Source organism: Trachypithecus francoisi, unplaced genomic scaffold (assembly GCF_009764315.1).
Source record: "Trachypithecus francoisi isolate TF-2019V2 unplaced genomic scaffold, Tfra_2.0 Lachesis_group0, whole genome shotgun sequence".
Lineage (NCBI taxonomy): Eukaryota > Metazoa > Chordata > Mammalia > Primates > Cercopithecidae > Trachypithecus > Trachypithecus francoisi.
Window position 1 is genome coordinate 14,148,430 of NW_022681453.1, and position 110,110 is coordinate 14,258,539.

Consider the following 110,110-nt stretch of genomic DNA (forward strand, 5'->3'; position numbering starts at 1 on the left):
GCCTCAGCCTCCCGAGTAGCTGGGATTACAGGCACCTGTCACCATGCCCAGCTAATTTTTTGTATTTTTAATAGACACAGGGTTTCACCATGTTGTTTAGACTGGTCTCGAACTCCTGACCTCGTGATTCGCCCATCTCAGCCTCCCAAAGTGCTGGGATTACAGGCGTGAGTCACCGTGCCTGACCCTGTTTTCATCTCTTAACCTACTTCTCAGAGTTTGTTTCTAAGTGAAGGCAGTCCTCCACCGAAGCACTACCATGCGGTTTTAGAATGCTCTGCCTGTTTTACACCTGTTGAGAATAAAATGTTTGGACTTATGAGTAAGCCCATCAAGACAAAATATGGGGATGTCAATAATAACACTTTTAAAAATGGCTGGTTCTTCAGACAGCAAAAATAAAAATAACCCTACATTTCTACCCCAGATTAACTTCCAAAAACCAAAAAACTAGCTAGACCTGTTCTGGAGTATGGTAGCCACATGTGTATGGGGTCCCCTAGTTTTCGCCATTTTTGTCTCTGTCCTGACCAAGAAACACACAGTGCCTTGACCCAGCCAGCTGATGTTTTCCTCCGCAGGTCTGAACCCCCCAGCCTCGGCCTTGAACATTCCGAGGCACTAATAAAGGTGTTTAGGTTGTTGCTGGAAACACTGAAAGATCAACCATGTTGCTAAACATGTGGAAGCCAGCCCAGCCCCACCCAAATTCCTTACATCCTCATGTGAACTCCATCACCCGACCCCCTCACCAGGGACATGCCCAGGTAGAATATTCCTTGTCTCACTGCCCATCACGAGGACGCTGCAGCCCACGCTGCATGTAAGCTCCCCTCATAAATACTTTGGACTGATCACCCTGCGATTTCGTGCTTCTTCCTTTAGAATCGCAATTGGCCCCACCTTGGAACGGTTTGGAGCATTCTGTCATGCCCCATCAGGTCAAACCCAAGACTGGTGTGACTCCAGCCTTGGGTTTGACCTGATGGAACAATGTGGCTATTTAAATTGAATTGAATTGAAAGATGGGCTCTTCAATCACATCAGTCATTGTTCAAGTGCTCAAGAATCACATGCATCTGGTTTACCACCTTGGACAACGCAAATACAGAACATTTCCGTCACTGCAGAAAGCTCCACTGGATGGTACTGGGCAGGAACACAGAGGAGACGATTCATATAAAAATATGCCACTATATACATATTTTCCTTCTTAGTCACAAAAGCTGCTTGGTTTTTTTAGTTATAACAATAATAACACTGTTATTGATGTTTGTTTTGCTTTTGAGACAGGGTCTCACTCTGTCACCCAGGCTGGAGAGCACTGACACAATCACAGCTCACTGCAGCCTCGACCTCCCAGGCTCAAGCGACTTTCCCACCTCAGCCTCCTGAGTAGCTGAGACCACAGGCACGTGCCACCACACCTGGCTAATTTTTTGAATTTTTTTGTGGAGATGGGGTTTTGCCATGATGCCCAAGCTGTTCTCAAACTCCTGGGCTCAAACAACCTGCTTGCCTCGGCCTCCCATAGTGCTGGGATTACAGGTGTGAGCCACCATGCCCAGTCAAAGTTATATGTTTAAGCTTATTTATCTTCAACACCATCAGCCACAACCTGTTTATTTTAGCCCAGGACAGTGGTATAAAAATAAGAGATTGTATATAATTTCTCCAAATCATGTGATGTGACGTAAGAGCCCAAAGCCCTGTAATGAATCCCACCTCTCCGAAATTCAAACAGCCCATGGGCTCCCTCTGGACTGAAGCATCTTTGCTATGGGCAGAGTTGTCCTGTGGTCCCCACAAGGAAGCCTTGCTAGGAACTCCTTATCAGTGTGGACTGGTCATCTCCGTTACCCTACATGGCCATCTTGGAGGAAGGGACCCTGAGGGCATTGCCTTTGCTCTTTACTGAGGTGTGTCCCAGGACCCCCAAGGTGACCACTCAGGGCAGGATGGCCATCCATGAAGGCCACTGAAGACTTCCCATGAACAGCCAGGCCCACACTTCCTCAACTAGAGCTACCCACGCACCATCTGAGCATCTCATGCCCAATGCATGGGCAGATATTCCAGCCTTTCTTTCCACCTTCAAGACCTAGATTGTACCTACAAATCTCTCCTGGGAGCCTACACTTGCTAAAATATAACTTAAAACATATGGAAATAGCAGTTTATATAAGCTCAAGGAAGATTATTCTCAGTAAAAGAAATAATGAAACTTTCAAAATAACAAAGTACTCTCATTTGATTAGTCCAATATAAATGCTCTTTTCACAATCCCTTTTTTTTTTTTTTGAGACAGAGTCTGGCTCTGTCACCCAGGCTGGAGTGCAGTGGCACGATCTCGGCTCACTGCAACCTCTGCCTCCCAGGTTCAAGTGATTCTCCTGCCTCAGCCTCCTGAGCAGCTAGGATTACAGGTGCCTGCCACCACACCCGGCTAATTTTTTGTATTTTTAGTAGAGATAGGGTTTTGTCATGTTGGCCAAACTAGTCTCGAACTCCTGACCTCAGGTGATCCACCCACTTTGGTCTCCCAAAGTGCTGGGATTACAGGTGTGAGCCACCACGCTCAGCCCCTTTATCTTTTGATTCCTGAAAACAATGCACTTAATTTCTGTATTTGGTCTTTTAGTTATAATTCTTAAAAATAAGACATTTTAAAACATATTAAATGTGCATTATTTGGAAACAAGTGTATGCAAATGAACCTGGAAATATCAATATATAAACCAATTTTTCAATTCACCAATCCATGGAGGGAGATATTCATGTATTTGACATTTGAAAACCATTTTTCTTAGCAACTATGACAGTGGTTTCTAGGCTTTGTCCTTAAGCACAAGTCATTCTTCCTATATGACATGATCACAACAAAGATTCATATATAGCTCCAGAGAACAGTGAGATTTGCAGTCTTCTGATAGATATCAAAGTTGAAGGCTAAAAGACACTTTGGTGGTATAGCAGGGAACAGATTCTGTAACAGAAAGAAAAAAATATGCTCAGTCATTCACCATTTTATTATGAAATCCAACTACATGCTATGGCCTATGTCAATACACCCAATATTGTCACTTCATGTTTTAAGTATAGAGATACTGTATAGGTGATAAACAATGCATCTGTCACCATTAAGTCAGCCATCACAAATGTGCAGTCAAACTTTAGAAATGTTTAGATCTAAGAATCGTTAACTCTCATTCTTTTGCAATCTTTCCAGCCAACTTACAGCTACATCAAGATCTTGGAAGCTGTATGACCTATAGTATTAATAGTTGACAAAATAGAAATAAATGGTCACGGACTTGGGACTGTGGCTAGTAGGTGGCAGAGGGTACCATTTATAAGAGAAGTTTGGGCTGTTCCTAAACCATACATGATCTTTCAAAGTAAACCTTCTCTCAACCTTGCTCTTCCCACTAGTTGCTGCCCCCTCTTCTGTCTCCCTTCAGAGCCAAATTTTATCAAAGGATGGTCTATACCAATGGCTCTCAAAGTGTACTTCTCAGACACAAGGCATCAACATCACCAGGGAGCTGGTCAGAAGTGTACTTTGTCAGGCCCTGCCCCAGGCCTGATGAGTAAAAACTCTCATTCCTATGTTTACTAAAGCTTGAGGACCAGTGAGGGCTTCACATCCTCATCCTTCTGGAATCACACAAGGTTGTAGGCCCTTATGGGCAGATTAAATCTACTATTTTTTCACTTAGACATTGGTCTGATGGGGAAAGAAGGAAAACAGGGAAGACACCATGATAAAGAAAAGAAAACGAGCAAATTTTTTAAAATTCAGAGCACATGCCTGACCATATCTAGGTTGAACCATCAAGAAGTGGCATTTCTGTAGGACAAAACCAGCTTAATATTAGCAATATCATGTGTTCACTCTAATACATATGAATATATACAGGAGAAAATTATTATTATTATTTAGAAATAAGTAAATAAATTAAAAATCTATCATCCCTAAAGTTAGTTTTTAAAAGCAAATTATTTTAAAATAAATTAACTTATTTAAATAAATAATAGCTAATAATATATTATCAATAAAATTAATAATATATTTATTAAATGATATTTTATAATGGATAAATATATTATTTTATTTAAATTGATTAATTTTAAAAGCAAATTATTATTACTGGCCACATAGATCTAAAACTTAACAACTATTTTCTTTCTTTCTTGTAGTTTTACATAATAGCACTACAATATAATTATGAATAAATAAACGAGTAAAATGGAACACTAAAGGTTCTCACAAGAGGAAAACCATGCAACACAAAGGTAAATTTTGGCAAATAAATGGTTCTGTTATTTCAGTTTCACATTTACAATACATTTCTACTTTATTTCATATTAGTTCAGCATTCAAAATTAGGGATATCCAAACAGATTAAAAGTAACCATATAGAAATTTTAGTTTAGCGGAAACAATTTTTAATTTGCCCAATAAATGACACTTTTCATCATTTCTGGCTATCTGAATGTGACTAATCATCTTCAGACATCTACTGATGAGGGAGAGGCATGCCCACGCGTGCCATTTTCTGAGGGTGGCTGAGGGAGTCTGCCCACAGATGCTCACCATCAGAGGCCCAGGGCCAGTGCTGCTTCCTCCCTAAATCCACATGCGGGACATCTCTCTTCCTGCCAGGTCTGCATCTAGCTCATCAAAGAACTGAAAAATTAAGGAATAACTCTCAGGCATGCACACCCAAAAAGGCGGCAGTGATTGGAAGACCAAAGACTGACGTATGCCTTTTTCCTGGAGAGGCTGTCTTGTGATGGAAGGAAGGGCTTAAGGCTTCCAGAACATCATTAGGATCTCTCCACTCCTTTGGAAGCAGCCACCCGAATCTGGCACTGGGAAAAAACCTTCCCATGCTTTCCTCAGGTACTTGACCCGCCTTGCGCCACTGTATTCTCACCACCCTATGGAAACCAAAACTAAATGCATCTATGCGCAAATTGGCCATCCTGCACTTCCCTTTTGTGATTTTTATATAAGTGTTCTTGATTTATGTGAGGTAACTTTTTCAAAAGTTGAATTTAAATGGATTTTGAAACGTCATCTTATTTTTCTTGTAACTTAGGATACTATTTTGTCAATATCGTTTAAAAACTCACGTATGGTTAGTAATGCAACCCTCACATCTTAAGTGCACATTTCCCAGCTTCTCTGTCAAACAGTGGATGATTCATCAAGCATTCAAATGGACTAGGACAATTTGATATTTTAAGGAAATATATCATTTGGAGTGTGTTGGAGGGTAAATGGAAAAATAATTTACAAAGTAACATGCCCCTCAACCAATAAACTTTTTGTCAATTTGACTTCTATTAACAAATGTGTTACACAAGTGGAAGTCTGTACACTCATTTTAAATAATTTTAAATATGAGTAACCCACCTCTTTCTTTAAGGTCTTCAATATAGGCTTTCATAACTTCTTTATCAAAATGTTGGCGATCCCGTTCACTTTCCATTATTTCATCGCCATCTTCACATTGGGCATTATCAATAGGATTGTCCATAAGGCTTACAAATCTATTCGAGAAAGCATGGAAAGTATTACATTGTCACCTGTGCATTTTAAACTGCAAAATTCCTCACACAAAATAACCTTTGTTATCCCAAGTTTCGGCTTATCTTTAAAAGTCACCATTGACCACATGATATTAGCATCACCAGTGGAATTCCAGTGTGGAATAATCCAACAGTAATATAGAGCCAGTTTTAAAGTACAGACTGTTCAGAGGCCTGATAGGGAAATGAGAGCTCCCTAGTCACAGGCAGAGAGGACAGGAGGCCATGGAGTGGACACTAACACCTCCTCTCTCAGGCAGATCCTCACAGCTGCATGTCGTCCTGCAATGTTTGATGTTACTCCCAGTAAGGGACATCCATCTTTAAAATGATGTGTCCAAATTACAAAGGACTCAAGGAAAATCCCCACAAAATGGGTATTTAAAAGATAGGACATGGCTCAGTGCAGTGGCTCACTCCTATAATCCCAGCACTTTGGAAGGCTGAGGCGGGTGGATCACCTGAGGTCAAGAGTTCGAGACCAGCCTAAACAACATGGTGAAACCCCTTCTCTACTAAAAATACAAAAATTAGCTGGGTGTGGTGGCATGGGCCTATAATCCCAGCTACTCAGGAGGCTGAGGCAGGAGAATCGCTTGAACCTGGGAGGCAGAGGTTGCAGTGAGCTGAAATCACACCATGGCACTCTAGCCTGGGCAACAGAGCGAGATGCAATCTCAAAAATAAATAAATAAATAAACAAACAAACAAACAAATAAAAGCTAGGACAGGAATAGAGACTCATGCCTATAATAACAGCATTTTAGGAGGCCAAGGCAGGAGGATATGCTTGAGGCCAGGAGTTGGAGACCAACCTCGGCAACATAGAGAGACTCCAACTCTACAAGAAATATAAAAGATTAGCTGAGTGTGGTGGCACATGCCTGTAATCCCAGCTACTTGGCAGGCTGAGGCAAGAGGATCGCTTGGTCCCAGGAAGTCAAGGCTCCAGTGAGCTATGACGACACTACTGCACTCTAGCCTGGGCAATGGAATAAGATCCCATCTCTGAAAAAGTAGGAGTAAAAATAAATAAAACATGAAATGCTGCTAAAAAAATAAAAAGCACACACACACACACACAAGCTAATGGGGTGAAACTCAAATGGCATTTGATCTTCTGTCTTCACAATTTTCAAAGATGTATTGATGTGAAAAATGTTATAATTATTTCAATTCAAAATAGTAACTCTCTTAAATAGTTTTTGGTTGCAATTGCAGGCCCTGCTGTCTTGAGGTGTTAGCGTGTTCTCATTGGATTATAGATGAGGGCTGTATATATGGAAGATATGAGCCACGAGTGTTGTATTTTAGTATATATATACACTAAATATATATATATATATATATATATATATATATTTCCCACTTCATTTTCTTGTTAATTTTGTTTAATGTCTGAACATAGAGAGTTTTTTTTTGTTTTTTGTTTTTGTTTTTTTTTGAGATGGAGTCTCGCTCTGTCGCCCAGGCTGGAGTGGCGGGATCTCAGTTCACTGCAAGCTCCACCTCCCGGGTTCACGCCATTCTCCTGCCTCAGCCTCCTGAGTAGCTGGGACTACAGGCGCCCACCACCTTGCCTGGCTAGTTTTTTTTTTGTATTTTTTAGTAGAGACGGGGTTTCACCGTGTTAGCCAAGATGGTCTGGATCTCCTGACCTCGTGATCCGCCCATCTCGGCCTCCCAAAGTGCTGGGATTACAGGCTTGAGCCACCGTGCCCGGCCGAGAGAGTTTAAAAGTTGTAATGTTTAATGTAGATAGAACCATACAACTTTTCCTTTACAATTTTTTCATTGAGTTAATGTTTATCTCCCTTCCCTATTCAAAAATAAGAAATATACCTGCATTTTATCATTCTTAAAATTTTTAATCAAAGTCATCACTGTACATATTTTTAAACCTGCAGAGTGTAATTGTACTTCTTTGTGAAGTAACAGTCTCTCACCCTCCCCTTAATTACTCTTCAGATCCCAGAAGCAATCTTTTTTCATTGGTCTATCACTATTTTTCCTTAATCTATTTAAAATGCCTTTTACCTTAGGACAAATACTTTCATGTCATTCAATCAAGTGCTGGTATTTCTCCCCTTCTTTCCAGTTTCCCAACCTTCACACTTCCAAATTTTTACCATTTTACTTTTTAAACATTTTATTATGAAAATTCTTAAATATTCACAAAAGTAGAAAAAAGTTTATAGTGAACACCCATGTACAATCCTCTAGATTCCATGTTTAACGTTTTACTATACTTGCTTTAACACATATCCGCCCATCTGTCCACACACTTATCCGCCCAACTATCCACCCATCTATCCACCCATCCATCCACCCATCCATCTACTCATCTATCCACCCATCTATCCACCCATCCATCTACCCATCCATCCACCCATCCATCCACCCACCCATCCATCCACTCATCCATCTACCCATCCATCTACCCTTCTATCCACCCATCTATCCACCCATCCATCCAACTATTTATCCAACCATCCATCCAACCATCTGTCTACCCATCTATCCACCTATCCATCCACCCATCTATTCACACATCTATCCACACATCAGACATCTCATTTTTTTATGCATCTCAAAGCACCATCACACACATTGTGTACTTTTACTTTGTTAAGGTCAATACTATACACATTCTGATGTGTAATCACATCTCACTTTTCTTTTGCCTGCAGTTTGAGTCTAACATTGAAAATCAATAAATAATATTTACATTTTTGTGACAACTATCTGGTAAGGCTTAGTAATGCCTTCCTATCTGAGAATGAGAGAGCAGAATTTGGCTCGGCCCCTGAGTATGTAGGCAGTGCTGGCCAAGGTACCGGCTCCACTGTGGGTGATGCCTCACTCAGGCATGGAGCTAGCAGGTCCCCAGGGCAATCGCTAAACACAAAACTCTGCGGTCTTTTCTCCAGGGCTACCTTAGAGAACGTCTCAGGCTTTTGGTCTGGGGCCTGGACTGCTGGTACAGTGTGGTCTGCCCATTGTAATTAAGCAGGTGGTTGGGGGGTGCCTGTTGATATAAAACTTTTTCCATTTTTCCTCTTGTTTTAAGCACCATATTTCTGTCTACACCTCCCTGTACCGACATTTCTAGCCACCAAGCATCTTCAGGACAGATTGGCTTGCTCCTTGGCTTGTTCTCTGGGATTTGGTTTGTTTCAACTTACTTTCATCAATGACTGCTATTCTGTCTACTCGATGTATCTCACAAAACTTTGAGATTTCTCATATTTTAAATTTTTTCCTTTCATTTTAGTAGACTCTTTTAAGGGATAAGTGTATAAGTGTTAAAAGAGATCAAGCCATCATCATTAACACGGCATTTCTTATTCTTTTTATAACTTTCTTTTTTTATTTGACTTGTTTCTTGGTCTAGTTTTCTTTCTACATGCTATTTATACCACATATTTATGATATTAACTATATATGGCATATATAGCTATGTACTCCAAGATTTCTTATGCTATAAAGTGAAGAACAGGCTTTATCACTAGCCAGTTTCTTCATACCATATGAAATCATTCATACTTTCCCCAGTTGCTTATGAAAATTCCTATATCACGTATTAGCATTGATTTCAGGACTACCTATTCTCTTCCAATAACTCACCTACAAATCATTGCCCAGCATTGCATCATTTTGAGATCACCCCTTCTAAATATGCTGTAATTCTTTTTTTTTTTTTTCCAGATAGGGTCTTGCTCTGTCGTCCAGGCTGCAGTGCAGTGGTGCACAATCATGGCTCACTGCAGCCTCGATCTCCCAAGCTCAAGCAACCCTTGCATGTCAGCCTCTCAGGTAGCTGGGACTACAGGCACATGCCACCACGCCAGGCTTTTTTTTTTTTTTTTTTTTAAGACAGGGTCTTGCTCTGTTGCTCAGTTTGGAGTGCAGCGGTGTGATCATGGCTCACTGCAACCTCGAACTCCTGGGCTCAAGCGATCCTCCTGACTCAGCCTCCCAAGTAGCTAGGACTACAGGGGCATATCACAATGCCTGGCTAACTTCTTAATTTTTTCTAGAGACAGTATCTCGCTATGTTACCCACATTGGTCTCAAACTCCTGAGCTAAAGCAATCCTCCTGCCTCAACCTCACAAAGGTTAGGTTACAGGCATGAGCCACTGTGCCCAGCCACATTATAATCCTTGATAAGGCAAGTTCTGTCACACTACTCTTGTTTTCTAAAATTATTATTACTGTCCTTAGCTTTTGTCCTTCCACGTATACTGTCAAATCCATTTTTCAAGCTCCAAAAAAGAAATTCCATTAGAGTTATGATTGGAATTATATTACACTTAAGTATAATTTTTGGAAGAAATCACATTTTTACCACCTTCTCACCTAGAAAACATACATTATACCTTTTTCAAATATTCAAAACTTCTTTATTATTCTTTGGAAGACTGTTTAATACTCTTCATGTAAGAGAACTATTTTCACTAGAGGTTTTCCTAGATATTTTAGATTTTTGGTTATTTTATTAATGTCATCATTTCTTCCATTATTTTCCTACAGGTTATTTTTTTTTTTTTTTTTTTTTTGATGGAGTCTCACTCTGTCGCCAGGCTGAGTGCAGCAGCGCGATCTCAGCTCATTGCAACGTCCACCTCCCGGTTTCAAGCGATTCTCCTGCCTCAGCCTCCTGAGTAGCTGGGATTACAGGTGTCCATCACTGTGCCCAGCTAATTTTTTGTATTTTTAGTAGAGACGGGGTTTCACCGTGTTGATCAGGCTGATCTTGAACTTCTACAGGTTATTTCTAAGAAATCAGTAAGCTATTAAAGTTTTCTGCAAACTTGTATCTATTCTTTTTATTGAAATTTCAATAATTCAAAGAGCTTTCATCTGATTCTCTTAGATTTCTGAGTCCTACAATTATATCATTCGAAATTACTTTAGTTAGGTGAGAGGTTTACCCTGACTGCTATGAGACATGAAGCTGCCAAGCCTGCTTCCAGGGTCTGGATGTGGAAGGGGCTCTAGGGAGGAATCCTGCTACCCCTCTCACCGGTGGTCCTCTTCTTATTCAAACGATATTCCACACACAGCCAAGCACAGTGGAAGACCTATTCTAGTGGAAGGAGCGGAGTAGGGCATGCATGAGATGTCTTACATTCTGTTTATCTTGTGCTTATACAGATACGAAGTTGGTCTCTTTCTTTGCAGCAGTCAAACCTCTTTTTTTGTTTGCCATGCATTTATTGCAAGGACAGGAAGATAAGATTGAACTCTGCTGATAGTAAGCACTTACCCCTGAAGAACTAGGAGTCCTGGGGAAATATTCTCACTAGTGGTTGTGTTAACAGCCACCTGGTGTTCAAGGCTAATGGGTCTCTGGACAGAGAGAGAAGGTGGCTCTTACTAAAGCAGCCTCGTGTGAAGAATGTGGGGAGGGCCCAAACCGCTGGGGATGGACAAAAATGGGCTCAGGTAGAATTAATGGGGCAACCCCAAAGCTCCAGATTCTGAGAGGATGTGCTGCCAGGGAGCCATCAGCTACCTTGGAGTCATTTCAGGGAAAGGTGGAGCTAGGACTTTTCAATTCCATTTCCATCTCACCCCAGATTAGAGGCTGTTTGGAGTACATTTGCATGGATGGTTTTTCTTAGTCATGGGTGGTTTATAGGTTCACTTAAGGAAACCTAAAGTAGGGTGTAGCAACCAAGGAGGGTCCTTTCAACATCTGCTGACCCTTCCAGGCCAGCAGTGACGTGAGCACTGAGCGAAAGACCATGGGCCCTGGACATATGTCCTGCAACACCACCAACCAGCATGCAGCATTTGTGCAGAAATCCTCTGAACCCTATGCCTCTTCCTCATGTCATATGCCACAAACTCCAAAATCCTGTAAAGAGTCACCAGAACTTCTGTGAGTTGGAATCAGGTTCTCAGAGTATGACAGGCATCTAATCCAGGTCCTGAGACAGCTGCCCAGGCTCCAGTGCTGCTCAATCCTTACCTGTGTCTGAGTGTGTCTGCTGGGATTTCTGGGCTACTCACTTTAAAGGTGTGGATGAGTCACAAAGGGCAGTTGGGAGCTCCACCAAATGGTCCCCACTGACGACTAACAGAGTGAGCTTCTTCAGGTTCAGCATGGAGTAGGGAAGGTAGGTCAACTTGTTTTTATACAAGAGAAAGCTCTGCAGCTCCTCTAGCCTAAGAAGAGGTAAAAAACAATCATAACACTGAACTTAGCATCATAGCTAAGAAAACCAACGTGAATTACAAATAAATTCTAATAGGAAGTCCCTACTTTATTTTATCCATGTGACCTTTATGAGAACCAACTTATTCTAAGTTTTGTTCTTCTTGTGTTTTTTGGTTTTGTTTTGTTTTGTTTTTTTGAGACAGGGGCTTACTATGTTGCCCAGGTTGGAGTGCAGTGGCATAATCTCAGCTCACTGCAGCCTCAACCTCCTGGGCTCAAAAGATCCTCCCACCTCAGCCTCCTGAGTAACTAGGACTACAAGCACATGCTACCATGCCCAGCTAATTATTTTTTGTATTTTTTGTAGAGACAGAGGGTCTTGCCATAGAGCCCAGGCTGGTCTTGAACTCCTGGGCTCAAGCAATCTGCCTGCCTCGGCCTCCCAAAGTGTTGAGATTACAGGCATGAGCCACTATGCTGTGCCTAAGTTTTAAATAACTAAATTCATACCAGGTGACATGATTTTTTGTAAGTTTTTACTGACTTAATCACCAGTTGAAGACACAGCTATAGCAGTGGGATAAGCATACTGCACAATACACACTAGGCCATGACGGAGCCGCAAATATCTGTATGTCCCTTCTGAGAGTCGACTGCATTTACAAGGGTTAACAGGGCATGGGAAGGCAATCATACTGGAATGAAAATGAAAATAAACAGATTTTAGCAATGTACTTCCTTTTGTACACCTTTTTTTTTTTTTTTTTTTTTTTTTAATGAGAGAGACAGGGTCTCACTATGTTGCCTAGGCTTGTCTTCAACTCCTGGCTTTAAGCAATCCTCCTTCCTTGGTCTCCCAAAGTGCGAGGATTCCAGGCAAGAGCCACTGTGCCCAGCCTCCTCTTGTATATCTTTAAAGCCCAGTTATTATCCTTCTGTTGTCACATTTTCCAACTTTAAAACAGGAAGGCAACTGCAGAGTGAAAAGTAAATGAGCAAAATATGTTTCAAACATGTCTTATTCTGTTTTCCATTTTATTCTAACTCAGTGGCCTCCCCCAGGAATTTTTCTTTCATTTATTTCCAAAACTTTGGTTTATCACACAAATATTTCATAAAGTTCCCATGTTGCAAACTAAAAGATCCCCTCTTAGTCTCAAAAGCCTGGAAAGCATCAATACATATCACATATACCAGGAATAAAGAAAAGTCATACAAGATGGCATTCAGGCCTAAGCCACTGCTGGCCTCTGTGTCACCATAGCTTGCTTGTGTTTCTTTATAAAAAAGATTGTAGGCCAGGCATGGTGGCTCATGTCTGTAGTCCCAGCACATTGGGAGGCTGAGGCAGGAGAATCACTCGAGTCCAGGAATTCAAGACCAGCCTGGGTAATATAGCAAGACCTTGTCTCCACAAATAATTATTTTAAAAAATTAGCCAGGCGTGATGGCACACATCTGTGGCCCCAGCTACTTGGGAGTCTGAGGTGAGGGAATTGCATGAGCCCAAGCAGTCGAGGCTGCAGTGAGCCATGACCGCACTACTGCACTCCCGCCTGGGCAACTAGCAGGACTCTGTCTCAAAAAAAAAAAAAACCGGTAGATTCCAGGATGCCAGAGATTGTGTTTCATTTACCACTTTAAACCCATCCCATTCTCTAGGCTTGCCATACAGGAGTCTAATAATATTATAAGTGAATGACTGAATCTTACATGATAACTCTTATTTTAAAAAACGTGAAATAGCTGCAAGAATATAATTTGGGCCAGGCACGGTGGCTCATGCCTGCAATCCCAGAACTTTGAGAGGCCAAGGCAGAAGGATTGCTTGCACCCAGGAGTTTGAGACCAGCCTGAGAAACAAAGCAAGACCCTGTCTCAACAAAAAATAAAAATTTTAAAATATGTACATTTTTAATTTGAAAGAATATAATTTGAAAACCTGGCTAAGCATATCAATTTTGTTTGAAAGTTTATGTATAATGAATCAATAAATGAAACTAATAAAATTTGTCCTCATTGATATTCTAAACATAGAGTGATATGTTTCTATTCTATACTTAATAAATTAACTTTTCCACTTCTGTAGAGTGAAGGAAAGTTAATGGTGCCATTCTATGGAAGACTAAAGGAAATTAAAGTTCATCAAGACAATGAAGAAGTGTTCAAATGCACGTAAACACATACATGTATGACGCAGACTGGAAATTGGCTTATTCTATAATTTCCTTGGAAACTGATTTCCTGGAAACAATAAACTCTGGAAAATTAGTTGATTCCAAAGAAAATTTATGTACTATACATGAATGTTAACAGTGTTTGAAGCGTTAGTAACTAATACATACACCTCACCTTAGAATGCAAGTAGCTACCTGTCTATATCTTGAGGCAAGTCGATCAGGTTATTGTTGCTGATATCCAACCACTGCAAATTCGACATCCGCAGGACACAGATCGGGACACTGGAAAACTTGTTTGCTGAGATATCTACAAATGTAACTTGCTTCAAATTACTTAACTAGAAATGAATAACAAAATGTTCTAATTACTTTTATAAGAGTGGGAATAAAGTTCAACCAATAATTTTAAGATTGATATTTCTTTCCCAAAGGCATTTCTATGAATATATGCAAAGCAGATCAATACAGGATGTATTTTGGAGCACCTCGGCTGTGTCATTCACTGTGTATGGGTAGGGAAGTTAAGATAAATAATACACTGCAGCTGCCTTCCAGGATTTTATATTGCTATAAATTATTAGTGCAAGCTGGGCTCGGTTGCTCATGCCTGTAATTCTAGCACTTTGGGAGGCTGAGGTGGACAGATCGCTTGAGCCCAGAAGTTCAAGACTAGCCTGGACACCATGGCAAAGTCCCATCTCTACTGAAAATACAAAAATTAGCCAGATGTGGTGGTGCACACCTGTAATCCCAACTACTTGGGAGACTGAGGCAGGAGAATCACTTGAACCCAGATAGTGGAGGTTGCAGTGAGCTGAGATTATGCCACTGCACACAAAAAAAGGAAATATATATATATATATAAAATATTAAGCAATAGTTACAACACTGTATTTTTTATTTTTGATATATAGATGTAAATATGTGATAATCAAAATACAAAGGATGAATGTAATGGAGCTATATTGGGGCAAAAGTTTTTATATTTTACCAGAATTAAGTTATCACTAAGCTGAAGTAGATTGTGTTAAATTAAGAAGAATATTGTAATCTCTAGAATAAGCACATACAAAAATAAAAACAAAAAAATAGTTTTTAAAAATCAACAGAAGAAAAAAAATGGTATACTAACGAGTCAAAAGACACAGATTGTTAGTCAGGTTTCACCAAAAAATCCAACTATATGCTGGCTATAGGAAACACAACTTAGAGTCAAAGATACAAATAAGTTAAAAGTAAAAAAGATGGAAATATATATATATTATATCACGTGTATTAGTTTATTCTCACACTGCTAATAAAGACATAAACAATACCAGGTAATTTATAAAGAAAAGAGGTTTAATGGATTCATAGTTCCACATGGCTGGGGAGGCCTCACAATCATGGTGGAAGGCAAAGGAGAAGCGAAGGCATGTCTTACATGGCAGCAGGCAAAAAGAGGTTATGCAGAGGAACTCCCATTTATAAAACCACCAGATCTCATGAGACTTATTCTTATGAGAACAGCACAAGAAAGACCTGTTCCCATGATTCAATTACCTCCCACCAGGTCCCTCCCATGACGTGTGGGAATTATGGGAGCTGCAATTCAAGATAAGATTTGGGTGGGGACATAGCCAAACCATATCACCATATCATCATGTAAAACATAACTATAAGAGAGATAGAGTGACTATATTAATATCAGACAAATTATATTTAAGAAACAATATTGTTAGGAATAAACAAGGACATTTCATAATAATAAAAGGGTCAATAGCAGGAGTTCCCCTGACATATGTCAGGAAGATGCAAGAATCATAAATTTATATGCAACTAACAACTTAAAATATATGAAGTAAAAACTGATGGAATTAAAAGGACAAAGAGACAATTCAACAATTATAGTTAGATTTTTTTTTTTTTTCGAGATGGAGTTTCACTCTGTCATCCAGGCTGGAATGCAGTGGAGAGATCTCAGCTCACTGCAGCCTCCACCTCCCATGTTGCCTAGTCCTGGGAGTGGGAATGGGGATTCATATCAAAGGTGCAAGAGATAATTGGGGGTAGTGGGGAGGAGTGATGGAAATGGCCTAAATTTGAATCTGTACACTTGTAGGGGGTGAGTTGTATGGTATGTAGATTACACTTCAATGAAGGAGGAAAAGGTAGAAGAAGGGACAGAGAAGCAAACAGGGAGGCTGTTGCCCCAGTCCAGATGACAGACAACACTGTCTTGACCAGGATGGCAGTGGGAAGGTGATGAGAATGGTTACACAGAATATATTCTGGAGGGCATGCTCAACAGGATTTATTTATGGATTGGATATGGCACATGGGAGAAGAGAGGTTAAGGATGACTTAATTTACTTCCAGCCTTAACATCTGTGTGGAGATTAAGCCATTGCCTGAACTGGAAAAGACTGAGGTATGAGTGGATCTGTGCAGGGAGCCATGACCGCTGGCTGTGTACCCTCACCAGGACACCTGCTGGGCATCTCCTAGGGTAGAATGGGTGCTAACAGCTTAGAAGCAGCCACTTCCTCCTATACCCTGAAGCATTCAGGAAAGGCAAATAATGCCCCTTCTAGGATGGCAATCGGTGTCCAGTGCCTTGTCACCAGCAATCACCATTTATAGCCCATTCATTACCAGTAGGATTGTGAGATCCTTCTCTCGTTCCAGCACGAGATGCTTATTGAGTTTAATTTGACATTAAAAATTGTTCACTTTTATGTGCTCCACTTTATCAGAAATGATTTAAAATCATTTTTCCATGAATACAGACCAAAAGAAACTAATGAATATTTTTAAATTGGTGGATTTCTTAAATCCTATCTGTAGGACTACTTTAGTCATCTACAAGTTTTGCTATGAGTATATAAAAAAATTTTACCCCTTTTATTTTCAATTTTACCATTTTGGATAAATAAACTAGGGTCTGCATTAGAGGCAACAGGCATCATATATTACAAGCATCAACAAACATTAAATAAAAATTTCTTGTGTGAAATTTTGCCTGGTTTTCCTTTGATAGCATTTCTGAACTTAAATTCGGGTTCTAACCTAGTATAAAATGTTTTTAAAGAAGGACAGGTGCGGTGGCTCATGCCTATAATCCCAGCACTCTGGGAGGCCGAGACAGGTGGATCACTTGAGGTCAGGAGTTAGAGACCAGCCTAGCCAACATAGCGAAACCCCATCTGTACTAAAAATACAAAAATTAGCCAGATGTGGTGGTGTGCACCTGTAGTCCCAGCTACTCAGGAGGCTGAGGCAGAAGAATTGCTTGAACCCAGGAGGCGAAACCTGCAGTGAGCCAAGATCGCACCACTGCACTCCAGCCTGGGTGACAGAGCAAGACTCCATCTCAAAAAAAAAAAAAAAAAAAAAAAAAGTTTTTAAAGACCAGTATATGGTGATTGAAATGTCAGGAAAAGGTGATATAATAAAGATAGATTTCATATGTTAAAACTTCTTGCCATATTATAGACCATTCTATGTCATAAACCAAATAAAAGTAAATCGTAGTGCAGAAATGTTTATCTCTTACTTCAAAGGGCAGCTCCATTAATTCTAGATTTCCAGAACAATCCAGTCTGTCTAGATTTTCACAATCTCCCAATTCTGGAGGAATGCTCTTCAGATGGTTGAAACTCACATTGAGTTCTTTCAGGTTCTTCAAACAACCTGTCATCAGAAAAAGTTAACATCCATTGAATAGGTCCTTTAAGGTCTTTTAAGAACAAAAAACAAAACTAAGAAGTAAATAGCTCTGTAAACAATGATGGGGAAGGAACTAAACATAATTTAGCATTTGGGTTTGGGAGGGTGTATCTGATGAACATTATCTTGTAGCATCATGAACCCGAGGTTCTGAAATCACAGTTTTTCAGTGTGATAAGGGTCCAATATTACAGAATCTAAAACAAAACTTTTAAGGCTCATGCCTTCAGTGTGTCATATTTTAAAATAACTGATTTGTCTATTCTTTCTTGAAATGCCCAGGGATCTTTCCAACTGAAATGAAAGCTGCCTACCTACTTTCTGTTCCCCCAAGCCCTCAGATCTAATTTCCAGTAAGGGGAAGATATTGCAACTGGAGCACAGTGAATTATATAGAGGCTCCTTGTTTCTAAAGCCCAAGGAGCAGCTTAAGGAATTACCATATCCTACAATATTTGAGTAAAAATGTTTAAATACAGATGCTCCCTAACTTACGATGGAGTTACACCTCAATAAGCCCATCGTAAGTTGAAAATATCATAAGTCAAAAATGCATTTAATACACCTAACCTATCAAACATTGTAGCTTCACCTAGACTACCTTAAATGTGCTCAGAACACTTACATTAGCCTACAGTTGGGCAAAATTATCCAACATAAAGCCTGTTTTATAATAAAGTGGTGAATATCTCCTGTAATAAATTGAATGCTGCACTGAAAATGAAAAGCAGAATGTTTGTATGGGTACTCACACTTCCTTCCTTCCTTCCTTCTTTCCTTCCTTCCTTCCTTCTTCCTTCCTTCCTTCCTTCCTTCCTTCCTGCTTCCCTCCCTCCCTCCCTCTCTCTTTTCTTTCTTTTTCTTTCTTTTCCTTCCTTCTTTTTCTCTCTTTCTTGCCCTTCCTTTCTTCCTTTCTTTTCTTTTTTTTTAATTTTTTTTTTGGTTTTACTTTAAGTTCTGGGATACATGTGCAGAATGTTCAGGTTTCTTACATAAGTATACATGTGCCATGGTGGTTGGCTGCACCTATCAACCCATCATCTAGGTTTTAAGCCCCACATGCATTAGGTATTTGTTCTAATGTTCTCCCTCCCCTTTCCCCCCCAGCCCCCAACAGGCCCTGGTGTGTGATGTTCCCTCCCTGTGTCCATGTGTTCTCATTGTTCAACTCCCACTATGAGTGAGAATATGCAGTGTTTGGTTTTCTGTTTCAGTGTCAGTTTGCTGAGAATGATGGCTTCCAGCTTCATCCATGTCCCTGCAAAGGACACGAACTCCTTTTTTATGGCTGCAGAGTATTCCACGGTGTTATGTGTGCCACATTTGCTTTATGCAGTCTGTCATTGATGGGCATTTGGGTTGGTTCCAAGTCTTTACTATTGTAAATAGTGCTGCTCTTTTCTTTTTTGTTTTCTTTTTTCTTTTCTTTTCTCTTTCTTTCTTTCTTTTTCTTTCTTTCTTTCTTTCTTTTTCTTTCTAGCAGCCGCACCCTTCTAGGAACAAAGTACAGTTTCTACTGAATGCACATTGCTTTCACACCATCAAAAAGCTGAAAAACCTTACATCTAACCATTGTAAATTGTGGATCATCTGTAATTCCAATAATTAGCTATTTTAAATCCATCTAATGATAATTTCTTGGGAGTTTCACAAGGAAGTTAAGAGCACCACTCATTGTCATTCTTAATTCCTTGATGTCAAATGTCAAAAATAATTGCTCTAATGATGAGAAAAAGAATACCCTGTCTAGTAATCACACCTCCCTAACTCCTCCTCTCCATCAGCCCTCAATAGATCTATAAGACAACACAATAAGAGATCAAACCCCACCTCCTTTACAAAATTCAGCTGCTCAACATAAAAGAGCTAAAAATCCCTTGTTCATTCCCAAGTTCCTCACTATGCTTGAGCATCAGATCCTGCAGCTGAGTGTTTCTTCATTTATCCCTAGTTTGTTAGGAGCTATATCTGCTCCTCTAGGAGAGAAACATGCCCTGAATTAATATATTTTCATTTCTTTTCGTTTTGCCCCACTTGTGAAAACTGATTTATTCTAGATGCCCTCAATACTTACCTTTGGTAAAAAAGAGGATTTTCTCAAAATACTCCATGTTAATGACACAAAGAGTATCAAGAAGCAAGTACTAGAAGAAAATTAGGGTGACAACCTTACCTAAATCATTCTAAGAACATCTTCCTCTTTATTATTGTGTTCTTTTCTTAAGAATTTCCTACGTAATGATGAAAAATTGTGATATTCACATGTCATAAGAATTTCCAAACTGGAGATGTGATATATGTCTCAGCCATGTGAGAAGGGAATGGTCTGTTTTTGCCTAAGTTATGGATGTATTTAGATAAATTATATTCCATTGACTTGAAATAGACTGAAAATTATAAGTTGGATAAAATACATATATGACTTAAATCTGGTATAGAGTGTTAAAGCCTCTGAGATTTATTGTCCCCCTCCTTCCCATGGGTTAACTCACAAAAAAATTCAACCAGAGAATTTTAGAGGTGGCAGATGTTTTAAAGATCATTCTGACCCTTATCCTACAAATGAGGGTACTAAGATTTAAAAAATTAAAATATGTGCTCAAGTTACTCAAAGTTAGATGACATCTGTGTCTTCAGAATCTTAGGTCAGTCTTCAATTCACTAAGTTTAATTTTAAAATATTTTGGAAACAAGTGAAATAAATCATGTCGTAATCATCACTCAGCTACTGGGGAGAATGGGAAAGGTTTAGATGTTCTGATACTGAAAGATAACATTAACATAAAGATGATGCTAATAATAGTAATAATAATAATAATGGCTAGTAAATGCCAGGGATTTACCTACTCTAAATGCTTTCTATGTATTATCTATTTAATCCTCACAACAACCCTGTGAAGTAGGTACTATTGTTATCCCCATTTTACTGATGAGAAAACTGAAAACCAGTAAATGACTTGCTCAGGGTGACCTTCCAGTAAGTCGAAGACCCAGGCAGCCTGATCCTGGAGTCTACCTCCACCTTCATGGTGTGGTCGGGGGAAACATGTGAGGCACAGACTGAAGAACACAGTGTAAGCCCATGTGTGTAAGCATATTTAACATGCATGGTTACATGTCTGTTTATAAATAGACAGCTACAACGTAGGTCTGTAGAACAGCATGAGTGCATGCACAATGTGAATACCCAGGAAACTTAGTGCTTACTGAGAGGCTTGATTTTACATTTTACACATTTCTAGAATGTTTGAATAGTTTTCCCTGCACATGAACGAGGTCTGTGGAGATGACATCATGTCTCCAACAGGACTCGAGTGTTTGGAATAATCACTTGAATAATCACTTGGAATAACAAGTATGTACCCAATATATTGGTGTTTATTGCCTTATCTAATCCTCACAACAACTAAATGACAGCAACAACTATTATCCCCACTTTACAGATGAAGAAACTGAAGAGCAGAGAGATTAAGTATAGTGCCCCAATCCCACATTGGTCTCCCACTGATACCCCTCACCCACCAATCTCTTCTCCTCCCCTGAGTGTGCAAGGATCACATCCTCACTCCCTCACCAGTGGTCTCAATCATGGCTGCACATGGGAATCATGTACGGAGTTTGTTAAATGCTGATTCCTGGCCCTGTACCCAGAGATTCCTATGGAATTGTTCTGCAGTGGGTCTTGGGCATTTAGATTTTTAAGGCTCTTTGGGGGATTCTAAAGTGTAGCCAAGGTGAAAACCACTGCTCAAATCAAACTGGCTCACAAGGAAAGAATGAATATTACATTGGTGTAGTGTGGGAAGTTAAAAAAGAACAGGTATTAATCTGGCTGGCAATAATTTCAAGGAAGACATTTCAAGAGATGAACAAAGATACATATTAAGTGGAGCACCTCTGATGACATTTCAAACAACTGTGAGCATGACTCATCCCATGGTGATTCTCTGATGTCCCCCCTCTGTTGACGGCTCCATGCTTAATACCCCATCTATCTTGCTGCCAACCACTGGATTCCCAAGCCCAGCTGGCAGGATAACAAGGATCCCTGAGTCTAGGTCAACCACTGTGGCTTCTCAAATGTATAAGGACAGAACCTTTCTACTTGAAAAGGGTGGTTTTGTTTGTTTGTTTGTTTGTTTGTTTTGAGACAGGGTCTCACCCTGTCACCCAGGCTGGAGTGCAGCGGTGCCATCACCAGTCACTGAAGCCTGAACCTCCCAGGCTCAAGCGATCCTCCCACAGGCACGTGCCATCATGCCTGGCTAATTTTTTACTTTTTGTAGAGATGGGATTTCGCCATGTTGCCCGGGCTGGTCTCAAACTCCTAGGCTCAAGTGATCTGCCCACCTTAGCCTCCCGAAGTGCTGGGATTCCAGACATGAGCCACTGCCTCCAGCCTAAAAAGAGTTTTTTGGTGGGGTTTTTTTTTTTTTTTTTTGAGACGGAGTCTCACTCTGTTGCCCAGGCTGGAGTGCAGTGGCCGGATCTCAGCTTACTGCAAGCTCCGCCTCCCGGGTTCCCGCCATTCTCCTGCCTCAGCCTCCAAGTAGCTGGGACTACAGGCGCCCGCCACCTCGCTCGGCTAGTTTTTTGTATTTTTTAGTAGAGACGGGGTTTCACCACCATGTTAGCCAGGATGGTCTCGATCTCCTGACCTCGTGATCCGCCCGTCTCGGCCTCCCAAAGTGCTGGGATTACAGGCTTGAGCCACCGCGCCCGGCAAAAAGAGTTTTTAAAAGTAACTCAGTCCTCAGAAACTCTATCCAGTTATTTAAATATTCTATGAGCTTGCCCAAAAATGACCTGCAAATAGTGAAATCTGGCTTCTAGCCCAGGCTCTGAAGAAGTTCCTTAGTGTAATATGTAAATGATAATGATTCAGTCAGCTAACATCAGAGGGTCTCTCCAATTTGCAAAATAAAGGGGCAGGAGGTAAATGACCCCTTACATGTCAAAAATGGTACTTTTCATTCATAAAAATTCTAAGGTCCTTTCTACCTTTCCAGAAACTAGGCAAGGAAACAGAAGTACTTGTCCTTGTTGGGTCTAGAACTTGATTTTACCCTGCTTAGACGCTAATAAGTTTTGTCTATTCCTGTTTCATGGATACAGGCAGAAGGCACAAGGCTCCTGCTCCAGGACAGCATACTGATGTCAGTTGCCCTTACAGCTAAGTCTACCAAGTGTGACACAGATGGCCCAGTAAGATGCACATATACATCACGGCTGAGAACCCCAAGCTTGGGGAACCCACTGCTTTTACAGCAAGTGGTTAGCAAAGCTGCTCTTTGCCTGGGAGCAGGTGTCACCTCATCCCTCAAGGTTATTATGTGCATAAACATCCCCAAGATTGGCCTAGGTAAGAGGGTGATCAGAGCCTTATAGTCTTGACACAGCCAGCAAGATGTGTACAAACACCAGAGAACCCACAAACCACCTGTCCCAGAGGGTCTTGGCTTTTGGTAAATTTTCACATAACTATGATTAACCACTGGTCCCAGGGCACATGTGTAAGAATGGAGCTCTGTGCAGCCCCAGACCTTCACTCCTTCCACCCCAGGAGAAAGAGAAGCAATAACGATCACTGTCATTTTCATTTTAAGATAACACAACTGAATAATGACTGAGAATTGTAAACTTTTGATCCATCAAAAAGACATCAGGCTGGTTACGGTGGCTCACACCTATAATCCCAACACTTTAGGAGGCCGAGGCAGGCAGATCACCAGAGGTCAGGAGTTTGAGACCAGCCTGGCTAACATGGTGAAAGCCCTTCTCTACTAAAAAAAATACAAAATCAGCTGGGCATGGTGGCACATGACTGTAATCCCAGCTGCTTTGGAGGCTGAAGCAGAAGAATCGCTTGAACCAGGGAGGCAGAGGTTGCAGTGAGCCAAGATTGTGCCATTGCACTCCAACCTGGGCAACAAGAGCGAAACTCTGTCTCAAGAAAAAAAAAAAAAAAAAAAGACACATCATAAGCTAAACTAGATTTATCAATGGAGTAATATATAGGAATAATACATTTATAATAAGCATATTGCATGTTTATAGGTTTAAAACTAAAAGAAAATAAACACAGAGTTCCTAAACAAAGTATTGCTCACTCATGAAACTTCTGGTTTCTGAGCAATTGGCAAGTGTCCTATGTGCTGAGTTATACAGGCGAGATGCCGACCTCACCGCCCAAAGGGATGCTGCAAACAAGCAGCTCTGGGGAGCCTCGAAACAGCCCTGCCCAGCCACTTCCTGGGGCAGCTGGAGAGGAAACACGGTGTCTGCACAGTGTCTGTTACCTGCCTGACAGCTGCCTACTTAACACACCAGAGGCCGGAAGACCCCTGCTAAGTTGACATACCGATTTCTGCTGGAAGATGTGAGATTTGGTTTTTTGGCAGATCCAGAATTCTCATCGCTTGAAATAACTCAATATATGTAGGAATGATTTGAATCAGGGTATTGCTTATGTGCCATTCTTTCAGGTGTGTCTGCTCCTTCAATGAATCTGGGAGCTCCTAAAATAGAAAGAATGACATCAATCAGAACTAGCTCCTCCATGTGCACAAAGCCGTGTAAAACCAAGCATTTATTTTAAAACAGGGAAAGAGAAAGCAGACATGAGAGCATGAAGCGTAACCAGCAGCACTCCGGCCATTTCAAAAAGAAACCAAAGATACCGCAGTTGCCGTCAACTTCACAACAGTATATTAGCCCTATTTCAAAACTGCCGTGAATTCATGATGTTATTAAAATTAAATCCTAGTGAACACAAACAACCAGACTCACACTTGGAGCCACAATATGTATTATTTATTTGCAACATACCAATTTAACATCCCCTAAGTTCTGTCTATACATTCGATTTCAAAATTTGTGCTTCGTTTCCCTTTCTCTGTAGTTGCTTTTAAAAATACTTGATAAACCTCTAAAATTTGCTGCACCACATTTCCAAATATTCTTAAGAGTCTATGAAAGGGAAAGAGCATGAGAAACAGTCAGCTGGGACACCTGAGTTCCGGCCCAGGCCCTGCCATTTTCCAGTCGCGCCACCTCCCTGGGTCTCCACTGCTGAAATGACATTGATGAACTCAGTGTCCAAGGCCTCCCCTAGCTCAAGTGTTCTGGGATAAAACTGTAAAGGTGTCAAGCAAGAAGCGTTTAAAGACATCAGGGAGGCTATTTGTCCACCTGAAGAAATCTAATTCACAGAGAGTTACCGAGCCCTCATTGCAGGTGAGGGGTGCTCAGCACTGAGGGGTGGGGCAAAGACGAGACACACAGGTCCCCGGACCTCAGAAGCTGGCCACAACACACCATCAGCAAAGTGGCCGGAGCACAGGGTGGAGGTGGGATGAGGTGTGGAAAACTCCATGGCAGCTAAAGGGGAGGTGGAGGGAGTAATGGAGTCCATAGCCATCCTTCCTTTTTGTACTTGGTACTTGTAATGTGCTTTACAACCATTGCCATCCTGTGTGTGGGTTAAGCTGTTAACTTGCAAAAGTGCTTTCACTCTAGCACTGTCTCATGCAACAGTACCATAAGATAGGCAAAGTGGGCTGGGCATGGTGGCTCATGCCTGTAATCCCAGCACTTTGGGAGGCCGAGGCGGGTGAATCACCTGCAGTCAAGAGTTCGAGACCAGCCTGGCCAACATGGTGAAACCCCATCTCTACTAAAAATGCCAAAATTAGCTGGGTGTGGTGGCATGCACTTGTAATCCCAGCTACTTGGGAGGCTGAGGCAGAAGAATCGCTTGAACCCAGGAGGCAAAGTTTGCAGTGAGCCAAAATAGCACCACTGCACTCCAGCCTGGGCAACACAGTGAGACTCTATCTTAAAAAAAAAAATTGATAGGCAAAGTGAGCCCCTTTGGAAGAGGAAAGCTGAAACCCCAAAGACATTTAAGTGAATCACTTACAGTAAGGATCCACTACTGAATTTGCAGAGCCTAGTGCAAAATGAAAATGCGGGCACCTTGTTAAAAATTAAGAAGTTCAAGATGGTGAGCACACAGCATTAAACCAAGCATAGGGCCCTGTGCCACTGCTTCTGCAGCCAGCTACCTAGGTACCACCTGCCCCCTTCACGTGGCCCTGGCAAACTGTCCCGACACCACTTGATCTGAATGGAACCCACACCATGCCAGAGGGTTGCCTCCTGGAACTGAGACAAAATGAGTTGGGTCATCAGGGAGCTGACCACAGGCTCATAATCTCAATCTCTTCATTGAAACTTCAACGTGCTGACTGCCTCATAAATAATCTATCTCATTCCACTCTTTCAATTATGGCACACATGAAAGATTATTACATTTCTAAAATTATGTTCATGACTATTTTTAACAAGAAAGATATTAAGATAGGCCAGGCACGGTGGCTCACGTCTGTAATCCCAGCACTTTGGGAGGCTGAGGTGGGCAGATCATGAGGTCAAGAGATCGAGACCATCCTGGCTAACACGGTGAAATTCCATCTCTACTAAAAATATAAAAAATTAGCCGGGCAAGGTGGCAGGCGCCTGTAGTCCCAGCTACTCGGGAGGCTGAGGCAGGAGAATGGCGTGAACCCGGGAGGCGGAGCTTGAAGTGAGCCGAGAAGACACCGCTGCACTCCAGCCTGGGCGACAGAGCGAGACTCCATCTCAAACGAAAAAAAAAAAAAAGAGAAAGAAAAATATTATTAGGATATCATGTTAAATAGAAATGAAAAGAATCGAGTAAAAATGACAGATTGAATGTATGCATATACTTTTGCTCTTCTCCAAAATTCCATTAAAGACAACAGTACAGGAACTTTTTAGGTGCCATAAACCTTGTAGAAGGGCAAAGAGAAAAGGAAAGGAGACATCGGCTGCAAAATGTGGATAACCAGACAGCTAGAAGATGGTAACCTGGCTTCTCAGAGCTGCTCAATCTTAGACCAGCAGCAGAAACAACTGAGATACAACCGGGACTTCTCACCAGAAGCCACCAGAGACTTGGTAGTAGAAGAGCCTGGTATCCCTGGAAGTGAGAGCTGAAGTCAGGGCCCAAAGAAAGAGATCAAGTTCAAAGTTTGAGGACCAGAACCTTGACCCCCATCCATGCCACCTGGCAATTACAATGAGGCTTATTCACTGGAGGAGGTTCAACGAAGTCCCTGAACTGGGGTACCTCAGGCACAGCTGAGGCAGGGGAGGTGGCAATCAGATGATGAGTGATGAATGCTGAGATTCTGTCTGTCCCAGGAACTGAGAAGTTCCTTCTCTGTATGCTCTCATAGCTCCAGACAAATCACAAATGTGCATTCATGAACAGGAGAGCGGAGGCACCAGTGAGATGGGGACTTTACAGCAACGTCTTCAAAAGCAAAGTGTGCCCGACACACACTCAGAGTTTCTGGTCAGCTTGTTAGTGCTCTGGACAACCCAGTGTCTCCAGACCTCCAAGAAAAGTCCCAACATGCAAGATAAAGATACACACCCTGGCTGGGCGCGCTGGCTCAGGCTTGTAATCCCAGCACTTTGGGAGGCTGAGGTGGGTGGATCACGAGGTCAGGAGATCGAGACCATCCTGGCTAACACGGTGAAATCCCATCTCTACTAAAATACAAAAAATTAGCCGGGCGAGGTGGCGGGTACCTGTAGTCCCAGCTACTCGGGAGGCTGAGGCAGGAGAATGGCGTGAACCCGGGAGGTGGAGCTTGCAGTGAGGTGAGATCGCGCCACCGCACTCCAGCCTGGGCAACAGAGCAAGACTCCGTTTCAAAAAAAAAAAAAAAAGACACACACCCTAAAAGAAAAAGGAAACTCTGAAACAAGAAAACATTCCCACCCCCACAAAAAAACTATCCAGCACTTTGGGAGGCTAAGGCAAGACAATCACTTGAGCCCAGGAGTTCAAGACCAGCCTGGACAACAAAGTGAGACTTCATCTTTAAAATTAAAAGTTTAAATTAGCTGAGTGTGGTGGCATGCACCTGTTGGTTCCAGCTACAGAGAAGGCTAAGGTGGAAGGATCGCTTGAGTTCAGGAGATAGAGGCTACAGTGAGCCATGCTCATGCCACTGCACTCCAGATGGAGTGACTAAGCAAGGCTCGGTCTCAAAAAACAAACAAAAAAAAAATAGGAAAGGGGAAAAAAAAAAAAAGATTGATCCCAAGATAGCTAAGAAAAGCCATTACCCTGCAAAATAAAAACAGAACAATATTCTAAAAGCTAAGATTAAGAGATATCTGTAAAATAAAGCCACTTCACAGAATTCATCCATTTGAAAAAACAAACAGCAAACAGCTCTGGGAAATTAAACATGTGGTAGTAAAAATGAAAAATTCTATTGAAGGGTTGGAAAATAAAATTGAGGATCTCTCCTAAAAGAGCAGGGTCCAGGGTCTGAGAGCTTCTGGCTCAAAACAGGAGCCCCAGCTCCCAGCCCAACCTGGCCACACAGCCTCAGCCAGCCCTAAGGGCCCTAGCAGATCTCTCTCTACCTAGTCCCTAAGGCCCCAGAAGCTCCACAGCCCATTCCTTCCCTCCTGACCTCTTGCAGGGGCCAGGCAGGCTGCCAGGTGTGATTTTAGAGGCCACAACTCCCTCACTGCCACAGAGCACTCTAAGAGGTTGCAAAATCCCTTAACACACACAGCCTTTCACTCCTTAGTCAGAGGTGAGGCCTAAGCACAAGCCCTCTGGGGGAGGAAAACGGTAACTGAAATTCACTCTAATGAATATGTGGGGCCCAGAGTCTTCCTGGACTCTCCTGTACTCAATCACAACAGAGTACAGCTTAGGGGATGGAGTATGGGGAGGACGCCGTCCACCTGGTTCACAATGGGGGTCTCTCCGAGCCTGCTGAATCCTAACCATCTTCCCATTCCCCTTACCATACCGGGCACATTAAACACACTTTACAGGCCGGACGCAGTGGCTCATGCCTGTAATCCCAGCACTTTGGGAGACCAAGGCAGGCAGATCACGAGGTCAGGAGAGTGAGACCATCCTGGTTAACACAGTGTAACTCCGTCTCTACTAAAAATACAAAAATTTAGCCAGATGTGGTGGCGGGTGCCTATGGTCCCAGCTACTTGGGAGGCTGAGGCAAATGAATGGTGTGAACCCCAGGAGGCAGAGCTTGCAGTGAGCAGAGATCACACCACTGCACTCCAGCCTGGGAGACAGAGAGAGACTCCATCTCGAAATAATAATAATAATAAATAAATACACTTTACAATGATTTTCAAAAGATAGATTGTGAAACTTGAGGGCTCATGGCAGGTTCTCCAGTGAACTGGACACTCTTACAGGGTAAGTAGCTTACCCAGGATCATGTTTACCGGCCAACAATATTTAATTAACAATCCAGACATGCCTCCCTTTGTGCCTCGGAATAGGCAGCCCATTACCTACTGATCTCAATGATGGGGATGCAAGGGAAAGAACAGCAAAGAGGTTTACAGCAATAACCTCTCGCATTTTTGGAGAACTGTATACTTCACAGAATATTCATGCACTTCATCCTCTCAATAGCCCTCAGATAGGGTCAGGGCAAGCATTAGCAGCATTTTACTGAGAAGAATGATAAAAACCCATAGAAGTGATATGCATTTTTTATCAAATGATAAAAACCACCTCGGATCACATGGCTAATAAAAGACAGCCCCAGGTCATGCCAAATATTTAGTCTCTCTACCAAGTCGTTTTAGTCCCAAAATGGCAGGGTAAGAGGCTCAAGCTGAGGAATTCAAGACCAGCCTGGGCAACCTGGCAAAACCCCTCCTCTAGAAAAAAAATAACAAAGCCCAGGCAAAGTGACTCTTGCCTGTAATCTCAGCACCTTGGGAGGCCAAGGCGGGCAGATCACCTGAGGTCAGGAGTTCGAGACCAGCCTGGCCAACATGGTGAAATCCCGTCTCTACTAAAAATACAAAAATTAGCCAGGCGTGGTGGCGCACTCCTGTAGTCCCAGCTACTCAGGAAACTGAGATCTCGCCACTGTACTCCAGCCTGTGTGACAGAGCAAGACTCTTGAACAAAAAAAAAAGACACAAAATGGCAGGATAGAAAGAGATGGAGCGGGGGGGGGGGTCCCAGGGAACCCTGTCCCAATGAAATGGGCAGTAGCCCAAGTTATTATGGGGCCTGAGGAAAGAAAGATGGAATTGTCTTTGCCCTGGCCTCAGAATCTCAGGACAGGGAAACCAGATAAAGGATCTGCAGAATTCCTTTGCTGCCCTACGGCACTTCGGCAAGTAAGTAATTGCCCACTGCCAGGGTGTTAGATGAATGAAAGGCGCCATCACTTAATGTTTTTTAAAGGCAAAGAATTATGTTAAGACACTGGGGCAGGGGACAGGAGAGGAATGCATCCTGAAAGACTGTGCTGTCCAGGAGCGGGCGCAGGCATCCCAGCTGCTCAGCCACAGAGGTATCCAAGTGGGTCCCATCACTGCTTCCAGGACTGTGCTGCGTTTCCCTGAGGAAGGGACAGAAGAACCGCCTCCAAAGGCAAAAGCAATTCATTCATTCATTCATTCATTCATTCATCCTTGGGCTCAGGCAAGCAGCAGTCATCGACCGCAGCACTGCATTGGGCAAGAACTGCCTCGACTCACCGTCCAGTGCTCCCCAGAAAGTTCAAACACAAACGCACTGCTCCGTTTGCCTCTGTCCTTGGGAAGTGAACTCTGCCTTGTGAGAGCGTTCCTTTCAATCTTGTCCAGAAGCCGCACGTTGGTGTCTATGAAGCCATTCTTGCAGTACACAGCCTGGGGGATGCCCTTCCTCCTGCATTCGGCCACAAAGTTCCACTCCTCCTTTATCCTAAAACAGGCAGCAGGGGTCACAGTTACTCTCCTGGGGACTGGCCATCACTGCCTAGAGAAGTGAGTCAGCCACCTGGGCATGGGTGCTCTCCTTATCAGTCACAGGCCTACGTAAGCACTCCCTTCCTCTTTCCTCCCTGCTGTGGGGGTGCAGGGGAAACCCTAAACCCTTTTGTGAATTATTAGTAACTTTAACTTAAAAAGTAGAGAAGATGGGTTAGATGGAATTTCTGGCTATGCGTTTAATTATAATTTCCTTTGAAATTATATCACGCCAACCTAAGTTTTAAAAAAGTGCAGAGCCACAGGGATTCACCTATCTTTGAAGGGTATTTGAATAGAAATGCAGAGGAACTCCAGTGTATAAAACACCTGACTTTGGAATGGGAATGTCACTATCAGTCACCTTGGGGAATTTCACTCCAGTAGATGGACCTGAGGTCCACTCAGACACTGGAGCTGGCTGAGGACTCAGCATCCACACCAAACCTCACCACCCATGTGTCGCCAATTTTCTGACCTATCTTTTAGAGCTTTCCACATCCATAACTTATCCCCCAGCTTGATGCTAAGCTCCATGATGACAGCTGGTGTGTCTCAAAGCCCTTCAGATGCCCATACAGCTGTCAGAACAGGGCTCTGCACCTGGTGGGCCTTTCTTCATTTAGGAATTTGTTTTCTGTTTGAGGCCTTTAACATATTCTATGTGATGCAAAACAGATGTTTTGTGGTTTTCCTTCAAAACCATCAAACACAGATGTTGTCTGACTCAAAATAAGGTAGCCCACATTTGATAGGGGCTTAGATGCATTCCACACTCAGAAAAGCATTCCAGACCCTACTCAGCCCAACTGGGAACCTGGTGGCAGTCAGGATTCAGGTCTTCTGGGCGCTACTTTAGAAACAAGCTGCAGATGCAGACTTGGTCTCCACGTGGCCCAAGGCAGTATATACACTAAATAAGTGTGAGATAAGCCCCATGGTCAAGGAACAATCCTAGTGTGGAAACTCTCTGCTGTTATCTGAAGGAAGGGTGGTTCAGAGTCTCATTCAGGCTGTAGGGTGGCACTGTGGGGCACAGGCAAGCCTGCCATTGGAGTGGTTAGGAGGGGTCTGAAGGTTTACTGCCCCTGGGACAAGACCATCTTCCAGGACTGGGCATGCGGGAAGTCCCGGTCTGGACCACCAGGCACTGTCAAGTGTAAGGAGAAATTTCAGACTTTGAAAGGAGCAAAACAAAGCTGGATAGCCTTTTCCTGGAATACCGGAGACTCCAGGGGATTCTCCGATTCTATAGGAATATACCTTTGACTTTGACTAAGTTATTTTATAACTCTGTAGAAAGTAAAGTAAACTTGTAGAAAATGAAAAGCCATACAAATAATTCTTATCCATAAACACACATAAATTTTACCCAGTGGAGGGACAACCCTCTCCCACGCCCGAAAACACCAATTTGCTTCCCTTTTTTTTTTTTTTTTTTTTTGTGAGACAGTTTTGCTCTGTCTCCCAGGCTGGAGTGTAGTGGTGCAGTCTCAGTTCACTACAACCTCTGCCTCCCGGGTTCAAGCGATTCTCCTGCCTCAGCCTCCCAAGTAGCTGGGATTACAGGCACCTGCCACCACACCCAGCTAATTTTTGCATTTTTAGTAGAGACAGGGTTTCTCACTGTTGGTCAGGCTTGTCTCGAACTCCTGACCTCAGGTGATCTGCCCACCTCGGCCTCCCAAAGTGCTGGGATTACAGGCGTGAGCCACTGTGCCCAGTTGCTTCATTTTCAAATGTATTCAATATTCCTAGTCTCTCAATGTCTGTCCTTTGGATTCTGCTTTGAGCTGGTTGTAACATTTTAGTTTCCCTCTTATAAATAATGAGAAAAATAAAGTGTTTAATGGATGTTCCTTTTATATCTGCTACAGAATCATGATTTCACCTTTTTTGCAAATTATCCTTTAATACCAGTTAGGGTCAGAAGGTCAGCAGGGGCACTGAGACGTGGGGAGAGACAGCCCAACCTCTTTCCCTGGGCCCTTCTTGTCTTGGGATTTTCAGGGCTCATTAAGTTGTGTCCACCTTTCTTTTTTTTTTTTTTTTTTTTTTTGAGGCGGAGTCTCACTCTGTCGCCGGACTGGAGTGCAGTGGCCAGATCTCAGCTCACTGCAAGCTCCACCTCCCGGGTTTACGCCATTCTCCTGCCTCAGCCTCCTGAGTAGCTGGGACTACAGGCGCCCGCCACCTCGCCCGGCTAGTTTTTGTATTTTTAGTAGAGACGGGGTTTCACCGTGTTAGCCAGGATGGTCTCGATCTCCTGACCTCGTGATCCACCCGTCTCGGCCTCCCAAAGTGCTGGGATTACAGGCTTGAGCCACCGCGCCCGGCCTGTGTCCACCTTTCATCTACGTAGTTCCATTTGCTTTCAATACTGTCTGATTTTAGTTTTACCCACTGGGCACTCAGCATTAGTTCTTTGCTTCATATGATCACAATTTCCCACTCTTGACTAAATGTGATGTGCAAATACCAGGAGAAGAATGCGTGAGGAGGGAAACGAGAGGATCAAAGCCACCAAGAAGGCAAACAGAAGGCACAGAGCTAGAAGCTCCCAAAGACAGCCCTGAATCAGAGCTGGGAGGACCCTTAGAAAGGAAGTCAACTGCCTGTAAAGATTCTCATTAGTGCTTCATCCACTGAGTCTTTCACCCAATCAAGTTAGGAGGGTCACAAAAGATTAGCAGCAGGGCTAGGGGGTGGTTAAATGTCAGTAATTAGGGGAGAGGAGCAGACTCATTCCTTGGGTGTGCTGTATGTGAGGGAAAGGGTAGCCATGAGGGGAGGGCGATTTGGACACAGCTGGACCCTCCCAGTCGTCAACCCTCTATGTTCCAATGGCTTTTATAAAGGTACTGTTACTGGATGATCCACACATTCCACTCCTAGGTACTCACACAAGAGAAAAGAAAGCACATGTCCATACAAAGACCAATGTATGTGTTCACATCAGTTTTATAGCCCCAACTGAAAACAACCCAAATGCACATTCACAGGTGAATGAATGAAAAAATGTAGTTTCTTACTACTCAGCAATAAAGAGAAATGAACCACAGATACATGCTACATGAGTGAATCTAAACATGAAAGAAACCAGAAAAAGAAGAATATATGGCTGGGCATTGTGGCTTATGCCTATAATCCCAGCAACTTTGGGAGGTCAAGGAAGGAGGACAGCTTGAGCCCAGGAATTCAAGACCAGCCTGAGCAACATAGTGAGACTCCGTCTCTAGAAAAAAAAAAAAAAAAAGTTTAATTAGCCAAGCATAGTGGCATGGATCTTCCATAACCAGCAGTCCCAGTTACTCGGGAGGCTGTGGTGGGAGGATAACTTGAGCCAGGGAGATTGAGGCTACAGTAAGCCAAGATCACATCACTGCACTCCAGTCAGGGTGACAGAGTGAAACCCTTTCTCAAAAACAAATATATATATGAAACTCCAATAAATGCAGAATATAGTGATAGAAAGCAGTGATTGCCTGGAGATGGAGTTGGGGAATGGGGCTGGGGGATGACAGGAAAGAATTACAAAGAGTGAAGAAGAAACTTTGGAAACCAAGGGCTCACCTGATTTAAGCCCACCAGACTTAACCTGCCTTGTTTGCATCTAATCACTTACTTCTGGTAGATCCTAAACTATATAGCTAAAAGTCACATAGCCAAACAATATACTAAACTCTCACTAGCTTCCTTACAGATAACATCTCTGAGGCATGGATCACCATGGCAATGGTTACTCAAGTTGTTTTTCAGGGGCAGCCCCTGTCCAGTCCAAACCACTGACCCCTAGACTCAGCTTGCAAGGCTTGCAGGGGTGCCAAAAGATTGACCTTTGACATCAGAGGGCCAAAAACCCCAACCTCAGATCATGCTAACACTGCCATTCTCTGAACATATATCCTGTGAAGAGTCACGTGGCCTGATTATGCTTCTGTAAACCCTGATTACCTCACCTTTTCTACCCACCAATCACATTTCACCACACTTTAGACTACCCCACTTTCTATCCCATGAATATCCCCAAGCCCTACTTTTAGGCAGATGGATTTGAGATTTGTTCTCCTGTCTCCTTGCTTAGCAGACTTGTGAGGAAAATCTTTTCTCTTTTGCAAAACCTGTTGTCCCAGTTATTGGCTTACTGTGCACAGGCAGAACAAACCTGGTTTGGAATCACTTTTAAAGTGATCAATATGATCATTGACCATTTTATGGGGGAATACATATGTCAAAATTTTTCAGATTGTACACTTTAAATGTGAAGCGTTCATTGGATGTCAATTACCCTTCAATAAGCCTTTTATAAAAATAGATTTCATGGCTCCTATTGTAATCACCTCCTGGCATCCATCCTTAACTCCCTTGCCCCTCTCTTGCCGTCACTTGAACAAACCACAGTTTAGTTTGTATCCCATTATCTCCCTGCTCTACACCTGCCCCCACACAGTAAATGAGATGAAGGAAAACTCATAACCTTGCACACTGGTCTGGCTTTGAATGGATAACCACTAACCCAGGGACCCCTCACTGTTGCCCAGGAGTCATACCATACCTCCCAAGACTATTCCTCTTCCCAAGCCCCAGATGACTGTTTCACATTTTCTCCCTTTCAGTCAAAACTCCATTACCACCCACCCCATCCTCGTTCTCAACTCATGATGTGAACTTCCTGGTTCCCAGAGAAAAGAAATGAAAGACAACAGAATTTCACAAACTCCCTGGGCATCTACACCACCTATTTGCATCTGTTCCCATAGCCTCTGCCTTCCTTTCTGTTCCCCTGGAAGAACACTCCAAGATCCTACCGACGGCCAAACCCTGCCCATGATCACAAAGGCCAGTCTCCCATTGATTCAAGGACATTACCATAGAAGTTCTCCCTCATCAGTATTTCTGCTTGTGCATCCTTCTCTTCAGTGCACAAATATGCAGTTATTTCTCCCATCCTTAACCCCACCTCAACCCCATGTCTCCCATGGGCCTGTGTCTCTGCTCCACTTTATAGCAAAACTCCATGAAAGAGCTGTCCTTGCTCATAGCTACAATTCTCTTCTCCCTCATTCTCTGCTGAATCCACTTCAGTCACCCTCACTTGTCTTTTGAAACAAGCCTCTCATCAAGGTCATCAATGACCACCACTTTGCTAACCCAGTGGGCAAATCCCAGTCCTCATCTTATCTGATCCATCTGTAGCATTTGACACAGCCAATCACTTCCTCCTCCTCAAAGGCTTTTTGGCATTTGGCTTCCAGGATACCTCACTCTGCTGGTTACCCTCCTACCTCTCTAGACACTGTGCTGCTTCCTCCTCATCTTCTCAGCCTCTGGATTTCCAAGTGCCCAACACCCAACCCTTGGGTCTCTTCCCTGTCTGCACTCGTTCTTTAGATACCTTCCAGCTTGTGGCTTTAAATACATCTATATACTGACCATGCTCACATGTATATCTCCAGCCAAGACTTTCTCATTGAATCCAGCCTCCTGTATCAAACTGCCTCTCCAACATCTCCACCTGGATGCCTAAAAGGCATCTCAAAGTTAACATGTGATCCCAGTGACAAACTTCTGATCAGCACAAACTCCTGATCTTTGACCCCAAAATTCAGTAAAAGGCTTCCAGCAGCTCTGGCCAAAAATCTCAGGGTCATCTTTGACTCCATGCTTTCCTTCATACCACATATCAAATCCATCAACAAATATGGCCAGTTCTATCAGAATCCATCCACTCCTCATCATCTTCACTGCTTCCATGCTGGTCCAAGCCACCATCTTCTGCTTACTGTCACCACCCCCGCCTCCCTGTGGTCCAAACTCACCCAGCAGCTTGAGTGAGCCTCTTACAAAGTCAATCACATCACGCCTCTGCCCACACACACCTCTTACTGGCTTCTCTTCTCATACAGCATGATCTACAAGGCCCTACAGACCTGTGTCCCTCCCCTTGTGGCTCTGACCTCATCCCCTCTGCCCTCACTTGATCTTCTGGCCCAGTCACACTGGTCTCCTTGCTCTTCATTGAATATCTGGGAAAATGCTTGCCTCAGGGCATTTGCATCTGCTGTTCTGCCTGCCTGGAACCCTTGCTCTTAGATTTCTGCAGGGCTGGCTCCCCAGGTCTACATGCAAATGTCACCTTCTTAATCCCGATGTTTTGCTTTTAAGAAACCATTTCAGATATTGCTGGAGTTTCATGCTTGCCATTCAGCTGAGGGAAGCTGGAACATTTGAAAAATGTATTTTGCTGACAGCACTGGCTGGCACAGCTCTATAGGTCTCAGTCCCAGTGAGCTGCGTCGGGGAAAAGTACCCAGCAATCAATGAGTCAGGGCTTCAGGATCTACATATGAAGTCTGTAAGTAATATAACAAAAGTGATAGATTTAAAAATATTGCCGGGTAAGGTGGCTCAGGTGGAAGGAACACTTGAGGCCAAGAGTTTGAGACCAGCCTGGGAAACAAAGTGAGACCCCTGTCTCTACAAAAAATCACAAGAAAAAAAAAAAAAAGTGGGGCTGGTGGCACATGCCTGTAGTCCCAGCTACTCAGGAGGCTGAGCTAGGAGGACTGCTTAGGCCCTGGAGGTCGAGACTGCAGTGAGCTATGATCACACCATTGCACTCCAGCCTGGGCAACAGAAACAGACTTGTCTCAAAAAAATTAAAATATATATGTGTGTGTGTGTGTGTGTGTGTGTCAGCACATGAAGGCATATGAATTTAAAAGCAGAAGAAAGTGCTGAAAGAGAAGTGGGCTCCTCTGGGAGATATTGTAGGGGCTTGGAATTATTGCTTTTCCTTATTAGCTTTTCCGTGGGATTTAGTTTTATAACTATATGATAAAAATGAATTTTAAATATCTCCCTGTAGATTTAGATCTTACTGTAGCAGTCAGGACAAGGGGCAGACTCTAGGTCAAAGACATGCTGCTGGAACTTCTATTAGAAGCAATCCCTCCAAAATTTTTAAAACCAACAGCACAGTCACTGCAAGTTCTTGTATTCACTGGGCACTTTTCAGATTAATGTCTCTAACTTTTCTTTCCTCATTTCTTAGACTGAACCTAAGGGCAGATCCTAGCAATATAATGAGATGATACCAGTTCATCCCTATGTAATGTATTATTCCTATAGCATATATTACAAATTGTTATAAATATTTCACATATTTTGGTACAGCCAATATAAAATGGAGAAAAAAGAGGCCGGGCACAGTGGCTCAAGCCTGTAATCCTAGCACTTTGGGAGGCCAAGACGGGTGGATCACGAGGTCAGGAGATTGAGACCATCCTGGCTAACACTGTGAAACCGCGTCTCTACTAAAAAATACAAAAAACTAGCCGGGAGAGGTGGCGAGCGCCTGTAGTCCCAGCTACTCGGGAGGCTGAGGCAGGAGAATGGCGTGAACCCGGGAGGCGGAGCTTGCAGTGAGCTGAGATCCAGCCACTGCACTCCAGCCGGGGCGACAGAGCGAGACTCCGTCTCAAAAAAAAAAAAAAAAAAAGGAGAAAAAAGAAAATTAGATGTACCCCATTAAAAATAATTATATACCAAATATATTTTTTATTTCTTTCTTAAGTATTTTTTGTCTTATTTTATGTCTTATTTTCTTTCTTAAATATTTTATGTCTTATTCCCTCTGAAACCTAATGATAGGAAAGTGAAGAAGGAAATATAAACTACTTTTTAATTCCATTCTCTTCCTTGAGAGTAATTCAAATGAATAAAATTCATTATCTTTTCACTCTATCACCCATATAATTGAAAGTGAAATCTTCCTCTCAACTCAGTTTTAGTAGAATGCCAAATATGCAATAAACATACCAAAAAAATGCCATTAGAGTTCTACTAATTAAATCAATAAATGTGCAAATAAAATACCTTTTCCTTAAGCCCAGATGGCAAACAGCCTCAATGGAGAAGAAAATCTTCACTTAGAGCCTAACAATAGCTCTTTAATTTCTCCCTCTAAATCAGCAGTCCTCAACCTTTTTGGCACCAGGGACCAGTTTCATGGAAGACAATTTTTCCATGGATGAGGGGTTGCAGGGATGGTTTCGGGATAAAACTGTTCCACCTCAGATCATCAGGCATTAGATTCTCATAAGCAGGGGGCAACCTAGCTCCCTCGTATGCACAATTCACAAAAGGGTTTGTGCTCCTATGAGAATCTAACGCTGCCGCTGATCTGACAGGAGGCGGAGCTCAGGCGGTAATGCTGGCTCGCTGGCTGCACACCTCCTGCTGTGCGGCCCAGTTCCTAACAGGCCAGCCCAGGGCTTGGGAACCTCTGCTCTAAATGATCCAGTTTCATTCGGAGAGAGTGATATTTCATATTTTATCTCTACTTACAATTTTTAAGTGTCAGTATATACTTCATAGAACAACTACAGCACTACAGGATGAGATACTCTAAAGTGAGGTAACAGAACAAACTGGAAGGTTTTATTTGTTTCAGTAAATTTAAATTAACCAAATAGTTGCCTTTTATAATCAGGCAGGCATTAATTTTTCAACATATTAATTCCTCCTTTACACAGTAAACAGATCCTGAGAAACGAAAAGTTAACCCTCAAATAGTACTAATGATCACAGTATGAATTATATTATGGAAGCTCAAAAACACCTGTAAAAAAGGCAAATTTACTACCCCCATTTCTGAGGAGCCTGAGAAACTAAGTTCCTTTCTTAAACGTGCACATAGCTCCCCAGCCCTGCCTCACATTCCTCCTTATCTGCCCAGCCAACTTGGTGACTATTTTCCTTATCTTGGGCTAGAAAAGCCAAACAAATACCCAGGAAGTTTTCTGTCTTAGATTAAGATGAGATACTGCACAAGCTCAGTGACACTGAGCCCAGGTCAAGCTCAATCCTATGTACATGAGATGCATGAAGCTGTTAACACCACAACAAAAGACAGGGATGAAGGGGCAGATCCCACTCCAAAGCGGATGAGAGAACACAGTGTGCAGACCCCAGGTGTCTGCAGGTGGCTCCTCTTCCAAGAACCTCAGTAAGTTGCATCAGCTACAGGTGTTCCCTAACTCCCCTCCCCACTGCCAGGGGCGTAGGCCTCCGTGCAGCAAGCTTGTTCTGTCTAGAGTAACCCCAGATGCTAGGTGTGCGGAGGAAATCGAAGCAGGGCTCAGAGCTATTTTGGGCTCTGGGACCTTGTATGATTTATGTGAGTGTAGGTCTCTTGGATGCATTGCCATGTGAGCTTTCTGGTTTAAGGGTTCTAATTCTTTTTTGTTGTTTGTTTGTAAAGACAGAGTCTCACTATGTTGCCCAGTCTCAAACTCCTCAAGCAATCCTTTACTTGATATTGGACAACCTCAGATTAGTGGCAAGAGAAAAGATGTTCTAACTACCTGTGATTACAGCATTATATAGAGGCAAGGGCTTGGCCACATCTTCCGCTTACCATGTGTGTGAACTTGAGCAACTTACCTAAGTCCCAGTTTCCTCATCTGCAAATTAGGGATGGTGGTAACCACCTGAAACCGCTGTGATGAATACAGTAGCAGCTTAATTATCAAGCATGATCGGAATAGGTATTTGTTTAATCCAAAAAGCTAATAAAAGTGGAGAACCAAGAGTGTAGATACATTCGCACCTTACAAATCTTTTTTTTTTTTTTTTCTTGAGACGGAGTCCCGCTCTGTTACCCAGGCTGGAGTGCAGTGGCTTGATCTCAGCTCACTACAAGCTCTGCCTCCCGGGTTCATGCCATTCTCCTGCCTTCCTGCCTCAGCCTCCCAAGTAGCTGGGACTACAGGCACCCGCCACCATGCCCGGCTAATTTTTTGTATTTTTAGTAGAGATGGGGTTTCACCGTGTTAGCCAGGATGGTCTCGATCTCCTGACCTCGTGATCCGCCCACCTCGGCCTCCCAAAGTGCTGGGATTACAAGCCTGAGCCACCGCGCCCGGCCCCTACACATCTTGTTTTTAACTTAAAGTGTGCAAATATACCATCATTGGCCAACTTGATGTAGGGTTGGGACTTTCTTTGAGAATGGGTCTGCCAATCAGAATCCCATTGTGTCTATTTTATATAAACAGCACCCCTAATGCATCATCCATGAGTTCCAGTTCTGGTTTCTCCACAGGGAATACAAATTGCAGACATATGCAAAGCCACCTGCAACCTTTCTACTTTGTAAATTTTCCAAAGCACTCAACTTGGTGTTCATATACATAACTCTCTTTTACTCATATTTCATGACGGTATATGATAGGCAAATGACACCATTTCATCTAAGTAAAAATGACACCAACACAATGAATCTTACCTAGAATTCAGCTCAATGGGGGAGGGCTGAAGTGCACAACAGAGTAGCCCCAAGCTGCCCCAGACGGCAGTCAGATGGTCTCCAGAGCGCCAGACAGCCTGGTGAGTTAGCTCAGTGAACTCTAGCTAGGCAGCCTGCTACAGCATTTCCTGTAGGGGGATTTATCATGTCATCTCTGTCCTCCTCATGCCTAGCACGGTGCCTGGGTGGTAGGTAGCTCCTTATAACCATGGGTGTTGCTATCATAGGAACTGCATATTTGTACTGAGCAACAGTGTAAGGCTCTGAAGTTTAATGAGGAAAATGTTACCAACAGTGAGAAATCCCAGAAGAAAAGCGTCCTCCTCCACAACGCAACTGTTGCCTGTCCAAATCCTTATTCACCAAACAAGCTACAAGACTAGGTTGAGAAAACACATACTTCTCCAAGGCACTCTTCTCAAGCCTTTCCGCCTCCTTCTTCTGCCAAGCTTTGTGCTTCTTGACACGAGTTTCCCACAAGGCTCTGATGACAGAAATGTCGAAGACAACCACTTTATGTCCCATTTTGGGAGCATGAAATTACCTATTTTAAAAAAATATATAGATATATCAGCTTGATACACAAACAGAAAACAGTTTTAACATAAACTTTAAAATGAAATATGAATGAATCACCTGGCTTAAGAAATGATGATATGTGTTACTACTTCAAGGATGACAGTTTGCTTTGTTTGTTTGTTTGTCTGGTTGGTTGGTTGGTTGGTTTTGGCTTGTTTGGCTGGTTGGGTTTTGTTTTGTTTTGTTTTGTTTTGTTTTTATTGAGACAGAGTCTCACTCTGTTGCCCAGGCTGGAATGCAGTGCCACGATCATAGCTCCAACTGCAGCCTCAACCTCCTGGGCTCAAGCAATCTTCCTGCCTCAGCCTCCCAAGCAGCTGGGACTACAGGCTCACACCATCACACCCAACTAATTTTTAAATTTTTTGTAGAGACAGGGTCTTGCTCTATTCCCCAGGCTGGGAGGATGACAGTTTGCCAATGTTCTTAAGGTTTGACAGTACCTTGTATAAATAAGTCATAGTTCAACACTCACCCTAGGGTCACCTTCTCTAGATGGTCACACTTGTCTCCCTAACCCTCAGATAGACTCTGGGCTCCCAAAGACCCCTGGGGATTCCTGAAACTTCATGGTTCCACATCCTACTGAATTCACTAGTATATGTACCTAATATTCTCAGTAGGTTGTTACATAATCAAGGATAAGTTAGATGAACTAATCACAAGGCACAGGTGCGTGCACACACACACAAACACAGGCATGCACACACATCCTCTCTCCTCTCTCAAGTAGAATGGAATATAACTTCTTAGTTGTATTTAAATTAAAAAAAAAAAAAAAAGCTCGCATAGGCAGTGTTACAATTGCTTTTCTAAAAGTCCCCTTTTGTTGGTAGAAATTTATTCTAGATATATTTGAGTGTTCTTTCCTTCCTGTTAGTATAGGACATGAGGCACGTAACAGTGACTTCCTTCTGTAACCCATCACCTCAGTTCTTCCCCTCTGGGATTGCCTTTTCCATCCTCCTCCTGACTTCTTTCCTCTGTCCAGCTGACGTAACTCATGTCTCTTCTCCAGGGTAGTCTCTGTGACCACCAGTCTCTGCCTCTCCTCCCCAATATCCCCAGCCCTCATCATCTGAGGCCACAGGCCAGCCACCATTAAGTTAAAAAAAAATGGCACTGAGCCCCACTGAGCACTCTGCCACCTAAGACTGACCACACAGCCTGGAGACATGTCCTCTAAGATTTCCCTGCAGATTGAACCTTCACAAACTGTTGATCTCTGTTTACCTGGTTTTCCAAGAGCAAGGGAAGTCAGACTTGGGTACATTTTGGCCATCACATCTCAGTGGGAATTTAGAGATGATTTAGTCTCCACTTTCAGTTTCACCAAATGAAACATGAAAGGCCCCGCAAAATTTTATGTCTATATCCCTGGCACCTAGTATAGAGCCTTGCACATGGTAGGCCCTCCATAAATAATTGCGGAATGCATGAGTGAGTGAATGAATGAATGAGTAAATAAAAGATATTGCTTCACTCCCAGGACACTAAATGAGCTCTCTTTTTTTTTATTTTCCTACTTTATATTTACATTTTGTTTTAAGTAATTTGATCATTGCAAAAAAAATTATCAGCACAGAAAAGTACCTTTCAGTGTCCATTCCACTAAGTTATACTTATGTCCCTTATCTAAGTAAAGTAACTTTCTAGATATTGTTTTGAAATTCCCTAACTGCAGCAGCAAAATCTTGCTAAATCCATGTCCTGATTTGCACAAACACAGATTGTCAGTTGCTAAATAGTAGGGTTGGTGAATACATTCTCCTCTAATTTCAGACACTTCTAAATAGCAGTCACGGATATGAAGCCAAATATTTAATCTTCTTTTCCTTTTTCTTTTTCTTTTTTTTTTTCGGACAGGGTATTATTACCTGTTCCCTAGGCTGGAGGGCAGTGATCCAGGTGCAATCACTGCTCATTGCAGCCTCAACCTTGTGGGCTCAGGTGATCCTCCCATCTTAGCCTCCCAAGTAGCTGGAACCACAGTCGTGTGTCACCACACTTGGCTAATTTTTAAATTTTTTATAGAAGCAGGGCCTCACTACGTTACCCAGGCTGGTCTTAAACTCCTGGGCTCAAGTGATCCTCCTGCCTCAGCCTCCCAAAGTGTTGGGATCACAGGCACGAGCCACCATGCCTGGCCAAAATATTTAATCTTCTGACTCAAAAGTGTGCTCTCTATAAATGGCTTGTTCTTATGCCAATAGGAGTGGGAGAACTGGCTTATATGTGCAGCTGAACATATGAACGTGTACAATTTTACTCTAAAGAGCTGACAATGCAGATCTAATTCATTCCCTTCTTTCCTTTGATTTCTGATGTCTGAGACTGCCTTTGTTTGTTGTTGTTTGGTTGGCTGGTTGTTTTTTTGTTTGTTTGTTTCGTTTTTCCTGAGACAGGGTCGCACTCTGTTGCCCAGGCTAGAATGCAGTGACACTATCACGGTTCACTGCAGCCTCAGCCCCCCAGGCTCAAGCATTCCTCCTACCTCTACCTCCCAAGTAGCTGGGACTATAGACATGTGCCACTATGCCCAGATAATTTTTGCATTTTTATAGAGATGGTGGTCCCACTATGTTGCCCAGACTGGTCTCAAACTCCTGGGCTTAAGCAATCCACCCACCCAGGCCTCCCAAAGTGCTGGGATTACAGGCATGAGACATTCTGCCCAGCCTGAGACTGCCTTTGTCTCCTTTAGAATTGTTTTACCTAAAGGAGGTCAGGCACAGTGGTTCACACCTGTAATCCCAGTACTTTGGGAGGCAGAGGTGGGTGGATCATGAGGTCAGGAGTTCGAGACCACCCTGGCCAATATGGTGAAACCCCATCTCTACTAAAAATTACAAAAATTAGCTGGGTGTGGTGGTACGCACCTATAGTCCCAGCTACTCAGAAGGCTGAGGCAGAAGAATCGCTTGAACCTGGGAGGCGGAGGTTGCAGTGAGCCGACATCATGCCAGTGCACTCCAGCCTGGGAGACAGAGTGAGACTCCATCTAAAAAAAAAAAAAAAAATTGTTTTACCTAAAGGAGATTTTTGACAAAAGTTAAAATGATGCACAAGTTTTTGTGTGTACATTTGTTGTCTTGTCCTGGGTAAATATAAAGGAGAATTGTTAGGTTATATGATAACTCTATAGTTAACCTTTCTGTGAACTGTCAGACTGTTTTCCAAAGCAGCTACATCATTTTACATTCCCACCAGCAGTGTATGAAGATTCCTGTCTCTCCACATCCTCACCAACACTTATTATTATCTGTCATTTTTATTATAGCCATCCTAGTAGGTGTGAAGAGGTATCTTGTTACTTTGATTTGCATTTTCCTGATGACTAATGATGTTGAGCATATTTTCATATGCTTATTAGGCATTTATATATCTTCTTTGGAGAAATGTCTATTCAGATCCTTTCCGCTTTTTTAATTGGGTTAATTGGTCTTTTTATTTATTGTTAAGTTGCAGTAGTACTTTATATATTCCAGATACAGGTCCCTTACCAGGTATATAATTTGCAAAAAATGTCTTCTATTTTGTGAGTTGCTTTTCACTTTCTTAATTCCATCATTTTATATTAACCTAACTATATGCTTATAGTTGATGTGAGATTTTGTAGACAGACTATTGCTGGATCATTTATTTAACCAATTCTTACTATCTCTGTCTTTTAATTGATGTATGTATGCCATTTATATCTAATATAATTACTTGTATGTCTGGATTTAAATCTGTCATTTTATTACTTTTTTCCTATTTGACCCCTCTTTTGTTTTCCTCTTTTACACTTTCCTGCCTTCTTTTTTCTGAACATTTTTTAGTATTCCATTTTATTTTCTCTATTATATATTTTACTATGTCTCTTTGGGTAGTTTTTTCTCTTGTTTTATGGTTGCCCTAAGAATTATTATACATACTTACTTTTTCATAGTCCACTTAGAAACAGTATTTTACCATTCAAGTGAGATGTAAAAATCTTACCATCATATAGGTCCTCCAACATTCCCACCTTTATGTTGCAGTTGTCTTACATATTATGTCAATCAGTGTTATATTTTTGGCTGCCAATCATCAAATTTAAAGAACTCGTGAGGAAAAAACTAGTCCATTATATTTATCTTGATATTTATATGTTGCTGTTCCTTCCTTCCTGCTGTTCAACTTTACCTCTGTTATCATTTCCCTTCTATCTAAAAACTTGCCTTAACAATTATTTTAGAGAAAATATGCTGACATATTTTGTTTTCCTTCAACTGAGGATGTCTTTTTCTTACCTCCATTCATAAATATTATTTTTGCTGGATATAGAATTTGAAAGCAATCTTTTCTATTAATCAGCACCTTTAGAATGTTGTGCCACTTTCTTCTGGCATCCATAGTTTCTGATTAGAAATCTGAAATAATTTGAATCACACTTTCCTATAGGGGATGCATCATTTTTCTCTTGCTACTTTCTTTTTTTTTTCTCTTTCCCCCTCCAGAGACAAGATCTCACTCTGTCACCCAGGCTGGAGTGCAGTGACGCCATCACAACTCACTGCAGCCTCAACCTCCTAGGCTCAAACAATTCTCCCTTCTCAGCCTCTCAGGTAGCTGGAAACACAGGGATGCACCACCAAGTGCGGCTAACTTAGAAAAAATTTTTTTTGCAGCAATGAGGTCTCACTATGTTGCCCAGGCTGGTCTCAAACTCCTGGGCACAAGTCATTCTCCCACCTCAACCTCCCAAAATGCTGGGATGACAGGCATGAGCCACTGCGCCTGGTAAAATTTTTCCGTCTTTTAGCTTCCTCAGGTTAATTATTATATCTGGGCATGGATTTTAGGGGGGGATTATCCTGATTTGGATTCGTTTAGCCTTTTTAATCACTTGATTTATATCTTTTGCCAAATTTGGGGATTTTCAGCCATTATTTCTTGGAATTTTTTTTCTGCATTACACTCTTTCTCCTCTCCTTCTGGAATTCTGATAACACAAATATTAGACTTTTCAGTATTGTTCCATAGATTCTTGAGGGCTTGTTCATTTTAGATAAATCTTTTCTTCTCTTTTATTTTCAGATTGGTAATACTCAGTAATCTACCTTTAAGTTTCCTGGCTCTTCCCTATGCCATCTCCATTATGTTTGTGAGCCTATCCAGTATTTTATTTCAATTATTGTCTATTTTATTTCTAAAATTTCCAATGAGTTATTTATATCTTCTGTTTCTGTGTTGATATTTTTCTGTCTTTCCATTCATACCCCAGGGCTGAGGGAGGGTATCCAAGGAAGGGCCAACTTGTAAGGGGTTCAGCCCATCAGATAGCAGGTAAGTTCTCCGGTTTGGGCAGGCTAGTCTGGAGTTGCTGGGCAACTAATAGACGACCCCCTCAAGTGCAGGTAGAAACAGCTAATCAGCAACTGGTGGCATGGGCATGCGATGGAAGTCCAGGTGTTAGAAGGGACTGATGGCCTTCAGAGTGTGTGGACCACACAGGCACTTGCAGAAGGCGTGGCAGGTTGGCATGTGACCCTCAGGGCCACAGGCAGCTGCGTGCAGGTAATATGGAGGCTTACGAAGAAAGTCGAAATACAAGAGCAGGCAGGAGGTCTTCAGAGCAGGTGGGCTGCACAAGGGCTATGTTTTCTGGCTCCAGAGAGCTGTAGAAAGGTGACTGCAAGGCCAAGGATGCAAAGTCTCAAAGGGACTGTTCTGAGGCCATGCTTGGGGCAGGTTCCGATGGATATTCTCACATGCACACTGCTGATCCCCAGCCCACGCTAAAAAAAAAAAAAGCAGGAAGTCTTGTCCCTCCAGTGCCTTCTACTGAGAAAGCATAGCACTGCGCTCACTTTAAAGGACCAATATTTAAAGTAATGCCATTGTAAAACACAGGGTATATTTATTGAGTGGCGCATTCAAAGCTGAGAGGCAGTAAGTTGATAACTGACACCGCAGGTAACCAATTTGGTTGAGTTCAGACCTCAAACTCCAACCTGCCTTCTGTGGGTTGTGATCCCCATGTCAGGTCCGTTTTCAGTCTTCGTGGTGCTATTCAGCTATGTTCCGTGTGCGACACCCAGTGGCCGGTCTCGGCGTGGCTGAAGGTCTATCCCCGTGCTCAGGTCTAACATCTTTGGCGTGCTTAGGGTCAGATCCACGCATGCGCAACTCGGGGAGGAGCCCAGGAACAAACTTACGGAGCTGTTTTCTCCAAATTCCTCCCTGTCTGTGATATCCCTAGTCCTTTCCAGATCGCTGGGCTCCCTTTTTCGGTCCTCTGGCCAAAAACTTGGTGTTGTAGTTACCCTGCTCTGCCGTGCACTTCCTACAACTGCACCCACAGTCGCGGCCAAGCAGCGAAGATTTAAGAGAGTAAGAAAGCGTGAGAGTTTGTTCCACTCTCTTGGGCTACAGCTCCTCTAGTCAGAAAAGGAAGGTTCCCTGCATGTCTCACTTTATATGAAACCTAAAAAAGTTGAACTCGTAGAAGTAGAGTGTAGAAAGAGGTTAGGGCCGCGGAGGAAGGGAATGGGGAGTTACTAGTCAAAAGGTACAGTTTCAGATAGGTAGGAGGAATGTTTTGAAATCTATTGCATAGCTGAGCGACTACAGTCAATAATAATGTATTGCATATTTCAAAAATCACTAAAATGCTAAATTTCAAATGTCTACCGTAAAAACGATAGGTAAAAGAAGTGCATTTAATTTTTCTTTTACCACTTTTCTTACTCTGTTATCTTCAGCTCAGGAGTATCTAACCTGCAAAGATCTTACTTAATTAAGGCTTCAACTTTCGACTTTAAAGTCTCCATAAAGGAACACTACGCATCAGTCTGAAAATAAAAAGATCAAAGTCCACAGCCAGTAGTGAAGAAACACTAAAAAGAGAATCAATCAGCCTAGCTTTTTGGAGGAAATATCTGTACAGAACCCAAGTCTATACATAAACCAAAAAAGCCAAAGTAAAGTTAACTGCATTTGAGCAGTGTGGGCAGCCCTGCCAGCCAGAGTAACTGAAGCTAGAACAATTACTCCCTATACACAGGGCTCGTGTTCTCTAGATCAACCAGACACATCACAGACTCTGTTGTTGAGGTTCTTTCATTTTCTTAGGCCAGTTAGCTCTTGGCAAGTAGCCAGAGCTGTACATTAACTGCTCCTACATCTTAAAAATCATTGCTTATTAATTTCTATGCATGAACTTAGATAAATGTAATTCTAGTTCCCATCTTAGAGGAATGGTCTCTTCTTGATGCCTTTGTGTTCTAAATATTTTATCATGTCAACAAAAAATGGCTTAATCATCTTTGATAAATTCCTGGAATTCTGAAATTTAATTACCAAAGGCCCTGACATATTTTTAAGTAGTTATAAGTCATTACTACTCTCAGTATTTTGGTGGGAAAGAGTATATCCTGTCTATCATCTAACCATGTTCACCATTTTCCCTGTGTTTTAAAAAGCAGGAAAAGAGGTTCTCTTATACAATTAAGGGGGCTTTTAATGTGCCAGGATTTAAATCTGCATCTTACCTATAAGATGAAGTTTTGTTTGCAAACATGTATAAGGAAAACTGGAAACTCTAAGAACAGTAGGTGATGACCACATTTGCTAGAGATTTACATGTGATGTCCAGAGGTGCTGGAAAGCTATGAAATACAAGGTTCTAAGTGCCAGATCCAGCCCAGCCCCTGGCATCCCATGTAGGACAGGGCTGAGTCCAGACCTCTCTAGACAACTGGACAAATTTTACCTTAACCTAGAAGGTAGTAGTTCATGGGTGGGTGCTGAGACTGGGAAAGTAGTTTCAAGTGAGAGTCTGTATGTCAGTCCAGGGTAAGTAGGAGATGCTCCATCCAGGGGAGAAGCCACACTGGGGAGCCACAGGATGCAGTTGTCAGGGACAGACACAGGTACCAGTCCCTCAGCAGCTCAGGGGCAAGATCTCCTAGCAAATTTACAAAGTTAATGTCTTCTTTGTAGAATAAACCCTAGTCAACACAGTCTTTCAGGCAGAGACATAGAATATAATGTCCTAAGCATTGACTTTCTCTAGGACTATAGAAATGTCATCATCATATACTACACCAACACAGAAAAGGGAAAAATTAACCTCTATGGGATCCAGTCAGCAGACCCTCAATACAAACAAAGCAAATAGGAAACTTTACAACCAAGTGGATTCTACAAAGCAACCTAAGTGCCAAGCTTCAGCCTGGACCCTCATTGAATTTGGCAACAAAGTGTCATGGTTGCAAGACAGCATCTGATTCCGGTTCCCTGCTATGGGTCTGGTTTTGTGTGGTTATAGCAGAATTATGAGAACAAGCCTCCCTCCATTTGGGCTACACTGTCCACAGTCACGGAGTGTCTTCCAAAGAAGAAAACGCCTGCAATGATGAGACAGGAGAACAGTGGCATCTCTCACCCAAAGGAAAGAACATTGGGGCCACAGAGTGTCATCAGCCATGTTCCTCTCCAGTCCAAGGGCTCCCAGATACTTAGTGTTCCAGCTCCTGAGTGAAAATGCTAACCATCAGCACACTCTCAAAGGTTGGATTAAGGAAAATAATGCCTGGAAAATCTTTTGCTTTAGTGCGGGGCTCAGAAAACTTGATAGTAAATAATTGAGGTTTTGCAGGCCAACAAGCAAAATTGAAGATACATGTAGGTGTTTACATAACAAAAGAGAACCCTCTGGCGAGCCTCTCCCTGCTTGCCTCCAGAGAACCATCCAGAGTTGTGAGCATGTTTGATGTCCAGCTGCTGCTTGCCAAAAACATCCTCAGAACAAGAGGGACTAGCCCAAGAGGGAAAGGCCTAGCAGGTATGGTGAAAGAGGGGCAGGGGGGCTGGGTGTGGCGGCTCACACCTGTAATCACAGCACTTTGGGAGGCTGAGGCAGGTGGATTGCTTAAGCTCAGGAGTTTGAGAGCAGCCTGGGCAACATGGCAAAACCCTGTCTCTACCAAAAATAAAAAATAAAATAAATAAATAAAATAGCTGGGCGGTGGCATGCATCTGTGGTCCCAGCTACTAAGAAGGCTGACATGAGAGGATCACTTGAGCCTGTGAGGCGGAGGTTGCAGTGAGCTGAGATTGCACCAGTGCACTCCAGCCTGGGTCTCAAAAAAACAAAAAGAGAGGGGAGAGGTTGGCAGGGGAAGGGGCCAGAGGGTGAGCCTGCTACAATCCATTTCTCTCTCTGCCCCAGTATCACCCAGACAGGTGCCTGTGTGTCCTTCTCTCCTCCAGTCATCACAAGTTGGACAGCTGGCTGGAGGCAGGGTGACCTACTAAGTCACCAGCTCCTGAACTGAGATTCCATTGCTTGGAGCCTGGCAGTTGCTAACAATAGAGTCTCCAATGTGTGGAAGGCAACCAGGGTTGGCTCTGGCCTGCAGCAAGGTACAGCTGGCCAGGTGGACAGATGCTGAGAGCAGCAGGGGAATAGAGACAGAAGAAAATACTCCAGATGCTCCAGCAGTGCCCACATTCCATATGCAAACAGGTGCCAGGCCTGCAGGTTATAGTTTACTGATCCTAGCTTTAGTGGACAATAAAATGTAAAATATTTTGTTTTGGTGGATGTGATGGTTTTAAACTATACCCACAAAGTCTTTCACATTCTTCCCTTTAAAAAGGTAGAACTTAATTCCTCTCCTTTTGAGCACAGGCTAGACTTAGTGACTCACTTCTAATGACTAGAATGTGGTAAAAGTAATGGTGTGTGGCTTCTGAGTCTAGGTCTTCACTCTCTTTCAGATCACTTACTCTAGGAAGTCAGCTGCCATGTCATGATGATGCTCAAGCAGCCTTGTGGAAAAGCTTCACGAGGAGAGGAACTGAGGCCTCCTGTCAACAGCCATGAGAGGGGGCAGTCTTTAAAGCAGATCTTCCAGCCCCGGTCAGTCCTTCAGATAACGGCAGCCCCTGTGGACATCTTGACCACAACTTCATGAGACCCTAAGCCAGAAACATTCAGCTAAAATGCCCCAGATTTCTGACTCTCAGAAACTGTGAGATAATAAATGTTTGTTATTCTAAACTGTTATGCCTGGGGGTAACTTGTTATGCAGCAATAAATAACCAAGACAGTGGATTTTTATAAGACACTTATAAAAATCAGTCTTAACTTCTGGTGCCATCTGGTGTCCATGTTCAGCTGCCTCCTTGAATATGCCCTTGGATATCTCAGACATATCTGAAAGAAATATGATATTCTCCAAACTTGCTCCTTTAGAGTCTGTCCATCCTGGGCCTCCCTTAATTCCACACCTCAGGAATGACTCCATCATAATCTAGAAGATCTAGAAGTTAATTCTTTTTTTTTTTTTTTTTTGAGATGAAGTCTCACTCTGTCACCCAGGCTGGAGTTCAGTGGCACAATCTCAGCTCACTGCAAACTTCACTTCCTATGTTCAAGCAATTCTCCTTCCTCAGCCTCCTGAGTAGCTGGGATTACAGGCACAAGCCACCATATCTGGCTACTTTTTGTATTTTTAGTAGAGATGGGGTTTCACCGTGTTGACCAGGCTGGTGTTGAACTCCTGACCTCAGGTGATCCGCCTGCCTCGGCATCCGAAAGTGCTGGGATTACAGGTATGAGCTACCACGCTCAGCCAGAAGTCACTTCTTTTGCTTCGTTTCCTCACTCTGCCCACCCACTATGCAGACAGCATGCACACACATGCACACGTGCACACACACACGTTCATCCACACATCCTGTTATCACCTACGTCTTAGAGGGCATGCATTTCTCACCACCAACTAGTGTCACGCCTTGCCTCAGCTGGGGAAAGGCCTCCTAACTGGTCTCCTGGCTTCCCAATCAACTCCATCCAAACCATCTTCTACTCAATAGTGAGAGTCACTTTCCAATGAGAATTAGATCATGCCACCACCTGGCACAAATCTCCCCGAGGCCTGCCTTTGAAATGACAATGAGATCCCAGCTTTCCACAGAGGCAGTGAGCCCCTGGCATGGTCTGCCCTTGGCCAGCCCATCCTGCCTCACACTTCTGCTCCCCTCCTCAGTGCTTGTCCACCCCTTGCCTCTTCCCCTCCAGAGCTCAGCACACACTGCTCCCTCAGCCTAGAACATTCCTCCCCCAGTCACATGGCTTCCTCCCCACACCCCTGGAACCTATCTTAAATGTTTCTCCTGTCTGGCCTTCCTGGCCTCCTCATCTAAAGTAAACCCGCCTGTTATTTTATTTCTCAGTCTACTGTTTATTTACATCACAACACTTAATGCAAGTTAAAGTATTTGATTCATTATATTTTATCTGTCCATGGACCAAGCCATAGACGAGCCACAGTTTACTGACAGGAGCAGCCACCTGGGTGTCCCCAGACTTGGGTTCATAGCCTGGTCCCCATGAGTTCAGCTGAGCAGGTCATATTGTAGCATATGATGGGAACTGGAGGGGCCTCTCCATCATCTTGTCCAAGCCCCTGCAGAGAGAGTTGTGCTATGGCCATCAAATGAGAGGTTTTGAGTAGTCCAAGGGCTACAGATGCCAGTCTCCTGCTTCTGAACCTCAACACAGAAACTGTGTGTACTGAGCCAGCGTACTTAGTGTGTATTTCTGTTTTTCAATGCCTAGGAACCCTAAGTGACATTTATGGGTGCTCATAAAATGCAGACAGACAGAAGCTTTGTCCATGCCTCCAAGTTCCCAATCTAGAGAGGAGAGCATCAAAGGATATCTTTCAGCACAGCACATTCATTAGACAACAGAGGCTGAACCAACTCCTGTAGGAGCCAAAAGAGAAAGGGTAGGGGAAGGGGTGGGGAGAGTCCTGCCGGGACCTTGAGGAAGGGGAAAGGGCTAACAGTGCAGGTCTGACTGAATAACTTTCCATGCCCCACTCCCCAACCCAGTTATAACAGAACCATTTTACAGAGCCATCCACTTTACGGAGCCATCCACTTGACAGAGTCATCCACTTTACAGAGTCATCCACTCTACAGAGCTATCTGCTTTCCAGAGCCAGAGGGCATGACTGGAAAAACATGTCCCCTGGCACCAGGGCAGTAGTCTCCACTCAGAAGTCATATGCTAGGGGGAGGGGGGGCTTTCCAGGCATCTAGTCCTCTCTCTTCTTGTCAAATGACACTGGGTTGCTGGATAGGAGGTGTAGAGTGGGTGTAGGGTTAACCCCTCAGAGCATCCTAAGAAGGATCTGGGGGAGTCTGGGAGGAGACTCAACAAAGTCTGGGAGGAGACTCACCTTATCATGCAGGTGTCAAGCCATTCTTGGTGCTCCCTCTGTGAGGCTGGGAGGGGGACAGGAGCAAGGGATGGAGCAGGAGAGGAGGACAAAGCTAATGCCAGAGGTCACCTGAACCAGCCATGCAGAGAGAGGCTCTCTTCTCCACACCTGCCTCTCAGAACTCCCCTCCACGGCACCCTTCCAGGTGTGTCATCAATGTGAGGAAAACCTCTATCATCAGCCTTGCTGCAGCCAAGAGAACAACTATAACCTATGGGAATTTCTGGGGGCACCAAGATACAACGGGCAATAATATGACAACCAAGGATCTTTGGTGACTCACAAATTGCATTCTGTCCTCACATAAGGCCACTGCCTGGACACCAGGGTTGGAATGAACGAATGAGTTTTCTGATAGAAATGGAGGTAAATAGGAGCTAAATAGTCAAGTAAGGTCAGTATAGTCAGCCAAATCCTGAATTAAATGGCATTTATGCCACATGATCACAGTTTCCCTGGGGACATCTGATTAATTTTATTGTAATTTGTTAAGCTAGAAAATTCAGCCAGGGGAGACAGAGGGTCCAAACGGGATTAAGAGGGCAGTTCCACGGCCAAGTTGCCTGGGCTGGAGCCCTGCCTACCTACTCTCTGGCTACACGTCCCTGAGAACACGGCCTAACCTCTCTGAGCCTGATGTTCTCCTGTGGACGTGATGGAGCAAATAGCGCTGAGCTCACAAGTTGGCAAGAATATCGCGTAGGATCATTGTGTCAAGGGCTTAAGACAGTACCTGGCACCTAGTAAGGTCAAAAAAAGGCTCAATCACTTAAAGTAAAAAGAAAGGAAACTAAGAATCGCTGTCACCAATTAAACATAAGACAAAAACAAGAGGTATGTGAGCATCCGAGGATTTTTCTCCACCTGGCATGATTAGCAGAGGTTCTTTGGGTGAATAATGGGTGAACTCCCCAGTCCCTGAGTTCTGGGAGAGGGTTTGGTCCAGCAGAAGAGCTAGCAACAGGGCAGAGCCGCTAACAAGCCAGACAATTTCTCCTCCTTTGGGTCTCCAGTCACTTTCCTCCCTTGCCTCACGCCTGTCCCAACCCCAAACCAGGGGGCGTGAGACGCTGGGAGAAAAGACTTCCCCGCCAGGGCCATGTGTCAGTCATACCATTCAGGGCACAAACAAAGTTGATTTATCGCCCCTGGACAGCTCTTTGGACCAGAAAGCTTTGGGCTCAGCCTTGGGCTCCGGGGCAGTACCCGCAGGGGAACTGCTAACCCGGAGCAAGATTCACTCGCAGGGACACCCGCCTCTCCACGATCTCTCCTTTCTCGCCATCCCACCATAGTTCTGGACCTCAGATACCGGTCGATGCCTAAGCCCCAGCCGCTGTCTGGTTAGGGACGTTTACCCCTGTTGTTCCCGCCGACTGCAGGTCACCAAGGCACGGATGAAGGTGTAAACAACTGAGCGCCCAGGGCACCGGCCGCCCGCCCGCGTCCTCCCACGGGGAGCGCAAGCCCCCTGCTCCCGCCCCGCTGGCCACCTCGACGCCCAGCGCTTACCTGCCCCGAGGGGCGGGCACTGACAGTCGCGGCCTGCCCGCCGCGGCTGTTTACACCACAGAGGCTGTTTACAGCCGCTGAGCAGCACGGCCGAGCCGGAAGAAGCCTCCCGTGCCTGTGCGCTAACAGGCTATATTTGTAGGCGGATAATATGATCTGGAGGACATGTGCTAATCAACTATCTATCTATTCTATGTGACTCAGCCCAGCCTGAGACAAAACAGACTTCGTAGGGGAGGGCTTGGCACCCTGCGCGCTGCAGCCGGCCAGCGCGAGCCCCGGCCCGGGGACTATCTGCAGCCTCCTACCCGGGGCCAGACCTTTTCACATTGGAGATCCCGGAGGGTGTGGAATGGAAGGGAGCGGGTTCCGAGGGCTCAGCACACTAAACTGGGAACCAAGCCAGAGCAGGCTTTGAAAGCCATATGACCAAGGGAATGTAAAAGTGTTTTCCATGTTGGAAGCAGCAGACATCCAAGGTCTCAATTTCACAGTTGTATTTTATATTTTTAATTTCCTAAAATGTATGTGAGCTTAGATTCTCTTTAGATAGTTTTCTAATTGGGCAAATATGTTTTGCTGATAGCCGACATTGTGAAAACATGACAAGTTAATAATCAGTAATCAAGTCCCCTGCTGCTCCCAGGAGTCCATGTGACCCCTTCCTGACCCTTAATGGCAATGGCTCCTCATATCCCTTAGCCTAAAACTGAAAAATACCTTTTGTGTGATATATATGTCATACTTAATTTTCTTTTTCTTTCTTTCTTTTTTTTTTTTTGAGAGGAGTCTCCCTCTGTCGCCCAGACTGGAGTGCAGTGGTGCGATCTCAGCTCACTGCAACCTCTGCCTCCCGGATTCAAGCGGTTCTCCTGCCTCAGCCTCCCCAGTAGCTGGGATTACAGGCGCCTGACACCACGCCCAGCTAATTTTTGTAGAGACGAGGTTTCACCACGTTGGCTAGGCTGGTCTAGAATTCCTGATCTCAGGTCATCCCACCCGCGGGTCTCCTGAAGTGCTGGGATTATAGGCCTGAGCCACCGTTCCCAGCCTTTTGAAAATAATGCTTTTTGGCGGGGCACGGTGGCTCACGCCTGTAATCCCAACACTTTGGAAGGCCGACACAGGCGGATCACCTGAGGTCGGGAGTTTGAGACCAGTCTGGCCAACATGGAGAAACCCCCTCTCTACTAAAAATACAAAATTAGCCGGGCGTGGTGGCAGGCGCCTGTAATCCCAGCTACTGGGGAGGCTGAGGCAGGAGAATCACTTGAACCCAGGAGACGGAGGTTGCAGTGAGCCAAGATCGCACCATTGCACTCCAGCCTGAGCAACAAGAGCGAAATTCTGTCTCAAAAAAAAAAAAAAAAGGACTTTTATCTGAGAAATGCAAGGTTTTTTTCATTATCAGGCCCAAGGAGATGTTAAAATGAAACTGCACTCATGCCCTACTCCCCTCTTTGAGCTATGTCTTCATCTCTTGAAATTGCTTGCTATTGTCACAAGGAGCTGTAAATTAAAATAAGAGAAACACGCCAGACACTATAACCCACATCCTATAGCTAAAGGATGTATAGCCAATCACTAATCAATGTTATTTCTGTAAACCAATGAAAATTCCTAACAAATAACTTTATATCAATCCTTCTCTGTCTCCTTCTTTTACTTTTAAAAATCCACTCATTGAGCAATTGTATGCCAATAAATTGGAAAGTCTAGAAGAAATGAACAAACTTCTAGGTACATACAACCTACAAAGATTGAATCAGGAAGAAATTCAAAACCTGAACAGATCAATAACAAGTAACAAGATCAAGGTTGTAATAAAAAGTCTCCCAGTAAAGAAATGCCCAGAACCTGATGGCTTCACTGCTGAATTCTACCAAACATTTAAAGAACTAATACCAATCCTACCCAAACGATTCCAGAAAATAGAGGAGGAAGGACTATTTGCAAACTCATTCTATAGGCCAGTATTACCCAATACCAAAACCAGAGAAAGACACATTAAAAAAAAAAAAGAAAACTACAGGTCAAAATTCATCTCTGATGAATATTGATGCAAAAATCTTCAACAAAAATACCAGCAAGCCGAATTCAGCAATACATTAGAAAGATCATTCATCATGACCAAGTGGAATTTATCCCTGGGATACAAGGATAGTTCCAACATACACAAATCAATTGACACAATACATCAGATCAACAGAATGAAGGATAAAAATCATATGATCGCCGGGCGCGGTGGCTCAAGCCTGTAATCCCAGCACTCTGGGAGGCCAAGACGGGTGGATCACGAGGTCAGGAGATCAAGAGCACCCTGGGTAACACGGTGAAACCCCGTCTCTACTAAAAAATACAAAAAAACTAGCTGGGCGTGGTGGCAGGCGCCTGTAGTCCCAGCTACTCCGGAGGCTGAGGCAGGAGAATGGCGTAAACCCGGGAGGCGGAGCTTGCAGTGAGCTGAGATCCGGCCACTGCACTCCAGCCTGGGCAACAGAGTGAGACTCCGTCTCAAAAAAAAAAAAAAAAATCGTATGATCATTTTAATTGATGCTGAAAAAGCATTGGATAAAATTTAACATTCTCTTATGATAAAAACCCTCAAAAAAACTGGGTATTGAAGGAACATACCTCAACATAATAAAAGCCATATATGACAGATCCACAGCTGATATCTTACTGAATGTGGAAAAACTGAAAGTATTTTTTCTAACATCTGGAACACAGCAAGGATGCCCACTGTCACCACTGTTATTCAATATAGAACTGGAAGTCCTAGCTAGAGCAATCAAACAAGAGAAAGTTATAAAGGGCATCCAAACTGGAAAGGAAGAAGTTAAATTATCTGTTTGCTAACGATATGGTCTTATATTTGGAAAAACCTAAAGACTCCACAAGAAAACTATTAGAACTGATCAACAAATTCAGTAAAGTTGCAAGAGACAAAATCAACATACAAAAACCAGCAGCAGGCTGGGCACAGTGGCTCACACCTATAATCCCAGCACTTTGGGAGGCCAGGGCAAATGGATTGCTTGAGCTTAGGAGTTTGAGACCAGCCTGGGCAACATGGCAAAACTCCATCTCTACAAAAAAATATAAAAATTAGCCAGGCATGGTGGTGTACACCTGTAGTCCCAGCTGCTTGGGAAGCTGAGGTAGGAGGATAATCTGAGCCCAAGAGTCAGAAGTTGCAGTGAACCGAGATTGTGCCATTGCACTCCAGCCTGGGAAACAGAAACCCTGTCTCAAACAAAAAAAGAGTCAGTAGCATTTCTATATGCCAACAGTGAACAATATGAAAATGAAATTTAAAAAGTAATTCCATGTACAATAACCACACTTAAATTACATACCTAGGAATTAACTTAACCAAAGAAATGAAATATCTCTATAATGAAAACTGTAAGACACTGATGAAGGAAATTGAAGAAAATACCAAAAAATGGAAAAACATTGCGTGTTCATGTGTTGGAAGAATCAATATTGCTAAACTGTCCACACTACCCTAAGCCATCTACAGATTCAATGCAATCCCTATCAAAATACTGGACATTTTTCACAGAAATAGAAAAAAGAAATTCTAAAATGTATATGAAACCACAAAAGACCCAGAATAGCCAAAGCTACCCTAAGCAAAAAGAACAAAACTGGAGGAATCACATTATCTGACTTCAAATTATACCACAGAGCTATAGTAACCAAAACAGCATGGTACTGGCATAAAAACAGACACATAGACCAATGGAACAGAATAGAGAACCCAGAAACAAATCCACACACCTACAGAGAACTCTTTTTTGACAAAAGTACCAAGAATATACATTAGGGAAAAGAACAGTCTCTTCAATAAAAGCTGCTGGGAAAACAGAATATCCATATGCAAAAGAATGAAATTAGACCCCTATCTCTCACCACATACAAAAATCAAATCAAAATGGATTAAAGACTTAAATCTAAGACTTCAAACTATGAAACTACTACAAGAAAACATTGGGCAAAATCCCCAAGACCTTGGTCTGGGCAACACCACAACCACAGGCCACAACCACACAAATACTCCACAAACACAAGCAACCAAAGCAAAAATGGACAAATGGGATTACATCAAGTTAAAAAGCTTCTGCACAGCAAAGGATAAAATCAACAAAGTGAAGAGAAAACTCACAGAATGGGAGAAAATATTTGCAAACTATCCATCTGACAAGAGATTAATAATAAGAATATATAAGGAGCTCAAACAACTCTATAGGAAAAAAATCTAACAATCTGATCAAAAAAGCTGGGCAAAAGATTTAAATAGACATTTCTCAAAACAAGACATACAAATGGCACACAGGCATGTGAAAGGATGCTAAACATCACTGATCATCAGAGAAATGCAAATCAAAACTACAATAAGATATCATCTCAACTCAGTTAAAATGGCTTATATCTAAAAGACAGGCCATAACAATGCTGGCAAGGATGTGGAGAAAGGGAACCCTTGCACACTGTTAGTAAGAATGCAAATTAGTACAACCACTATGGAGAACAGTTTAGAAACTCCTCAAAAAACTAAAAATTGAGCTACCATATGAACCAGCAATTCCACTGCTGGGTATATATGCAAAAGAAAGGAAATCAGTATATCAGAGAGATATCTGCATTCCTGTTTGTTGCAGCGCTGTTTACAATAACTAAGATTTGAAAGCAACTTAAGTGTCCATCAGCAGATAAATGAATAATGAAAATGTGGTACATATACACAATGGAATACTATTCAGCCATAAAAAAGAATGAGATCCAGTCATTTGCAACGATATGGATGAAACTGGAGATGATTTTGTTAAGTGAAATAAGCCAGGCACTGAAAGACAAACATCCCATGTTCTCACTTATTTGTGGGATCTAAAAATCAAAGTAGGACTGTGCATGGTGTCTCACGCCTGTAATCCCAGCACTTTGGGAGGCTGAGTCAGGTGGATCACCTGAGGTCAGGAGTTCAAGACCAGCCTGGCCAATGTAGTGAAACTCTGTCTCCACTAAAAATATAAAAAATTAGCTGGGCATGGTGGCAGGCACCTGTAATCCCAGCTACTCAGGAGGCTGAGGGAGAAGAATCATTTGAACCCGGGAGGTGAAGGTTGCAGTGAGCTGAGATTGTGTCATAGCACTCCAGCCTGGGAGACAAGAGCGAGACTCCATCTCAAAAAAAAAAGAAAAAAGAAAGAAAAGGAAAAAATTAGCCAGGCGTGGTGACGCATGCCTGTAGTCCCAGCTACTCGGGAGGCTGAGGCTTGAAAATCACTTGAACCCAGCAGGAGATAGAGGCTGCAGTAAGCCAAGATGACACCACTGCACTACAGCCTGGGCAACAAAGCAAGACTCCATCTCAAAAAAATAAAATAGTCATTAAGAGCTGTATGTGATCAAATACAAGATTCACCATGTAAGAAGCACTTTTTTTCTTTTTTCTTTGAGATGGAGTTTCACTCTTGTTGCCCAGGCTGGAGTGCAATGGTGTGATCTCAGCTCACTACAACCTCTGCCTCCCGGATTCAAGCCATTCTCCTGCCTCAGACTCCTGAGTCGCTGGGATTACAGGTGCCTGCCACCACGCCTGGCTAATTTTGTGTTTTTAGCAGAGACAGGGTTTCTGAATGTTGGTCAGGCTGGTCTCAAACTCCTGACCTCAGATGATCTGTCTGCCTCGGCCTCCCAAAGTGCTGGGATTACAGGCATGAACTACTGCACCGGCTTAAGAAGCACTTTTAAATGAGATTGTCCAGGTCATGAAAACTGAGTGAGACCCCAGCTTGCCTCCCAAGTCTAACTCCTGGGAGTCTGTCTGTCCATCTGTCTGCTGGGGCCAAATGGCCTTGACTTGGTTGGTAGGAAACTAGGAAGTGACTGCCTCCTCACCATCAGCAGCTTATGGATCACACTAAAATGGCACTTCGTTTACATTACTGGGCTTGTCTTATCTCAGGACAGGGGAGATGGGAGCAGGAGCCCTACCTGGGAAATCTCTGTCTACCTCATTGTGCTAAGCACAGATAGCTGATCAGTAAATATTTGTTGAATTTAATTGAAAAAATTAAGATTTTGGTGTAAAAGAATTCTAAATTATAGCTATGTCTAAAAGTCTAAGTCAGAGCTGGGGGCGGTGGCTTATGCCTATAATCCCAGCACTTTGGGAGGCCAAGGCAGGCAGATTGCCTGAGGTCAGGAGTTTGAGATCAGCCTGGCCAACATGGTGAAACCCCGTCTCTACTAAAAATACAAAATTAGCTGGGCATGGTGGCACACACCTGTAATCCCAGCTACCTGGGAGGCTGAGGAAGGAGAATTGCTTAAACCTGGGAAGCAGAGGTTGCAGTGAGCCGAGATTGCGCCGTTGCACTCTAGCCTGAGCATCAAGAGTGAAACTCCATCTCAAAAAAAAAAAAAAAGGTTAAATCAGATTTTCCATAGTCTAACATGGTTCCCAGTAAGCACATCAAAATTATCTTGTCTTATATGTGTTAAATACTCTTAATAAGTTGCCCAGAATATCAGTGGTGGTTTGGGTTACATATTTCAGATTTGTCTTTTTTTCCTTCTTTGCTAGGGGAAGAGGGTATCCTTTGTTTTATTTCTAGGATCAGGATTGGGGAAACAAGTGGTTTTCCTGTGGCGTTTCTCAAGGTTTCTCAAGGACCTTGCCCTTGCCCCACCCCCATTTTAGAAAATAGGGCTGAGATTTAATATATCTCTGTCACAGACGTGGCTGGTGGAGAAAGACTAAGCCAAAAGAAAACCAGCACAGGTAAACACTTGGAGAAGCTGAGGTTTCTGGAAGACCAGATTTCTGGACCTCTTACTCCAAGGGAATAAAGGATAGGGGGAAGAGTTGGTGAAAGACCAAAAAACAAAACAAGCAATTTACAATACACCTTACACAGGCAAGGTGGCTCACACCTGTAATCCCAGCACTTTGGGAGGCCGAGGCGGGCAGATTGCCTGAGGTTGAGAGTTTGAAACCAGCCTGGCCAACATGGTAAAACCCCGTCTCTACTAAAAATACAAAATTAGCCGGGCATGGTGGTGCATGCCTGTAATCCCAGCTACTTGGCAGGAGAATCGCTTGAACCAGGGAGGCGGAGGTTGGGGTGAGCCGAGATCACGCCATTGCACTCCAGTCTGGGCAACAAGAGTGAAACTCCATCTAAAAAAAAAATACAGTGATGACAAGATAAACTCCAGGGTCAGTGGGTGCCAGGACAGGGCTCTCAGATCAGCTGGAAGCTGTAGTAGGGAGGATGGTCTCAGCAAGGACTTCCCAGAGCAAATGACATTTGGGCTGAGTCTCAAAGAAGCCAGTTCAAGTGCTCTGTAAGAAGGACCAGCCAGGTCATAGAAAATGAAATACAAACACCCAATAACCACAGGACACAATGTAAATCCAAGCAACAATGGACACAATGTAAATCTAAGCAACAATGAAATACTACTTTTCACATACTGTATTAGCAAAACTTAAGATGCTTGCTGCAGCCAGAGTTGGTAAGTACTTGGGAGATGAGCTCTCAATACCAACTCAAGGGAGAGGGAGGAGGGGCAGGCTTCTTGGAAAATAATTTGGAAGCATCCACCCTTTAACCAAGCAATTCCAGTGCTAGAAATTTGCAAGAGGAATATGCTTTCAAGCGTTCAGCAAGACATACGTACAAGGAAGTTCACCACAAAACGTGGAAACACGTCATGTCTATTCATTGATAAAATCATGTATAGTATGTCTACATGGGAAGAAATATGATACAGTCCCCATGGCTCACAGAAAAAAATGAAGTCCTCTCTTAAGCCCTTCTCCCTTCCTCTTATGCCATTTATGTAACAATATGGCTGTAAAATGACTCGCTTGAGCACCTCTTCCTCACTGAAATTGCAGATTTTTGAATGCAGGAATCTGTCCTTTTATGTCCCACACAGAGACCCGTGGCAAATACAGAATAGGTTTCTAGTTGGAATTTGTAAGTTTGCCAGTGAAAACAGAAAGTCATTAACTTGTTAATGAAGTGTGGCCAGGACACACTAGGTGGATAATGCTTCCGCAGGAGTGTAGCTCAGGTGTTAACAGAAGCTGTTGGGCGCTAAGCTTGATGAAATTAGAGGCCCTGACATTCCTCATCTGGAGGGTACATATATATTCAGAACTCCCCCACCCCCTCTGCTCTCTCCCATCTTCTGGCCTGCCTGGATGTTCAAGGAAACAATGACAGAGGTAAGACCTAAGTGCCCTATGATAAAAGGAGGCTTTTAACCTTGAAATACTGTCATTGTACTGCAGAAATGGCGTTCTTCTGTTAACTCTTTGGTTGGAATTTAGTTCTATGTGTTCTCAACCATTTAAACAAGGTCGAATTGGCTTTTGATAGCTAAAATTGATCCCATTCTCCAAGTTTATTTTCTTCCTTGAATTTTAGGCAGACACAGGAAGTCTGTCCTTTGATTATGATGTATTTCATTCCACCATTCTTGTTTAGATGGTTTTAAGTCAAAGGCTTATTTGTGTGATTTTTAAACACAATTCTGCCCCAGTTTTTAATACACAATGTCTCAAGGGCAGTACCAAGAAATGGTCAATACCAAGAGCATTGTTTTTTACTTTCTGTTCTCGGTGCCTTTAGTCAGGGATGAGATGGGCTGCCTGTGATGGGGAACCCCCATTGCACAGCACTTCCCAATCCTAGGCCTGACCTTTTGACACAAAGCATTCATTGGCCTGGAGGCTGGCCAGCAGCCCAGTTCCAACAGTGACCAAGCAGAGGTGACCAGTGGCCATCCTAGGGTAGTCATTCAGTTCCCCCAGCTGGAGGCAGCAACAACTTTTTGCAGTTAGTACAATTAGAATCAACAATTACTGTTCTTCCTCTCCAGCCTCACAGTAGGGTCACTCCTCACAGCTGTTTCTCCAGAGCCAAGCTCCAGTCTACAGGCAGCCCAGCAGTAGACATCAAATACCTGTTAAATAGCCCTTACATCTCCAGCCCAACAGCAAATATCTAACCTCTCTTAACCACCACAGCCCTTCCCTTCCCCTTCTCCCCACCCCCCATCCCAAAACCTGGCCCAGGCTCTGACTACCCTGGATCCACTTGGCTTCCTCTGCCGTCAGTACCTATGGGGAATGGGGATCTCTTCAGGGGGTTCTGGTCCTTAGAGAAGGGATTTTGTGTGGCTGAAAAGCTGGCGTCCTGGGATTCTGGTCCCATCAATGCCAACATCGCCAGACTGGAGACCTCAGTTACTTCCTCCGAAAATGCAGTGATTTCCAGGGGTCCTATTTAAGCTCTAAAAATTCCACAAGAGCTTTAGATAAGGAAATAGCAACGCAGGGGTGTGTTCTGTTGCCAGTTCTGCCACAGGCCTGCCCAGTCTCTAAAGACAAGATATTCAAATCCCCAAATAGAACTAGTTGTCTTGTCCATAAAGTGAGACTAATATTGTGGACGCTACTTATCTACTTAGCACCTTGGACTGGTAAGGACTGTGGTGCACAAGCTACCTTACAAATGTACCGCACTGAGTAACATCTTTACACCTCCTTGCAGCTCCAGGGCTAGCCTTCTCCCTTGCAGAGCCCTCCCCCACCTCCGGCCTCCTAGAGCTTCAGGCCATGTTCCCCTGTCCCCTGTGAATCTCAGCATGGTACTTGAAGCATTTCACCTGAAAAGACCACACAGGTAGGAGGTGAAGCACAGCAGGAATGAAATAGTCAACTGCTGTGGAGTTGGAAATGTTACTGCATCCCACCCTTGACTGGTTGGGGCCTCACTCCCCCAGTACAAATTATTTTACGTTTACTTCTCCCAAGATCATGTGTAGAAGTAAATAGCACCTCTTCCCAGCACCTGTGGATCCATGGCATCCACACGGGTAGGCACTGACGCTGAAATGGCCTCGGATGCTACCAATTCTTTCTGCCGAGGCCTAAATCCAATAAACAGAGATGGATAGAAACAACTATCTAATAAAAGCTTCACATTTGTGTGCCTGGCAACATTAAGTAACCGTCAGGTTTTCCTTTAGAAATTGGAATTAAATGCGATTTAGAAACTACTAACGACTTTGGGCGTATTTAGTAACACATGGTTATTACCCGGAGGATTGAAATGTTAGGGGAGGCAACTCTGGCCTATAGACGCGCCTCTCCATCGGGGCGTCTGGAGCTTAGTGGAGCCACTCAATAAACACGTTTACCCCTGCGAACGGCCCATCAGAGTCCGGGGGTAACTCCCGGTGTCGTGGGGCCAGGACGGCGAGGGGCTGGAAGAGGTCGCACTGTGGGCTGACGGCTGAGATAAATTCCCGTGATTGGCGACTGAAACGGCCTCCCATGCCGGACTGCCGTGGTTCTAGAACTTTTTCCTGGAACAGGCCGGCACTCCCACTGCAGAGCCCCAGCGGCTGCGCCCCTGGCCGCCCCTCCCCTCTCCCGGGCACCTGGCGCCGGCTCCCGCGTCCTTTCAGGAATTCAGGTCCGCCTGGAATTTGCACTTCAAGTCTGGAGTCCCCAAGGAACCCCTCCTGACCCTGAACTTCTATCTCAGTTTCAAGCTTCCTAGTCTTCCCCTGACACTCACCTAGCTCCTCGGGCGGAGAGCACCCCTTTCTTGGCCACCCGGGTATCCCCCATGGGGAGTACGGGGCTCAAAACTCCCGGAAAAACAAAGGTGGAAGCAAATTTCAGGAAATAAAACTTCCTGAAATAAAATAAAATATCAGACGCCTTGAGACCCATACATTTTTAGGTTTTCCTAATTAACGCAATTACTTTCCACCACCCCGCCAACCTGGAATCACCAACTTGATTAGAGAAACTGATTTTTCTTTCTTTCTTTCTTTCTTTCTTCCTCCCCTCCCGCCCCCCCCCCCCCCCGCCGCAAGAGTACATCTGATCATTTTAGCCTGCAACTAATGAGAGAGATATTAGGGCTAGTTAACCACAGTTTTACAAGACTCCTCTCCCCGCATGTGGGCCATTGTCATGCTGGTGGGCGTCCCGCCCACCTGAAGGGTCTCCCCGCCCCGACTGGGATTTGTTGTTGAAGAAGGAGAATCCCCGGAAAGGCTGAGTCTCCAGCTCAAGGTCTAAACCTACTAAGCCGAAAGCCCTCCAGTTTCCCCTGGACATCTTGCTCCTGCTTCCGCTACGACCTTCTGGGGAACGCATATTTCTCATTTTCTTAAATTGCCATTTTCGCTTTAGGAGATGAATGTTTTCCTTTGGCTGTTTTGGCAATGACTCTGAATTAAAGCGATGCTGACGCCTTCTTTCCCGCCTAATTGCTAAAAGCTATGGACTGCAGGAAGATGGCCCGCTTCTCTTACAGGTATGCGCTAATCTTGAATGTGAGCTTTTTTTGGTTGCTAGAGATTGCCAGTTTAGGAAATAATGTTCTACACCAGTCATTTGATTTTTCCCTTGCTTAAGCCTTAAAAGTGCTGCCAACAGCACTGCTCTTTTTCCTGAAAGACCTGGAATTTCACACTGTTACTTTTAACTTTGCCGTTGGCTTTTAACATTTTCCTGTTAATGTTAATTTTCATTTTATGTTAATGACTCTGTCTATGAAATAGTGTTTCTTTATTCTTGTATAAACAAAGGTCGATGCTACAACCAAATTTAAAATCTTCTGAAAAGATTAAAGGTATAAGCAGATACGATACTTGCAAAACCATTAAGATAATAGCAAAAAAAAAAAAAACCACTTTTTTACCTAAAAACCTTTTAAATGATTGGTTAAAATAGTTTGGCCAGGGCCGGGCACGGTGGCTCAAGCCTGTAGTCCCAGCATTTTGGGAGGCCAAGACGGGCGCATCACGAGGTCAGGAGATCGAGACCATCCTGGCTAACACAGTGAAACCCCGTCTCTACTAAAAAATACAAAAAACTAGCCAGGCGAGGTGGCGGGTGCCTGTAGTCCCAGCTACTCCGGAGGCTGAGGCAGGAGAATGGTGTGAACCCGGGAGGCAGAGCTTGCAGTGAGCTGAGATCCGGCCACTGCACTCCAGCCTGGGCAACAGAGCCAGACTCCGTCTCAAAAAATATATATAAATAAATAAATAGTTTGGCCGGGCGCAGTGGCTCACACCTGTAATCCCAGCACTTTGGGAGGCTAAGGCGGGTGGATCACCTGAGGTCAGGAGTTTGAGACCAACCTGGCCAACATGGTGAAACCCGTCTCTACTAAAAATACAAAAATTAGGATTACAGGTGTCAGACACCTGTAATCCCAGCCACTCCAGAGGCTGAGGCAGGAGAATCGCTTGAGGCGGAGGTTGCATTGAGCTGAGATCGCACCATTGCACTCCAGCCTGGGTGAAAAAGCGAAACTCCATCTCAAAAAATAAAGTAGTTTGTAAAATGTGATTCATCAGTAACATGGGATGTAGCCATTTTTAAATCCTTGTATGAAAACTGTATGCAGGAGAAAAAATATGTGAAATAAAAGATAAAAGACATATACCTACTTAAAATTAGGTACTTATGTGAGGACAGGGCCTAAGAAATAATAAAATATATTAAAAAGACTTGGATACTGGTGACTTTTTTTTCAACATTTTTCCTTGTTACATGAATTGGCCATTAAAGAAAGAAAGGTGGCGCTCTACAATTTCTCTTGAGTGATCTGTGGTCTTGCCCTTGTGATGGGAGGACCCAGGTGTTAACTTGTAAGGCTTTATTTCCTTTGTTTTGCTAACTCATGTCTGACTTCCTCTTCCTAGTGTGATTTGGATCATGGCCATTTCTAAAGCCTTTGAACTGGGATTAGTTGCTGGTGAGAGACCTTTTGTTGTTTTGATCACTCACAATTTTTATGTGGCCTGAAATACAGACTCCATGAACTGATTTTGTCGTTAAGGGCTGAGCCATCGGGAATTTGCACGTCCATCTCGGGGAGACCTGGCCTTCAGAGATGACAGCATTCGGCCCCAGGAGGAGCCTGCGATTCGGCCTCGGTCTTCCCAGCGTGTGTCGCCCATGGGGATACAGAACAGTAAGAACTGCCTGGCTTCGATGCTTCTGCCCTGGCCCTTCATGTGTCTCCTGAATATCTTTCCAACACTCTTTCACCTAAAAGGGCACCTGGTTCTGGAACTGGGCAGGTGCTGGACTGCTTTTGGTTTTGAAATTGAGACAGGGATTGTGTATTTTACTTCCCTAGAGCGCAGTTTTCCTCACCCAAGTCCACTTCACGCTGGGGAACCCCAGAACCACCACTGGCCTATGCATGAAAATGACTTCTGCGCAAAGGCGCAGAGTCTTATTCTGTGGGACAACACATTAGTGTTGCATTAACCTTCTCTTACAGGACTTGCCCTTGCACTTTTCCATCCCTACACCCTCAGTCATCTGTTCTTACCTTTCAGGTAAGGAGCTAAACAGAACCTGCTGCCTGAATGGGGGAACCTGCATGCTGGGGTCCTTTTGTGCCTGCCCCCCCTCCTTCTACGGACGAAACTGTGAGCACGATGTGCGCAAAGAGTAAGCCATTCAGAGGGGTGGCGAGCCGTGGAGAGGAGAGGGAAAGGGAAGTGGAAATTTCAGACCCATGGCTATTGCCTTACCTGTTCATTCTCAGGAACTGTGGGTCTGTGCCCCATGATACCTGGCTGCCCAAGAAGTGTTCCCTGTGTAAATGCTGGCACGGCCAGCTCCGCTGCTTTCCTCAGGCATTTCTACCTGGCTGTGGTAAGCTGAGGTTCTCCTCTTGCTTTTGCCCTTTGAAGTTGCCTTGGGGGGGGTGCTTAGTTAGCAGGCTCTTCTTGTACCTCTTGGCTTGCTAGAGCCTAGCAACCAAAGTTCTGCTTATAAAAGCATCACAGACTCTTGATGAGATAGTTGCCTTGGCTTCTTTGATATTTATTTCCTCGGAAACCTGGCTAGTCCTGCTGCCTTTCAGATGGAGATGTATTTCAAGTCTATTTGACATTTTGTGGTCTGAACTTCTATTGAGGAAAATAAACAAGTCTTGGTCTCTTGTTTAACCAAGAGATGTTCTCTGGTGTTCCTTTCCTTTGGGCAGGAGGACCCAAACCAGGATGGGCAGCTCATTTGGAGTCCACCCCAACAGCAAATTCTATCAGAGGCTTGGCCCCTTGCTAGTCCTTTAGGAAATTCCAGGGTCCTAATAGTCCCTGGTAACTCTCTCCCCATACTTTACCATACCTTACCATGACTGGTCACAGAACCCTTTCACCTTATTGATTTTTACTAATTTGAGGAAAACAATGAAAAGAAGGGCAACACCTGGAGAGAAAAAGAGGTGACAGTCCTCTCTCCACCCCAGCCTGAGCCAGATTTCTAGGGCCCCCCCAAGTTTAGAGACCTATTATAGTTTTGGGCTTGGAGATGTTAGAAATGGAAAATATTCAAGTCCAGGAAGTAAATGAAAGCAAACATTTCACTGAGAACAGGAAGGAATTCCCCAATCCAGACAGGGATTGTGTCTGCCATTTGTATCCTGGGTGTCAGACTCAGGATAGGTGTTTGATAAGTGTGGGTTGAATGATTGGATATGTAGGGACCATGTTCTCTTCCCAGAACATGGGACCCATCAGAACCTAATCAGGTTCTGCTCATCCCTGCAAGTGAAGGCATCACCACTGGGCTAGGTTCCAATGTGAGTGTCCTGAGAAGAGCAGGTTCACAGTAGGCATGTAGATATGCCACGTTTGTGGGCAGCAGGATGAACTGCCAGAGAGGTTTCCTTTAATGACCAAGCATCCCTACCTTCCAGATGGCCTTGTGATGGATGAGCACCTTGTGGCTTCCAGGACTCCAGAACTACCACCGTCTGCACATACCGCTTTTATGCTAGCTGGCATCTGCCTTTCTATACAAAGTTACTATTAATCGACATTGACCTATTTCCAGAAATATAATTTTAGATATCATGCAAATTTCATGACCAGTAAAGGCGGCTGCTACAATGTCCTAACTGAAAGATGATCATTTGTTAGTTGCCTTAAAATAATGAATGCATTTCCAAAATGGTCTCTAACGTTTCCTTACAGAACTGACTACTTCTTACCTCTTTGCCCTGCCTTCTCCCAAAAAACTACTTCTTTTTTCAAGAGAAAGGCAGCCATATCGGCCGGGAGCGGTGGCTCACGCCTGTAATCCCAGCACTTTGGGAGACCAAGGTGGGCAGATCACGAGGTCAGGAGATCGAGACCATCCTGGCTAACACTGTGAAACCCCGTCTCTACTAAAAATACAAAAAATTAGCCAGGCGTGGTGGCGGGCACCTGTATACAGTCCCAGGTACTCGGGAGACTGAGGCAGGAGAATGGTGTGAACCTGAGAGGCAGCTTGCAGTGAGCCAAGATCGCGCCACTGCACTCCAGCCTGGGCGACAGAGTGAGACTCCGTCTCAAAAAAAAAAAGAAAAAAAGAAAGTCAGCAATATCTCCATTTTGCCCAAGTCCAGTGGTTCTTTTTTTTGAGATGGAGTCTCACTCTGTCACCCAGGCTGGAGTGCAATGGCCTAATCTCAGTTCACTGCAACCTCTGCATCCCGGGTTCAAGCAATTCTCCTGCCTCAGCCTCCCAAGTAGCTGGGATTACAGGCATGTGCTACCATGTGCCCGGCTAATTTTTTTGTATTTTTAATAGAGATGGAGTTTCAACATATTGGCCAGGCTGGTCTCAAACTTCTGACCTTGTGATCCACCTGCCTAAGCCTCTCAAAGTGCTGGGATTACACATGTGAGCAACCACGCAAGGCCTGGTGTTTCTTGACACATGTGATTCTACCAAGGTCTTCTTAATATGTTCTTTTAAATGATTGAATTATATCTTCAGATTATTAAAGACTAATTCTAATGTGGACCTTAGGATACAGTTTTGAGTAGAGTTGATCAAAATCAATTAAAATAGTCTCTCTAGAAGGAAAGAAAGCCTCTTTAAGGGGAGGAACCAGAGTGCTGAAGGAGTGGAAGTCTGCATGTGTGCAGGGAGACTGGGTAGGAAAGAGGAAGCAAATAGAAGAGAGAGGTTGGAAAACATAAAGTGGGTTACTTGATTGGTGATTAGGTGGGTGTAGAGAAGCAAGCAAAAAGGCTAAATGAAAGGGCAAGTTTCCATCATCTACAGAAAGCTATATAAGACAAGGACTCCCCTTTCTTTCCCCAAAGGCATTGTAAAAAGAATGAAGTCTCCTTAGAAGAAAAATTATACCTCAATGTCCCCAAAAAGATTGCTTAATAAATTATGTTTCCTCTAAGCTGTGCAATTCTTTTAACTATTGTAGAAGAGAACATGTTCACAGTATATTTAGTTGTAAACCAAGTGATCAAACTACATATTGTAAAACCCATTTTTAGAATACATTGTAGGCTGGGCGCAGTGGCTCAAGCCTGTAATCCGGGCGGATCACGAGGTCAGGAGATCGAGACCATCCTGGCTAACACCGTGAAACCCCGTCTCTACTAAAAAAATACAAAAAACTAGCCAGGCGAGGTGGTGGGCGCCTGTAGTCCCAGCTACTCGGGAGGCTGAGGCAGGAGAATGCCGTGAACCCGGGAGGCGGAGCTTGCAGTGAGCCGAGATTGTCCCACTGCACTCCAGCCTGGGCGACAGACAGAGCGAGACTCCGTCTCAAAAAAAATAAAATAAAATATGTTGTATATATATGTATGCGCAGTAAAAATGGAAACTATATGGACCTAAATGTGAACTGGTTAGGTGATGAGGTGCTTTATGGTGGTAGGTTTTTGCTCTCTGTGCCCGTCTGCATCTTCCAAAATACCATGGTGAGGATGTGTTGTATCTCTTTTCCAGGGTCCTAAAAGTCCCTGGCAGCCCCCTCCCCGTACCCCACCATGACTGGTCACAGAACCCTTTCACCTTATTGATTTTTACTGACTTTTTTACTGATTTCATATGGAATATGGCAACTATATCTGGCTCAAAACTGAGGAAACCAGAAGAGCCGAGTCCCAGGTGAGTGCTCAGTTCTGTTTCTGGCTTTGACGTGTGTGTTCTTCTGTGAAAGACAAGATTTGCTTCTATTATTTAGGTACCACTTGGTCCATAATTTGTGTTTCTCCTAATTCCCTGCAGATGCAAACCTCCAAATAGGTGAAATTTTTTACAGTGCCCAGTGGAAAGAAAGTGAAATGGGATAAGCAGGAAGCAGTGAGGTGTACCAGAAAGCACAAAATCAGGAGGTGGACAGGCTGGGTTTGGAAGGTGGTCTGGCCACTTACTGACAGTTGGACCCAGCTTCCTAATCTGAATCTGGATTAGTGCCTACATCACAGTATTAGAACTAAGTGACATAAAATAGTTAAATAGTTAAAACATTTATACAAAATAGGTTCTCAATAAATGTCATATTCTCTTTTTACCTGCATATTTACCACAGAGGATTTTAAAACATTTCTGGGGCCAGAAATATAATTAATTTTTTTTCTGAGACAGGGTTTCATGCTGTCCCCCAGGCTGGACTGCAGTGGTGCATTCACAGCAGCTCACTGCAGCCTTGACCACCTGAGCTCAAGCGCTCCTGCCACCTCAGTCTCCCAAGTAGCTGAGACCACAGGAGCACACCAACACGACCAGCTAATTTTGCTTATTTTTTGTAGAGATGGGTTCTTGATTTAAGCCACATCATCTGCTAATTTTTTTCTTTATATCAACTTATTTTTATTATGGTAAAATATACATAACATTTACCATTTTAATCATTTGTAAGTTCAGTAGCATTTAAGTACATTTGTATTGTTGTGCAACTGTCACCACCATCTATTTCCAAAACTTTTTCATCATCCTAAGCTGAAATTCTACCTATTAAACAGTAACTATCCCTTTGCCCTTCCCCAGGTCCCTGGTAACCACTCTTAACTTTGTCTCTGAATTTGACTGTTCTGGATACCTCCAGTAGGGGGAGTTGTACGCTATTTGTCCTTTTGTGGCTGGCTTATTTCACTCAGCATCCTGTCTTCAAGGTTCATCCACGTTGCAGCATGTGTCAAACTTTTTTTTTTTTTGATGCTGAATATATTTCATTGTATGTGTGTACCACATTCATCCATTGATGGACATTTGAGTTGTTTCCACCTTTGATTACTGTGAATCATGCTACTGTGAACACTGTTGTATAAAGACCTGTTTTGAGTCCCTGCTTTTTTTTGTGTACATACTCAGAAGTGGAATTGCTGGATAATGTGGTAATACCAAGTCTCAATTTTGTGACATTTTGCATTCCCACCAGCAATGCACAAGGGTTCTAGTTTCTCTACATCCTTGCCTGGCACCTGCTTTGTTTTGTTTTGTTTTGTTTTCATATTAGTTATCCTGATTGTGAAGTGGCATCTCATTATGGTTTGGATTTGCATCTCCCTAATTATTAGAGATGAGGATTTTTTTTTCATGTACTTAGTGGCTATCAACTCATTTTTAAAAATGCTTTCTACTTGGCCAAAGGAATAGCATTTGTGAAGTCCCAGATAATTTACACAAGTGTTGAATTTAAAAAATAGTAATGTTCATCTGCAAGCCATCTAAAATTATGAAGCAGAGGTACATGTTGGGAAATGGTTCTCTAGGGGAATACACAAGACTCTAGATTCTACCTTCAGATGGCCTACAGAGTCCTCAAAGTACTGGTCCCCTTGTGGGACCCATAGACATGCGTGGGTCCACGTTCTGGGGGTGGAGGGCATTCCCTGTGGGTAGACTCACCCTGGTTCATTCAAAACACTGGTGCTGGTTTTTTAGTTTTTGGTTTTATTTTTTTGTTTTTTTTTTTTGACAGAGTCTCACTCTGTTGCACAGGCTGAAGTGCAGTGGTGCGATCTTGGCTCACTGCAAGCTCCGCCTCCTGGGTTCACGCCATTCTCCTGCCTCAGTCTCCCAAGTAGCTGGGACTACAGGCACCTGCCACCACACCTGGCTAATAGTTGTATTTTTAGTAGAGATGGAGTTTCACCATACTGGCCAGGCTGGTCTCAAACTTCTGACCTCAAGTGATCCGCCCGCCTCAGCCTCCCAAAGTGCTGTGATTACAGCCATGAGCCACCATGCCCAGCCAATGGTGCTGTTTTAAAGGCCTGATATCAGAGAATGGTTTACTTATAAGAGCTTAGCCTCCACCATGGAATATTACATCACCTTTAAAAAATCATCTTTAGAAAGGATTTTTAATGCTCTGGAGAAATACTGACGTTACTATGTCAGGTGTTAAAGGGAGAATACAGTATGGTCTCAACTAGAATTCTTAAAAGGTAGGAAACAAAAATATTAAAGCAGTTCTGAATAGGATAATTATGGGTAATTTTACATTTTTTTTTAAACTACAATCGCATGTAATTAATTTCATAATTGGGGAGTTAAATTTTTGTAAATAAAGGCAAAACTTAGTATGAATTTGTGAGGTTACAAATAATTCAAGTAAAGTTCGTGGGTGCTTTCATGGGCAAAGGAGGAGTCATCCTGGGACAACTATGAAATGATAAGGGGAAAAAACCTTCGAGATGAGTGGCTAGATGCAGAATACATGTTTCTATTTCAATGAAAATTATGACAGGGTTGTACTATGGTGACATCAGTAAATAAAAGAAAATTAGAGGCCAAGCATGGTGGCTCATGCCTGTAATCTCAGCACTTTGGGAAAAGGCTGAGGTGGATGGATCACTTGAGGTCAGGAGTGTTGAGACCAGCCTGGCCAACATAGTGAAACCCCATCTCCACTAAAAAAAAGTACAAAAATTAGCTGAGTATGATGATGTGCGCCTGTAATCCCAGCTACTCGGGAGGCTGAGGCAGGAGAATCGCTTGAACCTGGGAGGCAGAGTTTGCAGTGAGCCGAGATCCCACCCCTGCACTCCAGCCTGGGCCACAGAGCAAGACTTCATCTCAAAAAAAAAAAATTAGAGGAAATGCAACACTGGTAGAAGCAGTTGCTTTGGAACGTGTCTAAGATGACACGTATTTTGTATGCCATGTGTATTATATGTTGTATTCTTGAAATAAAGTAAACTACAGAAAAGAGTATTAAGAGAATCATAAGGAAGAGAAAATATATTTACTATCCATGCAGTGGAAGTGAGTCATCATAAAGGTCTTCATCCTCATCGTCTTCCCGAAGAGACTCGTGTCCCAGAGGGGTTTCTTGAACGCCCTGGGCACAGCCCTTGCCAGCCAGGGAGAGGTGACACTGATGCTGAAGTCAACAGACACCTCACCTGCATTGCTGGGTGCGATGGGGAGCTCTGGAGCCATGGGGAGTTCTGGAGCTGGGGTGGCCCTTCATAGTTGTCCCCAGCTGAAGCAAGAAGCCGGGTCTTTCTACCCCCGGCATCAATCTGTCATGGAGCACAAGCTGCCCCCGGGAGGGCGCATGGCCTTGGGTAAGTGGACGCCTTTGAGATGAGGACAGTTCACACTCAACACCCCCAGCCTCTGGGGGAAGGTGGATCTCATCACAGTCCACTGCTCATGCTGCTGGTTCCATTTCCTTCGGGATTCTGAATGGTCAGCTTTCCTGGGTGAACTTTAACAGAAGATTGGTGGGCAGACTACAGTCCCCTCTCCTGCAGCTGATCTCACAGCACAACAGAGAACTGAGGTTCATCTGCCTCCTGTACCATTCTGCCTCCCCTTGCCCTGAGCTAGCGCCTTTGCTGTTGTATGCGGATTGCCTGGTGGGGGTGACCAAACCTTCATCCCTAGAGGATCTAAACCCCTGATCCCCATGCCCTTCTCAAGCTCAAATTGGGCAGGGGCACCAAAATATGCCCCTGTGGATCACCTGAGCTGAACCTTTGGACCCCCACAGCATTAGAATCTTCCCTGGGAGGAAGCACCTCCTTGGCCTCAGCAGTCCCTGTCAGTCAAGGGTGAGTCCCAGAGAGAGACACTAAGCCAGGAGCAGCCAACATGCTCTAATCCACCCCCAGGGAGTGCCCCCACGGCCTTCTCACATGTACACTGCCTGGCCCATGCTGCTTCAATAACAGTGAATATTCAGCTTCTCTGATCACAACTTCTGTGCTCCACAATTATCCTTCTACCTCACAGCTGACTCCTGAGCAACACAGGGATTAGGGGAACTGACCCCTCACGTAGTTGAAAGTCCATGTATAACTTTGGATTCCCCCAAAACTTAACTCCTACTGTTGACCATAAGCCTTACCAATAACATAGTCAATTGACACATATTTTGTATGCCATGTGTATTATATGTTGTATTCTTAAACTACAGAAAAGAGTGTTAAAGTCATAAGGAGGAGAAAATATATTTACTATTGATACAGTGGAAGTGGGTCATCATAAAGGTCTTCATCCTCGTCATCTTCATGTTGAGTAGGCCAAGGAGGAGAAGGAAGAGGAGGGGTTGGCCTTGCTGTGTCAGGGGTGCTGGAGATGAAAGAAAATTCATATATAAGTGGATTCATGCCAAACATATGTTGTTCAAGGGTCAACTGTGAATTATTTTACGAAACTGTATGTGCCATTTCACAGGTCACCTCAGGACTTAGCTGTTGCAATAATCATGCAACAGTTAATGTTTAACCACTTCTTTCTTAGCTTAGACCTTAATCAAGGGCCATGCATTATTCCCATTTGTCAACATTCTCTGGTAGGGCTCCTTTCTGGCCTCAGCAAAGTCTTAAAACAACCAAAAAACAAAACAAGAAAAAAAGGTTGCGTGGGGAGAACCCAGGGAGTCTGACTATTCACACTTTTCTGCAAGAACATCTCCCATCTGTAGTGCCCCCAGAGCATGGGTGACAGTCCATGTCTGTCCCCTCTATAAATGGGGGAGCAGGGACACGATCACTCCAAACTCTACCAGCCAGTGGGGAGTTTCCAAGTGCCTTATATGAGCAAACAGGAAGAATGCAGTTACCTGTGAGCTCACTATTTTGTCTTGGAGCTATCGTTTTGTAAAAGCTTCACTTTTTTTTTTTTTTTTTTGAGATGGAGTCTTGCTCTGTCACCCAGGCTGGAGTGCAGTGGCGCGATCTCCGCTCACTGCAAGCTCCGCTGCCTCTAGGGTTCATGCCATTCTCCTGCCTCAGCCTCCCGAGAAGCTGGGGCCACAAGCGCCCGCCACCACGCCCAGCTAATTTTTTTGTATTTTTTAGTAGAGACGGGGTTTCACCGTGTTTGCCAGGATGGTCTCGATCTCCTGACCTCGTGATCCGCCCACCTCGGCCTCCCAAAGTGCTGGGATTACAGGCGTGAGCCACCGCGCCCGGCCCGAGCTTCACTTTTAAACATTTCTACAGCTGACAAAACCAGTTGGTTCTACATTGATTCTACCAACATTGGAGAGTAGTCAACTGTGCAGATTTTGTCAACTATGCATGTGTACTTCTTGATTAAAAAGAATAAAAAGAGACTACCAAATTTCATTAAAGGGGCCAGCAGGAGGAATGGAGGGGAGGCCCTGGGGAAGGCAGCACTAGAGCCAAGGGCAGGGCTCAGCAGCTCAGGGATGAACCCTCTATGACTCTTTGCTAAGGAAAGGAAAGAGCTAAGGGTCAGCCCTGATGAGCACCTAAGGACCAGACAGAGGAAGGAGGAACAACCCGTGAGAAGACTTGAAGATAGAGGAAGCTTTACTGACCTGGCGAGTGTGGCTGAGAAGTCAGGAGCTAACGGATTTGAACCCCCATTTAATCAGAGGCAGCTCACAACACACAATGGGAAAGCATCTTGGGCTGCCACTGGCACCCCAGGGCTGACAACCTCACAGGCTGTTCAAGGAGCACAGCAAAGGCAGCCCACATTTTAAAAGCTGGCATGGATGTCAATAGGCCTTACAAAGTAGTTATGAGCCTTAAAATGTAGTGCTGAGATTGCAGCTCCAACTCAGATGGACAGAGCAGCATGCAGAGGCTCACATTGTGAATTTTAGCTCCAGAACGAGTGCAAAAACAAACCGGCAATCCTGAGAGGACCCACAGACCCTCTCAAGGAAGTGGACTGCTCCTGCAGGACCTGGGAGACACCCCAAATACTGTGCTGGTATCCGTGGCTGAGAGACCCATAGATGGTTCACATCACAGGACTCTGTGCAGAGAACCCCCAGTATCAGCCGGAGCCTGGTAGACTTGCTGGGTTGCTAGACCCAGAAGAGAGATAACAATCACTGCAGCTTGGCTCTCAGGAAGCCACATCCATAGGAAAGGGGGAGAGCACTACATCAAGGGAACACCCCGTGGGACAAAAGGATCTGAACAACAGGCTTCAGCCCTAGACCTTCCCTCTGGCAGAGCCTATCCAAGTGAGAAGGAACCAGAAAACCAACTCTGGTAATACGACAAAACAGGCTCTTTAGCAACCCTAAAAAATCACACTAGCTCACTAGCAATGGATCCAAATCAAAAAGAAATCCCTGATTTACCTGAAAAAGAATTCATGCTGTTTGTTATCAAGCTAATCAGGGAGGCACCAGAAAAAGGTGAAGCCCAATGCAAGAAAATCCAAAAAGGATACAAGAAGTAAAGGGAGAAATATTCAAGGAAATAGATAGCATAAAGAAAAAACAATCAAAACTGCAGGAAACATTAGACGTAGAAATGCAAAATGCTCTAGAAAGTCTCAGCAATAGAATTGAACAAGTAGAAGAAAGAAATTCAGAGCTCAAAGACAAGGTCTTCAAATTAACCCAATCCAACACAGACAAAAAAAAAAAAAACAGGAAAATATGAACAAAGCCTCCAAGAAGTCTGAGAATATGTTAAATGACCAAACCTAAGAATAATCGGTGTCCCTGAGGAAGAAGAGAAATCTAAAAGTTTGAAAAACATATTTGGGGGGAATAATTGAGGAAAACGTCCCGGCCTTACTAGAGACTTGCACATCCAAATACAAGAAGCACAAAGAACACCTGGGAAATTCATCACAAAAAGCTTCTTGCCTAGGCACATTGTCATTAGCTTATCCGAAGTTAAGACGAAGGAAAGAATCTTAAGAGCTGTCAGACAGAAGCACCAGATAACCTATAAAGGAAAACCTATCAGATTAACAGCAGATTTCTCAGGAGAAATCCTGCAAGCTAGAAAAGATTGGGGCCCTTTCTTCAGCCTCTTCAAACAAAACAATTATCAGCCAAGCATTTTGTATCCAGCAAAACTAAGCATCATATATGAAGGAAAGATACAGTCTTTTTCAGACAAACAAATGCTGAGAGAATTTGCCACTACCAAGTCACCACTACAAGAACTGTTAAAAATGAGCTCTAAATCTTGAAACAAATCCTGGAAACACATCAAAACAAAACCTCTATAAAGCATAAATCACACAGGACCTATAAAACAAATATACAATTTATAAAGCAAAAACAAAAAACAAAAAAACCAAGGCACACAGGCAACAAATAGCACAATGAACAGAATGGTACCTCACATCTCAATACTAACATTGAATGTAAATAGCCTAAATGCTACTCTTAAAAGATACTGGAGAATGGATAAAAAAAAAATCACCCACCAACTATCTGCTGCTTTCAGGAGACTCACCTAGCACATAAGGACTCACATAAACTTAAAGGGATGGAAAAAGGCATTTCGTGCAAATGGACACCAAAAGCAAGCAGGAGTAGCTATTCTTCTATCAGACAAAACAAACTTTAAAGCAACAGCAGTTAAAACAAAGAGAGTCATTATATAATGGTAAAAGGCCTTGTCCAACAGGAAAATATCACAATCCTAAACGTATATGCACCTAACACTGGAGAACCCCAATTTATAAAACAATTACTAAAAGACCTAAGAAATGAGATAGACAGCAACACAATAATAGCAGGGGACTTCAGTACTCCACTGACAGCACTAGACAGGTCATCAAGACAGAAACTCAACAAAGAAACAATGGATTTCAACTATACTTTGGAACAAATGGACTTAGCAGATATATACAGAACATTTCATCCAACAACTGCAGAATACACATTCTATTCAACAGCATATGGAACTTTCTCTAAGATAGACCATATGATAGGCCACAAAATGAGTCTCAATAAATTTAAGAAAATTGAAATTATATCAAGCACTCTCTCAGACCACAGTAGAATAAAACTGGAAATAACTCCAAAAGGAAACTTCAAAACCATGGAAATACATGGAAATTAAGTAACCTGCTCCTGAATGATCACTGGGTCAAAAAGGAAAGCAAGATGGAAATTTAAAATTTCTTTGAACTGAACAACAATAATGACACAACCTACCAAAACCTCTGGGATACAGCAAAGGCCGTGCTAAGAGGAAAGTTCATAGCCCTAAATGCCTGTATCAAAAAGACTGAAAGACCACAAACTGACATCTAAGGTCACACCTTGAGGAACTAGAGAAATAAGAACAAACCAAACCCAAACCCAGCAGAATAAACGAAATAACCAAGATCAGAGCAGAACTAAATGAAATTGAAACAACAACAAAAAAAACCACAAAAGATAAATGAAACAAAAAGCTGGTTTTTTGAAAAGATAAAATTGATAGACCGTTAGCAAGATTAACCAAAAAAAGAAGAGAGAAATTTCAAATAACCTCATTAAGAAATGAAAAGGGAGATATTAAAACTGGCACCACTGAAATACAAAAGATCATTCAAGGCTACTATGAACACCTTTACATACATAAATTAGAAAACCTAGAAGAGATGGATAAATTCCTGGAAAAATTCAACCCTCCTGGCTTAAATCATGAAGAATTAGATATCCTGAACAGACCAATAACAAGCAGCGAGATTGAAATGGTAATTTAAAAATTACCAACAATAAAAAGTCCAGGACCAGATGGATTCACAGCAGAATTCTACCACACATTTAAAGAAGAATTGGTACTAATCTTACTAATCTTTTTGATGCTATTCCACAAGATAAAGAAAGAAGGAGCCCTCCCTAATTTATTCTATGAAGCCATCATCACCCTAATACCAAAACCAGGAAAGGACATAACCAAAAAAGAAAACTACAGACCGATATCCCTGATGAACATAGATGCTAACATCCTTAACAAAATACTAGCTAACCGAATCCAACATGTCAAAAAGATAATCCACCATGATCAAGTGGGTTTCATACCAGGGATGCAGGGGTGGTTTAACATATGCAAGTCAATAAATGTGATACACGACATAAACAGAATTTTAAAAAAATCGGTGATCACCTCCATATATCAAGAAAAAGCATTAGACAAAACTCAGCCTCTCTTTATGATTGAAACTCTCAGCCGGGCACAATGGCTCACGCCTGTAATCCCAGCACTTCAGGAGGCCGAGGAGGGTGGATCACCTGAGGTCAGGAGTTCGAGACCAGCCTCAACATGGAGAAACCTCGTCTCTACTAAAAATACAAAATTAGCTGGGCGTGGTAGTGCATGCCTGTAATCCCACCTACTCGGAAGGCTGAGGCAGGAGAATTGCTTGAACCCGGGAGGCAGAGGTTGTGATGAGCCGAGATCACGCCATTGCACTCCAGCCTGGGCAACAAGAGTAAAACTCTGTCTCAAAAAAAAAAAAAAAAAAAAAAAAAAACCCTCAGCAAAATTGGCCTACAAGGGACATACCTCAATGTAATAAAAGCTGTCTATGACAAACCCACAGCCAACATAATACTGAAAGGGGAAAAGTTGAAAGCATTCCTTCTGAGAACTGGAACATGAGAAGGATGCCCACTCTCACTACTTCTCTTCAATATAGTACCAGAAACCTAGCCAGAGCAATAGGACAAGCGAAAGAAATAAAGGGCATCCAAATTCACAAAGAAGAAGTCAGACTGTCACTGTTTGCTGACAATATGATCATTTACCTCAAAAACCCTAAAGATTCCTACAGAAAGCTCCTAGAACTGATAAAAGAATTCAGCAAAGTTTCTGGATACGAGATTAATGTCTACACATCAGTAGCTCTTCTATACAACAACAGCGAACAAGCAGAGAAACAAATCAAAAACTCAACTCCTTTTACAATAGCTGTAAAAAAATATAAAATACCTAAGAACATAACAACAAAGGACTCGAAAGATCTCTACAAGGAAAACTACAAAACACTGCTGAAAGAAATCGTAGATGACACAAACAAATGGAAACACATCCCATGCTCATGGATGGGTAGCATCAATATTGTAAAAATGACCACACTGCCAAAAGCAATCTACAAATTCAATGCAATCCCTTTCAAAATACCACTATCATTCTTCACAGAATTAGAAAAAGCAATTCTAAAATTCATATGGAACCAAAAAAGAGCCCCCATAGCCAAAGCAAGACTAAGCAAAAAGAACAAATATGGAGGCACCACACTACCTGATTTCAAACTATACTACAAGGCCGTACTCACCAAAACAGCGTGGTACTGGTATAAAAATAGGCACATAGACCAATGGAGTAGAATAGAGAACCCAGAAATAAACCCAAATACTTAAAGCAAACTGATCTTTGACAAAGCAAACAAAAACATGAAGTGGGGAAAGGACACCCTATTCAACAAATGACACTGGGATAATTGGCAAGCCACGTGTAGGAGAATGAAACTGGATCCTCGTCTCTCACCTTATACAAAAATGAACTAAAGATGGATCAAAGATTTAAATCTAAGACCTGAAACTGTAAAAATTCTAAAAGATAACATTGGAAAAACCCTTCTAGACATTGGCTTAGGCAAGGATTTCATGACCAAGAACCCAAAAGCAAATGCAATAAAAACAAAGATAAATAGCAGGGACTTAATAAACTAAAGAGCTTTTGCACAACAAAAGGAACAGTCAGCAGAGTAAACAGACAACTCACAAAGCCGGAGAAAATCTTTACAATCTATATATCTGACAAAGGACTAATATCCAGAATCTACAACGAATTCAAACAAATCAGTAAGAAAAAAACAATCCCATCAAAAAAGTGGGCTAAGGACATGAATAAACAATTCTCAAAAGAAGACATACAAATGGCCAACAAATGTGAAAAAAAATGCTCAACATCACTAATGATCAGGAAAATGCAAATCAAAACCACAATGTGATACCACCTTACTCCTGCAAGAATGGCCATAATCAAAAAATCAGAAAACAGTAGATGTTGGCGTGGATGCAGTGATCAGGGAACACTTCCACACTGCTGATGGGAATGTAAACTAGCATAGCCACTATGGAAAACAGTGTGGAGATTCCTTAAAGAACTAAGAGTAGAACTACCATTTGATTCAGCAATCCCACTACTGGGTATCTACCCAGAGGAAAAGAAATCATTATACAAAAAAGATACGTGCACATGCATGTTCATACCAGCACAATTTGCAATTGCAAAATTGTGGAACCAATCCAAATGCCCATCAATCAATGACTGGATAAAGAAACTGTGGTATATATACACAATGGAATACTACTCAGACATAAAAAGGAATGAATTAACAGCATTTGCAGCGACCTGGATGAGATTGGAGACTATTTTAAGTGAAGTAACTCAGGAATGGAAAAACAAACATCGTATGTTCTCACCGATAAGTGGGAGCTGAGCTATGAGAACACAAAGGCGTAAGAATGATACAATGGACTTTGGGGACTTGGGGAGAAGGGTGGGAGGAGGGTAAGGGATAAAAGACTATGAGTAGGGTGCAACATATACTGCTCAGGTGATGGGTGCACCATAATCTCACAAATCACCACTAAATAACTTACTCATGTAACCAAATACCACCTGAACCCCAATAACCTATGGAAATTTTTTTTTAATGTAATACCCACCTTGGCACAGGTATAGTACAAGCATCCTCATCTGGGAGGGAGAAACACAATCTGGGGCTCCCACATGCCCCTCCTACTTTTCCTACCTCCTGGACCCCTGCCCCTGCCATAGGGGAATGTCCACTCTGTGAGCCCCCACTGAATCCCCTCATGTACCTTTAGTCTCTTGTAGGTTCCGTTATGCTCCATCACACTGATATGTTTTCATGTCTGTCAGCCCGACTGGTCTGTACGCATCCTCGGCACCTGTGTGCTGGCTGCGGGACTCCTAGGGCCATTTCATAGAAGCTTGATAAGTGGGGGAAGGAAAGATAAAAGGAAGAGAGGGAGAGAGGGAAGGAGGAAGAGGGAAGATGGGCAAGCAGAGGGTCTTTCTCATTAACAGTGACAAGACCCTCTTACATAATAATTAGCACTTCTTAGATTGCCTCCTACATCCCCCAACACGGGGAAGATGGTAAAGAAAGAATAAAGCAGTGCAGAGACAGAGCTCCTTTAGAGGAGAAGCAGGCCCTGTCAGGTCTGGTCACCCGCTATGAGTCTGCGCTTCCCTGCAGACCTGGCCAGCTGCATCCCCCTGGTCAACACTGGTCTAAAAGGAAAAAGGGAGAGAGCAAAATGAAAACAGAAGAGGGAGCTCACATTCTTCTCCTTGGTGATACAGCACTGCTGACCTGCACAGGTATTTCTGATGCTGATTGTGTGGTGTCAACATGTAATTCTCAGATTTGCCCCAGTTTCATATAGTGAGCCCTCCATGGCAGACGCCAATGCTAGGAATCAAAGGCAAATGGGAAATTATAAAGTCCCCATTCAGATTTATTTTCAATTGGAAAAAAAAAAGTAAGGACTAAGGGTTCGATAAATCATGATATCATATTAATCAGAACAATTGACATTGCTATTGTAGCATTTCATCTTCAAAAAAGTCAAAACTGGCTTTTGGTTGAAAGCATTCCTTCCCCCTGAGAGCTGGAACAAGACAAGGATGTCCACTCTCACCATTTCTATTCAGCATAGCACTCGAGGTCCTAGCCAGAGCAATTAGACAAAAGAAAGAAAGAAAGGGCATCCAAACTAGTAACGAGGAAGTCAAACTGCCTCCAGAATAAACACATCAAAACGTAAAGCTAAGAGAGGCTGTCAGGCATGACTGTAATGAAATAATTGTCCCATGTTGGGTGTTTACAGAAAAACAGGAGTAATGAGTAATCTTTTATGTCTCCTTTTTTAATTTGCTTATTTTTGTTATAGATGCATGCTTGGGTAACAGCAGACCACAGGCTGATATATTTTTACTACAGAAAAACGAATCTGCCAATGCAAGACGTGGGAATATCTTTAACCATCTTTGTGAAGAATACAATAGACTGGTTTTCATAGGACATTAATTGAAAATTACAGGAATCTGTCGGGCGCAGTGGCTCAAGCCTGTAATCCCAGCACTTCGGGAGGCCGAGATGGGCGGATCACAAGGTCAGGAGATCGAGACCATCCTGGCTAACATGGTGAAACCCCGTCTCTACTAAAAAAATACAAAAAACTAGCCGGGCGAGGTGGCGGGCGCCTGTAGTCCCAGCTACTCGGGAGGCTGAGGCAGGAGAATGGCGTAAACCCGGGAGGCGGGCAGTGAGCTGAGATCCGGCCACTGCGCTCCAGCCTGGGTGACAGAGTGAGACTCCGTCTCAAAAAAAAAAAAGAAAAGAAAAGAAAATTACAGGAATCTGTAAAAATAGTGATTGTCTGAGATCAGTCACCTACTGTAAAAAAGAATTGTGTGAAAGTCATGCATATATACTACTTTTCATGTACCAATTTTCCCATAGCTCTTAATAAAGTTTTATTATTAATGATTTAAATCATTATTGATTTATTGCAATTGATGCATTACAATTAACTTATTACCAATGACGTTAATCAGTATTGATGGTTTAATTATTAGTGATGAAGTCAGCACTGGTGATTTAAATCGGAAGAGGAATTTAACCTTAAAACACCTTGTTAGTCTTTATAGCATCTCCTCACGTGAAAAGAGAAGGTTTTTATCAGACACAAGAAAAAAAAAAATGGAAACACCATTGCTCACCCACAGGTAGTAGAGTGGACAAAAGCTTGGGGAACAGAGCCCAAATGCCCACTGTGTGACCTCAGGCAAATCACTTACCCTCTCTGTGCCCCTGAGGGCTGAGATGAGGACTAGATGTGAGTTCATTCATTTGAAGAATGAGAATGGTACCTCCCTAGAATGCTCTGCCAGCATCATTGTCACCGAGCCCTGTGCAGATATGAGCATACAGAGATGAGCACGTGTAGGCTCAGAGGGTTCATGGGTACCTTGAAACCCATCCACGGTCCATAGACCTTGGCTTAGGAACCCTCCCAGAAATCACTGTGTGTTAAATGTGTGGAGATGACCTGAAATCCCCTCATTTCGCAGATGAATCTACAATGATAGGAGGGTTGAGAGTGATAAGCGTTTCCAAGGCCACAACTCCACCAAAGCCTGTCTTTACTCAGCCCCTGGACTCTCCCCGTCCCCTAGGCTGTCCCCTGATGACACTTGGTTCATCAGGAGAGAACATAAAAGGCCTTAACTGACAGAAAAGTAATTAGACCCTGGTAGAGCAGCTGGGAGGAGCCTGGAAAGAACCAATCCTGCATTCATGGTGGAGGTCCTCAAAGCCCTCAAGTCCAACTGCTGGCACCCCTCATTGTCCAGCAGCTGCCCTGGCTGGTGCCGTGGTCACTCACAGATCACAGGCTGCACTCCAGACCCAGGATGTCAGCCCGCGCCATGACCTGAACACACGTTTGTTCACCCACCCCTGGGCTGCAGAGTAGAGGGGGTTCCATTCCATGGTCACTGCAGCCTGATCCCTTCTCCCTGAAGCCCACCTCGGGGCTGGCCAGAGAGCTGCTCTGTGATCCACCTCCGCCCTCTCCAAGCTGTATACCTTGAAACCTAAAGACGTGCCCAGGCAGACGTGACTGGACTCAGCAACCTCATTCTGAGTGTCTGGAAAGACCCCAAAGAGTCTCTTGCACAAAATAATCTACCCAACAGTACTGCTGGAGAATCTTCCCCGATCTCATGTTTTCTTCAGAGAATGACGTGGAACACTCCAGTGAAAATGCTAGTGTAATCCAGGGTGGCTTACTAACTAGTATCCACCTCGACAGCCAAGCAGGAACTGCTTATCTGAAAGTAATGGAATACGGATCCGATTTATAAAGGGGTTGGAAAATGTCAGGCCAAGTGAAACACAAGCCCAGGCCATGTCAATTTTGCAATTGTATCCATTGCCATGCACAATTTTAAATGAGGTCTTTGAAGATAAATCACCAGTGGCACAGACTTCCAATTACTCACAGATTTCTGCATCACAAAGTGGTACAGTCTTCCCAGAACACTCAAAGGCACTTAAAGCTTCGGAGGGAAGCTTCTGTCAGAGTTGCAGAGGATGCTTCTCAGAGGAGCTCCAGTTCCTGGCACTGTATCAGTTGGGGTCTGTGGCAGGCAGGCGGAGTGGGGTATTTGGGTCGGCGACTTTGCCCAATCCCTCTGACAAGTCCAGTGCCCTGCCCAGATGACCCAGCATGCATGGGCCTACTCCCCTGCAGGCCTCCTCCTCTTCTCTGATCACGCCCTCTGCAACAGGAGCAGCATCATTTGGGGGCCTTTCCGTGCCTGTCTGTGTCTTTTGTTATATTTGTTGCATTTTTTAATATTTTTTTAAAATCCTCATTGATAACTGATTAAATTAGATAATGTAATTGAAAGCACTTTCTAAACTAAAAAGTGTTCTACAAAGTCTGTATTAAATTTTTATTGTTGCAGACTCACAATCATGACTCAGGACTCTTGACCTGTCCATTAGGAGCCCAGCCTGGTAAGGGGCTTGCTGAGGGATGGAGGGAGACAGCAGATGTTCAACTGCTTCCTATTTAACAGTCCCCCATGGTCTTGGTGAAGGAGGCCCAGGTTGGTCCAAGGTGAAAGCCACCCAGATGTGGCAGAGTAAGGGACACAGCCCCTTGGTCAGTCACTGATGTTATTTCCTGACTTGCCTTGGATCTAGCCTAGCCATCCAGAGACTTTTTTTTTGAAATGGAGTCTCACTGTGTTGCCCAGGCTGGAGTACAATGGCATGATCTCAGCTCACTGCAGCCTCCGCCTCCTGGGTTCAAACGATTCTCTTGCCTCAGTCTCCCAGGTAGCTGGGATTACAGACACCTGCCACCACACCCAGATAATTTTTTTTTTTTTTTTGAGACGGAGTCTCACTCTGTCACCCAGATTGGAGTACAGTGGCACAATCTCAGCTCACTGCAACCTCTGCCTCTTGGGTTCAAGCGATTCTTCTGCCTCAGCCTTCCAAGTAGCTAAGACTATAGATGTGCACCATCACGTCTAGCTAATTTTTATATTTTTAGTAGAGACAGGGTTTCATCATTTTGATCAGGCTGGTCTCGAACTCCTGACCTCATGATCCGCCCGCTCAACCTCCCAAAGTGCTGGTATTACAGGCATGAACCACTGCACCAGGCTAATTTATATATTTTTAGTAGAGACTGGTTTTCACTATGTTGGCCAGACTGATCTTGAACACCCAACCTCAGGTGATCCGCCCACCTCGGCCTCCCAAAGTGTTGGGATTACAGGCATGAGCCACCTCGCCCAGCCTAACTTGGAAGCTAGGACCCTTCCACGGCACAGACACACCCAGTACCGTGTGGTGTTTATAAATTCCTCTCTCCTCTAAAAGATGCCAGAGCTCCTTGGAGAAATGACTGATTCCAGGGCTGAGACAGGGAAAATACAAGATGACACTGAAGCATTTTGTGCCTAAAAGTAAAGATGTGCACAAAGAATGATGGGAACATCTCAAGGGACACAGAAATCAGCTTAAGGTGACTCCCACTGGCCAAATGTGAGACAACTTGAGCATCAGAATTAAAAGTGATATAGCTGAGAGCGGAGGCTCACTCCTATAATCCCAGCACTTTGGAAGGCCAACATGGGAGGATCACTTGAGTCCAGGAGTTCAAGACCAGCCTAGACAACATGGCAAAAACCCATCTCTACAAAAAATACAAAAATTAGCCGTACGTGGTGGCGTGCACCTATAGTCCCAGCTACTCAGGAGGCTGAGATGGGAGGATAGCTTGAGCCCAGAAGATGGAGGTTTCAGTGAGCCGAGATCACACCACTGCACTCCAACCTAGGTGACAGAGTGAGCTGTCTCAAAAAAAAAAAAAAGTGATAATGACTTATAAGCTATTAAATAGAATAATAATTTATAAGTTCATACTGATAGTAAATTGATATCTAGGTCAATAGATCAATAGGCTGATGGTTAAGAAGAGGAAACTTCTCTACTGTAGGATGTCAACTAATAAATGCAGAGGGGAAAATGGAGTTAGAAAATTACATGTGTGGACAGGCACAGTGGCTCATGCCTGGAATCTCAGCACTATGGCAGGCTGAGGCAGGAGGACCACTTGAGGCAAAGAGTTTGAGCCCATTCTGGGCAACGTAGCAAGATCTCATCTCTACAAGAAAAAAAAAAAAATACAAAAATTAGCGGGGTGTGGTGGTGCACACGTGTAGTCCCAACTACTCCGAAGACTGAGGCGGGAGGATCCCTTGAGCCCAGGAGTTCAAGGCTGCAGTGAGCTATGATAGCGCCACTGCACTCCAGCCTAGGTGACAGAGTAAGATCTCATCTCTAAAAAATAATAAGTTAAAAATAAAGGAAAGTTACATTTGTAACCATCATAATAAAAATTGTTGGTGGCAAAAATCATCTGTGGATGCTAAAACTAGAGTCTGAAAGTTGGACGGGCAACAAGATGTTTGCTCAGTCTCACGGCATCTCCCCACAAGATGCTTATTCATTGTGAAGGGAGAAATAGTCACTTTACAGGGAGAAAACTGGTAGATTTCACCTTGATCAAGTATCAGTGTTGACACCAATATAGGAACAAATGGCTATCTTCTGCCTCCGGTGAGGATACCCCAATGGGAAACATCGTCTCTTCAGTGGCACTCACACCCAAAATCCACAGGCTGAGTCTAGTAATGATGAAACATCAACCAAAACCAAATTGAGAGGCATCCTACAAAGTGCTGGCCTGTGATCTTTAAAAACATCAGTGTCACAAAAGAAAAAAAGGGTGCTGAGGAAGTGTGCTAAGCTAAAAGAGCTGAAGAGACATGATAAGTGAATGCCATGTGTGATCTGGGATTGAATCCCAGGAAAAAGAATTGCTATAAGTTGCACCAGATCTGAAAAGTGTTTGTATATTAGGTAATATTTGTTAAAATTCCTAATTTTGATCACCGTATGGTAGTTATATAAGGTACTGTTCTTAAGAAATATACAATGAAGAATTTCGTGGTAAAAAGGCATGTTGTTTGCAACTTACCTTCAAACGACTCAAAAACAGAACTAGATGGATAAATAGGTTGTGGGTATAGCAAGGGACAGAGAAAGAGTCAGGAAATGCTACAGCAAAGGTGGCAAAATGACATTTGGTTAATCTTGGTGAAGGATATTCTATGTACTATTCTTGAAACTTTGCTATTAAATGTGAAATTATTTTAAAGTAGCAAGTTTATTAAAAAGCAAAACAAAACATGACAAGTGAAAAGAAAGATATTAAGCAGGATATATGCAGGATGGGAATATAAAATGGTACAGACACTCTGGAAAATAGTTTCCTAAAACACTAAAAATGTGCTTACCATATGACCCAGTAATTGAGCTCTTGGGTGTTTATCCCAAAAAAAGGAAAACTTATGTCCACTAAAAACCTGTACATGAATGTTCCCAGCAGCTTTATTGGTAATACTTGAAAACTTGAAACCACCAAAACATCCTTCAACAGGTGACTGGTTAAACAAACTGGTGTAGTCGCACCATGGAATACTACTTAGCAATAAAAAGGAACAAGCTATTCATATATGCAACAGTTTGGATGAATCTCAAGGAAATTATGCTGAGTGCAAAAAGCCAAACTCAAAAAAAAGTCACACACAGTAGGATTCTATTTGTATAGCATTCTTAAAATGTTGCAGAGCACAGATTTGTAGTTTTGTGCTCTGAAACTACTACTAGAGGATGTGGAGAAAGGGAGGGAGGGAGGAGGCTATGACACTAAGAGGACAATCAGACGGACCTTTGTGATGGAATGGGCCTGTAGCTTGACTGCAATAGATACACAAATCTATGCATACTGCAACTGCCTTCGCAAAACTCATAACAGTGAGAAAATTACCACAGTGAAAGAGATCTGACCTAACCAGTTCCATCTTGCCTGTAACCTTCAAACTGCCCTTGTTCATTCCTGGACATGGGCCAAGCTATCTCTGGGAGAAATTTAGTTTACAGTTTAAATGATAATATCCCTTCCCAAAACTAAACCTCTTTTGTAAAACTCATGAAAGGCCACCAGATTACAAGAGAGGCCTGAATTCTTCTAAGATAGTTAAATAATTACAAGCCATTATTCTGGAGGTCACAAGATTTACAACTTCTCCAAATACTCCTGTAATTAACATCACTATTGTCTAACCTAACATTAGCCTTTTGAGATATCTTTTCAGGCTTTTGCATTCCAGCAACTGGATGGCTCCTCCTGGACTGGCAACTCCTCTGTGACCCCACCCAAAAGTGAACTCAGCACACGAGGACCATTTTCCACACCCTTTTGATTGCATCCCCTACCAATCAGTATTCCTTCTTTCTTTTTTTTTTTTTTTCTTTTTTTTTGAGACGGAGTCTCGCTCTGTCGCCCAGGCTGGAGTGGTGCAGTGGCAGGATCTCAGCTCACTGCAAGCTCCGCCTTCCAGGTTTACGCCATTCTCCTGTCTCAGCCTCCCGAGTAGCTGGGACTACAGGCGCCCGCCACCTCGCCCGGCTAGTTTTTTGTAGTTTTTAGTAGAGACAGGGTTTCACTGTGTTAGCCAGGATGGTCTCGATCTCCTGACCTCGTGATCCGCCCATCTCAGCCTCCCAAAGTGCCAGGATTACAGGCTTGAGCCACCGCGCCCGGCCAGTATTCCTTCTTTCTTACCCCTCTGCCCACAAAACCATCCTTGAAAATCCCTAGCCTCCAAATTTTGGGGGAGGCTGATTTGAGTAATAATAAAATTCCAGTCTCCCGTTTAGCCAGCTCTATGTGTATAAAACTCTTGCAATTAAACTCTATTGCAATTTCCCCATCTTGACAAATCAGCTCTATCTAAGCAGCAGGCAAAATGAACCCACTGGTTGGTTACAATATGACAGAACTGAATAGAGCTATACATGCACACACACACACACACACACACACACACAAACGAGTGCATGTGAGAAATCCGAAGAAGCCCTGCAGATAGTACAAATGTCCATTTCCTGCTCTTGATACTGTGCTATGGTTATGCAACAAGCTAACACTAGAGGAAGGGTGCGCAGGACCTCCCTGTACATTTCTTTTCAACTTCCTGTAAATCTATAACTATTCCAAAACACAAAGTTGAAAACAAACAAACAAACAAAAAAGCAAGTCTAAACAAAGCCTGTGTGCACTCCCCTGCTATACCACTGGTGACTCTGCTCCCAAGAGATGTCCTGTGGGGAGTCTATCCTTCAGACTGTCATCTTGTCTTATCTTGTCTGATAACCCCTGTCTTCGTCCATTGAGTGTTACTATAAAGGAATATCTGAGGTTGGTTCACTTATAAAGAAGAGAGGTTTATTTGGCTCATGGTTTTGTAGGTTGTACAAGAAGCATGGTGCCAGCATCCACATTGGGAGAGGGCCTCTGGCTGCTTCTCATAGTGGAAGGGAGCTGGTGTGTGCAGAGCTCACATAGCAAGAGAGAAAGCAAGAGGCGGGGCAAGAGGTAATCTTTTTAACAACCAGCTCTTGTGGGAGCTTACAGAGTGAGAACTCACTCACCTTGGAGACAGCTGAAGCTCACGTTGGATTAGGACTTTGAAGTCAGGCTGCTGGATTCAAAGGCCAATCTGTCACTATTCACAAAACCTTAATCTATTCATGAGGGATCTGAAACAAACACCTCCCAATTAGGCCCCACCTCCAAAACTGAGGATCAAATTTCAGCATGAAGTTTTGGGGGGACAATCATCCAAACTACAGCAACTCTCAAAACTTCGTATGTGATCTCAACCCCCTTCCTCATGTATCTTAGCAGTCGGAAAAGATGGTGGAAGTACAAGGGTAGAGACACACAAGAGTCTGGGTGTAGCCTGTAAGCACAGGATCAACTCTAAATGCTGAAGCTCACGTTGGATTAGGACTTTGAAGTCAGGCTGCTGGATTCAAAGGCCAATCTGTCACTATTCACAAAATCTTAGATACAATGCTTACCCATTTGTGTTTCAGTTTTCTTATCTATGAAATGAGGATGATAATAGTAGCCATATCATAGGACTATTCTGTGTGTGAGGTGTGCATGTATATGTATATAGCTTAGAACAGTACCAGACACCTAGAGTTAGTAAATATTAGTTGTTATTTATAATACTCATAAAAACAACTGCTTAATATTATTATAACTCTCTACAAGTTTTAACATTCCTATTTTACAATGAAGAAGCTAGGTCTTGGCAAAACCAATTAACTACCATGGGCCCATTAGTCACAGGACAAAGTTTATGCCCTTTTCAATATGCCTATTTGATTAAGTCTCTATGAATACCTTACTAGCAAAAGAAGAAAAAGAAAATCCAGAAAGCAGAGAAAAGGACAAAGAATAAATTCTAGGCCGGGCGTGGTGGCTCACGCCTGTAATCCCAGCACTTTGGGAGGCCGAGGAGGGTGGATCACGAGGTCAGGAGTTCAAGACCAGCCTGGCCAAGATGAAGCCACGTCTCTACTAAAAATACAAAAATTAGATGGGTGTGGTGGTGGGCGCTTGTAATCCCAGCTACTCAGGAGGCTGAGGCAGAGAATCGCTTGAACCTGGGAGGCAGAGGTAGCAGTGAGCCAAGATCGTGCCATTGCACTCCAGCCTGGAGACAGAGCGAGACTCTGTCTCCGAAAAAAAGAGAATAAATTCTATCCCAGGAAGAAAGATTGTACAGTTGACATTCAATAATGCAGGAGTTAGGGGTACTGATGGCCCGTGCAGTCGAAATCTGCCTATAACCTTTGACTCCCCCAAAATTCAACTACTAAAAGTGTACTGTTGGCCCAAAGCCTTACTGGTAACATAAACAGTATACATATTAGCACATATTTTGTATGTTATGTGTATTATATACTATATTCTTACAATAAAATAGAGAAAAAATTTATTAAGAAAATCATAAAGAAGATAAAATTTATGGGCAAGGCACAATGGCTCATGCCTGTAATCTCAACACTTTAAAAAGCCAAGATGGGAAGATCACATGAGGCCAGGAGTTCAAAACCATCCTGGCCAACATAGCAAGACCCCGTCTCTACAAAGAATACAAAAATTAACTGGGCATAGTGGCACACGCCTGTTGTCCCAGCTACTCAAGAAGCTGAGATAGGAGGATTGTTTGAGCCCAGGAGTTCAAGGCTGTAGCCAGTCATGTTCATGCCACTGCACTCCAGCCTGGGCAATAGAATGAGAATTTTTTTTTTAATCTTTATAAAATAAAATGTCTTCATTTAAAAACAATAATATGGCTGGGCGCGGTGGCTCAAGCCTGTAATCCCAGCACTTTGGGAGGCCGAGGCGGGCAGATCACGAGGTCAGGAGATCAAGACCATCCTGGCTAACACAGCGAAACCCCGTCTCTACTAAAAAATACAAAAAAAAAAACTAGCCGGGCGAGGTGGCGGGCACCTGTAGTCCCAGCTACTCGGGAGGCTGAGACAGGAGAATGGCGTAAACCCGGGAGGCGGAGCTTGCCGTGAGCTGAGATCCGGCCACTGCACTCCAGCCTGGGCGACAGAGCGAGACTCCATCTCAAAAAAATAATAATAATAAAATAAAAACAATAATATTTTTAAAATTAAATTAATTAAATACAATAAAATATATATATTTGCTATTTATTAAGTGGAAGTGGATCATCATGAATGCCTTCATCCTCATTGCCTTCACATTGAGTAGGCTGAGGAGGGGGAGGAAGAAGAAGAAATGGTTGACTTTGCTGTCTAAGGGGTGGCAGAGGTGGAAGAAAATCTATGTATAAGTGGACCTGCACAGTTCAAACCCACGTTGTTCAAGGGCCACTGTAAAAGAACATCTCAACTGACTTAAACTACAAAGGAAGTTAATTTTCATACTTACCATGAATGTCCAAGTTTGGGAGCCTTGGGGGCTGGTGAATTCAGTGGCTCAGCAATGTCATCACTAACACGGGTTTTTCTGTCTCTCCACTCTGCCAGTTTCAGCGATGGTTTAGCTCCCACTGTGGTCCCAACATGACTACACTATTTCCACACAACAAAATCCAAGGGAGAAGGAAGGCTACTCCCAACATGTGTTTTTTAGGAAAGGGAAATCTTAACCAGCACCTTAGTTCGAGTTGTGTCACCAGCCCATGGACTGTCGTGACTGGGTCAGTGAAGCACGTGGCTGTGTGAAGAAGGGTGGGTTACCCAAGCAAAACTGAGATTGAGTCACAGGAAAGAAGTAGACAGTGGCTGTTAGGTGGTAACCAGTATCCTCCTCCCACCATTAAAAGCACCCTTCTCCTTTGACACTCCCTTATCAACAGGCAAAATAGTAGTTAATTTTAAGACTAAGCAACAGTACAAATCTATTTTATTTATTTATTTATTTATTTATTTATTTATTTATTTATTTTTTGAGACAGAGTCTCACTCTGTCGCCCAGGCTGTAGTGCAATGGTACGATCTTGGCTCACTGCAACCTCCGCCTCCTGGGTTCAAGCGATTCTCCTGCCTCAGCCTCCTGAGTAGCTGAGATTATAGGCACCCACCACCACATCCAGCTAATTTTTGTATTTTAGTAGAGACAGAGTTTTGCCATGGCAACAAAACAAATGTTACAAAGTTTCCGCCACAGCATACTTAGTTTTTGACAATTATATTTGATATATGTGTGTATCAGTCAGAAAGGCTGGTTTATGATGCCATAATAGGCAACACCAAGTTTTCTGAAACATACAACTGTGGCAGTTTATTTTTTGTTCCCAAAACTTACAGCCAACGTTTCAGGGCCATCCAAGGTCTTACTCAGTCCCAGGCTTATGCAATCTTCCAGCAACCTAAGGCTTTGGGGTTCACAGCAGTAGGAGGAGCAAGCATGGAAAATCTCACACCAGGGGACAAGTTGCCTCCTTTCCAGGCTTTTGCTAGAGCCGGTCCCATGGCTCTGTAGGGAAGTCGGGTAAAGCAGTCCTCTTTGTGTCCAGAAGAGGGAGGGGAGCCAGAAATGTCCGTGAGTACTAGTAAATGCAACCACACCCACTGTCCAGGAAGTGTGCCAGGAAGGGGCTCCTGTTCCACAGGGGTCTGGGCATCAGGGAAGAAACCTTGACACTGCCAGGACTAGCTGCGGAAGCAAAGAGCCTGTCCACTCAGTTTATTACAGCTCCCTCCTCTAGTGGGATCCCTGTCATTAGGTAGGAGCTTGGTTTCCAGTGGGGTAAATAGCTTGAGCTAATCAGAACTACTTGAAATCAAGCCATGAAGTGGAAAATATAAAGCTTTGCAAAAATAAAACACACACACACACACACATAGATGGGAGCTTGCTAAATTGGGAAATGGTCATGCTCTATTATCACCCAGGCCCCTCCCAAGCTGTGAGATTTTTTAAGAACAATTTTAAATTCTTCCTAGCCTGTGATGTGAACAACACTGGTATCAGAGCAGGAAGGACCTTGCGCTAAACATCTCTCCCTCCATCCCTATATGACTGTAAACCCTAAAATGTGAGAGAGCATCTCAGGAACAGGTCCAAGTCAACAACTGTGGCTACAGAGACACAGAATCAGCCACGGCCCACTCCCACCCCCACAGAGAAATTTTCTTCTGTCTCTGGAGTCTTCTTAAACTTCTCAGAGAAACTCTGTGGGTAACATGGATTAAAGACATACTCTAACTCTAAATAAGATACTTGGCTTCAGTCTGAATGAGAAGACCCTTGTAGGAGTCTCTGTCCATTAAATCCATTATAAACAGAAAGGAAATTTGGAAATTCAGAAAGCTGTTGATTCAAAATTCAGCTGAACTGGAAAAATTGTAAATGTTTGTGCTTTGAAGTAAACAAATTATGGAGGCTATGAAATTCCTGCTGGTGGATTAGGGTTTTGTTTTGTTTTTGTTTTTCGTTTTGATCATTTGTGAGCCCAAGAGGAGTAGCAACACTTAAGCTTAATTTTATAAGCTTTTTCTTGGAGGACTTGCTAATGGCTTCAATAAAGTTTAAGGAATCTAGTGTAATGAAAAAGACTTTCCCAGCATTTAGCATGTCATTGAATAAACAAAAACAAAACAACCCAATCCTTCAAGATGATCTTCTACCTAGTAAATATTCAGTTTCACTGTGAATTTTTTAAAGAGGAAATGGGTATTTAAATTTACAGTAAAAATATTTAAACAACATTTTTATCCTATTCTGTCTGCTTGTGTATAACATTTATCAGAAGAAAAAAACAAAAAGCAAAATGGGTATTTTTGTTGCCTTTAATTATATTCCAATGATATCAGGATTGCCCTTAGTATCAACACTGCGGCTCCTGTAACCTAAGTCAGAAGCAGGCTTATTAGTGGCAAAGCAGGGTGTGATGGTGACTTGGACTGGGTCTGTTTCCAGACAGGGGACCACCCCAGAAGTTTCACTCAAGAACATACCATGCTCCTTAAAATGCCTAAAGGGCATTTTCAACTGAGAAGCGAAACTTTGGTTCACTTTTTGGTTTGATGCCTTTTACTGGAAAATGGTCACTGTTCCTGTTCCCATTAGGGGAGGACTGAGCATACTGTGAAATGTCCCCACCCAGCTCTATCCTTGGATTAGTGGCTCCAAAGAACAACATGACTCTCTAAGTCATCCTGTAAGGTGACCCAGAAGTGTGACTTGTCACACCATCCCGCCTTCTTTATCCCCTGGGCTGTGAAGGGCAGCCTGGCCTGATGCACTAAGGATTCATGCTCACAGATGATCCAGGGCATGTTCTAAACATTAACTTTACTTCCAGCCAAGTCATGGCCTCTGTAGAACCTGCCAGAGCAGAAGCTTACCTGCCCCTGGGGTGGGCAGAGGGAGCAGGGGATGGGGACTGTTTTACACTTTGTCCCTGGAATAAGATCTCTATGATTCTAGTGCTAATTTGGTGTGTGTAACCTTGTCAGGCAAAGGCATTTCTGTAACTCCTCCCCTCTGCATATAAAAGATTAAGACCCTGAGGTTTCAGGACCAGGTCGTGGCCTCTGAGAGCCCCAGAGCTGAGGAAACAGGAGTTACAATATTTGCCTTCTGTTACAACACATCAAGGCAGCAGCAGATTCATCTAAAAGGTAAAGGATGTTGAACTTGATGCGGATGGGAACCTGGTGGAGGTTCATCTCACTCTTCGGCGGGGAGGGAAGTGGATGTGCCCCTTGTAAGCCTGTAAACCTGTCTTTCTCAGCGGCTGGGATTCAGCTTTCCCCCTGAACTCCCTTGCTTGCATCTGCTTGGGAATGACTCACAAATCCTAATGGAGTTTTTCCATACCTAATTTATATAATTCGATGATGTAATCAAAACAAGTTAAACTGTGAGAAAGCCGGAAATCGGGGCCAGTGTCCACTTAACCAGCCTCTGAGAAAAATAGTACATATGGACTGTGAGATGCCAATACCCCAAAGAAACAAACACCCTCAAGGAATGTTCAAATAGAGATGCTCGACCACAGTGGGCTTCTTGGGACACTAGCACTGAGGAGGCTGTACCTTAGCTTCGGCCTTTGTAATTCTGAAGCAGAGCTGCTTAAACTGCAGTATGCACAGGAGTCCTCTGGAGATGAAACGAAAATGCAGGGTTTGATTCCGATTTGGGCCTTGATAAATTGTGCACTTGTTCTAACTCCATGGTGATGCCAGTGCTGCTGTTTCACAGGACAATTGGGTGGCAGGGCTCACTGGGGTCTCAGTGACAGTAAATAATCTTTGAGACTTTTCCATGCCTGAATCTTATCAAATCAGCAGAGTCAAAATGCATTTTACCAAAAGCATTTTCTGTTCTGTTTTTAAAGTTTTTATTTTTAAATTAACACACAGTAAAAAATGATTCTTTTGTGTGTACTCAGTTCTATGAATTTTTGTTGTTTTTTTTTTTTTTTGAGACGGAGTCTTGCTCTGTCATCCAGGCTGGAGTGCAGTGGCCGGATCTCAGCTCACTGCAAGCTCCGCCTCCCGGGTTCTCACCATTCTCCTGCCTCAGCCTCCGGAGTAGCTGGGACTACAGGCACCTGCCACCTCGCCCGGCTAGTTTTTTGTATTTTTTAGTAGAGACGGGGTTTCACCGTGTTAGCCAGGATGGTCTCAATCTCCTGACCTCGTGATCCGCCCGTCTCGGCCTCCCAGAGTGCTGGGATTACAGGTGTGAGCCACCGCGCCCGGCCTAGTTGTATGAATTTTAACATACATACGACTTCGTGTAACCACCGTCATGAAGAATGCAGAACAATTCCATCAGGTTCCCCTCAGTTCCTTCATGCTTTGCCTCTGCAGTCATACCCTCCCTTGAACCTGGGAGGTGGATGTTGCAGTGAGCCAAGATCACACCATCACACTCCAGCTTGGGCAACAAGAAGGAAACTTCTCAAAAAAAAAAAAAAAAAGAAAAGAATAAAAGAAAAGAAACTACTGCCAAACTGTTTTTCACAATAATACCTGTGCCATCCTGCAGTCTGCCAGCAATGTGCAAGAGTTCCAATTCCCTTTCTCCCTGGAACCAGAGGACTTCTCAGAGCTCTTTCTATCCTTGTTCCCACTTCTGGGTTGCCTTGAGTCTAAACTGGGGATACCAGAGTAAAAACAGAAAATTTAGCACTGTTCAATGGTAACTGGAATTCTGGGGTTTTTCCCCTAATCTACCTGCTGCTGTTTACTTTTCAGAGTCCTCAAACAGCTGCACCACACATTCTGTCCAGGCTGCATTCTTTGGAGGGACAGATTAGGGTGTGCTTCCTCCGTCTTACTTGGAACTGGAACTCTTCTGTTCTATTCAAGCCCCAATCATAAAGAAAAATGTGAAAAGTGGTTAAACATACTTTTGCATATGTGAAAAATAATCATGAAATACTTGCTCTCAGGTGTTGAATAGGCAAGAAGTACGTGAGTGTTGTGCACGGTCAGTGATGTGCATTGAACCATCCTAGCCAAGAGTCACAAGCACACTCAGTGTAAGCCAAAAGCCTCTTTTAAAAAAGCAGCTCTCAGATTTCTCAATTTGAGTTTAATACTCTGGGTAACTGAGACTTGGGAAATCAAATTGCTGGCACAGCGTTAAGGCTCACAAGGGACAAATGTTCCTTTGTTCCCATTGATTTGCTGAATGTGAGTTGGCTCCTGGGGCAGCGCAGATGCCTCACAGGCGGTCAAGTGCGACACTTTGGTTTGACCGAATCAATGTCTTCACAGCCCTTCATGTGGTTGTTCTCTGTAAGCGTTAATTAATTTGTTGATTTTGTGAAGTAAAATTCCTAAGGGTTATGGAGGCTATGGTTCGTCCAAGTTGGTGCTGATTGACTGGACGCAGCAGCATGAATTCTCTCAAGCACAAGGCTGGATGGCATTTTGGGCTGAGGGGATACAGAGGAATAGAGCTATTTACTTATCAAGAGCTTTCCAACTATGGATAGTCTCCTCATCACACTTCTACTAAGAGAGCAGTTGTCCTCATTGTAGACACCAGGAAATCAAAGCACAAATACTCACAGAAATACACGTTACTTGTGAAGAAATGGGCTAAACCCTAATGACAAGATGCTAACAGAGTCTCCCAGTAGGTTAGAGCCAGGGAACTTGAATTTCTTTTTTTTCTTTGAGATGGAGTCTTGCTCTGTCACCTAGGCTGGAGTGCAGTGGCACAATCTCGGCTCACTGCAAGCTCCGCCTCCTGGGTTCACGCCATTCTCCTGTCTCAGCCTCCCAAGTAGCTGGGACTACAGGCGCCCACTCACCATCACACCTGGCTAATTTTTTGTATTTTTGGTAGAGACGGGGTTTCACCATATTGGACAGGTTGATCTCGAACCTTCAGTGATCCACCCATCTTGGCCTCCCAAAGTGCTGGGATTACAGGCGTGAGCCACCGTGCCCAGCCCAGGGAACTTGAACTTCTAGTCCAAAGACAGAAGCTATTCCCCTATGTTTACTGAGGAATAACTTATGTGTAGTGAAATTCACTCATTTAAAATATAGAGTTTGGTAAGTTTTAGCAATGGTATACTGCTATATCATCAACACTATAAACAAGACACAGGCCAGGCATGGTGGCTCACACCTGTAACCCCAGCACTTTGGGAGGTGGAGGCAGGTGGATCACCTGAGGTCATGAGTTTGAGACCAGCCTGGCCAACATGGTGAAACCCTGTCTCTACTAAAAATACAAAAATTAGCCGGGGGTGGTGGCAGGCACCTGTAATCCCCGCTACTCGGGAGGCTGAAGCAGGAGAATTGCTTCAACCCAGGAGGTGGAGGTTGCAGTGAGCTGAGGTCGTGCCACTGCAATCCAACCTGGGTGACAGAGCGAAACTCCCTCTTAAAAAATAAATAAATAACTAATAAACAAGACACAGAACATTTCCATTATCCTAAAAAGAGCCCCCATGCTCCTTTGCCTTCAGTCCCCTCCCGCAACTCGACCTCAGCCAATCCCCAATCTGTTTCTGCAACTCTTTGTTCTGCAAGGTTCCCACTGCAGGTCTCTGCACAGACCACTTCCTGTACCCTGGATGCTCCTGTCTGCTCATCCTGCAAGTCCCTCCCCCTAGAAGGAGCTCCAAACCCTTGGCCAGGTCAGGGCACCCTCCTTGTGTGTCCCATTTCAGTGCCTATCATATGCAGTGGCAGTGCCTCACTCCCCTATTATCTGAAGTCCCCTGAGGAAGGGCCCTGTCTGATCCCAGTGTCAGCCCTTTAGAGTGAAGAAGGATGGGGTATTACATATTTGTTTGTTTGTTTGTCTGTTTGTTTGTGACAGGGTCTCACTTGGTCCCCCAGGCTAGAGTGCAGTGGTACAAACATGGCTCACTACAGCCTTGACCTCTTGGGCTGAAGCAAGCTTCCCACCTCAGCCTCCTGAATAGCTGGGTCCACAGGCACATACCACTACAGCCAGCTAATTTTTTACTTTTTAGTTTTGTAGAGACAGGATCTCTGTATGTTGCCCAGCATGGTCTCAAACTCCTGGGATCAGGTGATCCTCCAGCCTCCCAAAATGCTGGGATTACAGGCATGAGCCACTGCACCTGGCCTAAACATATTTAATCCCTTCTTTCTGCTTTATTTTTACCTTTTCCTAAAAGCATATTTCTAAAGTTATCATTAATTGTGTTTCCTTGAAGCTACAAAATTGGTGACAGTAGCCACTACAGTTCTGCCCATAGTGAGAACAATGACTAAAACAAGTTAAGAAGACAAGGTAGTTTGTTTAAAAGTGAAATGCATTTTTTCTTAGAGATTTTACTTGTTTTCACCATTGCATCAGCAGCATTTTCCAGCAACACACACACACACACAGCTGGTTAGTTTATAAAATACCATTATGCAGACAGAGGTAGAGACGGATGTCACTCTTCAACCCAAAGGGAGCTCTGCTATTTCTTAGAAAAACATGTATCTCCCATTTTACACATGTGGGACACCTCCCAGTGAGTGGGCGTGGTGAGGCTTATCTCTGACATATGAGAAGTGAAAGAATATAGGACAAATGTTTTTACCCAATGCTCCTCTGGGCATGGCCGTACGTAGTACATGGTTCAACTTAAGAACTTCTACTGTCATCCAAGCTTTCCTAAATGGTGGCCAACAGACCAAGGATAGAGATACATGAATCTGTCATATACCCAAGAAGCCACACACTCAATATTGTGTGTAAATAAAGATTCACACTTATTCAGGGTTTTCAATGACATTTAATTAGCTCAGACTAATGATGTCCCTATGCTGGACTAATGATTCCCTATGCCAGACAACAGTCAGAAAAATCAGTGGGCCGGGACCAAGCTCATCAGTTACATTTATTCAGAACTTTATAAATTGCAGAACACTTTCACATTTGGAGTCAAACTTGGCCTTCAGAGAAATTTTAAAGATGAGAAAACTGAGGCCAGGAGAACCCGTGTGACAAATAGACGGTACATCAAGGCAGTGGAAACACAGGTCTGGAGTGAACATCTGGCTTCAAACCCCTTTCTCCTTCTACCTTGCCCCACTGTCCCGGTCTTTCTGAGACCTGTGGCACAGACCTCTATGCTGAGTTCCAGACCCGTGTGTCAGGCACCCCTCCTTGCTTCCCCCTGGGGGTCGGCACCCAGGAAACTCAAACTCCATCCATCCAGCACAGCCTGAGCCCATTCCCCATAGCCCTCCTCCTCCTACATTTCCCATCTGTGGACAGGCAGAGACAGGGCAGTACCCACTGACAGCCCTTCTCCTTCATTTTCCACGCAGAGTTTCCTGTGAATCTGTCCACTCTTCATCATCCTTGCCCCTCACACCCTGGTCACAGCATCTCTCTGGGCTCTTCCAGCAGCCCAGTCACTTCTCCCCCTGCATACACTCTCACCTCTCCAGTCTCTGCCCCCAGAACATCTGGCAAAATGCCTGTCTGGACCCACCATTTCCCCACTGAAAGCCCTTCCTGGGATAAGGTCCAAATCCTCTCTGGGGCATGCCAGGCCAGCTTCTCCAGGCTCCCATCTTCCCACACTCTTCTGCAGGGGTTCCCACCAGCAGACAGGAGCTTCTGCTTTTGAGCTTTCTACTATATTCACTCAGCTGGTCTGAAAGTCAAGCAGTTTCTGCATGTAAAAAAGGGAGCATTTTGAGTGTCTGATATGTATAATTCCACACACAAGAGCCCACGTGTGTGCATGCACACACACACACACACACACCTCAAAGCAGCTTGCTTTGGGGGTGTCAGGCACTGGAACCATTTTCTCTGATAAACCCCTTTAGTAAAGGGCCTGGAAACTTTCAGAAGTCTGAAGCCTGTCAGTCCTCAAATGTTTCACCTAAAAGATGATGAAGGTCATGGCCGTCTCATGTAGCAGTTGTGATAACGAAATGGACTTAGGTTCACAAAATTCCTGGTGCATGTTCCTGCTGCTGGAAGTTGAGAAATGATTCTTCTGTGAGGAGGAAGGAAGGGCAGAGGCATTTGCCAGGTGCCAGCTTGTGGGAGGCTTGCACTCACATCTCACTGTGTCCTGACAACCAGCCAGCAGCAAGCACTGAGGCCACCATCGTCCTCCCACTTGCAGAGGTCCTGTGGCTGGCCAGGTATCCCTCATGTCAACAGCAGGGTCAGGATGCCTATACCCTGCAGAGTCTCAGGGATCATGTTTTATGGGGGTTCAGCTTCTATTTTTTTATGTCAATAGCTTTAGGAGTACACGTGGGTTTTTGTTACATGGGTAAATTGTATAGTGTTTAAGTCATGGCTTTTAGGGCACTTGTCACCCAAATAGTGTACATGGCACCCAATAAGTGACATTTTATCCCCAACCTCTCTCCCTTGAGTCTCCAGTGCCCATTATACCACTCTGTTTATAAACCCTTTATAAACCCGTGGCTTAGCTCTGACTTATAAGTGAGAATACACGGTATTTAGTTTTCCATTCCAGAGTTACTTCATTAGGATAATGACCTCCAGTTCCATCCAAGTTGCTGCAAAAGACATTATTTTATTCTTTTTTATGGCTGAGTAGTATTCCATTACACACACACACACACACACACACAAAACATTTTCTTGATCCACTCATCAGTTAATGAGCACTTAGTTTGATTCCATATCTTTGCAATTGTGAATAGTGCTGTGATAAACAAACACATGCAGGTGTCTTTTTTATATAATTACTTCTTTTCATTTAGGTAGGTACCTAGTAGTCAGAATTGCTGATCAAATGGTAGATCTACTCTCAGTTCTTTGAGAAATCTCCATACTGTTTTCCAAAGAGGTTGTACTCATTTACATTCCTACCAACAGCATATAAGTGTTCTCTTTGCTCTGCATCTGCACCAACACCTATTAGTTTTTTGACTTTTAAACAGTCAAATTGGAGTAAGGTGGATTGGAGTAAGATGGTATCTCATTGTGGTTTTAATTTACAGTTCCCTGATGATGAATGATGTTGAGCATTTCTTCATATGTTTTTTGGTTATTTGTATGGCTATTTTCTTTTTTAGGGGGATGAACAATCAATACACCCGTCGGGAGGTCTTCTGCCGGAACACCTGCCATGATCTCAAGCGTTTCTGGGAAAGGGAAATTGGTAAACAGACTTACTACCGAGAATCGGAGGAACATCGTCTGGGAAGAAGCGCACTGAGAAAGTATGTGGCTTGTTTGTCTACTTTTTAGAATTAACTCATTTTTAAAATACATCTTATAATTTAGAACAGTTTTAGGTTCTAAATTATAAGCAAAATTAAGCAGAAGGTACAAAGAGTTCCCCGAGCCCCATGCAGTTGCCCTAGTATCAACCTCTGCACCAGTGGTACCTTTGTGACCGTCGATGAACTGTCACTGGCTTTCAAGCCATTATTATCTTGTCTGTTTTGTAAGAGCAAAATTAATTTCCCCAGAAGAATGCCAGATGGGCATATCAGAGGAGGTAATTATTTTAATTTTCCATGCTTATAGTCCTTTAATTCTTATCTTTATGAACTGGAAAACTCTCTCCTCTCTGTCACCATGTCACCTTCTAGCACATGAGGGTTACACTAAATGGGGTGGGGGTGGGGGGGCAAACACTGTGTCTGTGAAAAGCAATCAAGCAAAGAAAGCAGTGCCCGGTTCTCAGCGCCCATCTGGGTGAAAACACAAGATGCCCTGCGTGGTTCCTGGAAGGGAAGGCGGGGTCTCTCCTTGTGTGCATCCCTGTTCTGGCCCAGTGAGTCTGCCGAGCAGTGGAGTGCAGTGACCTGACCCCCACTGGGAAACGACGGTCACCTTGCTGTGGAAGCAGTGCAGGCTCGCCACCCTCACACACACACTGCAGAAAGCCATCATGGGCTGCAGGGAGGGACCGCCCTTTTGAGCTCGGTCCCCTCAAAGGGAACAGCTCAGCCAGCTGTCTGAGGAGGCCATGGCTTATGTGCGGTAAGGGAGTATGAGACCTTGTGTGCTGTCCAGACGGCAGGGCCCATGACTGCACGGCCACTGGACTGACAACGTGCCTTAATTCACAGGCAGTAAACTCACTGCTGCCTTCCCAAAGCCCCTCCTGAACCCTAGAGGGGAACCCAGCCTCCCACTTACAGAGACCTCCTCAGCCTTATTCCCGACTACCATCCCACCTGCTGAAGTACAGTAGTAGGGCATAGAAAGCTGATTTGGGTGGCCAGTCATTTCTACAGTTCCTGCCATCTTTGTCCCCCAGGCTAGGCCGCTCAGAGTCCTGTACCATGTGTGCGTTCCCTGGGGAGCAGGCAAAAGGCCTCAGGTGAAGTGAAATTGGCCTGAGGAAGATGAAGAAAACAAAGGCTCCAAGAGAGGCAGAAGCCAAAGGGTGAACAAAATAGCCTCTGAAGCAAATTGTGCAGGTTGTTAAAATACTAAAAATATATACATGCGGCCTGGCGTGGTGGCTCACGCCTGTAGTCCCAGCACTTCAGGAGGCCGAGGCAGGCGGATCACCTGAGGTCAAGAGTTTGAGATCAGCCCAACCAACAGGGAGAAACCCTGTCTCTACTAAACATACAAAATTAGCTGGGTGTGGTAGCCACACCTGTAATCCCAGCTACTCAGGAAGCTGAGGCAGAAGAATCACTTGAACCTGGGAGGCGGAGGTTGTGGTGAACCGAGATCTTGCCTTTGCACTCTAGCCTGGACGACAAGAGCAAAACTCTGTCTCAAAAAAAAAAAAAAAAAATATATATATATATATATATATGTACACACACACACATGCAGTATCTATGCATATAAGAAAAGAATGCAAGGATGTAAACGTTTTGGTCGATAGGATGGCAGAAGACTTTAACTTATTTGTTCTCCTCGCCCTCTTCTGATTTCAATTTGGGTAGCCAGGCTCCAGAGGCGCTGCTCTAATTAACACTCTATGTTGTCCCTTCACAAAATGGAAAATAAAGTCCCCGATCATTGGGCTGTTAGGAGGCTTGACTACGGAAATGTACCGACAACACCCAGCCTGGTGCCAAACCCAAGGTCAGGGCTCAGGAATGTTAGTTCCCCTCCCTCTTCTGGACTCCCATTTAACAATCCAGGATCTAATATGGCAGCAGCAATACGCCAAAGGAAGACATCCCTTGGAGGAGAAAAACAAGATGAAAACAAAATTGCAAGAGTGAGCAAGGGTGGGAACAAGCTCAGAATTGCGGTGAACAGCAGAGACTTTGCAGCCAGCTGCCTGGGCTCATCCTTTTGGGTCCCTGGGGTGAGCCACCAAATCTCCCTGGGTCTCAGTGTCCTCATCGCTATTTTAATCATGGAGAAACAGACACTACGAGAAGGAAGAGGGATGCTGGTGAGTTACTGCCCTTTGAGGGTGGGCAGAGGGAGCGCAAACTTGATCGTCTTCTTTCATTAGCAGATGGAGCACCTGGGCTACCGATGCACACAGGGGTGTGCACAAACCTCCCCCATTTTGGAACACATCAGGGAGGCGACACAGATGCTGCCATCTCCCACCTGCCCACGACAGGGTCTGAGCGTTTTTTTCTGTAATCTTCTGGGGGTCCCAGCTTCAGAGCTGGTTCACTTGGCCCTTGGGCACCAGCAGCTTGTTGAGCTGCTGTGCAGATGTGTTGGCATGCTGGAGTTGGCAGCCCACACTTGAGGTCCAGCCCTCCAGGTAACTAGGATGGCACCCTCCACCTCCTCTCTTAGGGAAGAGAGTTGGGCAAAGGTGGGAGAATGGACAAGAGCATTCTAGGCAGAAGAAATGCATGTGCAAACACCCTGAGGCAAGGGAACAACTTGCCCTATTTGTGGAATGGAGAAACCGCCATTTTTATATATTGCTTGTGTATTCTCCAAAGTCATACTGCAGTGCTGAATATATAATAGGTACTCAAGAAAAGCATGCTTGACTGGATCCAAGAAAACCATGGAATTGGCTCTTAGATGGGTCTTTGCTGCCTACTTACTTTGGTCCAGGACTCACTCCCATTCCTGTCTTCCCTCCAGGCTGATCTGCTTTGACCCCCATCGCCATTAATTCTCCTCCCTCAGCTGACCCCTCTTCCCATTCTAGTCCTTGAATCACCTTGTCCTTCAGCTTCTGCCTAGGTTCTGTCAACAGGAGATGAGAGGACTGGAGGCTAAGTCTGCCTATTTCTTCCCCACACCCTTCCTGCTCTGGGTCCTGTTTTCTAGCAGTGACTTCATCTCTCCTGGACTACAGCGCCTGCTGCAGGGCCCCTCCCCCATGGCTCCAGGCTCCAAACACAAGTGAAAGGCGACGGATAGAAAGAAGCTATTGACATTTGGCAACACCTAATCAAAGTAAATTGGATCTAATGATCATTAATATCTGCTAACATCAAAAAAAGCGAGAGACAACCAGACAGATTTGATGGCCGTCCATCATATCACCAGTGAGGTAGTTTGTCAAAAATAAAATAAAATAAAATAAATCTGGATCTAATCAAACTTCTAGTGCTAGCCACTAATTAACAGAATATACAGGAGACAGAGGAATGGGTTAGAGTTACACAGGAATACAGTCAGCAAAATTCAAACTGTGCCTACTCTCCAGAACAATCTGGTTTAAAAAAAAAAAAAAAACAAAACTGCAAGGGAAGGGGAAAGATGAGGGAGAATTTCCAGATTAAAGAAAACCTAATGGATATAGCAACAAATAGGAATGTATGCGCTTCATTCGGGTCCTGATTCAACCAACCTAACGTTCAGCATTAAAAGACATTCAGAGTTGTGAACCAATGAAATATTTATATCATGATATCAAGTACCTCCTGTTAATGTTTTAAGTGTGATAATGGCAAGGTAGTTTCTTTTTAAAAGAGTTATTAACTTTAAGGACAAAATAGCTAAATACAGTTATTTTGTTTATTATGCAGGAGAAGGGAGATGTGAGAAAGGGGATTAGCCTTAAGCTGGGGAAGCTGGGGAGTAGCTACAGGGGAGTTCTTTATTACTAGTTTCTCTACTTTTTTATATGCTTGAAATCTTCTACTATAAAGGTTTTCTAAACAATGTTATTTTGAAAAAAAAAAAAGAGTGCAATTTCTCTTTCCCTTCTTCCTCACCACCTCTTCACAATCCAAGTAGTTCCATTAATTTTTTCTGTATGTATTTTGAGGCTATTTTATTAGGTGCATGCATGTTCAGAAGTGTAATATCTTCACGGTGAGGTGAGCCTTTTTATTATTAGGCAGTGACTTTATCCCTGATGATTTTTTCTTTGAAGATCTTTTTATCAACAGACTTTATTAAGTCTGTATTAACAGACTTTATATTAAGTCTGTCAACATAGCCAAAACCAATCTTGTTTTTATTAGCATCTGCCTTATGTATCTTTTTTCTGTCTTCTTATTTTCAACTTATCTCTGTCCTTATAATTTAGATGTGTCTTTTTTAAACAGCACCTAGTTGTCTGAGCACGGTGGCTCATGCCTATAATCCCAGCACTCTGGGAAACCAAGGCAGGTAGAACACTTGAGTTTGAGTCCAGGCTGGGCAATATGGCAAAACTCTGTCCCTATAAAAAATACAAAAATTGGCCAGGCGTGCTGCCACGAGCCTGTAGTCCCAGCTACTGGGGGGGAAGGAGGAGTGGGGCTGAAATAGGAGGATCACTTGAGCCTCGGGAGGTCAAGGCTGCAGTGAGCCATGACGGTGCCACTGTACTCCAGCCTGGGCAACAGAGACCCCGCTTTCTCAAAAAAAAAAAAAAAAAAGGGACATAGTTGGACTGGATGTTTTCCTAATCTGACATATTTTAGTATAAATTGGTGAGTTTAGTCCTTTTTCATTTATTGTAACTGGCTTGTTTCTACCATCTTAGTTACTTAGAGTGCTTTACGGTTTCCCTTTTTCTGTATTCCTTTC

The 110,110-nt window shown here is 43.5% G+C and overlaps 3 protein-coding genes and 1 pseudogene across 4 annotated transcripts in view; 3 read left to right on the top strand and 1 right to left on the bottom strand.

The window, feature by feature from the left end:
• Window positions 1-508: 508 nt before the first annotated feature.
• On the bottom strand, window positions 509-55,368 carry LRRC2 (leucine rich repeat containing 2). Of its 2 annotated transcripts, XM_033204962.1 has the most exons (10): window positions 55,167-55,306; window positions 51,148-51,339; window positions 41,210-41,353; window positions 30,246-30,453; window positions 24,016-24,172; window positions 17,482-17,618; window positions 14,139-14,284; window positions 11,619-11,774; window positions 5,423-5,559; window positions 509-2,986 (listed from the first exon to the last, which is right to left on the bottom strand). In XM_033204962.1, the coding sequence occupies exons 3-10, from the start codon at window positions 41,332-41,334 to the stop codon at window positions 2,937-2,939; spliced, it is 1,116 nt and encodes a 371-aa protein (XP_033060853.1). In that variant the 5' UTR covers window positions 41,335-41,353; window positions 51,148-51,339; window positions 55,167-55,306; the 3' UTR covers window positions 509-2,936. The 2 variants fall into 2 exon arrangements, with proteins under 2 accessions (XP_033060853.1, XP_033060844.1); XM_033204953.1 differs by lacking the exon at window positions 51,148-51,339 and having other exon boundaries at window positions 55,167-55,368.
• Window positions 42,277-47,298, top strand: LOC117076256 (annotated as a pseudogene).
• Window positions 55,369-67,891: 12,523 nt separating the features above from the next.
• Window positions 67,892-70,321, top strand: TDGF1 (teratocarcinoma-derived growth factor 1). Its single transcript, XM_033204976.1, has 5 exons — window positions 67,892-67,975; window positions 68,060-68,194; window positions 68,568-68,682; window positions 68,780-68,889; window positions 69,938-70,321. The coding sequence occupies exons 1-5, from the start codon at window positions 67,936-67,938 to the stop codon at window positions 70,051-70,053; spliced, it is 516 nt and encodes a 171-aa protein (XP_033060867.1). The 5' UTR covers window positions 67,892-67,935; the 3' UTR covers window positions 70,054-70,321.
• Window positions 70,322-105,241: 34,920 nt separating this feature from the next.
• The window catches only part of FAM240A (family with sequence similarity 240 member A), an 8,801-nt gene continuing 3,932 nt past the window's right edge, over window positions 105,242-110,110 (top strand). Inside the window, exon 1 of the mRNA XM_033199562.1 lies at window positions 105,242-105,408. Coding sequence (XP_033055453.1) covers window positions 105,242-105,408 — 167 coding nt within the window. The remainder of the gene's footprint in view (window positions 105,409-110,110) is intronic.

Excerpts from the sequence above, each read along its gene's own strand:
- LRRC2 (XM_033204953.1), bottom strand. The coding sequence starts at position 41,334 with ATGGGACATAAAGTGGTTGTCTTCGACATTTCTGTCATCAGAGCCTTG. Across the intron at positions 14,285-17,481 it reads TAATGGAGCTGCCCTTTGAA|TTAAGTAATTTGAAGCAAGT; the intron begins GTAAGAGATAAA and ends ATTCATTTCTAG. Across the intron at positions 5,560-11,618 it reads GACTCATCCACACCTTTAAA|ATTTGTAAGCCTTATGGACA; the intron begins GTGAGTAGCCCA and ends TTTCTCGAATAG.
- TDGF1 (XM_033204976.1), top strand. The coding sequence starts at position 67,936 with ATGGCCATTTCTAAAGCCTTTGAACTGGGATTAGTTGCTG. Across the intron at positions 67,976-68,059 it reads TGAACTGGGATTAGTTGCTG|GGCTGAGCCATCGGGAATTT; the intron begins GTGAGAGACCTT and ends TTTGTCGTTAAG. Across the intron at positions 68,195-68,567 it reads GCCCATGGGGATACAGAACA|GTAAGGAGCTAAACAGAACC; the intron begins GTAAGAACTGCC and ends CTTACCTTTCAG.